This window comes from Crinia signifera, chromosome 4, assembly GCF_055691185.1.
Source record: "Crinia signifera chromosome 4, ASM5569118v1, whole genome shotgun sequence".
Taxonomy (NCBI): domain Eukaryota; kingdom Metazoa; phylum Chordata; class Amphibia; order Anura; family Myobatrachidae; genus Crinia; species Crinia signifera.
In genome coordinates this window covers 328,049,886-328,194,064 of record NC_139220.1, presented here as the reverse complement: position 1 = coordinate 328,194,064, position 144,179 = coordinate 328,049,886, and the positions used below count along the sequence as shown (strand labels likewise).

At 46.9% G+C, this 144,179-nt stretch overlaps 2 protein-coding genes and 2 pseudogenes across 3 annotated transcripts; 2 read left to right on the top strand and 2 right to left on the bottom strand.

Moving 5' to 3' along the window:
- Positions 1–71,781: 71,781 nt before the first annotated feature.
- Positions 71,782–80,195, bottom strand: LOC146073483 (uncharacterized). Its single transcript, XM_083180664.1, has 2 exons — positions 79,776–80,195; positions 71,782–72,985 (listed from the first exon to the last, which is right to left on the bottom strand). Exons 1-2 carry the CDS (start codon positions 80,193–80,195, stop codon positions 72,407–72,409), a joined length of 999 nt encoding a protein of 332 aa, XP_083036790.1. The 3' UTR covers positions 71,782–72,406.
- A 4,202-nt stretch (positions 80,196–84,397) lies between these two features.
- Positions 84,398–84,514, top strand: LOC146076209 (5S ribosomal RNA; annotated as a pseudogene).
- An 11,161-nt stretch (positions 84,515–95,675) lies between these two features.
- LOC146076280 (U2 spliceosomal RNA) lies at positions 95,676–95,811 on the bottom strand (annotated as a pseudogene).
- A 979-nt stretch (positions 95,812–96,790) lies between these two features.
- On the top strand, positions 96,791–140,850 carry LOC146075988 (uncharacterized). 2 transcript variants are annotated; one of them, XM_083185741.1, is made up of 3 exons: positions 96,812–96,914; positions 98,522–98,648; positions 136,570–140,850. In XM_083185741.1, the coding sequence occupies exon 3, from the start codon at positions 136,742–136,744 to the stop codon at positions 138,110–138,112; it is 1,371 nt and encodes a 456-aa protein (XP_083041867.1). In that variant the 5' UTR covers positions 96,812–96,914; positions 98,522–98,648; positions 136,570–136,741; the 3' UTR covers positions 138,113–140,850. The 2 variants fall into 2 exon arrangements, with proteins under 2 accessions (XP_083041868.1, XP_083041867.1); XM_083185742.1 differs by lacking the exon at positions 98,522–98,648 and having other exon boundaries at positions 96,791–96,914.
- The last annotated feature ends 3,329 nt before the right edge of the window (positions 140,851–144,179 follow it).

Genomic DNA, 144,179 nt, shown 5'->3' with positions numbered 1-144,179 from the left:
TTGCCAAGAGAAGACACTAATTCAGTGCAGATGGTATTGCATAAAAGTGGAGTTACATAAGGTATTCAATGCACTCACACTATCCAGAAGGATAATTTAGCATTTAAGGTCTCCCACTGGCAAAATAGCAAATCTTCCTTCCAGAAGGTTAGGTAACATGGAGTGGATAAAAGGAAACAGTGATAGTGCAGATTGATTTAACACTGAACCTTTTAATACATAGTACACTCACATGAAGAAGACATAAACAAAGCATATGTGTATCCCCTGGGCAAACTGGAATCACGTTCCACCAGACAGCTCCCTGGAATGGTTGTTGAATTTTCACTGACCCTCCGGAAAGGTCAGACTCAGGAAACCAATGGAGGTGCGCATCCAGTAGGTCCAAAGAAACGGGGTCCACACAGTCCTGATCACGCTATCGTGTGGCCATCGTGTAGCCGTATGCACCGATACGGTGTATTTACGCAAAATTCAACACTATTTATCTGAGCACAGAAATCGATCACAATTATGCAATTAGGCAACCTCATTAAAAAGTGCTTGTTGTCTATTGGCATCAATTAAATCCTAATACATACTGAACCACATTACTACTACATTCATTACACACATTAACCCTTATATCATGTGAACATAACATACATCTATATACAGTATGTACATTTTGCTAAATAAAAATAATCTAAACAATTTACACATATACTGTTTAATGTAAAAAAAACACAGACAACTTCTAACTATTTACAACTATTTATTAATAATTTTTTTTTTAATTCAAATTAGCAACAAAAAGTTACAGTAGCAGGTCCGTGAGGTCCTGGATAGCCGCAAGCGCCAGCTGCATGTGGGCCTTTACTCGCATAAGGGCCCCACGGATACCCTCATCTGCTTGGGGTGGCTCATCTGTGGGCATGTTGAAAAGGGTACAATTAGTAATGATAATCATGCATACATTTAACATAGTCATACATCAATTAAATAATCTCAGGAATGCACAGTACATTTGTGCAATCAAGCATGGCTTGCCTGCTGATGGTCTGATCCATAAATCATTGTCATAATGCCAGTTAGGTGAAGCTGCAGCAGTAACCCACTCCCATGCACAAAATCATTACTAAGACCAAATCAACACACAATTATGGTGCCAACAATACATGCAGACCGCAGGGGGTGGTTAGCTAGAGGAGGGCCCAGGGGCACTGACCACTTGTTACTCCATTCTAAGCCACGCCTGTCCATACTCCATTTATGCCATACTGAATCTAGTTTTGAAAAATCAATCACCTGTAAACTCTACTCACCTATATGAGGCTACAGATTGTACGCTTGCAGCAGGGACATGTAACCCTTACATGAGTACGTCATCCCTTTCTTCCAGGATACAGATTAACTACACTGGTTCAGTGGAACTTAAAATCGACCTGAAAGCCATCCCCACAACCTGTGTCATTAATATGTGTCCAGGATGAAAGGGATGGTTTGCCCACCCTATCTAACCCCAAAGTGTGTCTGTTGCTATCCCGTTTGTTTTATGACTTTATAGTTTTTTAAAACACAATTGAATCACCAGTGCTTCATAGCAAATAGATGACAAAATGAAAAATGATTCTTTATCTATACATACCAATTTCGGGCGCCTGCACCACCTCACAGGCCTCCTCATCCTCCTCTTCTTCTGGGGCCTCCTCAGCTGGCACCTCCTCCTCCACTGCCCACACCTCCTCCTCCACTTCCTCCCTTTCCTCTGCCACCTCCTCCGCCACCCCTTCTTCAAACAGCACCTCCTCGGCCATAGTTTCTGCGGCCTCCTCCTGGGCCTGGGACGCCTCTGCCTCCTCTCGGGCCTGTCTTGCTCGTTCCCGTGCTGTGTTTAAGAAAAAACAAAAAAGTGCCAATTAGGGGTCATTTGTATTAAGCCTTATCAAGCTATAAATCCAAAGGTTATAAGTAGAGATAAATGTACAGCCAATCAGCTCCTTAGTGGCTTTTAGAAAACACAGGCTGTAACATGGCAGTTATGATGTGACATTTGGGCCATTGTAAGCATCACAAACATTAATCCTACCCAATTAAATATTTTATCACCATTACAGGGTGTCAAACAGGAAGTACCACACATATAGTGTATGCCATGTTTAACTCATGGATCAGGCAGGTTACCTTATTGGTTTAAAAAAAGGTCATGTCAGCAATATTGTACAATTGGGCATTTAATGGGTAAACACTTACATCGAGCAATGCTGGCCCGTATTTGCTGGAGCTTATCAGGCTGGCACCGCCTCAGATCAGACCATCGCCGCTCCAGCTGTGCGATGGTCCTGCGCACCTGGGTGCGCGCGAATATGCGCCTGCGGGCAGCAGCATATGCATGGCGCTTCTGCCGGTTAGTAATAAAAGGGCCGGCACGCCCCAGCCTGGTCTCCATAACGGAGACCAGTGCCCTCAGCTCCGCAGGAGAGAAGGGTGCTGCTCTCCCATAGGCTGCCATCTTAGCAATGGCACAATTCAAGCAATCATGTCCTGTCATTGGTTGATCAGAGTGATATTTGGTATTAACTTTATTGTTCATTTTGTCATTAACAGCGTGTATGCGCCACAACAGACGGCTAACCCATTGCATTGCAAACCCACACTTGCTGTACCTTTGCATAGTTGAGCAGACCATGCCATTACTTACTATCTTCTAAACAGACAGTGTGTAATAAGTTGCCAACCCATTATATATAATCTATTACATTCACCAAACATGGGTATAAGCAACAGGTGAAAAAGTCTGCATCACTAGCCAGTTACACCTAACTCTACAAGGTACTAAACTGCTTTAGTAAAGTGAAAGCTATACAGCACAAACATAGCAAATAGTGCCAGACCTTTTGCCAATATTAGGCCATTGTGCCATGTGTACACTTACCTTCTACTGGGCCACACTAGAGATGTGGAATGAAATGTAGCTAGCATCAAGCCAGAATTTGGAGACCTTTCACATGTGATTTGGATGCTAGCACTGATTACTATTGCCTAAGTGGTGGCCTGAATTTACATATGGAATGGGTAGTGTCATTTGTACTACATACCAAACAAGTGCACAGTACAGATGTACATTCACATATACATTTCATGTCTGACCTCAGTTTTATTTGGTCATTGGAGTACAAATCTGCAATTACCTACTAAATCAGACTTACTATGTTTGCCAGGTTTTTTTTCCCGCAGCTAGGGGCGTGGCCTATGCGCCGCACGGTCGACGCTGCCGTACGGAACGCTGCCGTACGGAACGCAGGGTGTCGCTGATGTACGCCAATTACAGAAATAGGATATAAAGGTGTGCTCGAAAACTGCAATGTTGTTGCAAACATGGCTGGCTCAGATTCTGAGGAAGAACAGGTGTTGCAGGACCTGTTTGGCCACATGGACTCCAGCACCAGCTATGTCCCCCTCAACCCAGACCAGCCATTGGGAGAACAGCAGCCAGATGGGCCATCTACATCAGGCCAATCGGCAGCTGGCCCATCTTCAGCCTCAGCAGAATCATTGGGAACACAGCAGGTGGCTTCCCAACAGAGTAGCCTGCCCAGCACTTCGAGAACAGCGACAGGTGGCCGTGGCAGTGCCAGTGGCCGAAATAGGGCAACAGAGGAACCAACCAGCAGAAACATGGCATTCGAAGCGCAGGAGCTTGCCATCCTGGTACCCCGCGCACGGGATTGGATCGAGTGTCCACAGGACAGGTTGACACACACAAGGAGATGGAAGATCTGGGAGGACATAACGGCGGAGATTAATGCGGTGGCTCCACAAGTTCGTGAGGCGGAGCACGTTAAGAAGAGGCAAGTTCATGTGTGTTACATTTGAGCAGTACAAGACTAGTAATGTTTACATTAGATGTTAGATGGAGTTAGTTAATGGCCGGTCACGTTGCTTGGAGGCACAGACATGTTTGCCATGTCATTTAATTGATAGTTATTGTAGGGTGAGTGTGAGTGTATCTTCTAAGGGTTGGTTTTCGAATTTAATATAATGTAAGTTTGGTGTCATGAAGCACATGTTGTAATCTGTTGCAGATTGCAATGGGTGCTACAGCAAACATGAGGAGTGACATGTATTAATATGTAAACTTTGATTGCAGGTGGCACAACTTCAAAACCAACCTCAAGAAGAAATTCACCCAGCGGTGGGAACACAGCCCCACCTCTGGGGCTGGCCCCATGCCATCAAAGCTGAAGCTCACCCCCCTGGAAGAGATGGCAGAGTGCTGCATTGCAGTCGAGGAGGTCCGGGGGGTGAGCACCATGGACAGCGAGTCCCCAGCGGAAGTCATGGCTTCTTTTCTTGAAGGTAATTATTTGCCATGCCATAAGTAGCTGGTCCTAATTTTGCATGGAATGTGTTGTAATTGTAATGTTCTCTTTCACCAGCATCCCCACCGCTTGGGCCAGAATCTCTTGAGGTTGAGGAGTCCTGCCACCTGCCACCAGTACCAGGCCCGAGCAGCAGCAGCAGCCACCGGCCGAGGCTGAATTGAACAGGTGGGTGCAGGTGCTTTCCCATATTCAGCAGCAGGGAGAGTCGGCATCAGAGCGGGTGCGTAGGACCGAGGAGGTCTTGCAGGGTTTGGTCAGCAGCCACCAGAGTATCGCTGGGAGCCTGCAGGCTATGGCTGCCACCTAGCAATCAATTGCTGCTAGCCTGCAGGTGCTGGCTGATCAAGCCCTGCGGCAAAATGACCTCCTCCTCCACCATAATGAGCTTATGGTGGAGCTAGTTGCCAGCAATAGTAGTAGTAGTACGTTTATTTATAAGGTGCCGCAAAGTGTCCGCAGCGCCGTACATAGCAAACAAAAAACAAATTACAAGGTAACGTACAGGGTGTGTTGAAAGATACAGTATAAATAGGGGTATAGCTGGTAGAACTAAAATCAGCATCAGTTCAGAAGTAGGTGTCAAAATTGTCAAGGAGACTGAAGATGAAGTAGAGGAAGGGAAGAACAGGACAGGAGCACAGGTGAGGTAATGAGGTAGGGTGAGTACGTGAGGAAGGAGGGCCCTGCTCATAAGAGTTAACATACTAAAAATAGGTGGGTGGACGAACAAAATACAATAGGATAAGTAGGAACGGAGGGTAACGGAGGATCAAAAGAGGTTAGGAGGAGGGATAGGCTAGTCGAAAAAAGTGGGTTTTGAGGGAGCGCTTGAAGGAGGTAAGGGAATCAGATAGCCTGATGGGTGGCGGGAGGTTGTTCCAGTGCAGGGGGGCAGCGCGAGAGAAATCTTGGGACACGGGAGTGGGAGGAGGTGATTAGGTGAGAGGTCAGTCGGCGGTCAGCGATGGAGCGAAGAGGACGGGAGGGAGTGTGGATAGAGATCAGTGAAGAGAGGTAGGGAGCTGTGGAGGAGGAGAGAGCCTTGTAGGTGGTGGTGAGGAGTTTAAAGAGAACTCGGAAAGGAATGGGGAGCCAGTGAAGAGATAGACAGAGGGGGGAGGCGGAGGTAGAGCGGCGAGAGAGGAAGATGAGCCTAGCAGCAGCATTAAGAATGGATTGGAGATGTGCGAGGCGGGTGAGAGGTAGTCCAGAGAGAAGGATGTTACAGTAGTCAAGGCGGGAGATGACAAGAGAGTGAATGAGAATTTTGGTCGCGTCAGTGGAGAGGAATGGTCTGATGCGTGAGATGTTGCGTAGGTGAAAGCGGCAAGACTGTGAGAGAGCACGAATGTGGGGGGTGAAAGAGAGGGAGGAGTCAATGATGACACCGAGGCAGCGCGTTTGGTCGGTGGACGTGATCTCGGTTTCACCAATGCTGATGGAGATAGTGGGAGAAGAGGGGATGTTCAGGGGGTGGAAGATAAGAAGTTCAGTTTTAGCCATGTTTAGTTTCAGGAAGCGTTGGGTCATCCAGGCTGAGATGGCCGTGAGGCATTCGGAGACCTTGGACAGGAGTGATGGGGATAAGTCGGGGGAGGAGAGATAGATTAGGGTATCATCAGCATAAAGGTGGTAGTGAAAACCATAGGAGCTGATGAGGGTGCCCAGAGAGGTGGTGTAGAGGGAGAAGAGGAGAGGGCCAAGGACTGACCCTTGGGGAACACCGACTGGCTGTGGGGTAGTAGGAGAGGAGGAGCTCGGAGTGGAGACGGAGAAGGAGCGATCGGAGAGGTATGAGGTGAACCAGGAGAAGACCGTGCCAGTGATGCCAAAGGAGCGGAGGGTGTTGAGCAGGAGAGGGTGGTCAACAGTGTCAAAGGCAGCCGACAGATCAAGCTGGATGAGGATAGAGAAGAGGCCTTTGGATTTAGCCGATAGTAGATCGTTAGTGACTTTGGTCAGGGCAGTTTCAGTGGAATGTAAAGGGCGGAACCCGGATTGGAGGGGGTCTAGAATGGAGTTAGCAGTAAGGTGGTTTAGGAGACGATTATAGGTCAGACGTTCTAGGAGTTTGGAGGCAAAAGGGAGGAGGGAGATGGGCCTGTAGTTGGATGGAGAGTTGGGGTCCAGATTTGATTTTTTGAGAATTGGGGAGACAAGAGCGTGTTTGAAGGAGGAAGGGAAGATCCCAGAGGATAGGGAAATATTAAAGAGGTGAGCCAGGTGAGAGCAGACTGACGGACTGAGACGACGGATAATATTGGAGGGGATAGGATCGAGCGGGCAGGTGGAGGGAGAAGCGGATTGAAGGATAGAGTGGACTTCAGCAGCAGTAGTGGGGTAAAATGAGGACAGGGGTTGGAAGGAGGGGAGTGGAGATGTAGGAGGGGAGGAGGGAGAGGGTGAGGTCATGGCAGCAGTGATGGCAGTCCTGAGAGAGGAGATTTTGGTTGAAAAGTAGGTAGCAAAATCAGCGGCTACGATGGAGGACGGAAGAGCTGGAGAAGGGGGGGAGAGCAAGGAGTTGAAGGTGGCGAAGAGCCTGCGGGGATTGGATGATTGGGAAAGGATGAGGGACTTAAAGTAGGATTCCTTGGACAGAGCAAGGGCAGAGCTGAAGGAGGAAAGAATGAATTTGAAATGGAGATAATCCGCAAGGGAGCGTGATTTCTTCCAGAAGCACTCAGCAGTGCGAGAGCACTTTTTAAGGAATCGGGTGATAGGCGAGTGCCACGGTTGGGGGTTGGAGCATCGAAGGGGGATAGAGGAGGGAGGGCAGGCAGAGTCCAATGCCGAAGATAGGGTGTCATTATAGAGGGAGGCAGCGAGGTTCGGGCAGGACATGAGGGCGATTGGGGCGAGAAGAGGACACAGCGTGTTTGAGAAGGCAGCAAGATCAAGTGTGTTGACGTTATGCCGTGAGACAATGTGCTTGGGAGGGGGGGGGTGGGAGAGGGGGAAGCAGTGAGGGAGAAGGAGATGAGGTGATGGTCAGAAAGAGGAAAAGCCGAGATAGTGTAGTCAGTAAGGGAACAAGAGCGAGAGAAGACGAGATCGAGGGAGTGTCCTTGGATGTGGGTGGGAGAGGTAGTCCACTGAGATAGGCCAAGAGAGGCGCAGAGAGAGAGGAGTTTGGAGGTTCTAATGTCATCCGTTTCTGGTGCATTCCCACCATCAGCACTCCTGCTGACAGAGGGGGAACACCATCCACCCCCTCACCAGCATCTGCTCCACCTGGGCCATCATCTGAACGTGGCCGTGGCCGAAGAGCAGCTGCACGTGGCAAGGAGCCTGCCAGGGGCAAACGTGCCCGCAGATGAACTTGTGTCCGCATTAATCTCCACCCTTATGTCTTCCCAAATCTTTCATTGAGCTGTGTGTGTCAGCTTCCTGTGTCCAATTCCGTGCAGAGGGTACCCACATTTGCCATCGTTTCGAATGTCATGTTTGGTTCCCCTGTTGCCCTCTTTCGGCTACCATTACTGTCTGCTGTACTTGAAGTGTTGGTGCTATACTTTGGTTGTGAAGCCACCTGATGTGTTCCTAATGATTCTGCTGTGGCTATGTATGTCAAGAATACATGTATTTATTATATATTATTTTAGTTTATTCCTGTACCTTTTAATTTGTGACGGTTTCTATTTTATTTTATAAGTTCATGTAATAAATGTTTTTTGTTTCCCCCAAATGTGTGGTTTAATTGATACATGTAGAAGTGACATGTGTATTTCTATTATTAATATTAAGTTGTGTTCATTATTTGCAGTGTAAAAGTGTGTGAAAAGTGCAGCATATATGTGTGTGCTTAGTAATGGACCATTTAAGCGTGTAATTAACAAGCAATGAGTAAAGGAGTGGATTGTATTGTGTTCAGCTGACATTGGTTTTAGTGATTAGGCATTCCGATTGCCTAGCGCATGAACGAGTGGTGTCCGCAAAGCAATACTTGCTTATGGACACCGCATATTTCTTGCCTTTTTGTTCGCGTGCATTCGGTGTGCTGTCCGAATGCACGCCTACCAAAATAAGTGCACTCCCCCGTGTCCGCCCATGTTTCCGCCCAGTTTAGCCCACTTTGAAACTACGCCCCTGTGTAGTTCCAAATGACGCTCATATTTCCCGAGTGATTGCGGTGCACATTTCTGTACGGTATTAGTGAGTACAAGTACGTAGACCATGCGTGGCACATGCGCATAGCGTTCCCCCCGCATGCGCAGACGGCTAAAAAACGCCATCCGAAAGTATTCGGAAATGTACGCACCAACCAGAATAATGCCCCATGTTACCTAACCTTCTGGAAGGAAGATTTGCTGTTTTGCCAGTGGGAGACCTTGAATGCTAAATTATCCTTCTGGATAGTGTGAGTGCATTGAATACCTTATGTAACTCCACTTTTATGCAATACCATCTGCACTGAATTAGTGTCTTCTCTTGGCAATATGCATGCGATATGGGCTACATAGAACCAAGTTCTTATTTCAGATCTTGATTTGGAGATCAAAAGGAAAAAGGGAACTACCTCCTTAAAGGGACAGTACCAATTTATTTCATATACACATGGTGTTATTTGGGAGCGCTTTTATTGTTTGTGTGCATATTTTTCCACATTGTATATTTATAAAAGTGTACCGGATGTCACTTTTTTGCACTCACTCTTAAGCTGCACCCCATCTATTTGTGCAAACCCTTACCATTTTTCTTCTATTTTCTTCAGCCTTACCTACTATGTACAGGGAGGGAGGCAGAGCCCAGCAGTGTATGTACAGGGAGGGAGGCAGAGCCCAGCAGTGTATGTACAGGGAGGGAGGCAGAGCCCAGCAGTGTATGTACAGGGAGGGAGGCAGAGCCCAGCAGTGTATGTACAGGGAGGGAGGCAGAGCCCAGCAGTGTATGTACAGGGAGGGAGGCAGAGCCCAGCAGTGTATGTACAGGGAGGGAGGCAGAGCCCAGCAGTGTATGTACAGGGAGGGAGGTAGAGCCCAGCAGTGTATGTACAGGGAGGGAGGTAGAGCCCAGCAGTGTATGTACAGGGAGGGAGGTAGAGCCCAGCAGAGTATGTACAGGGAGGGAGGCAGAGCCAAGCAGTGTATGTACAGGGAGGGAGGCAGAGCTGCTTGTTGTGCAGAATCCGGAAGTATGGCTGTGCCTGCAGTTGTGGTGATGGTACTGTGCAGCTGACGGATGTGGCACTGTTCAAGCACAATTGGGTACAGACACTGTAAAGTCACCTGCCACCTCATTCCCAATAAGTACAATACCAGGCCCCAGACTGGCAGCAGTGATTACACATAAAAAAATAAAAAACATAGCGGGTGCAGTGGGATTGCCTTCAGGGCCCCCACAAGCCACCAAGTCCCATAACAGCTGCATCCCATGTAATTGTATAGCTAGAGGGTCCAGCCATGTCTGTATGCCCCTTCCTAGCAAGCTAATCCCCATATGGTGCTCGGTCTGTCCTCCTAGTCACCTGTCCGACCATACCCCCTTATGGTGTTCTATCCATACATTTGTTTGGGTCACACATCAAATCTGTCTATAACTCTATATGATGCTCTGTTTGACTTTACCGCATAAAGTGTTGTTTGTCCATCTGTCTATCAATACCGCAAACACAGCATTTTTAGTTTATCTTGTGTGACTCCTCTGATGTTGGACAAGATGTGACTTTTGGGAAAAACATTTGCTGCATTCAGAACATTTATATGGCTTCTCCCCTGTGTGACTCCTCTGATGTTCGACAAGATGTGACTTTTGGGAAAAACATTTGCTGCATTCAGAACATTTATATGGCTTCTCCCCTGTGTGACTCATCTGATGTTGGACAAGATTTGACTTATGGGAAAAACATTTGTTGCATTCAGAACATTTATATGGCTTCTCTCCTGTGTGACTCCTTTGATGTATGACAAGATGTGACTTCTGGGGAAAACATTGGCTGCATTCAGAACATTTATATGGCTTCTCTCCTGTGTGACTCCTCTGATGTTGGACAAGAAGTGACTTCTGGGAAAAACATTTGCTGCATTCAGAACATTTATATGGCTTCTCCCCTGTGTGACTCATCTGATGTTGGACAAGATTTGACTTATGGGAAAAACATTTGCTGCATTCAGAACATTTATATGGCTTCTCCCCTGTGTGACTCCTCTGATGTAGGACAAGAAGTGACTTCTGGTAAAAACATTTGCTGCATTCAGAACATTTATATGGCTTCTCTCCTGTGTGACTCCTCTGATGTAGGACAAGCAGTGACTTCCGGGAAAAACATTTGCTGCATTCAGAACATTTATATGGCTTCTCTCCTGTGTGACTCCTCTGATGTAGGACAAGAAGTGACTTCCGTGAAAAACATTTTCTGCATTCAGAACATTTATATGGCTTCTCTCCTGTGTGACTCCTCTGATGTAGGACAAGATTTGACTTCTGGGGAAAACATTTGCTGCATTCAGAACATTTATATGGCTTCTCTCCTGTGTGACTCCTCTGATGTTTGAACAGAGTTGTCTTATCTGAAAAACATTTGCTGCATTCAGAACATTTATATGGTTTCTCTCCTGTGTGAATCCTCTGATGTTGGACAAGAAGTGACTTCTTGGAAAAACATTTGCTGCATTCAGAACATTTATATGGCTTCTCTCCTGTGTGACTCCTCTGATGATCGACAAGATATGACTTTTGGGAAAAACATTTGCTGCATTCAGAGCATTTATATGGCTTCTCTCCTGTGTGACTCCTCTGATGTTGGAGAAGAAGTGACTTCCGGGAAAAACATTTGCTGCATTCAGAGCATTTATATGGCTTCTCCCCTGTGTGACTCCTCTGATGTTGGACAAGAAATGACTTCCGGGAAAAACATTTGCTGCATTCAGAACATTTATATGGCTTCTCTCCTGTGTGACTCCTCTGATGTCGGACAAGATTTATCTTCTGGGAAAAACATTTGCTGCATTCAGAACATTTATATGGCTTCTCTCCTGTGTGACTCCTCTGATGTTGGACAAGAAGTGACTTATGGGAAAAACATTTGCTGCATTCAGAACATTTATATGGCTCCTCTCCTGTGTGAGTCTTCTGATGTAGGACAAGAAGTGACTTCTGGGAAAAACATATGCTGCATTCAGAACATTTATATGGCTTCTCTCCTGTGTGACTCCTCTGATGTCTGAGAAGCCGTGATTTACATGTAAAGCCTTTGTCACACTCAGAGCACACATGTGGTTTCTCTCCTGTGTGACTCCTCTGATGTCTGAAAAGCTGTGATTTACATGTAAAACCTTTGTCACACTCAGAACACACATGTGGTTTCTCTCCTGTGTGACTCCTCTGATGTATGAAAAGCCGTGATTTATATGTAAAGCTTTTGTCACACTCAGAGCACACATGTGGTTTCTCTCCTGTGAGACTCATCATGTATGAGGTGAGAACAAATTAGTTGCTAAATGTTTCTTCTATCCAGAAAATAAAATAGTGTTTGTTCCTCCTCCTGAGGTGTAAGGAGATATGATGTATTTAGTTGGCTTGATCGGAGAACAATTTCCCTCTTCCACGTCTTAATTTGAATCCTGCTCCTTATATGTCCTGTAAGAAAGTAAATATGTAAAAGTATAATGGTTACCAGGATAACGCTACTTATATTGTTTAAGACGTATATTTATACCCATTAGCAAATGTCACAGACACTGACTATGATGTTACATTTGTGTACAGATGTGTCCACATACATCCAGCCTCCTTGTGTGTTAAACAGTCCTTCTAGTTGCTCCATTCCATAGTTTGACTGTAGCACTGAGCATCTTTTCCATTAAAATGCATCTTATTCGCAAAGTGATTTGACAAGGATGCACAAGCAGCTTCTTCTAATTAAAATATGTGGAATCCCTGCAATGTGTCTACATAAGAAATGCTACTTTAGTGTTTTCCAGTGTTTCCTATGCAGATACAGCAGTGGTCACACACAGAATATAGGAATGCCACATATTTTAATAAACAGAAGCTGCTTGTGTGTCCTATTAGCATCACTTTGTAAATAATATGCATTTAACAAAAAAGTCACACGAAAAGACAGATAAAGTGCACTCACATGTTAGGTGTAACCCAACTTGTGGTGAATGGGGGATAGATGCATGTGGACACATCTGTGTTCCCAAATTGCTGTGAACAACATTTGTACTATGAAGTAAGTATGTACTTGTTTGGCAGAGTATGTGAGTTATTGGGGGGTATTCAATGCCGTGGGCGAGCGGTGACTGCGAGCAGGACTTTTTGCTCGCAGTCACCGCTCACCCTGTCAGTATTCAACTGACCCCCCTCATACGCAAATTCCCCCTTGCTCCGTTTTTTGAGCGAGGGAGAATTGGCGTATGTGCCTCCAAAAGCTGCGAGAATCGAGGCTAATTACAGCGAGTTTGCTGCACTAGCCGCGGCTTTCGCAGTTTAGGGGAATCCTCGCCGTTCTGCGACGGCGAGGATTCCCCCGGAACGTTGCATAGTGCGAACGGCCGGCGTGGGGGTTAAACTGCGAGGATCACTGGTTTTCTGTGATCATCGTAGTTTAACCCCCTCGCCGGCCTCTCGCACCGGCATTGAATACCTGTAAATGTCTGTCGAGTTCGTTATTTTTGTCGAGCATTGTTGTTTTCTCGACAAGAGGTTGTTTTTTTACGAGGTCGCCTATTCATTGTCTAGTTTTCTCGACTTGTCGAGCAGAGCTCGCCTGATTTGGTTTTCGGTTTGCTCGACTGTCGAGTTGAACATTTTAAATATCTGTCCAGATAATTCCTGCAGCCTATTCAATGTCAAAGAGTAAACCTGACCTCGACTGTTTCAAATCACTCTTCCCTCAAATTGAACTCGACAATTCTTTCTGTCGTGACAAGGGAGTTTCTTTTGTTGCATGTTCAGAAATTGTGTTAAGTGTAAATGCAGGATTGTACTAATGTTTGTAGTGCTTATCTTGACTTCTGTCTTTATGATATTTTGCTAAATATTCCTCGGTACTTATGTAGTATCTGGGCGTCCGATTTTATGATTGTATGCCTTACCTTAAGGCATACAATCAGATGCGATTCGATGCGATTTTGCATAGGATTCAATGTTAAGAAGGTCCTGTTCATTTCCCCACTATCCAAGTGGGCATAGAGTTGATTTTATATAGCGTGGCGAGCGCAGCGAGCCACCGAGCCCGAAGCGTGGCGAGCGGACGCATATTTCTTAAAAAGTATTCTGTGTCCCCTCGCGGGGCTCGCTACGCTCGCCACAGGTTTATATTCAACTCCATACCCACTTGGATAGTGGGGAAAGGAAAAGGACCCCTTTTTCCCATTGAATTCTATGTTAAAATGGACTCAGACCATTTTAACATTGAATCCTATGGAAAAATCTTGACCATCGCATACGATTTGGTCGCATGCGATGCGATGCAATGCGATCCGATTTCTAAATTGGACGCCCAGATACTACATAAGTACCTATTCCCCTTTTGATAAATTTTCCATTTGCTGCATGTTTATATGGTATGCTTTAATCCAGGGCTGGGCAACACCGGCCCTCCAGATGTTAGTGAACTACACATCCCAGGATGCTTTGCATTAGTTTTGCTATGTGGTCATGCTAAAACTGATGCAAAGCATCCTGGGATGTGTAGTTCACTAACATCTGGAGGGCCGGTGTTGCCCAGCCCTGCTTTAATCCATTAGTCCATTGTCAGCATCAGTTTTCAGCTTGTATTATTATGCATTTGTTTAAATTATTACATTTTTTTTTGTGCTCACCTTTCATGTTCACTGTGCTGCATTTTGCCCATTGAAAGTCTTCTGTATACATGTCTATTTATGTCTACTTCTGGTTTGACCAAACACCTATGTTTAGGTCCCTTGTATCCATGCTGGGGCAGAATTACCCAGGATACAATGTTTGTTTGTTGCCAGTCTTTTGTTTACTTCTCCCACAATGCACTGTTTACCTCCGAGCTCTCACTCCTGTACTGAGACTTCAGGGAGATACCAGCATTGTGCAGTCTGCTGATTTAGAAATGGTTTTATAGTAGAATTTGCATTTTTAACAAGATATCTACTTTTATATCATTGACTACAAAAATGAAGCCTATCTCTGACAATTGCCACTTTCCTCTCTAGGGCATAACTCGACTTGTCAAACTAAATTTTCAGTCAAGTAAAATGAGAAAAACAAATGCAAATCCTCGACAATTCGGACTGTTACTGGTAAGATTAAAATTACAGTTTGAATAGGCGAGAACTCAACTTGTCGAGCTAAATTTTCATGTCGAGCAAAATGAGAAAAACAAATGCTCGACAATTTGGACTGTTACGGGTGGGATTGAATACCCCCCCATTGTATCAGTCTGAGCTTATCAGGGCTGTATATGAAACAGTGAGAATATCAGAGTAATATATGATACTGTGATGGAGCTGTCACCTAGATACCCCTTTATATACACCAACCTGCTGCACAGAGTAATATGTAAGATACTATGATGGAGCTGTCACCTAGATACCCCTTCATATACACTAACCTGATGCACAGAGTTATACTGTATGTAAGATACTATGATGGAGCGGTCACCTAGATACCCCTTTATATACACTAACCTGCTGCACAGAGTAATATGTAAGATACTATGATGGAGCTGTCACCTAGATACCCCTTTATATACACTAACCTGCTGCACAGAGTAATATGTAAGATAATATGATGGAGCTGTCACCTAGATACCCCTTTATATACACTAACCTGATGCACAGAGTAATATGTAGGATACTATGATGGAGCCGACACCTAGATACCCCTTTATATACACTAACCTGCTGCACAGAGTAATATGTAAGATACTATGATGGAGCTGTCACCTAGATACCCCTTTATATACACTAACCTGCTGCACAGAGTAATATGTAAGATACCATGATGGAGCCGTCACCTAGATACCCCTTTATATACACTAACCTGCTGCACAGAGTAATATGTAAGATACTATGATGGAGCTGATGGCAATATATACACCAACCTGATGCACAGAGTAATATGTAAGATACTATTATGGAGATGTCACCTAGATACCCCTTTATATACACTAACCAGCAGCACAGAGTTGTATGTAAGATACTATGATGGAGCTGTCACCTAGATACCCTTTATATACACTAACCTTCTGCACAGAGTAATATGTAATATACTATGATGCAGCTGTCACCTAGATACCCCTTTATATACACTAACCTGATTCACAGAGTAATATGTAAGATACTATGATGGAGCTGTCACCTAGATACCCCTTTATATACATGAACCTGCTGCACAGAGTAATATGTAAGATACTATGATGGAGCCGTCTCCTAGATCCCCCTTTATATACACTAACCTGCTGCACAGAGTAATATGTAAGATACTATGATTACGCTGTCACCTAGATACCCCTTTATATACACCAACCTGCTGCACAGAGTAATATGTAAGATACTATGATGGAGCTGTCACCTAGATACCCCTTTATATACACTAATCTGCTGCACAGAGTAATATGTAATATACTGTGATGGAGCTGTCACCTATATACCCCTTTATATACACTAACCTGATTCACAGAGTCATATGTAAGATACTATGATGGAGCTGTCACCTAGATACCTCTTTATATAAGCTAACCTGCTGCACAGAGTAATTTGTTGGATACTATGATGGAGCGGTCACCTAGATACCCCTTTATATACACCAACCTGATGCACAGAGTAATATGTAAGATACTATGATGGAGCTGTCATCTAGATACCCCTTTATATACACTAACATGATGCAGAGTAATATGTAAGATACTATGATGGAGCCGTCACCTAGATATCCCTTTATATACACTAACCTGCTGCACAGAGTAATATGTAAGATACTATGATGGTGCTGTGACCTAGATACCTCTTTATATACACTAACCTGCTGCACAGAGTAATATGTAAGATACTATGATGGTGCCGTCACCTAGATAGCCCTTTATATACACTAACCTGATGCACTGAGTAATATGTAAGATACTATGATGGAGCAGTCACCTAGATACCACTTTATATACACTAACCTGATGCACTGAGTAATATGTAAGATACTATGATGGTGCGGTCACCTAGATACCCCTTTATATACACTAACCTGCTGCACAGAATAATATGTAGGATACTATGATGGTGCTGTCACCTAGATACCCCTTTATATACACTAATCTGCTGCAGAGTAATATGTAAGATACTATGATGGTTCTGTCACCTAGATACCCCTTTATATACACTAACCTGATGCACAGAGTAATATGTAAGATACTATGATGGTGCTGTCACCTAGATACCCTTTATATACACTAACCTGCTGCACAGAGTAATATGTAAGATACTATGATGGAGCTGTCACCTAGATACCCCTTTAAATACACTAACCTGCTCCACAGAGTAATATGTAAGATACTATGATGGAGCCGTCACCTAGATACCCCTTTATATACACTAACCTGATGCACAGAGTAATATGTAAGATACTATTATGGAGCTGTTACCTAGATACCCCTTTATATACACTAACCTGATGTACAGAGTAATATGTAAGATACTATGATGGAGCTGTCACCTAGATACCCCTTTATATACACTAACCTGCTGCACAGTGTAATATGTAAGATACTATGATGGAGCGGTCACCTATATACCCCTTTATATACACTAACCTGCTGCACAGAGTAATATGTAAGATACTATGATGGTGCGGTCACCTAGATATCCCTTTATATACAATAACTTGATGCACAGTGTAATATGTGAGATACTATGATGGAGCTGTCACCTAGATACCCCTTTATATACACTAACCTGCTTCACAGAGTAATATGTAGGACAGACAATGCAGGATGAACTACAGCACCAGGACTGACCCATGGTCACAGCACCCCATCCCAGGAGGCTCGCATCCATGGTGACTAAGACCCAATCTTGGATGCCAATCCTTCGCCCTGCCAGCAGGTTGGGCGTGTGGAGCCACCACTGGAGTGACAGTCTCGTCCGAGACGACAACACAATCTTCCAATGCATCTGTAAATCGAGCTGAAAGATCCTGCTGTGGAACCTCCCGAATTGGAGGGCCTCGAAAGAGGCCACCATCTTTCCTAGAAGGACAATGCACTGATACCTGGGGAGTTTTCAACAAGTCTGTGACCAGCTGTTGAATGGCCACAATCTTCTCTTGTGGCAGGAACACTCTAATGAGAGCCGTGTCCAACACCATCCCCAGGAATAGGAGTCTCTGAGAAGGGATCAGAGAGGACTTTGCTAAATTTAGGAGCCAACCGTGACCCAACAGGGTCTGCATGGTAATCTGTAAGGCCGCCTGCAATTCCTCCGACGACCGAGCCTTTACAATCAGGTAGTCCAAGTATGGTATTACACAGATACCTTGTTTCCTGAGAACCACCATCATCTCCGCCATCACCTTGGTGAATATGCGCGGGGCTAAGGACAGGCCGAACGGCAGTGCGCGGAACAGATAGTGATCGTTCAACAGCGCAAACCTCATGTACTTTTGATGAGGTGGCCAAATTGGGATGTGGAGGTAGGCGTCCTTCACATCCAAGGATGCCAAGAACTCCCCCTCCACCAGTGCCGCTATCACGGCCCGCAAGGACTCCATCTTGAACTTGGTCACAGTCAAGAATGGGTTTAGGGATTTTAGGTTCAGTATTGGGCAAACCGACCCGTCCGGTTTCGGGACAACAAACAAATTTGAATAATAACCCTGCCCCCTTTCTAGGGGAGGGACCGGGGTTATTACTCTGGCCTGCACCAGTTTTTGGATTGCGTGCTGCAATACCATTTGGTCCACTGGGGACACTGGAAGGCCTGATTTGAAAAACCAGTGAGGTGGTTGTTTTGCAAACTCCAGCTTGTAGCCGTGCAAAATAAGACCCCGTACCCAAGAATTGAGGCACAACGCTTCCCAAACATGGCCGAAGAACGCCAGTCTGGCTCCCACCTCGACCGGAGCTATTGGTGGAGCCCCACCGTCATGCTGCAGGTTTACTTGCAGCTGCCCCGGATGGCCGCTCTGTGTTGGCCGAAGCAGCAGGCTTCCTGAATTTACCTCGGGAGCTTCTGGCTGCATTTGAACCACCCCTGGCTTTTGGGCAGAATTTGCCGGTCCGAAAGGACTGCTGGGTGTGAGAAGGGAAAGGACGATTGGGCGCCTGTGGGGTCGATGGCAGGAAGGTGGACTTCCCTGCTGTGGCTTTAGAGATTAACTCATCTAAATTGCTGCCAAGCAACCGTTCGCCTGTGAAGGGAAGGTTTTCAACGCTCCGTTTGGAGTCAGGGTCAGCCACCCACTGCCGGAGCCAGAGGGATCTGCGACCCAATACCGCCATGGCTGTTATGGCCGTTAATGGCTCCTAACTCTTTCTGCGCCTCACACATAACTTTAGCTGTGTCCTGAATATGGTGTAATCTTTCAGACACCTGCACCACTGTCATATCACCCAGAAGGCCTTCCTGAATCTGGGAGGCCCATGTATATATAGACTTTGCCATATAACAGCTTGCTAAAACTGGACGCTGGCACGCACCACTAGCAGTGAAAATGGACTTAAGTGTATTTTCAATCTTTCTGTCCGTGGTGTCTTTCAGAGAGGAAGACCCTGGTACTGGAAGCACCATCTTTTTTGCTGAACGAGACACAGAGGAATCCACCTCAGGTGGCTCCTCCCACACTTTCAGTCCCGCAGGATCAAATGGAAACATGGTTGTAAATTTCTTAGCAACTTTAAACCTAATTTCTGGGTTTTTCCACGCTGACTTAAAAGTAGTCTCCAAGTCAGTCTGCTCAGGGAAAACAACCTGCTGTTTTTTCTGAGTGGCAAAGAAGGAATCCCCTTCAGAGGACTCAGCTAAGGGAAGGTCAAGCACCTCCCTGATTGCCATAATTAATGGCTCTGTGCCCCGGAGCAGTGACTGTGAAGCATCAGGCTCCTCTCCCCCCATGTCTGCTTCTTCATCCTCATTCCCCCCCCCCCCATCCTCTGCACCAGACTCAGGGGTTTGGGAGGGTGCACTTCTCTTACGAGATACCCCAGGAGTAGGAGTCATTATATCAACTCTGGCAGAGGATAGCAAGCTCCCTCTGCACTCTCTGGGTCTGTGCTGCGGTAGCTAACTGTGATGTTACAGTTTCTAGCATGGATTTCATCCCTGCTGCCCAGGCAGGCTCCTGTGAGCTGTCCTGTGTGCTACTTTGCTGTCCAGTAAGCTGTGGGGGAACCCCACTACTTTGAGGGGACATGCATGGCCCACAAGTAACTTGTGAGGAAGAAGCTTGCACAAACTTATCACTGCACACCATACATGTAAGTTTCCTCACCATTGTGACAAACCAACAATCTCCCCTCACACACACACACAGAGGAAACACAGCGATATGCAGTGTGATTTAGACACAGATAATTACTATGTGTAGTACTATCTGACCAGTCTATAGCTTAACAAGCTAGTGGGGTAGTGTACAGAGGGTAATGGAGGGGACCAATACACCAAACAACCTGAGCTCTCCAATTGTAAGAGTAAACAGTACAATAATAGAATAGTACTTTCAGTGTATGCAGGCAAGTGCACAAGTACCCAAGCTCTGAAAACCTGATGCTGTCTCTGCTAGCAGATTCCCTCTGTTCCACACCGCTGAGGAGTGTCTGGAGCAGTACAATGGCGTTTCCAGCAGCCAGGGAAGAAGCAGGAAGCAGGTTTTGGCGCCCTCACAGAGCTATGGTCCCGCTCTGGGTAAGCTCCGCCCAGCGTAATGGCGCCGGAGCTTACCTGCATTTTTATACTGAGACTGACATTGAAAAATGTCCAACCCGTGGTAAACTGCCCTGGACAGTACAGGAGGCAGTACCCTGTCCCAGTGTAAGCGGGAGGTTGCGCGGTCCGTGTGCAGGGCACCGCCGATACCGCCGCCCCACGGCGGGGGACACCGGGGTAGTACTTACCACACAACGTCTTCAGACTGGACTAGGGGTGTGCGGCATGCCAGGGGTGTGCACGCTGCAGCGCAATGCCCGCAGTAACATCACCCACGCAGGACAGTGGTCCTGTGGCATGGACAGCTCGGTACCATGAAGTGGCCTGCAGCTGAACCCTTTCCCCAGTCTCCCACGACGCAGGACTGCTGTTAGTCCAAAACAGCAGTCCCAAAATAATAAAGAAAATTATTATTAAGAAAATAAACAGAAGACAAACTCTCTGGAGCTCTTCCTGATGCGTGCATCTCCTGAGGCACATTTCTAAAACTGACTAGAGGGAGGGGAGCAGAGGGGAGGAGCCAGTACACCCAGTATAAAGTTTTATATGTGCCTGTCTCCTTCGGATATCCTCTTTTCCTCATCGTTATGAACGACTTCCCTGTATCCCATAAGAATGTAAGAGAAAAGGCATTTGACATGGTGGACACACCTCTTCGACACCATGTCGATGCTCCGGATCCCTCCCAGATTCATCTCATTTATTCACACCCTTTATAAACATTCATCCTCACAAATCTCCTGCAATGGCTACTTATCAGAGAGTTTCGACATACAAAGGGGTACCCGTCAGGGATCTCCTCTATCTCCCTTACTATTTGCCATTGCTCTAGAACCACTAGCTATTGCCCTAGGACAATCCAGAACCTTCCAGGGAATTAATATCGGCAGCTTAGACCTACGTTTTCAGATGACATACTGCTTTTCTTGTCTGACCCGGAGCGATCCCTCCCAGAAATACTCTTTTCTCAGTTCAGTACCTTCTCGGAATACAAAGTAAATATAGACAAGTCTGAACTTATGCTTCTCGCAAATAATGCCCCTGCTCCATCTGAAAATACAGATAAATATCCATTTAAAATAGTCCAGGCTAATTTTAAATACTTAGGAATACATATCCCAACTTCCCTGTCAACACTCTACAGTATAAATTACACTCCATTGATAGCAGCGTTGACCAAGCTGCTGGACAGTTGGTTGCTGCTCCCTCTGTCCCTTCTGGGACGGGTAGCGGTAGTAAAATCAATAATTTTCCAGAAAATATATTACACAATGCAAATGCTCCCAATTCGCATTAACAACACAGATCTTAAAGTACTTAATACTGCTATTTCTAAATTTATATGGAAAGCAGGCAAGCCGAGGATTGCTAGCCATACACTTCAAAACCCAAAGGAGATAGGGGAGTTGGTGCTACCCAAATTCCAACTATATTCAAATGCCACGTAATTCAAATATATATTGGACTGGCAGAGGAACACTAATTACACGATTACAGAATTAGATGACGCACTGAATCACCCATTTTCCACAAGTGCTCTTCTACATGTTCCCAAATCACAATTACCTCCAGAACCCCTCCTCAACCCATTCTTTCACAACATTTATCTAGCATGGCTGAACATTAATAACATTCTCCGAAGACATTCAGGACACAGTACAAAAATCTCATTGTGGGGAAACCCAGCATTTCTTCCAGGCATGGAAAAATAGGATTTTGGGTACCTACCGGTAAATCCTTTTCTCGTAGTCCATATGGGATACTGGGCTTCACTACTATGGGGATTGAGACCTCCGCAGGAGAGACAGGCACTTAAAAGAACTTTCAGTGTGGGTGCACTGGCTCCTCCCCTCAATCTCCCTCCACTAGTCAGTTAATGCAAAAACTGTGCCGAAGGAGAGCATGTGAGGAGTATGTGATAATGTATTGTGGTGAGATTCATCCAGCACACCCAACCGAACAACAACATATAAAAGAGGTGAATCCTAACAACTTAAGAGGACACCTGTAACTAGAAACAAGTCTATAGACATATCTATCCTATAGAAACCGATAGAAACCAAGGCAATAAGCCTAACAATGAAGTAGTATCTGACAGCAGAAAAGCCGCACCGAGGTGGGCTCCCAGTATCCCAAATCCTATTTTCTCTACCGTCCAATGGGATACTGGGCTTCACTACTATGGGGAGGTCCCAAAGCTACCAGAACGGGTGGGAACGTGTGGATTCTGCTGTAGAACCGCATTCCCGAACTGGGAATCCTCCCTGGCCAGGGTGTCAAACTTGTAGAACTTCACAAATGTGTGTTGCCCTGACCAAGTTGCAGCCCTGCAGAGCTGCATTGCCGACACCCCTCGAGCAGCCGCCCAAGAGGTACCCACAGACCTAGTTGAATGAGCCTTTACTGAAAAAGGCAGCGATAAACCAGCTGATGCATAAGCCTGTTGGATAGTACATCTAATCCACCTGGCAATGGTACGCGTTGAAGCAGGTAACCCCTTCTTCTGCGCATCATAGAGCACAAAAAGGCTGTCCGTCTTCCGGATCCTAGCTGTGCGCTTGACATACCCTTTAAGGGTGAGAACCACATCTAAGGAATCAGGTATATCCGGATGTGCCGCGCTAGAAGGGACCACAATAGGTTGGTTTAGGTGGAACCCTGACACCACCTTTGGAAGGAATTGTGGTCTGGTCCTGAGCTCCGCCCTATCGTTGTGGAACACAAGGTAAGGGCTCCGACATGATAAAGCCCCAAGCTCGGATACCCTCCTGGCCGAAGCCAGAGCCAGCAGAACAACAGTCTTCCAAGTGAGGTGTCGCAGTTCAGACTCCTCCAGTGGAACAAACCGGGCAGATTTTAAGAAAGTGAGAACCACTTCCAAATCCCATGGTGCAGTGGGAGGCACAAAGGGGGGCTGGATCCTCAGAACCCCCTGTAAGAAGGTTTGCACTTCCGGCAAGGCCGCAATCTTTCTCTGGAAAAACACCGACAGCGCGGAGATTTGGACCTTTAAGGAACCCAATCTGAGCCCCTTATCCAAACCAGCCTGCAAGAAGCGTAGTAGGTTGTTTAGACGAAAGCTGGCCGGAGGCAAGTCATTCTTCTCACACCAGGCAATATATCTTCGCCATATGACATGATAGTGGGAAGCCGTCACCGGTTTCCTGGCCTTGATCATTGTATTGACGACAGAGGGATGGAGACCCTTGTGGACTAGGATCTGCCGCTCAACCTCCAGGCCGTTAAACGTAGCCGCTGTAAGTCCTGAAAGATGAACGGGCCCTGGAGGAGCAGATCTTTTCTTACGGGCAGACGCCACGGGTCTTCCACTAGCATGGCCTGAATGTCCCCGTACCAGGCCCTTCTTGGCCAATCTGGTGCCACCAGAATGGCCTCCGTCCCCTGATGCCGGAGCCGCTTTAGCACCCGAGCCAACAATGGGAGAGGTGGGAACAGGTACACCAATTGGAAATCCCAGGTCCAGGTGAGAGCGTCCACCGCTATCGCCCCTGGGTCTCTGGTCCGTGCACAGTACATCGCTACCTTGTGGTTCAGTCGTGAAGCCATCAGGTCGATCTGAGGGAGCCCCACAGATCCACTATGGCATCGAACACTTGAGTGTGAAGGCCCCACTCTCCCGGGTGAAGGTCGTGACGACTCAGGAAGTCCGCCTCCCAATTGTCGATCCCCGGGATGAAAATGGCAGACAGGGCCTGGACATTCAGTTCCGCCCAAGACAGAATCTTTGATGCTTCTCTCATGCAGGGCATGCTCTTGGTACCACCCTGCCGGTTTATATAGGCCACAGTGGTAGCATTGTCCGACTGGACCTGGATCGCCTTGCCCTGTAACAATGGAGCTGCCTGTAACAGGGCATAGTATACCGCCCGCAACTCCAGCTTGTTGATGTGCAGGCCTGACTCCAGTGGAGACCATCGACCCTGGAGGCGGACTCCCTGTGTCACCGCCCCCCAGCCCCTCAGGCTGGCGTCCGTGGTTACCAGAGTCCAGTCCTGGATCTGGAACCGTCTGCCTGCTAACAGATTGGATGAATCTAGCCACCACTGTAGCGAGATCCTGGTTTTTGGTGCAAGTCCAATCCTTCTGCGCATCTGCAGGGGGGAGCCGGACCATTTTGTCAGAATGTCCAATTGAAAAATCCTGGAATGGAAACGGCCAAATTGTATTGCTTCGAATGAAGCCACCATCTTGCCTAGAAGCCGGAGACAAAGATGGATCTGTACCAGAGGAGACTCTAGGACCTCCCTGACCAGCTGCTGAAGTGCACTGACCTTTTCCATCGGCAGAAAGACTCTTTGTTCCGATGTATCCAGTATCATGCCCAAGAAAACCATCCTCTGGGTCGGAACCAGCGATGATTTGGACATGTTCAGAATCCACCCGTGGTCTCTTAGGACTCGTATGGACAGGTTGAGAGCACTCCTCAAAGCCTCTGCCGACCCTGCCTTTATTAGCAGGTCGTCCAGGTATGGCACGACATTCACCCTTTGGAGTCTGAGTAGTGACATCATTTCCGCCATTACCTTTGTAAAAACCCTCGGGGCAGTCGACAGGCCGAAAGGCAAGGCCCGGAATTGGTAATGGTCGTTCCCCAAGGCAAATCTGAGATAGATTTGGTGTGGGGGCCAGATAGGGATGTGTAAATAGGCGTCCTTGACGTCTATGGAGGCCAAGAACTCCCCTCTCTCTAGGCTGGCGATCACTGAGCGCAAGGACTCCATCCTGAACTTGAACACACGCAGGAAGGGGTTCAGTGATTTCAAATTCAGGATGGGCCTTACTGAGCCGTCTGGCTTCGGTACCAGGAATAGGTTGGAATAATATCCCTGGCCCCGCTCCGTGCTTGGGACCGGTACAATTACCTGAGACTGAAGCAGCCTGGTAATGGCCCCCTGGAGGCGAACCTGGTCCTCCTGTGATGCTGGAAGGGCCGACCTGAAGTATCTTCTGGGAGGGGGCTTGTCGAATTCCAGCCTGTAACCTAGTGAAATGAGACCCCTGGCCCAGGAATCCAGACCCGAGGCGTCCCACACCTGACTGAAATGCAACAATCGCGCTCCCACCGCGAGAGAGTCTTGTGGCGGGAAAACCCCGTCATGCTGCAGGCTTAGAGGAAGCTGCGGCATTTGGACGGTCCTGGGTGCTGGAGGAGTTAGGCTTCCTAAACTTGCCTCTTGTGCCTCTGTTGGCATTGGAGGCGCCCCTGGCCTTGGGGCGAAACCTGTTCCCACGAAAGGACTGCTGGGAAGTACCTGTGAAGGTACGCTTTGCCACCGTGGGAGCTGATGGGAGGAAGGTAGATTTTCCTGCCGTGGCCTTGGAAATCCAACTGTTTAATTCACTCCCAAAAAACCATTCTCCTGTAAAGGGAATACCCTCCACACTCTTCTTTGAATCTTCGTCAGCAGACCACTGACGTAGCCACAAGGCCCGTCTGGCTGAAAACGCCATGGCTGAATTACGCGCGTTTATTGCGCCCAATTCCTTTTGCGCCTCACACAGGATCTTAGCGGTATCCTGAATGTGCCTCAGGCTGTCGCCTATCTGGGCCACAGTCATGTCACCCAACAACCCTTCTTGAATCTGGGTTGACCAGGTATGAATGGCCTTAGCCATCCAGCAGCTGGCTAAAACTGGGCGTTGGGATGCCCCACTAGCCGTATATATGGACTTGAGGGTAGCTTCCAGCCTCCTGTCCGCCCCGTCTTTAAGGGTGGATACACCTGGGACTGGTAGCAACACCTTTTTAGAAAGGCGGGAGACAGATGAGTCCACTACCGGTGGCTCCTCCCACTTCTTCCTGCCCAAAGGTTCAAAAGGATAGGCATTTGTGAACCTTTTAGAAAGAGTAAACCTTTTAATCAGGGTTTTGCCAAGCAGCCCTGAACACAGTTTCTAACTCCGCCTGCTCAGGGAAGTACACTGGCTGTTTCCTCTGAGTCATGAAGAAAGGATCTCCTTCTGCGGATGCCTCCACTGGGAGATCTAAAACATCCCTGATGGCCCTGATAAGCGGTTCAGGCCCATGCACTGCTGCCTCAGGGACTGGTTCCTGCACAACCTGCTCCTCACCCTCCTCTAGTATGTCCTCATCATCATCGTCTGAATCAGGGGCCATCGCAGCAGCCGGCCTCTTTTGAGGCTGTGCGGGAGGAGGTACACTAAGAGTATGAAGAATATCCACCCTGGCAGCTAACATGGACAATTCTGCGTTTGCTGAGTGTTATTGGAAAGCTGTGAAGCCACAGAATCCAACAGGGTCTTTATGTTGGAGGCCCAAACAGGCTCCTGCTCGTCAGCCTGAGACGGCCCCACAAGCTGTGGGGGCACCCCACTGATCTGAGTGTCAGCACTACTGGGCTGTGGTGACATACAAGCCTCACAAGTAACCTGGGACTGTGATTTTGGCACAAACTTGGTGCTACACACCATACAAGTGAACTTTTTCACCATGATGAGACAGTACTACAATGTCTGCAGTACCACACAACCCCCACGCAGTCACACACGTGCACACCCCACACAGCTGGATGTGAAAAACAGACTATGTGCTTGTTTTATGCTGTGTTCTGTAACTAATCAGTGGGGAAAAAAACAGAGCAATTGGGGAGCCAAGTGCACCCTTAACCTGAACTCACAGATCTGGGTGAGCTGGTAACGCTAAACACAGTGATATGAACAACACAGTGTCTGAGTAAGCCAGATAGCGCAGCAGCGCTAAATCGCTATAAAAAACCTGCTGTCTCTGCCGTGCTGCAAGGACCCGGATCCACCACGCCAGTGAGGAGCCCTCTGTAATGGAGTCTGGCAGCGTGTGAAGAAGCAGGAAGTGACAGCGCGCGCCCAGCAGAGCTTGGTCCCGCTCTGAGTGAAGCCCCGCCCCCTGTACACAGAGCTGGCGCTTCTATATATTTATACTGACATATAATAAAGGTGTAAAATATATATAATACATTATAACCTGAGGGGTGTCCCTGGTGGTCCAGCGGCAGCACCCCTATGCCAGTTACCAGACGCGGTGTTCACGCGGTCCCTGCTGGAGAGCCGCCATTACTAGCCGTCGTCTTGCCGCACCAGAAATGGCTGTGGGGACCCCTTGAGGGACCCCCAGCCTGTACTCACCACTGAAGTCTTCAGACCTGTCAGGGGTGTGCGGCGGCTAGGGGACTTGCTCGCCACAGCGCAATGCTGTGCGGTGACAAGTCCCACGCAGGACCGAATTGTCCTGTAGCAGGGTCAGCTCTGCACCTGAAGAGGTCGGGGACTGACCCTTCCCCTGACACCCACGAAGCAGGACAGCTGTGTGGTCACCACAGCGCCCCAAAATAACAAACTTTTAAAATAAATGTAGAAAAACTCTGGAGCATCCAGAAGCACTGCCTCTCCTGAGGCACATTTTTCAAAACTGATTAGTGGAGGGAGATTGAGGGGAGGAGCCAGTGCACCCACACTGAAAGTTCTTTTATGTGCCTGTCTCTCCTGCGGAGGTCTCAATCCCCATAGTAGTGAAGCCCAGTATCCCATTGGACGGTAGAGAAATGACAGATACATCAGGCTTAGACTGAGGCATCAGACACTTCGGACGTCTTCGACCCAGGTGGTAATCTACTCACCTTTAGTGAATTTCAGGAAAAATGTCACCTCTCAAATCGTCACCTATTTACTTATTTTCAAATTAGACATTACATTAACTCAGGGGCATGGAATAGACGTAGAACGAGCAGGACACATTTTAGAAGGGCTCCAGAGATTGTGCCTCTAAAACAGCTTTTTTTGCCTCAGGGACCCCCTGGAGCTGCCTGTGAAAGCCCCACCACCTCTTACCTGCCCTCCGGATCGGGATTGCAGGCGCTGCGGAGCCGGGGGGGGGGGGGGGAGAAATCTCTCCCTGAGGGTTGCAGCCCTCTCCCCACCTGAAGCCGCGGCCTAGATTTGAGGAGTGTGCCCGGAGCTGCGGCCCCCGCTGCTGGAGGTAAGGTGTGAGTGCCCCAGCCCCCCCTCATTGCTGCTGCCCTGAACGGGAGACACTGGGACCAGATAGGAGAGGGGATCACTGAGGATCTTCCCCTGGTGCCAGCGGCAGCGGCCATCTTGGATCTGGGTATCTCTGGATGCCTGGCTCTCCCTGCCTGCACCAGAACTCTACAGGGGCTCAGACTCACCCTTGCCCCTCATATTGATTGCCCTAGGTCATTCAGCACCCTTCTGGAGGCTCTAAGTGCTGCTGTTTTGATCCCCAATCTCTGCCTGACTCACAGCAGTTCCACTGCACCCACCCCCTGGGGAAGGTTACCACTGGGACAGTGCCTATAGTTATTTACTTGCCTGGGCCACCCTATACAACACTACAGAGTGCTATTTCAATTGAGGGGTGCTGTGTTGTTGTGTGGGATCTGCTTGTTATACTCGACTGCTCGGATTAACACACACCTGAGCAGGGCACACCTTCCTGGGTACCTCCCTATTGGAGGGACACGGACGACAAGCCTATGATGTACACTTGGATGTCCTGAACAACTCACATGTTTCCTCCCCGCAACAGATATTGCTTTGATGTTGTACAGGTGACGGAAGCGTTGGCTGCTCCGATACTGACCCTTAAGAGTTGATTTGCTGCTTATGGTCTTATTGTCCCCCTTCTTATAAAAATGAATGGGAAGAGAGGTAGAGTTTCGAAATCAGTTTCACAGGTGGAGTTTTTTAAACCCTCGCCTCAGCGTTCCACGAACCCGTCCAACACTAAACCAAATATGAGTTCGGATCCTCTGCTTCATCAGACCCTCACGGGACGGATGCCTCCCCTGGTTTCGGACTCCGTTGGCCAAAAGGAGCAGGAGGACTGATGCTTTAACTGTGGGTACCCTCAAATGTCTGCTGACCCAATTCAAGGTTGAGATGACCGCCGACATCCGTTTTGAGATTCAATCGTGTCAGCGTTCCATAGATGAGCTTGGAGAACGCACGGAGCACCTTGAGTCTAAAATGGAGGAGGTGGTAGGGTCACACAATGATCTGGTTGCCTCTCATGATGCTCTGGAGGACGAGGTGCCCACCCTACGAGACAAATTAGCAGATATGGAAGATAGGTCCCGGCGGAACAATCTCAAATTGAGGGGATTTCCCGAAACGGTATCGAACAGCAGCCTGAACGACTTTGCTGTTGAAATCTTCAAGAAACTTGTACCATCTGCCTCTAGCTCAGACCTATTGCTGGACCGTATACATAGGCTTCCTAAAGCCAGAAATGCTCTGGAGGGTGCCCCGAGAGAGGTCTTGATGAGGGTGCACTTCTTCCATATCAAGGAGTCTCTACTTAAAACTGCTAGACCAGGCTTGGACTCAGTGGATGCATTAGGCTCCCTACAACTGTTTGGGGATCTTTCCCAGGCTACACTGGTGCCGACGCTCTCTTCATCCGGTAACTTCAGCTCTTCCAGGGGCGAACAATATGTACCGCTGGGGCTTCCCCATAAAGCTTCTCGTTTCCCGAGAGGGTTCAACAATATCCATCACTAACATGGAGGAGGGCCTGAAGCTTCTCACTAAATGGAACCTGGCAGGTGGCACCTCGAGGTCACCCCCGGACCGTCGGCTTCAGCAGGACTGGTCGACATCGAAATAATAACTTTTTGTTGCCTTCATTAGGTTCCCTTAGTGTATCGGTAGCTCCTAGTTTCACTTTTTCTCAAATACCTGTACAGTCGTCCTTTGTTTCCATTGTGTCTTTCATTCCAAGGAGTTCGCCATGAGTCTATTATGACCTGGAGCTCAATGACCCCGCTCTAGGTTTGCTTGCCATGGGATTTACAATTTCTGCGTTTCTCGCTCTATGTTTGATTGCTATGTTGTTTTGTGGGCGGTTTCATGTTTACATTCCCTCATAATAATGCTCAGTGTACGTGTAGTGTTTACACTCCTTGGCCGGTTGCGGGGTGGATAGCCACTATCCCCCTTCGGTTACATGGGTAAGGCGCGTCTAGCTTGGCGCCTTACTTCGGCTCTTTTTAGAGTCGCTTGTATATTTGTGTTTGTTTGTATCCCATGTGTGTCCCATGTCCATCCCCTCCCCCCTAACACCTCTAGTTTGTGTCTCCATCATTATGATTGCGCAATATATGTTGGGTTTATTATCAGTACCAATGCTTCACTATGGTTAAGATTGTTTCTATGAATGTTAAGGGGTTGAACTCCCCGCAGAAGAGGAGAGTGGCTTTAACTTATTTCCACAAATTGAAAGCGAATATTATTGCACTCCAGGAGACCCATTTTAGGAAAACTGACCCCTCGAGATTCTCTGACAGTAGATTCCAAGTCTGTTATTGCGCAAATGGTCCGTCTAAGAAGGCAGGGGTGGCTACACTTGTCTCCGCTCACTGTCCTTTCACAGTCACCTCACAACATGCTGACCCCGAGGGGAGGAACCTCATCTTGGTTGGCAAGTTAGAGAACACAGAAGTCACGTTGGTTTCCTGTTATGCCCCCAACTCTAGACTTCTGCAGGAAACTGTGTGCTGTTGTCCATAAACATGCTAAGGGTGCTATTTTGCTTCTCGGTGACTTTAATTTGGTACTAGACTCTAACATGGACAGATCTCGTTCCACAGCCCACAGGTCAAGTGAGCCCCTGGACCATACCTCTAGGTTCAGGACTGTGCTGGGCGAATAAAACTTAAAAGATGCCTGGCGGACTAAACACCCGACTGTTAGGGACTATTCATTTTACTCTCATGTACATAGATCCTATTCTAGAATAGATTTGGTTTTAACTGATAAATGGACATTAGCGTCCTTGACCAGGGTTAAGATTCTTCCCATGTCCTGGTCTGACCATTTCCCCATATTTGTTGTTTGGGATGTGGATGCCCACAAGGTTGCTCCGGGCCCGTGGAGACTGGGTAATCATATTCTCTCTAAGCCGGAGACTCGTGAAGCAATCCGTTACTCTCTGTCGTTATATGTAAAATCCAATCGTCCTGAGGAGACTAATGTCTTTAATCATTGGTGTTCCCTCAAAGCGGTGGTGAGGGGTTCAGCTATCCAGACTGCGGCCCGAATGAAAAAGACTCGCCTTCATGCTTTTGCTGTTGCTGAGCGGGAGGCGTCTAGGCTGGAAACGGCTCATAAACAGGATCCTCTAAATGAATCCCTTTTAAGACTCCTTAAGCAAACCAGGGAGAAGGTTAACTCTTTCTCCTTACAGGAAGTGCAACGTAATTTGGCTCGCCTTCGACAAAGGTTTTATGTTTTTGTGAAAAAAACGGGGCGTCTGCTAGCTAGGAAATTGAGGGGCGTCAAGCTAAGGCTAGACTCCATTTCATATATAACTCTAGAGGTGCTAAAGTACCTGATCCGGGCAATATAGCGAATGCATTTGCGGAATATTACTCAGTTATATAATCTCAAATCTGATGTTAATGCAGCTCAACCTAGGGATTCGGACATCCAAAATTTTCTAAATAGCATTTCTTTGCCTAGATTAGATCCTGAGACCATTCTGACCCTGTGTTCCCCTTGGACCCTAACTGAAGTGGAGGCTGCTATCGACGTCTTACCGCGGGATAAAGCCAAAGGTCCGGATGGCTATCCCTCTAATTTTTATAAGTGTTACAAAAAAGAACTGGCCCCTGTTTTGCTGAGTTTTTACCGAGGCTTCAGAGTCAGGATGTTTCCCGAGGGAAATGTTGGAGGCGCAGATTGTTGCGCTTCCAAAAACAGGTAAACCCCCCACCGCAGTTCAAAATTTTCGCCCATTCGCCCTACTAAACACTGACGTTAAGCTTTTTGCTAAACTGATAGCTAATAGTCTTTCCCTGCTTCTCCCCTCCCCTTACATACACTGTTAGACGAATACTCGGTTCTTGTGTAGTTTCACGGCGCCATTCTACGGGTTCTATGCTCGCCAAACTATCTAAAATAAAGTAACTTAACTCCATGCCAACGTGGATAGTTCATACCCCCACTATCCACGTTGGCATGGAGTTGATTTTAGCAGCGTGGGCGAGCAAAGCGTGGGCGAGCAAAGCGAGCCCCGCAAGGGGACTCAGACGCACGGCGCCATGAAACTACACAAGTACCGAATACTCCAATGTTTCCTACTACAAATTGAATACAACCAAGACTGAGGCCCTCCCCTTTAACATCCCCCGGGAAGTAGTTCAGCTCCTTAAGTAGTGTTCCCGCTAGGCTGTTTTAGCGGGGCGCTGCGCCCTGCCCGATTTTTAAATTGCAAAATGCGCCCTGCCCCTCTGGCAGCGCCCCGCTAAAACAGCCTGCATTGTCCCCTCTGTTGTGACCGGGGAAGCCCGGCGTCGCTGTACTTAGCGATGCCCGGCACTTCCCCGGCAGTGTACAGCCATCCGGGTGGCCAGGATGCGCCCCCTGTGCGTGACATCGCCGGCCGGTCCCGCCCCTTTGCGTGACGCCGCCGGCCGGGCCCGCCCCTTTTCGTCACAGCGCTGACTGGGCACACCTCTTTTGTGACGTCAGTGGCCCGGGCACGCCCAAAACAGTGACGTCGGCAGGCCCGGTCCGACCCCCTCCCGCCCTGCCCACCCTAGTTCTTAGAAGGAACACTATTAAGGACCAATATAGATATGCTTGGCAGCTTAAATCCATTAAATACTTGGGAGTCAATGTAACTAGGGACAGCAATGTGTTTGACTGCAACTTCACTATTGTATTCCTTTGGGAAACTGATAGATGACTGGTTGCTGCACGAGATTTCTTGGTTGGGCCGCATTGCAGCCTCAGAATGATACTGCTGCCAAAACTTATGTACTTATTCCGGGCTATACCCAGGCTCCCTCCTAAGGCTCTCGTTGGTGGCTTTGACAAATTGTTTTCTCGGTATATCTGGAAAGGAGTTAGGCCTTGCATTGCTAGACAGACTCTTATTTTACCCAAAAGTTGTGTGTGTGTGTGTGTGTGTGTGTGGGGGGGGGGGGGGTGGCTTACCCCGTTCTTGAGAAGTATCATTCTGCATGCTTGATAAGTCAGGCCAGGGACTGGTTTGTCCCTCATTCCCCTAAATCCTGGGTTCGTATAGAACGCACTTTTATGGGGGATCTCCCCCTAACTGACTTGCTTTGGCTTCCCCGCCAGGCAATCCCAGTGTGGGTGGGCCCGGGAGGTGCCATTAGAGCCACGTTGACCGTGTGGCACATAATGATCTCAGATGATGCAGACATAACACTCCCTGGCCCGGATCTGTCTCATTTATAGCCTCCACTATTCCAGACTTGAGATTGGACTCCTGGCATTCTGGCTCACTTGAAGGATCTATTCCTTTCAGGTAATTTAGCATCCTTTACAGACTTGCAATCCTACTATGATATTCCTAAGCAGGACTTTTATAAGTTTCTCCAAATCCGCCACTGGCTCCTTAAATATTCCAAAGGTACTACACCTTCTCCTGCCTTTCCAAGAATTTTATATTCATGGCTCTCCTCCCAGAACCATAGAGGTGGGATTTCTAAATGGTACCAGTATGTAGTTACTAAATCTAAAAAAAGGGAAACTACCAGCCCACGTTAGATGGGAAAGGGATATGTCTGTGTCGCTATCCGAAGAAGAATGGGATGGCATATCCCTCTCTGGCTTTAAGATGTCTAAGTGCCTAGCCCACACGGAAATGTTCTATAAACACACATCACAGAGGGCGTATTTCACACCTAGACGGCTGCACAGCATTTGGCCCTTCGTTTTGCTGGAGGAAATGTGGTGGTATCGGCACAATTTTTCATGTATTTTGGGAATGTCCCCGTGTGCGGCTGTTTTGGTCTGAGATATTCTCTCTTGCTGAGGAGGTTTTGGGGGCTCGGATTCCTACTGACCCCTTAACTGCATTATTCCACTATAATGAGAGTATCCGGGGGGTGATAGATACATACTGGGTCATATTTTGCCTCCAAGGCAGCTATCGGTCAGATGTGGAAGTCTGAGGCGATCCCGTGCCTTCCCCCCATTATAGATAAAATACATAAACATTTCCTGTATGAAACTGCTAATTGTAAATACTCTTCCTCTGCTACCTCCATCCATTTGAAGTGGCTTAAATGGACCGAATATCGAGAGAGCGTGGGATTGCCTATCATCCCTCGAGATGCAGTTGACAGTGCGTTACTTGATTCGCCTGGTTCACATGCTAATGAATAATATCTTTCAGGCGCTATATTATATTACATCATATTGTTAGCCTATTTTTCATAGGCGGCTACTTATGTGCTGATTGTGATCATCGATGTCAGAGGTGTTATCAATAGTCCTACGTGTCCCCCCGCCCCCCCCCTCTTGTTTCGGTACGTCCTAGTCTTTTAGGTGTCCCCATTTCTATACAGGCGTACAGTATGTTCTGACTGACTTCTATAGTGTGATGTATTTGTTATGTACTGTTTCTAATTGTTCAACATCTATCAGATCAATTGACGTATTGCGAGTTGTGCATTGTTGGTTGTGCTGTTTGCCTTAATAAAAATTTAATATATATTAAAAAAAAAGACATTACATTAACTTGATCCCTAATTCAGGCATAAATCCCCCTCAAATCGACCCTCTAGTGCAAATTATGAACATATGAAATAGGACTTCTTACAAAACTAAGTTCCTTTACTATACACTCTTAACATCTAACCCCCAAGAGTTATGGTCCCGCACACTGACAACATGGAAAAATGACCTGCCACAGATGCACCCAGATGATGCAGTCATCTCGAGATTGCCTATTGTATTGAAAACCTTGAAATCATCCTACCTTCAGGAGGTACATATTAAATTCATTCACAGGGCATACTTCTCACAGACGCAACGCAACCATTTTATCCCTGAGGAATTAGGTTTATGCCCTAAATGTAGATCAAGTATCTCCCCATATATCCATCAGTGGTGGGAGTGCTGTAAAATAAAGAGGTTTTGGCTAAAATTAGCTTTATCAACACTACCTTTCAGACAAGTTGCAGATTAGATCCTTGTGCACTACTCTTCGCGAATTTCGAAGGATGGATTAACGAAAATTCAGTTAAAGAATTCCGATGCTTACAATCATAGTAACAATCGCAAAAAAGACTATATTAAAACATTGGATAATGCCTTCCTCCCCAGGGGTCGGTGAAATACGAAACACGCTCCTGAAATTTCTACTTTATGACAATCAATCTACCCTACCAGACATTGAAAACGGAGTTCTAGTCTTTTATCAGAAATGGGGACGATATATAGAGACCCTGCAACACGACCTGAGGGACCAAATACTAAAAATGTTTGAGGACACAGAATGGGGTCAGAAAAGATTTTTAGTAAATAATTGAATATCTGTATGGGTTAACACTGCCTGGGAGGGGGTTGGAGTTCTTCCTAAAATGCACCGCATGTCCAGACACGAAAAAGATCGAAACGCGTTGTGTGTTACTAGAGGAAGGTGATCCTTTTTGACTGCTGCTATCTTGGACCTTGATTGACCTACTCCCTGGTTGGATCATCCGGAAGACCTCCCAGGTTGTAGACCATTTATCCAATTTGCACAGCAGTCACAGTGATTACTTTGTTTATTTTATTTTATCTTGTATATTATGTGTACTTCTGGATGTGGAAGTCACTAAAGCTTTTTATGATCCATCTGCTGAGTGGTCTGAAAGATACCTTGATGCGAACATCACAGCACTTATACCAGTGAGTTGGGGTACGCATTCCCTTGGCAATACCTCTTTGCTTTATTGAAAGATACCTTGATGTGAGAATACTACATCCATTTATTTTGAGTTGGGGTACGCATCAAAAATTAAAAGATACCTTGATGAGCTTGATCAGTCACATCTTGATGTGAGTCTGGGTACGCAAGCCATCTTTACAGATAACATCTGTATGTCCCTTTTTGGTGGAAGGAACAGCTGCACAGTCCCTTCCTACCTGCAGGGGTGTAGAATCAACCTCACAGTGTGGACAGATTTCAATTACATGATTTCTTTGTCTCCATTTTTTTGGACTAAACACCTATGAAAAATAACTACAAGGACTGTCTGTTCCACACATCTGCCTAAATAGGATTATTCGACCAACAAAAGGGAAGTACTGTATTTATGTTATAAGCGCTACAGGGTTTCCACTTAAAAATTTGTGTGGTGTATGTAGTGTTTGGAGGAGTGGTGTCTCCTCATTAAGTGTTTGAAACCCACTAGCAGCTGCGCCCAAGGGTGATCCATTCACCATTTTTTGTATTTAGAGACAAATGTCCGGTATCAAAACAACTGCTAGTACGAGCAGTTCTGCTTACATTTAAGGTCACAATATACACAATACATAATATGCATACAACGGCTTGTTATTACATAGTGAAACCATTGTCAATGTTTAAAACATTTATAAAACATATACACACTATAAAAGCAAAGAAAAAATGGTACTTGTTTCCTAGCACGACGCCCATCGCATTGTATACCAGTTCAAGACAAAATATGGTATACGATGCGATATTGTACAATAAAAAATCGTGTCGCATTGTATGCCATACAATGGCATACAATGCGATGGTATACAATTTTTTATTGTACAACCACCCCGCGTTTCATATCAACTTCGCCAGAGGGCTGGCCTAGCGTCGGTCAGTCACCTCATTTATACCAGCAACAGCGTCAGTTATGTAATTTATATAATTAAATTAACATCATAAAAACCACTATCTTATTTTATAAAACCATGCATAAAATCGGGTTACATACATGAAATATATAATTGAAAATAATTACTGGTGTTTAAACGAGTTTTTGATCATTAATAAATATAGAAAAAAAACTATTGTTTCTGTATGTTGGAGACCAGACGAGTGTAACCGGCTCCATCACTAGGTGCACTGCACCGCCTTCCTGTTGTCTGACAGTGGTGAATGAGAACCGCCAACGTTGGTACGTTTTATCTACACTTGTTTTGTCTTTGTGCTGAATAAAAATTTGCTTTTAAACTGATTCATGCACTATCAGCGCCCGTTCTCTTTTTGTCTAGAAAATCCCTCACCTGTTGGATACGGCTATTGTTTTGAGACACGGAGCAGCCAGGCAAAAGGACCTGAGTGTTATACTTCAAAGCATTGGACTTGTTCACTGATTTTGGACTGAATTGGCCCCAGGTTCATCAGAAGTATATATATATATATATATATATATATATATATATATATATATATATCTTGGGTAAAGAAAACGTCACTCCAGGCACTTTGTAAATGCAAAAAGACTTTATGCGTCTGTGTTGCCAACGGCGTTTCGAGCCTATGGCTCGTCTTCAGGACAATAACTATTATTGTCCTGAAGACGAGCCATAGGCTCGAAACGCCGTTGGCAACACAGACGCATAAAGTCTTTTTGCATTTACAAAGTGCCTGGAGTGACGTTTTCTTTACCCAAGATATGCATGTACCAGAGCTCCACTCTGGATAAACGAGCACCCGGGCCAGGTTCATTCAAGTAAGCCAAGAGGAGGCTCACAGTGCCGGACCCCTGCACAGTATAATATATATATATATATATATATATATATATATATATATATATAGTAGCCGGCACTCATATATATATATATAGTAGCCGGCACTCAGCTCCAGAAGTTCCTCTGTGCCCCGTGCCTTCAGTAAGGACCCTGCAACAGCTGGGTCAATGTACAAACAAAGGAGGGACCGCGGCACTGGGGTCTAAAATAATGAAGACTGACGCTTGCCTTTGCAGGTTAACATTTCAGCCTTTATTCAGGCTTTTGTCAATGTATGCTGTTTTGACAAAAGCCTGAATAAAGGCTGAAACGTTAACCTGCTAAGGCAAGCGTCAGTCTTCATTATTTTAGACCCCAGTGCCGCGGTCCCTCCTTTGTTTATATATATATATACACACACACACACACACACACACACACAGGATGGTATGTATAAATATTGCTTTGTATTGTATGTTTTTTGATATCCTGATGACGAACTGAATTTAAAGAGTTCGAAAGGTTGATTCATTAAGCCTGCGTCTGAGATTCCTTCATTTGCTGAGTGCCGCCCCCTGGATATATATATATATATATATATATATATATATGTATGGAGAAAGGTGGGGTATTCAGGGTGCGCTACAAAGATAACAATCTGTATATTCAAAAGGTAGATGGATGTCCATAAACGACAGTTAAGCCCAACGCGTTTCGTCGTTCACACGACTTCCTCAGGGGCATGGCATAATAAGATTGTCACACTGTAGGTTACAATAAAACATCAATCAATAAAGACTTCTTAAAACATGGAAACATTTTGTTGTTTATAGTTATACAAAAGTTAGCTAAAACGTACAGTACAAATGGGAAAGGGAGCGGCAGGTGTAAGGAAAAAAGGACAGAGATATATAATTGAAGCGAATAGATCCTTTAGGATCACATACCGGATTTCTAGTAGAACTCTAGGATACTCCTAGGAAGCGCAATATTTTGGCTGTAGAGACTTGATGGGTCTACAACTATAGGCGTGGTATCCTACAATGGGAACCAATAGAATCCTCCATAAAGCATCAATCAGAACACAAGTGTGGGAGACAGGGGGGACAGATTGGAGAAAGCAATACATACCACTAGCCGTAATGTATATGGGTATATGAATAGATATTCTCGATGTGAAAAAAAGATATCTGGTAATGGAAATAAGATATGGCTCCAATTAGATGAAGAGCATATAGAAAGGTTGCAGAATCTGACAGCCATAAATTAACTACTGCCAGGCTGGCGTACATAGGTTATCAATATATAAAATCCAATTTGGATGTCTGCTAATTGATTTATGCAGGAACATTAAATTGGTGTTGACCATTTGATACAAAACTTTTACAAAGTACAATAAAAATACATATCGTGACACACAATGGCCCTATAATGGCCATATACAAAAAAAGGGGGGGAGTGTCACTTGCTAATATTGAGCTGTGACTTCAAAGCTTCAGTTATAGGTGGGTAAAGTGAACAACTTACTTGGTCTTCCAGTCAAAGTAGTGAACTGCTAGGCTCCACAGTAGTGAATGACTGGGAGAGAGTGGACTGGGTATATATAGTGAGGGACTGAAACGTCACTTCCTGTTACCTGTGTTTAACCCCTTCCCGACATTTGACGTACATGTACGTCATGGTCGGGAAGTACTTCCCGACATTTGACGTACATGTACGTCATGGCTTCTAACTGTCACTGCGTCTATAGATGCGGTGACAGTTAGGAGATGTCTGCTGTCCCTGACAGCAGACATCCCCCCTCGCCGCCCAGGGGGGGCAGGGGTGCCCCCCCCGGTTGGCGATCGCTGTGATTGGCTGTTCAAATCTGAACAGCCATTCACAGCGTTTCCTGTGTTACCGGCGGCTAAGCCGCTCGGTAACACAGGGATCGGTGGTGATCGGTGCTGTTAAGTACAGCACCGATCACCACCGATGAGCAGCACCCCCCTCCCACCCACCCGGCACTCACCCGGCAGCTCCCCCAGCTCCCCCGGCAGCAGCAGCAGTAGGGAGCCTCAGCGCACGCAGCGCTTCCCCCCTCCCACCCCCCCCCCCGCAAGCCGCAGCAGCAATGGGTTAAAAAAAAAAAAAGGAACTGAAATATATATATATATAAATATATATATATATATATATATATGTGTGTGTATGTGTATATATATATATATATATACACACATATATGTATGTGTATATATGTATATATATATATACACACACATATATATATGTATATATATATATATATATATATAGAAAGATATTCCCGACATATGACGTATATATACACGTCATGGTCGGGAGGTACTTCCCGACCGAAGACGTATATATACGTCATGGTTTTAAACTGTCACCGCGTCTATAGACGCGGTGACAGTTTGGAGATGTCTGCTGTCCCCCCTCGCGGCGATCGCTGCGATTGGCTGTTCAAATGTGAACAGCCAATTGCAGCGTTTTCTGTGTTACCGGCGGCTAAGCCGCTCGGTAACACAGTGATCGGTGGTGATCGGTGCTGTTAAGTACAGCACCAATCACCACCGATCGCCAGCCCCCCCCCTCCCACCCGGCAGCCCCCCTCCCTCCCACCCACCCGGCTGCCGCAGCGCCAGCACCCCTCCCACCCCCCCGCCAGCCGCAGCGCCAGCCCCCCTCCCAAAGCTGGTGACCAAAATGGGGTCACTTGTGGGGGGGTTCCACTGTATTGGTGCTTCGGGGGTCTTGCTAATGCGACATAGCACTCACCATTCATTCCACCACCAAATATCACTCCTTCCCTTCTGAGTCCTGCCATGCACCCAACTGGTATTTTTTGGTCACATGTGAGGCATTGCCGTACTCGGGAGAAATTGGGGCACAGATTTTGGGGTGCTTTGTCTCCTTCATTCCTTGTGAAAATGAAAAATTTTGAGCCAGAACTGCATTTTTCTGTAAAAAATTACATTTTTTTTACACAAAAATGCAGATCTGGCTCAAAATTTTTCATTTTCACAAGGAATGAAGGAGACAAAGCACCCCAAAATCTGTGCCCCAATTTCTCCCGAGTATGGCAATGCCTCACATGTGACCAAAAAATACCAGTTGGGTGCATGGCAGGACTCAGAAGGGAAGGAGTGATATTTGGATTTTGCAGCACAGATTCTGGTTGAATGACCCCCGAAACACCCATACAGTGGAACCCCCCCACAAGTGACCCCATTTTGCAAACTACACCCTTCAGGGAATTCATCAAGGGGTATAGTGTACATTTCAAACCCCCAGGGGTTTCACCAATTTTGATACAACTGAGCTGTGAAAATGAAAAATTAATTTTTTTCATTTTCACTGCCCAGTTGTACCACAATTGGTGAAACCCCTGGGGGTTTGAAATGTACACTATACCCCTAGATGAATTCCCTGAAGGGTGTAGTTTGCAAAATGGGGTCACTTGTGGGGGGGTTCCTAACTTTTAGCATCTTATGGTGCCTAGAAACCTACATGGTGCCTAAAAAATAATCTCATAAAAAGGAGGCTCCAAAATCAAGTAGGTGCTCCTTCTATTATGAAGCCTGTGGTTTGGTCACCGTGCACACTAGGGCCACATATAGGATATTTATGAAAACCAAAGAATTGGGGGAATCAATTTTTAGTCACATTTCTCTAGTAAAATCTGCTGTGTTCCTTAGAAAAATGTATTAAAATTGAAAATCTGCAAAAAAAATGAAATTTTGAAATTTCACCTACACTTTGTTTTAATTCCTGTGAAACACCTAAAGGGTTAACAAACTTCCAAAATGCTGTTTTGAATACTGTGAGGGGTGCAGTTTTTGAAATGGCATCATTTATGGGGGTGTCTCACATACAAGTCCCTCAAAGTCACATCAGAACTGAACTGGTCCCTAAAAAAATCAGTGTTTGAAATTTTCTTGAAAATTTGAGAATTTGCTATTCATATTTTAAGCCTCCTAGTGTCCAAAAAAATGAAAATGAGGTTGAAATAATGATGGCAACATAAAGTATACATATGGTCTATGTTAGTTATTAACTATTTTGAGTGGTAAGATTATTTGTCTCACAAGCAGAAAATTTAACATTTTGCAAATCGCAAAATTTTCCATTTTTTTACGACATTTTGGTATTTTTCACAAAAAAACACAGACTGTATCGACCAAAATTTACCACTAACTTGAAGTACAATGTGTCACGAGAAAACAATCTCAAAATCACTGGGATAAGTAAAAGCAAAAAAAAGTTATACCCACTTAAGTGATACATGTCAGATTTGAAAAAAAGGGCTCTGTCAGGAACGCAAAAACTGGCTCTGTCAGGAAGGGGTTAATCAAAGTGCAAAAAAACCCTTTCTGGGTATCCTATGTGCTTATTAAATAGCTGTGATGCACAGTGCTTTGGGCGCCACATTAGGGGTGTAAGTTACATAGTGGGAAAATTCAATCCCCATGAGAAAAGCGATTAATAAATCTGTTGGAACGCATGGTGGAATCGCCATGCGTTCCAGTTACTTCACATCCGCTCCTGCAGGTGTGGGCACGATGTGGGGGGAGTGGGCTCTGTGCCGAATAATGATTGGTCCCGCTGATGACGTGTGGTGCAACGCTGTATGCGCTCCAGCACTGAGCGCTGTCAGCGTATGTGTGGAGGAGTGAGCGTGAGGGAGCTGGACGCCGTCCTCGTGGAGCGCAATATGCGTTCCAGACTGTGGGCGCAGGGATCGTGAGGGGAGTGCCTTACAAGCCTATAGGATGCGTGCCACAGTGTGAACACTGAATGTGTATGTATCAATGGCTAGTATTTGGATAAGGTTCATCCTGACCTATGTGATAATTAATCATTATATTGACAGTGGTTTAGAACGCGCAATGGCAAAACTGTATGAGTGTGTGTGTGGGGATGAAATGGAAATAAATTTTTGGATTTATTTCCAATTTGGATTTTGGATTTATTTCCGTTTGAGCACCTTGACAAAGGGGTTACCGCACCCCGAAACGTTGGTCGTTTGCCGCACCTGATTAAACCTTTTGAAAGTTACCTCCGAGTGCCGCCCATATATATATATATATATATATATATATATATATATATATATATATATATATATATATATATATATATATATATATATATATGTCACATACGCTCGGCACTCCGGACAAAACGATGCAAGTTACCGTGGTGCCTTCACAGTCATTGATACACACTGGTATCCCCTCGAGCTTGTAGTAGAGCCTTGGAGATAAAGAGCGGCACTCACGGATTTGTAAAAGTACAATTTATGTCATCTTAGTGCATTACATCATAGTCTCAATCAAGCGACGTTTCAAGGCAGGATGCCTTTTCATCAGGAGAGACAAAAAAGTGCTGGTAGTGCTGGTGGAGGGGATCCTTCCCTGCATCCCCTCCACCAGCACTACCAGCACTTTTTTGTCTCTCCTGATGAAAAGGCATCCTGCCTTGAAACGTCGCTTGATTGAGACTATGATGTAATGCACTAAGATGACATAAATTGTACTTTTACAAATCCGTGAGTGCCGCTCTTTATCTCCAAGGCTCTACTACAAGCTCGAGGGGATACCAGTGTATATATATATATATATATATATATATATATATATATATATATATATACATACACACACATACACACACACACAGAAAAGAATGTCACTGTGTGGTGCACCTAAAGAGTATTAAAATTTTACTTTTAATCAATTGTCTAGAAAAACTGCGAAATATAAAACACATACACATGAAACAGAACAATGACAAAATAAAAAGGATGAAGAATCCTCACACCGTGGGGCCCCAGGGTGTGTCTCCCTTCAGAGTTAATGGGTAAACAGTATAGGTGTTGGACTGCTATTCTAACCCTATCGGGATATGGCAGTGTTAACACAGTGCTTTGGCATCTCGCATCCGGGTTAAGTTTTTATTGCAGATACAAGTACGGAATGAAGTGTATAATATCGGCGGCGGCGGTGGAGTAAGTGTTCTGTTCTGTTCCCCTTATACCGCCGTGAGCCTGGAGTGCTCAGTATTCGGCGGGGGGAGCAGTAATGAGCAAATGCCGCCGCAGCTAATCTGCTATGATTGACAGCGGTGAAAGTGCACCGCTGTACTCACTCCACTCCGTCTGCCTTGCACTTTTGCCGCTGTCACTCATAGCAGATTAGCAACTGAATAAAAGTTACATTTTATTACTCTTTAGGTGCACCACACAGTGACATTCTTTTCTGTGTGCCAGTAACACATTGTGTCCTGTGGTAGCACACCCCTAATCAGATATGCGTCATGTCGACCAGGATTAATCTATGAGGGGTCCACCTTCAATTAACCCCAGATATTTTCTGTGCGACTAGTCACCCCCAAAAAACCCTTTGTACACATACATATATATACATTTATATATTATTTATATAGCGCACACATATTCCGCAGCGCTTTACAAGTATAGTTGAACATTCACATCAGTCCCTGCCCTAGTGGAGCTTACAATCTATATTCCCTACCACATGTAAATGCACACAGACATTATAGATTACATTTTTGTTGGGGGCTAATTAGCCTACCAGTATATTTTTGGATTGTGGGAGGAAACCGGAGCACCCCGAGGAAACCCACGCAAGCACGGGGAGAATATACAAACTCACACAGTTAGAGCCATGGTGGGAATGGAACCCAAGACCTCAGTGCTGTGAGGCAGTAATGCTATAACCAGCAGTGCTGCCTTATAGTAGTGTTTCCGCTAGGCTGTTTTAGCGGGGCGCTGCGCCCTGCCTAATTTTTAAAGGGCAGAATGCGCCCTGCACCTCTAGCAGCGCCCCGCTAAAACAGCCTGCTACCTGCCCGCCGGAGTGCACCGGTGAAGCCCAGTGCCGCCATAGGTTGCGGTGCACGGCGCTTTCCCGACAGCTCGGGGACGTAGTTACGGCCGGGCGCGCCCCCTTCAGTGATGACGCGCCGGCCCGGACACCCCCATTTGTGACGCGCCGGCCCGGGCACGCCCCCATTTGTGACGGCCCGGGCACGCCCCCATTTGTGACGTGCCGGCCCGGGCACACCCTCTTTTGTGACGTTGGCGTGCCCGGTCAGCCCCTCCAGCGCCCTGCCCCGTTTGGTTCCTAGAAGGAACACTACTATAATGATTATTACCACTCTCAGTCAGTGCCTACTACAGAGCTGTTAGGATATTAGATGGCAAATAGGTACTCTTTACCTAGCACGGCGCCCATGATTTTGATCGTGGGCATCGCAGGTAAAAAAATCGCGGGCATCGCGGGCATTGAATGCACTAAAAATCGGGTGCGACGCGACTGACGCGATGCCCGCGATTTCCCATAGGGAACAATGTTAAATGTCTCAATTGACCCGATTTTCATGTTCAATGCCTCAATTGACCCGATTTTTCCATAGGAAACAATGTTAAATGGCCCACAGAGGCCAAATAGCCACCCTGAAGTGTGAAATGGCCCCCACAATTGTTAACGCCACCCCACGATCAACGTGAACCCGAAGCGTGGCGAGCGCAGCGAGCCCGCGAGGGGCGGCGGTACGCGTCCTACGACCTTTTCATACCTCCACTATCCACGTCGGCGTGGAGTTGAGAATAGAATTGTGTGGCGAGCGCAACGAGCCACCGAGCCCGAAGCGTGGCGAGCCCCGCGAGGGGACGCGGATACCTTCACAGGTAAACGCGTCCCTTCGCGGGCTTCACAGGTATCCGCGTGCACTCGCCACGCTTTGGGCTCGGTGGCTCGCTGCGCTCGCCACACAATTCTATTCTCAACTCCACGCCGACGTGGATAGTGGGGGTATGAAAAGGTCGTAGGACGCGTACCGCCCCCCCTCCCGGGCTCGCTGCGCTCACCATGCTTTGGGTTCACGTTGATCGTGGGGTGGCGTTATCAATTGTGGGGGCCATTTCACACTTCAGGGTGCCTATTTGGCCTCTGTGGGCCATTTAACATTGTTTCCTATGGAAAAATCGGTTCAATTGAGGCATTGAACAGAAAAATCGGGTCAATTGAGACATTTAACATTGTTCCCTATGGGAAATCGCGGGCATCGCGTCGCACCCGATTTTTTAGTGCATTCAATGCCCGCGATGGGCGCCGTGCTAAGTAAAGAGTACCGGCAAATATTATTCCAATAAGCACTTAGTGTCCATCTCTGGTCATATAGTTAGTGTTCTACAGTGTCTGCTGTAACCCAATCTAGTTGTTAGTAGCACTCAGCCCTACAATGCATATATATATATATATATATATATATATATATATATATATAGTTACAATGTTTCTCCTATTATGTGCTGGATTAGCTACTTGTTAGTTTGAAAAGACAAGATTACTATTCTTCAAATAGAAATGGTCAGTCTTATAATCGAAAAGACCAATCTTATAATAGACAAAGGAATAGGGACCAATCTTATACAAGGCATCAAAATAGAGATAGATCTAGGAACAGCAAGTGGGTTTACCCAAGGTCGCATACAAGGCACCAATCTAATTATCAACCGAGAGTTATTGCAGTAAATAACAGATATGAAAAATTGAGGTCCACAAATACAGATGTTTTTTTTAGACCAGCGAGAGAGACCCACCATGATAAAAAGAAACAATCACGTAGCAGACAATCCTCCGCCATCGCCAGGTGGGGGGAGGGGGGGGGGGGGGGGCTGGCGAAAGCGGCGACTACAAGAAAGAGAGCTGCCAAGAAGAGAGTCAAAAATGAGAAATCTCCAGGAAAGGACTTAAATCGAGGTATATACACTCTCTCAAAGACCACTAAACATGATTGCAAAAAGGGTATTGCAGAAAGGCTTATCCTTTGCTCCTTCCAGAAAAGCTGATAAATTCAACTTATATACAGATCTAAACTTATATGTGAGGAAACTCACTTTGAAGCGACACTATCTTAGGAAATCTGATGCTCCGATAAAAAACTGGGACAGCAGTCAAGCCAGTAAGAACACAGGGCTTAAATGTAAATCGACATTTTTCCCACTTAAATCCAAGGGCCCCATAATGAGATGTTCTCTCAACTTGTTAAAAAAGAGATAGAATCATTGGAAGTGGAGAAAAAGAAAAATGTGTCTTCTGCTGAGTTTAAAGCATTAAAAACATTGGCCGATGATAAAAATATTGTGATAAAAAGCGCCAATAATGGGGGGAGGGGATAGTGATAATGGCCCGAAATATGTATGTTCCAGAAGCATATAGACTTCTGAATGTTGCTGAATCCTACTGCAAACTGCCCAAAGATCCAACAGAGGCTTATAATATCGAGCCAGAGGTAATCCTTAAGGAAGGGCTTACAAATAAATGCATCAACTTAGAGGAATACAAATACCTGTTCAATCAAACACCAAGAACGGCTACCATATCCCTAAAATTCATAAGAATGTAACATGTCCCCCGGGAAGACCAATTATCAGTGGAATTGGCTCCTTGTGTTCACGAATGTCTGAATTTGTTGATGTATATATAAAGGGATATGTACCCCTCCTGCCAACACATATACAGGACACCACCCACATATTACACACCCTAAATGAGATAGAATGGTCTGCCGGATACAAGTGGTGTACCGTCGATGTTCAGGTGCTGTACACCGCTATTCCCCATGACAAGGGAAAAGCGGTGATCAAAGAAAGGTTGCTGGAGGACCCAGAAATTGGTGAACTGAAGGCAAATTTCATTTGTAAATGTTTGGAATATGTACTGAAATAAAAAATAATTCAGCTTTCTCGAGGAGTTCTTTTTACAGGACTGCTATGGGCAGTATTTGTGCCCCAAGTCTCGCTAATTTATATATGAATCATTGGGAGACGGGAATTCTTGGAGGTCCCTTTAAGAGCCATATCAAGTTATTCAAACGATATATCGACGATATTCTGATCGTGTGGGAAGGTAGTACCATCGAGTTTGAAGATTTTATGAACACCATCAATAATAATGAATATAACCTGAAGTTTACCCACACGATCAGTGAGTCACGTATTGAATTCCTTGCTCTTGTAATCAGCACGGAAAAGTTCCCTATTATAAAAGAAATAGAAACGTCAACAACACACTTCAAAAAGGTTGACAGTAATAGTTACCTTGATTTTCTCAGTTGCCACTTGCCAAGGTGGAAACGGAATATTCCCCTGTCACAATTCACAAGGTTGCGGCAAAATTGTACCAATATTGCCAAATATGATGAACAGGCTCTGATATATCAGGAACGGTTTAAAGAAAAAAGATATCCCCAAGACTGTACGATACAGGAGGCTAGTCTAAAAGCAAGAAATAGGGAAAAGACTGATCTCCTGACATATAAACAGAAAAATGGAGGGAAGCAGAATATGTTTTGCCCATTTGTGACTAAATATAATGATTCGGAGAGGGAAATAAACAAAGCACTCAATAAACTTTGGCATGTTTTGAAACTTGACCCGACACTTGCCGAACACCTGATATTATTTACAGAAAAGCTAATATGAAAACTATGGTCTCTAAGAGTCTCTTGGAGAAAATACCAGAAAATAACCCTGGAAGGATGATTGGTGGATTGGTGGGATCTTACCCCTGCGGGAGCTGCAAAACCTGTCCACTGATGGAGGGAGGGGCAAAACAATTCTATAACTCAAAAATCTACATTGTTATAAGGATGTATACTGGTTGTGCTACTTTTGCATCTCTTTTACATTTCTTGCTTCCTTCTTTAGATTTCCAGCATCACTGGTTCTGTTACAATGTTTCTCCTATTATGTGCAGGATTAACTACCGTATTTTTCGGACCATAAGACGCACCTGACCATAAGACGCACCTAGTTTTTGGGGAGGAAAACAGGGGGAAAAATATTCTGAACCACAGTGCTCAGGTACAGTCGCTGAAACCCAATGCCCTGGCATAGCACTATAAAATAATAATGGACAGTGGTTCTACAGCAAGTGTGGTATTATACATAGATTCATGAGATGTGAAGCCCCAACAATAACCACATGCAGCAACTGTGTGGCTGCTGCAGCCCCTCCTATACACACAGTGTCTGCGGATGCCTGGAGGAACAGCAGTATAACAAATTGTGTCAGAATACCATTTATTTATCAATGTGTCCTGTGGTATGTCATATACATATGTACATCTGCACATTAGGGGCGCTTGGATAATTGTTGGTATATTGGAGGGATGCAGAGTGGGGTAGAGGTGGTTTCCACCCTGCTGGGGCTGCAGCTTGGAGAGTGGGGTAGGGGTGTGGGGGTGGGGAGAAGGTGAAACTCAGTTTCGTGGGTAAGGGAGAAGGGTACTGGCCTGTTACCGCAGGCAGAGTCAATAGCTTGGCGGGCAGTCACAGGTTGGTGGTGCAGGGGGCTGGCATCCCGTCCCAGTACACCTCTAACCTGTGTAGACAGTGGCTTCCCTCCGGTCCTCCTCGAAGTGATGCTGGTCCTTGAAGTACTCCTGGTTTGGTCTGTGTGCGGCAGAATCTCAAACCCGGCTCCACAGTGCCGACAGCGGGGGTGACTTCCGGGTGTTCGGGGTCACATGATCCTTCTACCCGGTGTCGCTTCCTCCACCAGCTGTGGCTCAACTCCCGACTGAAGGAGACTGGGTCTTCCTTGCGTGGCGTGTGTGTGTGAGAGCAATGTTCTGTCACTGCACATATCTCGCTCCAGCTGTCCACATTCGGTCCATAAGACGCACATAGTTTTTCTCCCACATTTTGTGGGTGAAAAAGTGCGTCTTATGGTCCGAAAAATACGGTACTTGTTAGCACTTCCCCTATGTAGCATATTTCATTCATGCTTTATCATAATAGTAATGTCAGTATTGCTGCTCTTGTTTATCTTGTTGTTATGGTGATGGGTCTGCACCTATCACTGATCCGGACGTCAACGCAGCGGCTGCTGCTGACGTCACGGCTCAGTGCCGAAGTTACAGCGTCTTCCCACCGGGCGGGTGTCATGTCACCGGGTGCTTATATATCTTGAAGAGATTATATGCACGTTTTTAAAGTTTAATTATTTTGCCCTGCTCCTGACGGCTCCCAGAGCAGACACCATGTCACTTCCGGCCAGCTGACCGGAAGCAGCAGCGGGACACGTACGGGGAGCGTCGGGCGGTGGGGAGAGACCTGACTTGTTGGTAAGGTATATATTGCACTTTTGTTTGTATCACTGTAAATGTCCTGAAGACGGGCTTGGCCCGAAACGGCGTAGACATTGCGCAGAAAAGTTTGATGTGACACCAGACTCGGAGTGACGTTTATTCTGTTCTGTGCATGTGGGGGAAACCTTACCCTCTAAACGGGCACCTGGGCAAGTATAATTCAGCTGAACCTGTCAGCAGAGGAGTTGCCGGACCACACAGTTTGTGTGTGTGTGTGTATATATATATATATATATATATATATATACTGGTTCCCTTATAGAGAGCAGTTAGAGTATAGAGCGTGGTTAGTACAATGCTATGTGTGTGTATATATATATATATATATATATATATACACACACATACACCCACACACACACACTGGTTCCCTTACAGGGAGCAGTCAGTGTGGTTAGTGCAATGATATGTATATATATATATATATATAAAATATAGCATTGCACTAACCACACTGACTGCTCCCTGTAAGGGAACCAGTGTGTGTGTGTGGGTGTTATATATATATATATATATACTGGTTCCCATACAGAGGGCAGTCAGTGTGGTTAGTGCTGTTATCCCCAGCACTGGCCGCTGTTAGTAGAACAGACATATATAACACAATACTCGGCATGGTCAGACTGATCACATACCTTGCTGGGTATTACAGACCCCTCAGGACCACAGTAATCCGGGTCTCCCAGCTGCTGGTACCAATGTGTAAGTACAGGAGGAGTCAGTGCTGCTTCTGTCTCCGACTTACACCCCCTACTTCCGGGTCAGTGTGTGCACTATTTGCTGGTTCTCAACTTCCGGGTCAGGCCGGGTGCGTCACTGCTATCATTGCACTTCCTGTTTGTGTCAGTCCCCACCCCCTTTCTATTCCTAGAGAAATGTGTAAACGGTGATGCTCCGGTGGCCATTTTAAGTAAGGGCAAATCCCAGCTGGCTATATACTTTCTGCCCACAGTTCAGTCTCATACTACGGACGGTAATGACAGTTTGCAGGTTAATATTTAACTCCTTATGTACTACAAATACACTTTAATATACGCACATTACATAATATATCGCTAGGCCTTAGTTATATGCATTTATTACATTCATTTTACAGATTAATCCATTGTCCGCAGGTTAATATAATTATTTTTTCCCACTATACCCTTAATAATAAAGGAATACATGTGTATATGGGTTTAGTCTTCACATTGAGATACGTGGGTTTAGATCTAATAAAAATATAGATCAGGTTTAGGCTGAAGTTATCACACCTAAAATTCTGAATGTCCTAAAGAGGGCATACCTCCCAACATTTGTAGTCACTGGGTCGGGACCAGGTGTGCGCTGCAGCTTTTGGGGGGCGTGGCCTATCAGAACCGGGTAGGGTTACCACCTAGTCCCTTTAATTCCGGACACATATTAATTACACAGGTTCTGTGGCTGGCTGACTTCAAGACTCCACTTCACCTGATTTTAAACTGCCACAGAACCTGTGTAATTAACATGTGTCCGGAATTAAAGGGACTAGGTGGTAACCCTAGAACCGGGGCGTGGTCTATACTTGTGGCTCTGCCCCAAGGCCACGCCCCCATTTTTCACAGGCAGCAAGAATAGACGCTGTGCGCATGCTCACAACGTCTATTCAGTGTATTCACGGACGACAGGGGGGACTCCCAACTGCCCCCACCCCGCCGCGGGACACTGCCAGAGGCGGAAGGGTCGCGGGAATGTCCCAAAATATCGGGATGTTCCCGCGATAAGCGGGACAGTTGGGAGGTATGAGAGGGACAGTGCGTGGGCCGAAAATTAGGGATTGTGGCCTAGCTGAAAAGGGGCGTGGCCTGTATTTACAGTGCTGCTGTGAGGCCACACCCTGTTTTCTCCGCTGTGGGGGCATGCTCAGCAGCTTTGTGAGCTGCTGGCTATGCCCCCAGCCCATACCTCCCAACTGTCACGATTCCGTCGGGACAGTCCCGATTTTCGGGTCCTGTCCCGATGTCCCACCCGCGGCAGGCATTGTCCCGCTGCGGGGGGTGGCAGTTGGGAGACCCCCCAATCTAGTAGAATAGACGCTGTGCGCATGCGCACAGCGTCTATTCTAGTATGAAAATGAGGTCACGGCTAATTAGCATAAGCCACGCCCTCATTTGCATACGCCCCGCCCCCTTTTCGCGCGCTCACGCGGCTTCGCCGCGCGAGTGTCCCAATTTCCTCCGGACGGAAGTTGGGAGGTATGCCAGCCCCTCCGGCTGCAGGAATAGATGCTGTGCGTCTATTCATGTGTGATGAGGGGGACTACAATCTTAAGATCCCTGACGCCCAAACTAGAGATGGGTTGCTCACTTATGAGCTCATTGAGCCATGTCAGCAGTGAGCCACTTGAGGTGAGCGTCGGTTCTTCTACGAGACTGTTCTTTTCTCACAGACATGTGTTATTGAGAACAACTGACTCGCTCGCTCCAGGAACCGTCGCTGTTGTTCACTGACTCACTGGCTGACTCCTGGAGTGTGCCGGTTCTGTCAGACCTGTCTGTAGGTGATTGGCTGCTGCAGCAGCTCACTACACTCACACGGCTCACTGACAATACCTCCCAACCGTCCCACTTATCGCTGAAACGTCCCGGTATTTTGGGACGTTCCCGTGTCCCTCCAGCAGTCGGCAGTGTCCCGCGGGGGGGGTTGGGAGTCCCGCTGTCGTCTGTGAATAGACGCTGTGCGCATGCATCTATTCTTACAGCCAGAGGGGCCGGTGTCATTGCCAGTAGCTCACGGAGCTGCTAAGCATGCTCCCATAGCGGCAAAAACAGGGCGTGGCCGCGCAGAAGCATTGTGGGTACAGGTCACGCCCATTTTCCAGTAGGCCACGCCCCTAAAATTTCACCGCGCGCCTCCGGGAGGTATGACTGACTGAAGATTAAAGAACTGAATAGTGAACGGTGGCGCCTGGAGCGACAGTCCTGTCAGTGACAGTGAAGAACCTTCTTGCGCTAGGAACCACCGCTCACTATTCAGTTGAGTTTATGGCATTTGTCGCCAACCCGTCGCTCGCGGGCTACTTGGTAGCTCACGGCAGCGATCCGGGTGGCTCGACCACTCTGCATCCGCCTGCCGCCCGTCCCTCCATTACCCACCGCTGCTTGCCTTCTCCCTCTGAAGGGAGGAGAGTGCATCGCGAGTCTCTCCTACCCCTCACTGTGCATCCCTGTGACTGGGCCGTTTACCAATCAGAGCTCGCAGGCCGGCAGTCAATCAAGAACTGGCCCACGAACTTTGATTGGCGGACGGCCCAGTCACAGGTAAGTGAGGGGGGAAGGAGAGACACGCGGTGTGCTGTGCTCTCCTCCCCTCGGTGACACAATAGCACTGTAGGGGAATGACGGACTGTCCTCTCCCCATCCGGCAGCGGCAGCAGCAACGGTGAGCATACCTCCCAACAGTCCCGATTTTATCGGGACAGTCCCGATTGTCAGGGCCTGTCCCGCTGTCCCACCCGCGGGTGGCAGTGTCCCGCGTTGTGGGGGGGCTGTTGGGAGTCCCCCCTGTCAGCTGCTAAGCAGCGGGGAATAAACGCTGTGCGCATGCGCTCAGCGTCTATTCCCGCAGCCAGGGGGCTGGGGGCATGGCTAGAGGCTCACAGAGCCTCTGGGTCATGCCCCCATAGCGGCAAAATGGGGGCGTGGCCTCACGGAAGAGCCGCTAGCATAGGCCACACCCCCGAAATTTCAACACGCCTCCGGCGCGCAGCAGCAACGTCCCGCCTGCTGAACGACCAAAGTTGGGAGGTATGTGTGAGTGCAGCAGCTGGGAAACTAGCACTGTGAGGGCATAGCAGTTTCTGGCACTGTGGGGGCATAGCAGCTTTCTGGCACTGTGGGGACATACCAGCTTTCTGGCACTGTGTGGACATACCAGCTTTCTGGCACTGTGGGGACATACCAGATTTCTGGCACTGTGGGGGTAGATCAGCTTTCTGGCACTGTGTGGACATACCAGCTTTCTGGCACTGTGGGGACATACCAGCTTTCTGGCACTGTGGGGGTAGACCAGCTTTCTGGCACTGTGGGGACATACCAGCTTTCTTGCACTGTGGGGGTAGACCAGCTCTCTGGCACTGTGGGGGCAGACCAGCTTTCTGGCACTGTGGGGGGCATACCAGCTTTCTGGCACTGTGGGGACATACCAGCTTTCGGGCACTGTGGGGACATACCAGCTTTCTGGCACTGTGGGGGCCATAGCAGTTTCTGACACTGTGGGGACATACCAGCTTTCTGGCACTGTGGGGGTAGACCAGCTTTCTGGCACTGTGGGGACATACCAGCTTTCTGGCACTGTGTGGACATACCAGCTTTCTGGCACTGTGGGGACATACCAGCTTTCTGGCACTGTGGGGACATACCAGCTTTCTGGCACTGTGGGGGTAGATCAGCTTTCTGGCACTGTGTGGACATACCAGCTTTCTGGCACTGTGGGGACATACCAGCTTTCTGGCACTGTGGGGGTAGACCAGCTTTCTGGCACTGTGGGGACATACCAGCTTTCTTGCACTGTGGGGGTAGACCAGCTCTCTGGCACTGTGGGGGCATAGCAGCTTTCTGGCACTGTGGGGACATACCAGCTTTCGGGCACTGTGGGGACATACCAGCTTTCTGGCACTGTGGGGACATACCAGCTTTCTGGCACTGTGGGGGCATACCAGCTTTCTGGCACTGCGGGGACATAGCAGCTTTCTGGCACTGTGGGGACATAGCAGTTTCTGGCACTGTGGGGACATACCAGCTTTCTGGCACTGTGGGGACATACCAGCTTTCTGGCACTGTGGGGACATACCAGCTTTCTGGCACTGTGGGGACATACCAGCTTTCTGGCACTGTGGGGGCATACCAGCTTTCTGGCACTGCGGGGACATACCAGCTTTCTGGCACTGTGGGGACATACCAGCTTTCTGGCACTGTGGGGGCATACCACCTTTCTGGCACTGTGGGGACATACCAGCTTTCTGGCACTGTGGGGACATACCAGCTTTCTGGCACTGTGGGGACATACCAGCTTTCTGGCACTGTGGGGGCATACCAGCTTTCTGGCACTGCGGGGACATAGCAGCTTTCTGGCACTGTGGGGACATAGCAGTTTCTGGCACTGTGGGGACATACCAGCTTTCTGGCACTGTGGGGACATACCAGCTTTCTGGCACTGTGGGGACATACCAGCTTTCTGGCACTGTGGGGGCATACCAGCTTTCTGGCACTGTGGGGACATACCAGCTTTCTGGCACTGTGGGGACATACCAGCTTTCTGGCACTGTGGGGACATACCAGCTTTCTGGCACTGTGGGGGCATACCAGCTTTCTGGCACTGTGGGGACATACCAGCTTTCTGGCACTGTGGGGACATACCAGCTTTCTGGCACTGTGGGGGCATACCAGCTTTCTGGCACTGTGGGGGCATACCAGCTTTCTGGCACTATGGGGACATATATTGTAAGAAGAAAAAAGATAATTCTCTTTTTAGGGGCACTAACTTGTTTACTTAAATTAATGATTGTATTTGATGTGTGTTAATAAGTGATCCAATGCGCTATCCTGCACGTATGTCCCTGGACACCCAAGGCACAAAAAAGAGGAAGGAAAAACACAGTATAGACAAAAAGAGAGGAAAATAGCGTGTCACAATTAAATTGATTATGAAAAGTGCCAATGCATTCCCTTACAGGGGACTAATCCGAGCTCGCACTAGTGAGCCCAAGACTCAGCGCCCTCCTTCACTTGTTCATATATGGCAGGGCTACAGTTATATAGTGATTTAACGTGAAAACATTAGTGCACACTTAAAAATTGAAACATTGGAAAATTAATTTTTGTTTCAGCTTTGTATGTTCAGTGATTCCCATATGTGGTCCTTCGCAGAACTCTTTGGGTCAATGATTGATAAAGCTGAGTTTTTTTGGGTTGCTTAATGTGAGAAAAATTGGATCAGAGTACAATATTATAACATATAATAAAGTTTACAAGTGACTAATTAAGAATAAATAGTGAATGGCGAAAATTTCTTTACAGTGGTGTCAGCCCCCTGAGGGAGACCCCAATCTCATATCTTTTATATTAATTACATTTAAATTGTTACGATTAGAGCAGATAGAGGGATGGAGAGATGAAAAAAAGTTTTATGCACCCCTAGTGTCCCAACTGATCCCTGCTTGGTCGTGTGCCACTAGGGCAGTGAACGATTCAGCAGTATGCAGATTAAGGGGCTACTAGTATGGGGGCAAATGAAGAAAGATGACTGGGATCTGCTTTTGGGGCTCAGCTACCTGGATCACCCCTGTTGATGTCTCAGCGCAGGGGATCACTCTCTGGCTGGCCGCAATGAGAGTCCCTTAGTGGGAGAAAGGAGATAGTCTTACATGGAGGTGATTTCATATTCTGCAATATGGTCTCAATTTATGTGGATAGTATACAGTTGACCACAACTATGTCCCTTATCCCCTCTTCACACTGCTGGAAAATCTCTATCTGGATTATTTCAGCAATTGCCAGAGAAGTATCTGGTTGAAATTGCTGTAGCACACTGTCTGCAGAGAGAGAATAGGGTACTGACGACAGAGAAATTTATCATCACAGTTTTTGCATAATTCACCCTCACACAAGTGAATAGCATGTCAGTAACTATAAATGGAAAAAAGGGTCCTCATCCACGATTTTAAGGAATAATCAAATACAATGATCTTAAGACTCTACATTACTGACACAGTTTGCATTCAGCCATAATATCCGCTCACAGGGAGGGGAAGATTGTGACCCAGAGTCACTGTCACAGTGTTTGGTATATATTCCCACCAATAGAAGATTCTCTCAAAACCAGACTACAGTATGTGCGTAATTGCAGCAGATCAATGCAGTTATCAATTATAAACTCTGCAATGTTGACACATTGTCGACTGAAGGAGGGATAGTCATAGCAAGGAGTTTCAATCGCAGTTTCAGTCACCTTTACCCTCTAAATAGAAAGCCTCCATACAAAATTTACAGTAGGTATTTAAGGCTCATTCCCCTTTCAATCACCAGGGGTTCGCTCATATGCAATAGTGTAAATAAATAAGTATTACAGCCCAAAGAAGTTTTCTACTTAGCCTCCTTAAGTCCGCTCATGTACGTATATGTATCACCGGGGTCTCCTCAGTGGCCACCATACCACCTCTCTGGAGGCGCGTTTCGCCGTTAAAAGCTTGTTCACCAGTGTAATATCCTGTGGAAGTGTGCACTCTATATAGCCGGCATGATTGCCGGCTATTAGAGTCAGCTGTATTAGCGGAGACCATTCTCCGTTCTCACTATGCTATCATTGGTCGATGTACATTGGGTTTCCTCCCCTCTGACCTATCCTCCACTTGATAGGTTGATGGAGCGTCCCTATGCGTGCTCCCATGGTAACGCGCCGCGCTTCTACCTTCATACACGGGGGAAATCCTATCTATGACTTGGTCATCCCTGTATAAACTACGTGACCCAGAATCCTCAGCGCCACTAAGAATGCGTGCTCCCATGGAGACACGCCGCGCTTCTGCCACCGTACGGGGAAAAAAGTCCTATCTATGACTTTGTCATCTCTTATCTTCACTAAAAATGCGTGCTCCCATGGAGAAACGTCGCGCTTCTACCACCATGCAGGGGAAAAAATCATATATATGACATTGTCATCTCTTCATGAACTACGTGACCCAGAATCCTTAGCGCCATTTAGTGGAATGATCGGAATTTATTCCGCTATTTCTTGGGCTATATTTATGCCTTCTATTGACCATTACTCAAAGATCAAGAAGGAATGTAAGGATATCTAAGTGCGTTGGCTCCTCTGTATATACACCTAATTTTGTTACGTACTTGGTGCTAGCTCAGTTATGTCTCTGTCTGTTCCCACTTGTTACGATTGTATTAAGTTAAGTATTAGTATTTAGTGTTGAGGCTGCAATGTAGTCACCACTGTCATCTGCTAGTGGTGTCGACCTTCATACATGGCAGCTGCTAATTCCAGAATTTTTTGGGAAGAGATGGGAAGGGAAAGAGAATAAGAAGAAGAAAGAAAAAGAGAAAGAAGATGGGGATTGCGGAGGATAGAAGCTGAGAAAGTGATGGATATAGTATATATGTATGTGTATGGAGAAATATACACTGTTAATATTGATACAATTAATTACCAGGACTCCTGGCTGTTATTACCATCTATTGTTATTTGAGGACAAGTATCTTTAGTCCTATCTACATTCCATACTTGTGAGGGTTTATTTGTCTGAAACATGTATACCAGTAAGAGCATTGTATGGTCTTAAAGTGCCAGTGACTAAATTTATAAAAAGTTGGACATTTTTTTAAAATATGGGGACATAGCAGTTTCTGACACTGTGGGGACATACCAGCTTTCTGGCACTGTGGGGGTAGACCAGCTTTCTGGCACTGTGGGGACATACCAGCTTTCTGGCACTGTGGGGGCATACCAGCTTTCTGGCACTGTGGGGGCATACCAGCTTTCTGGCACTGTGTGGACATACCAGCTTTCTGGCACTGTGGGGACATACCAGCTTTCTGGCACTGTGGGGACATAGCAGCTTTCTGGCACTGTGGAGACATACCAGCTTTCTGGCACTGTGGGGACATACCAGCTTTCTGGCACTGTGGGGACATACCAGCTTTCTGGCACTGTGGGGACATACCAGCTTTCTGGCACTGTGGGGACATACCAGCTTTCTGGCACTGTGGGGACATACCAGCTTTCTGGCACTGTGGGGGCATACCAGCTTTCTGGCACTATGGGGACATATATTGTAAGAAGAAAAAAGATAATTCTCTTTTTAGGGGCACTAACTTGTTTACTTAAATTAATGATTGTATTTGATGTGTGTTAATAAGTGATCCAATGCGCTATCCTGCACGTATGTCCCTGGACACCCAAGGCACAAAAAAGAGGAAGGAAAAACACAGTATAGACAAAAAGAGAGGAAAATAGCGTGTCACAATTAAATTGATCATGAAAAGTGCCAATGCATTCCCTTACAGGGGACTAATCCGAGCTCGCACTAGTGAGCCCAAGACTCAGCGCCCTCCTTCACTTGTTCATATATGGCAGGGCTACAGTTATATAGTGATTTAACGTGAGAACATTAGTGCACACTTAAAAATTGAAACATTGGAAAATTAATTTTTGTTTCAGCTTTGTATGTTCAGTGATTCCCATATGTGGTCCTTCGCAGAACTCTTTGGGTCAATGATTGATAAAGCTGAGTTTTTTTGGGTTGCTTAATGTGAGAAAAATTGGATCAGAGTACAATATTATAACATATAATAAAGTTTACAAGTGACTAATTAAGAATAAATAGTGAATGGCAAAAATTTCTTTACAGTGGTGTCAGCCACCTGAGGGAGACCCCAATCTCATATCTTTTATATTAATTACATTTAAATTGTTACGATTAGAGCAGATAGAGGGATGGAGAGATGAAAAAAAGTTTTATGCACCCCTAGTGTCCCAACTGATCCCTGCTTGGTCGTGTGCCACTAGGGCAGTGAACGATTCAGCAGTATGCAGATTAAGGGGCTACTAGTATGGGGGAAAATGAAGAAAGATGACTGGGATCTGCTTTTGGGGCTCAGCTACCTGGATCACCCCTGTTGATATCTCAGCGCAGGGGATCACTCTCTGGCTGGCCGCAATGAGAGTCCCTTAGTGGGAGAAAGGAGATAGTCTTACATGGAGGTGATTTCATATTCTGCAATATGGTCTCAATTTATGTGGATAGTATACAGTTGACCACAACTATGTCCCTTATCCCCTCTTCACACTGCTGGAAAATCTCTATCTGGATTATTTCAGCAATTGCCAGAGAAGTATCTGGTTGAAATTGCTGTAGCACACTGTCTGCAGAGAGAGAATAGGGTACTGACGACAGAGAAATTTATCATCACAGTTTTTGCATAATTCACCCTCACACAAGTGAATAGCATGTCAGTAACTATAAATGGAAAAAAGGGTCCTCATCCACGATTTTAAGGAATAATCAAATACATTGATCTTAAGACTCTACATTACTGACACAGTTTGCATTCAGCCATAATATCCGCTCACAGGGAGGGGAAGATTGTGACCCAGAGTCACTGTCACAGTGTTTGGTATATATTCCCACCAATAGAAGATTCTCTCAAAACCAGACTACAGTATGTGCGTAATTGCAGCAGATCAATGCAGTTATCAATTATAAACTCTGCAATGTTGACACATTGTCGACTGAAGGAGGGATAGTCATAGCAAGGAGTTTCAATCGCAGTTTCAGTCACCTTTACCCTCTAAATAGAAAGCCTCCATACAAAATTTACAGTAGGTATTTAAGGCTCATTCCCCTTTCAATCACCAGGGGTTCGCTCATATGCAATAGTGTAAATAAATAAGTATTACAGCCCAAAGAAGTTTTCTACTTAGCCTCCTTAAGTCCGCTCATGTACGTATATGTATCACCGGGGTCTCCTCAGTGGCCGCCATACCACCTCTCTGGACGCGCGTTTCGCCGTTAAAAGCTTGTTCACCAGTGTAATATCCTGTGGAAGTGTGCACTCTATATAGCCGGCATGATTGCCGGCTATTAGAGTCAGCTGTATTAGCGGAGACCATTCTCCGTTCTCACTATGCTATCATTGGTCGATGTACATTGGGTTTCCTCCCCTCTGACCTATCCTCCACTTGATAGGTTGATGGAGCGTCCCTGTGCGTGCTCCTATGGTAACGCGCCGCGCTTCTACCTTCATACACGGGGGAAATCCTATCTATGACTTGGTCATCCCTGTATAAACTACGTGACCCAGAATCCTCAGCGCCACTAAGAATGCGTGCTCCCATGGAGACACGCCGCGCTTCTGCCACCGTACGGGGAAAAAAGTCCTATCTATGACTTTGTCATCTCTTATCTTCACTAAAAATGCGTGCTCCCATGGAGAAACGCCGCGCTTCTACCACCATGCAGGGGAAAAAATCATATATATGACATTGTCATCTCTTCATGAACTACGTGACCCAGAATCCTTAGCGCCATTTAGTGGAATGATCGGAATTTATTCCGCTATTTCTTGGGCTATATTTATGCCTTCTATTGACCATTACTCAAAGATCAAGAAGGAATGTAAGGATATCTAAGTGCGTTGGCTCCTCTGTATATACACCTAATTTTGTTACGTACTTGGTGCTAGCTCAGTTATGTCTCTGTCTGTTCCCACTTGTTACGATTGTATTAAGTTAAGTATTAGTATTTAGTGTTGAGGCTGCAATGTAGTCACCACTGTCATCTGCTAGTGGTGTCGACCTTCATACATGGCAGCTGCTAATTCCAGAATTTTTTGGGAAGAGATGGGAAGGGAAAGAGAATAAGAAGAAGAAAGAAAAAGAGAAAGAAGATGGGGATTGCGGAGGATAGAAGCTGAGAAAGTGATGGATATAGTATATATGTATGTGTATGGAGAAATATACACTGTTAATATTGATACAATTAATTACCAGGACTCCTGGCTGTTATTACCATCTATTGTTATTTGAGGACAAGTATCTTTAGTCCTATCTACATTCCATACTTGTGAGGGTTTATTTGTCTGAAACATGTATACCAGTAAGAGCATTGTATGGTCTTAAAGTGCCAGTGACTAAATTTATAAAAAGTTGGACATTTTTTTAAAATATGGGGACATAGCAGTTTCTGACACTGTGGGGACATACCAGCTTTCTGGCACTGTGGGGGTAGACCAGCTTTCTGGCACTGTGGGGACATACCAGCTTTCTGGCACTGTGGGGGCATACCAGCTTTCTGGCACTGTGTGGACATACCAGCTTTCTGGCACTGTGGGGACATACCAGCTTTCTGGCACTGTGGGGACATAGCAGCTTTCTGGCACTGTGGGGACATACCAGCTTTCTGGCACTGTGGGGACATAGCAGTTTCTGCCACTGTGGGGACATACCAGCTTTCTGGCACTGTGGGGGCATACCAGCTTTCTGGCACTGTGTGGACATACCAGCTTTCTGGCACTGTGGGTACATACCAGCTTTCTGGCACTGTGGGGACATACCAGCTTTCTGGCACTGTGGGGACATAGCAGCTTTCTGGCACTGTGGGGACATACCAGCTTTCTGGCACTGTGGGGGCATAGCAGTTTCTGACACTGTGGGGACATACCAGCTTTCTGGCACTGTGGGGACATACCAGCTTTCTGGCACTGTGGGGACATACCAGCTTTCTGGCACTGTGGAGACATACCAGCTTTCTGGCACTGTGGGGACATACCAGCTTTCTGGCACTGTGGGGACATACCAGCTTTCTGGCACTGTGGGGACATACCAGCTTTCTGGCACTGTGGGGACATACCAGCTTTCTGGCACTGTGGGGGCATAGCAGCTTTCTGGCACTGTGGGGACATACCAGCTCTCTGGCACTGTGCGGACATAGCAGCTTTCTGGCACTGTGGGGACATACCAGCTTTCTGGCACTGTGGGGACATACCAGCTCTCTGGCACTGTGCGGACATAGCAGCTTTCTGGCACTGTGGGGGCATAGCAGCTTTCTGGCACTGTGGGGACATACCAGCTTTCTGGCACTGCGGGGACATACCAGCTTTCTGGCACTGTGCGGGCATACCAGCTCTCTGGCACTGTGGGGACATACCAGCTTTCTGGCACTGTGGGGACATACCAGCTTTCTGGCACTGTGGGGGCATACCAGCTTTCTGGTACTGTGGGGACATACCAGCTTTCTGGCACTGTGGGGACATACCAGCTTTCTGGCACTGTGGGGACATACCAGCTTTCTGGCACTGTGTGGTCATACCAGCTTTCTGGCACTGTGGGGACATACCAGCTTTCTGGCACTGTGGGGGCATAGCAGCTTTCTGGCACTGTGGGGACATACCAGCTTTCTGGCACTGTGGGGACATAGCAGCTTTCTGGCACTGTGGGGACATACCAGCTTTCTGGCACTGTGGGGACATAGCAGCTTTCTGGCACTGTGGGGACATACCAGCTTTCTGGCACTGTGGGGACATACCAGCTTTCTGGCACTGTGGGGACATACCAGCTTTCTGGCACTGTGGGGGCATACCAGCTTTCTGGCACTGTGGGGACATAGCAGCTTTCTGGCACTGTGGGGACATAGCAGTTTCTGGCACTGTGGGGGCATACCAGCTTTCTGGCACTGTGGGGGCATAGCAGCTTTCTGGCACTGTGGGGACATACCAGCTTTCTGGCACTGTGGGGACATAGCAGCTTTCTGGCACTGTGGGGACATACCAGCTTTCTGGCACTGTGGGGTCATAGCAGCTTTCTGGCACTGTGGGGACATACCAGCTTTCTGGCACTGCGGGGACATACCAGCTTTCTGGCACTGCGGGGACATACCAGCTTTCTGGCACTGTGGGGACATAGCAGCTTTCTGGCACTGTGGGGACATACCAGCTTTCTGGCACTGCGGGGACATACCAGCTTTCTGGCACTGTGTGGACATACCAGCTTTCTGGCACTGTGGGGACATACCAGCTTTCTGGCACTGTGGGGACATACCAGCTTTCTGGCACTGCGGGGACATACCAGCTTTCTGGCACTGTGGGGACATACCAGCTTTCTGGCACTGTGGGGACATACCAGCTTTCTGGCACTGTGGGGGCATACCAGCTTTCTGGCACTGTGGGGACATAGCAGCTTTCTGGCACTGTGGGGACATAGCAGTTTCTGGCACTGTGGGGGCATACCAGCTTTCTGGCACTGTGGGGGCATAGCAGCTTTCTGGCACTGTGGGGACATACCAGCTTTCTGGCACTGTGGGGACATAGCAGCTTTCTGGCACTGTGGGGACATACCAGCTTTCTGGCACTGTGGGGTCATAGCAGCTTTCTGGCACTGTGGGGACATACCAGCTTTCTGGCACTGTGGGGACATACCAGCTTTCTGGCACTGTGGGGACATACCAGCTTTCTGGCACTGTGGGGACATAGCAGCTTTCTGGCACTGTGGGGACATAGCAGCTTTCTGGCACTGTGGGGACATACCAGCTTTCTGGCACTGCGGGGACATACCAGCTTTCTGGCACTGTGTGGACATACCAGCTTTCTGGCACTGTGGGGGCATAGCAGCTTTCTGGCACTGTGGGGACATACCAGCTTTCTGGCACTGTGGGGGCATACCAGCTTTCTGGCACTGTGGGGACATACCAGCTTTCTGGCACTGTGGGGACATAGCAGCTTTCTGGCACTGTGGGGACATAGCAGCTTTCTGGCACTGTGGGGACATACCAGCTTTCTGGCACTGTGGGGACATACCAGCTTTCAGGCACTGTGGGGGCATAGCAGCTTTCTGGCACTGTGGGGACATACCAGCTTTCTGGCACTGCGGGGACATACCAGCTTTCTGGCACTGCGGGGACATACCAGCTTTCTGGCACTGTGGGGACATACCAGCTTTCTGGCACTGTGGGGACATACCAGCTTTCTGGCACTGTGGGGACATAGCAGCTTTCGGGCACTGTGGGGTCATAGCAGCTTTCTGGCACTGTGGGGACATACCAGCTTTCTGGCACTGTGGGGACATACCAGCTTTCTGGCACTGTGGGGACATAGCAGCTTTCTGGCACTGTGGGGACATACCAGCTTTCTGGCACTGTGGAGACATACCAGCTTTCTGGCACTGTGGGGACATACCAGCTTTCTGGCACTGTGGAGACATACCAGCTTTCTGGCACTGTGGGGACATACCAGCTTTCTGGCACTGTGGGGGCATAGCAGCTTTCTGGCACTGTGGGGGCATACCAGCTTTCTGGCACTGTGGGGGCATAGCAGCTTTCTGGCACTGTGGGGGCATAGCAGCTTTCTGGCACTGTGGGGACATACCAGCTCTCTGGCACTGTGCGGACATAGCAGCTTTCTGGCACTGTGGGGACATACCAGCTTTCTGGCACTGTGGGGACATACCAGCTCTCTGGCACTGTGCGGACATAGCAGCTTTCTGGCACTGTGGGGGCATAGCAGCTTTCTGGCACTGTGGGGACATACCAGCTTTCTGGCACTGCGGGGACATACCAGCTTTCTGGCACTGTGCGGGCATACCAGCTCTCTGGCACTGTGGGGACATACCAGCTTTCTGGCACTGTGGGGACATACCAGCTTTCTGGCACTGTGGGGGCATACCAGCTTTCTGGTACTGTGGGGACATACCAGCTTTCTGGCACTGTGGGGACATACCAGCTTTCTGGCACTGTGGGGACATACCAGCTTTCTGGCACTGTGTGGTCATACCAGCTTTCTGGCACTGTGGGGACATACCAGCTTTCTGGCACTGTGGGGGCATAGCAGCTTTCTGGCACTGTGGGGACATACCAGCTTTCTGGCACTGTGGGGACATAGCAGCTTTCTGGCACTGTGGGGACATACCAGCTTTCTGGCACTGTGGGGACATAGCAGCTTTCTGGCACTGTGGGGACATACCAGCTTTCTGGCACTGTGGGGACATACCAGCTTTCTGGCACTGTGGGGACATACCAGCTTTCTGGCACTGTGGGGGCATACCAGCTTTCTGGCACTGTGGGGACATAGCAGCTTTCTGGCACTGTGGGGACATAGCAGTTTCTGGCACTGTGGGGGCATACCAGCTTTCTGGCACTGTGGGGGCATAGCAGCTTTCTGGCACTGTGGGGACATACCAGCTTTCTGGCACTGTGGGGACATAGCAGCTTTCTGGCACTGTGGGGACATACCAGCTTTCTGGCACTGTGGGGTCATAGCAGCTTTCTGGCACTGTGGGGACATACCAGCTTTCTGGCACTGCGGGGACATACCAGCTTTCTGGCACTGCGGGGACATACCAGCTTTCTGGCACTGTGGGGACATAGCAGCTTTCTGGCACTGTGGGGACATACCAGCTTTCTGGCACTGCGGGGACATACCAGCTTTCTGGCACTGTGTGGACATACCAGCTTTCTGGCACTGTGGGGACATACCAGCTTTCTGGCACTGTGGGGACATACCAGCTTTCTGGCACTGCGGGGACATACCAGCTTTCTGGCACTGTGGGGACATACCAGCTTTCTGGCACTGTGGGGACATACCAGCTTTCTGGCACTGTGGGGGCATACCAGCTTTCTGGCACTGTGGGGACATAGCAGCTTTCTGGCACTGTGGGGACATAGCAGTTTCTGGCACTGTGGGGGCATACCAGCTTTCTGGCACTGTGGGGGCATAGCAGCTTTCTGGCACTGTGGGGACATACCAGCTTTCTGGCACTGTGGGGACATAGCAGCTTTCTGGCACTGTGGGGACATACCAGCTTTCTGGCACTGTGGGGACATACCAGCTTTCTGGCACTGTGGGGTCATAGCAGCTTTCTGGCACTGTGGGGACATACCAGCTTTCTGGCACTGTGGGGACATACCAGCTTTCTGGCACTGTGGGGACATACCAGCTTTCTGGCACTGTGGGGACATACCAGCTTTCTGGCACTGTGGGGACATACCAGCTTTCTGGCACTGTGGGGACATACCAGCTTTCTGGCACTGTGTGGACATAGCAGCTTTCTGGCACTGTGGGGACATAGCAGCTTTCTGGCACTGTGGGGACATACCAGCTTTCTGGCACTGTGGGGTCATAGCAGCTTTCTGGCACTGTGGGGACATACCAGCTTTCTGGCACTGTGGGGACATAGCAGCTTTCTGGCACTGTGGGGACATACCAGCTTTCTGGCACTGTGGGGACATACCAGCTTTCTGGCACTGTGTGGACATAGCAGCTTTCTGGCACTGTGGGGACATAGCAGCTTTCTGGCACTGTGGGGGCATAGCAGCTTTCTGGCACTGTGGGGGCATAGCAGCTTCTGGCACTGTGTGGACATAGCAGCTTTCTGGCACTGTGGGGACATACCAGCTTTCTGGCACTGTGTGGACATAGCAGCTTTCTAGCACTGTGGGGACATAGCAGCTTTCTGGCACTGTGGGGACATACCAGCTTTCTGGCACTGTGGGGACATACCAGCTTTCTGGCACTGTGGGGACATACCAGCTTTCTGGCACTGTGGGGACATACCAGCTTTCTGGCACTGTGGAGACGGGTTGGGATCGTTTTGTCTACAACAAGATGATCTACAAGCATTGGGTCGACACCATTAGGTCGACATGTGTTAGGTCGACAGGGTCATTAGGTCGACATGGGTTTAGGTTGACAGGTTCATTAGGTCGCCATGGGTTTAGGTCGACACAAGCAAAAGGTCGACATGGGCAAGGTCAACATGGAAAGGTAAACATGGTGTTTTTTAGTGTTTTCACAGTTTTTTCACCAAAATGTCGACACAGTCGACATGGACACTGAAGCGTAGCACCGCGTCCCCCCGCATTGCTCTCTATGCTCGGCACACTATTTTATTCTCCCTCCATTGCCTAGTAGATGGTAGGGGATGAAATTATGCCTGTTGGCTCATGTCGGCTCAAAAAACTGTAAAAAACCCCATGTCGTCCTTTTGACTGTCGCCCTAATGACCTGTCTATCTAGACACATGTCAAACTAAAGCCATGTTGGCATAATGACCTGTTGACCTAAAGCCATGTCGACCTAGACACATGTCGACCTAACTGCATGTCGACTTAATGGTGTCGAACCAATGCTTGTCGACCATCATGCTGTAGACCAAATGACCATATCCCGTGGGGGCATAAAAGCTTTCTGGCACTGTTGGGGCATACCAGCTTTACCACCATAAATAGCGCTCAAAAACTCTGTTGTTCACCATGGGGGGCATATGTGTATCTGGCACTATTGGGGGCATATGTGTATCTGGCACTATTGGTGGCATATGTGTATCTGGCACTATTGGGGCATATGTGTATCTGGCACTTTTGGGGCATATGTGTATCTGGCACTATTGGGGGCATATGTGTATCTGGCACTACTGGTGGCATATGTGTATCTGGCACCATGGGAGCATATGTGTATCTGGCACTATTGGGGCATATGTGTATCTGGCACTATTGGGGGCATATGTGTATCTGGCACTATTGGGGGCATATGTGTATCTGGCACTATTGGGGGCATATGTGTATCTGGCACTTTTGGGGCATATGTGTATCTGGCACTATTGGGGGCATATGTGTATCTGGCACTACTGGTGGCATATGTGTATCTGGCACCATGGGAGCATATGTGTATCTGGCACTATTGTGGCATATGTGTATCTGGCACTATTGGGGCATATGTGTATCTGGCACTGCACTATTGGAGCATATGTGTATCTGGCACTATTGGGGGCATATGTGTATCTGGCACTATTGGGGGCATATGTGTATCTGTCACTATTGGGGGCATATGTGTATCTGGCACTATTGGAGCTATATGTGTATCTGGCACTATTGGGGGCATATGTGTATCTGGCACTATTGGGGGCATATGTGTATCTGGCACTATTGGGGGCATATGTGTATCTGGCACTGCTGGTGGCATATGTGTATCTGACACTATTGGGGCATATGTATATCTGGCACTGCACTATTGGGGGAATATGTCTATCTGGCACTATTGGAGGCATATGTGTATCTGGCATTATTGGGGGCATATGTATATCTGGCACTGCACTATTGGGGGCATATGTGTATCTGGCACTATTGGGGACATATGTGTATCTGGCACTATTGGAGGCATATGTGTATCTGGCACTATTGGGGGCATATGTGTATCTGGCACTATTGGGGCCATATGTATATCTAGCACTGCACTATTGGGGGCACATGTGTATCTGGCACTATTGGGGGCATATGTGTATCTGGCACTATTGGGGGCATATGTGTATCTGGCACTATTGGGGGCATATGTGTATCTGGCACTGCACTATTGGGGGCATATGTGTATCACACCCCCCTTTTCATTGTCCGAACCCTATGTGGCTACACCCGTATTTTGGCACACAGTACCATCAGAGTATATTTCGAATGGCACCACAATCGGGGGGGGGGGGGGGGGCATTGTTTATCTGGCAGTGCTGGGGGGTATTGTGTTTATGGCATTACTGTGGGTATTGGGGGCATTGTGTAACTGGCACTGTGTATATATGGCACAGCGTTTATTTAGAGAGGCTGGGGGCATGGCCAGCAGCTCTCAGAGCGCTGGCCATGCCCCCATAGCAGAAAAATGGGGTGTGTGGCCTCGCAGGAGTGCCCCGATAGTAGGACCTGCCCCCTAATTTTGGCACGTGCAGATGTCCCTTCTTCTTTGCCTCCAGTGCTGGGACTTATGTATGTGGCATAATGGACATTGCAGTGTGTGGCATATTGTGTCTAGGGCATTGCAGTATGTGGCATAATGTGTCAGGGGAATTACAGTGTGTGGCATAATGTGTCTGGGGCATTGCAGTATGTGGCATATTGTGTCTGGGGCATTGCGGTTAGTGGCACAATGTGTCAGGGGAATTACAGTGTGTGGCATAATGTATCAGGGGCATAACAGTGTGTGGCATAATGTGTCAGGGGCATTACAGTGTGTGGCATAAGGTGTCTGGGGCATTACAGTGTGTGGCAATATCTGTCAGGGACATTACAGTGTGTGGCATAATGTGTCAGGGGCATTACAGTGTCTGGCATAATGTGTCTGGGGCATTGCAGTATGCGGCATAATGTGTGTGGGGCATTACAGTGTGTGGCATAATGTGTCTGGGGCATTATAGTGTGTGGCATAATGTGTCAGGGGCATTATAGTGTGTAGCATAATGTGTTAGGGGCATTACAGTGTGTGGCATAATGTGCCAGGGGCATTATAGTGTGTGGCATAATGTGCCAGGGGCATTACAGTGTGTGGCATAATGTGTCAGGGGCATTACAGTGTGTGGCATAATGTGTCAGGGGCTTTACAGTGTGTGGCATAATGTGTCAGGGGCATTACAGTGTGTGGCATAATGTGTCAGGGGCATTATAGTGTGTGGCATAATGTGTCAGGGGCATTATAGTGTGTGGCATAATGTGTCAGGGGCATTATAGTGTGTGGCATAATGTGTCAGGGGCATTACAGTGTGTAGCATAATGTGTCAGGGGCATTACAGTGTGTAGCATAATGTGTCAGGGGCATTACAGTGTGTGGCATATTGAACATTGCAGTGTGTGGTATATTGTGTCTGGGGCATTGCAGTATGTGGCATAATGTGTCAGGGGCAGGGCCGGCGCTACCCACTCAGCAACTCCTGCAAAGCAGGGAGGCGCCATGCTGAAAAGGCGCTGTCTCCCTCCCTGCTAAAGCTGCTTCAGCCCTCACTGTCACTGCCTCCTGCACGCTGCCTGCAGCACCTGTCTGACAGCGGGCGGACGGCAGTATAAAGAGCTGCTCTCTGCACCACGAGTGCACACAGCCTGCACGCCGCCGGCAGTGCCTGTCTGACATCAGGTGGCAGTATGGAGAGGCTGAGCAGCTCCCTGCACCGCGCACACACTGTCCTCCTCCTGCCCCCTCTTCCTCATGGACACTTAGGCCCCATACACACCAGAAAGATCAGGATCGTCGAACGATCGGCTAACGATTTAACGTGCACTTCCCTGGAGCGCTCTCCCGCGGCCTACTCACGATGTGCTAACGATCGTGTTTCTTTTGCAAACGATGTAATTACGCTGTAGATACGATACGACGTCGCTCCCGACGGTCGTACGACCATCGGATGTGCGGATCGTGAGTACATCGTGTGTGCACTGGCCATGGTCGTTTATGACATGTAATTAAAGGGGCTGGGCTAGCAGAGGGGGGACAAAGACCAGTAGCCATTTTAAAGGACCTCATTTCTGCTTTGTGACTAGTGAGGCTTGGTGTATACCTGCTGAACGCTGCACATTGTTATTTTGGTCTGCTTTGTTTTTGCCTGGCATTACAAATTGTGCTTTTATTTTTCCCATTCTGATTTTTGCATTATGGATTCTTTCCAGCAAGAATTCCTGCTTTCCTACGCTGTACTCAGGGTGAGGAGGATGAGGGCCCAGCGTAGGAAGGCTCGGTCCTGCTGGACCAAGCAGTGGCTCCTAGGCCGACAGGCGCGGTCTCATATGCCCCTGTTGATGGAGATTCGCGAGAATAATCCCCAGGATTATAGGAATTTTCTTTGCATGGACGATGAGACCTTCCAGGAGCTGCTGCGTCTTGTCACCCCCCTCATCCAGAAGCAGGATACCAAGTACCGCATGGCTATCCCTGCTGAGGACCAGCTGGTGGTGACCCTCAGGTTTCTGGCAACAGGACGATCGCTGGCGGACCTCAAGTTTGGAGCCATCATCTCCCCGCAAGCTTTGGGCATGATTATACCGGAGACCTGTAAAGCGATTGTGAAGGTCCTGCAGCATCAGTATTGCAAGGTAAGGAAAAATGCAGCACACAATTGTAGTGAAAACATTATTTTTTTTATTTAAATAATTTAACCGTCAGATTCACAAATACTTATAAATGTAATTTTTCAAGTATAAATATAAAAAGTGCAAAAACAGTAATGCAAATACCCCCCAAAAAAACAACAATTGTAATGGCTTTGGTCTGCCATGAGGTAGAGATCAGTATGCCACATGGTGCTTGTAGCGCAGATAATGCATGTCCCCTCCACCTCACGTGGCGCATAGTGCAGATGCAATAGTCCCGGCCCCATTGATATGCACTATGCGCCACGTGGCCCTGTCCTTTGTCTGCACCACATGTACCATGTGCCATACTGCACATTGAGTACACATAATTTAAAAAAGTGCTTTGTGTTTTTTTAAAATATTGCTATAAAATGTTAATGAAGTTTGCAATGCGGTAAGGGGCGGTATGGCAGACGGCACATGTAGCGCAGACAATGAAAGCACCCTCATGCATGCATGGCACCTAGTACAGAAGCATTGGTCCCGGCCTCATTGCTCTGCACTGTGCGCCACAGTAGCATGAAGGTCCTTTCTTTGTCTGCGCAACATGCACCATGTGCCATACTGCCCCATGCATGGACCTATAGCAAAAACACACATAATATATAAAACCTAGGCAAAGTGCCCTAACAAGTAAAAGAATTAACATAAAACCACAGAAATGCCTAATTGCCGTGCGTTAAGGGGCAGTATGGCAGACGGCACATGTAGCGCAGACAATGAAAGCACCCTCATGCATGCATGGCACCTAGTACAGAAGCATTGGTCCCGGCCCCATTGCTCTGCACTGTGCGCCACAGTAGCATGAAGGTCCTTTCTTTGTCTGCGCAACATGCACCATGTGCCATACTGCCCCATGCATGGACCTATAGCAAAAACACACATAATATATAAAACCTAGGCAAAGTGCCCTAACAAGTATTAACATAAAACCAAACCAATGCCTCATTGCCTTGTGGTATGGAGCAGTATGACAGACGGTGCTTGTAGCGCAGATAATGAAAGGGCCATCAGGATTACCTGTTGCATACCGCAGATGCAATGGTCCCGGCCCCATTGTTCTGCGGTATGCAACAGGTCACCATAGCCATTATCTCCACGACAAGCACCGTGTGCCATACTACTCCATGCCAACTTTGAAATAATTGTATGGAATGTGCTTATAAATCTTGAAAAACCGGTGTTTCGTCTTGGTCCGTGCTGTCACTCAACAATGATGTATACAGGTGACTGTAGCGAGGAGGTGTAGCCGGTTGGGTACAGGATTGCGCACTCGGTGGGGTGGTTTCAGGCAATGAGGCAAGTGCTGGTGAGGGTACGGCACTACTAGTAGATGGCGTCTCCTGCCATGGGAGAAGTCCAACTAATTTGGTTTGAATTGTCAGAAGGCCAAGACGGCCCCTAAACAGGAGTTCGCTAGTGAGACGTTCGAACGCCATCTGTTGTTCCGGATTCAACTTCCGCAAGCCCTCAGCCACGCATTTGCCGAAGGTGTCATACTGGTCAGGGGGCCTACGCAGCACCTGCTCTGCTCGTATAAGTATATCATCATCCGGGTCTGGGTCAGGGACTGTCTTGGTCCTGCGTTTTTTCTTTTTTGAGAATAGTTGTGGCGGGGTGGGGGTTTCTGGCACTCCACAGATTGTTCCAGATGAGTCAATTGCAGGTGGCTCAGGGGTTGGCGATGGGGTTGGGGTAGGGGTTGAGGTGTGGCCAACCTCTTTCTCTGTGCTTGTTGTCTGTTGAAAAGAAAATAACAACAATTAGTTAACATCTCCTTTTCTTTTTTGTTCCAGTTCCCCAACACCGTGCAGGAGTGGCAAAACATCGCTGCTGAATTCGACGAGGCGTGGAACTTCCCTAATTGTGGAGGAGCCATTGATGGGAAACACGTCCGCATCAATCAGCCACCCCACAGTGGTTCTGTCACACGTAGCCGCGACGGAGCGCGGCGGGTACAGTACTCACCCGTCCGCGCCCGCCGCCGGCTAGCGTGTGCAGGCTCCGGTCTGCGGTGTGCGGGTAGCAGCAGCTCTGGGTAGGGATGGCAGCAGTAGTGGTGCCGGGAGGCCGGCGTCGCCATCTTGGTTGAGGGCAGGAGACAGATTGGCCCAGAGTGGAGGTTCCCTCCTCATCCTGTGCTGACAGCCAATGGCAGCCATCCCCTGGGGATATAGGGGATCTGCCTAGGCTGTTCAGTGTCAGTGCAATGAGTCTTTGGAGTCATTCACAACTCCTAGCTGATTCCCGGATCCTGGCTCTTTCTCTCCTGACTCTGGTGCCTTGCTCCCTGCATCTTGCTACAAGGAAGTTTTCTCCTGACACCAATGCTGCAAGTCCTACCTAGTGCTTGTTCCTGCTTGTGTCCCAGAATTACCCTGCACAGCTTTCCGCTGTCCTCCTTCATACAACTCATTCATTCCATCATCTTTCAGTCATCCGGATCCATTTCTTCTGTCATCAAATCAACCTCCTTCCGGATCCTCATCTATGTACTCTGGCTCACCAAGTATACGTTTCCAGATTTCCCTGCCCGTTATTAGTATTGTGCTGGACTCTATTTAATTTATTCCAACTGTCACTTAAAGAAGTATTTGAGTGAAGTTTATCATTTATGAAATCAGTTATTAAACCTGCACGTTTCAATCCTACTCCTCCTGGTCCGTCTCCGGTTCCTGTGCACCGCACGACTCCATCCAGCCCTTTAGCCGTGACAGTTTGCACTGACCCGATGGAATCGGGTGAAGCACAGGCCTCCATGACGGATGTTCTTCAAGGCATCATGGCTCGATTGGAACAAGTAGAGACTACCCAGCGTCAAGTGGCTCAATTTCTCCAGACCTTGTCATCACCTCAGGTGGCTCCCTCAGTTTCAGCAGCACCAACCTCCGGAGCTTCGGCCTCTGCTGCTCCCCCTGGGCCAGCTGCTCCTCACCATCTACACCTGTCAACCCCCAGTAAATATGACGGGTCCCCGAGGGGGTGTCGAGGATTCCTGAATCAATGTGACGTCCATTTTACCCTCCAGCATTCCAATTTCCCCTCTCCCAAGACTCGGGTGGCTTACATCGTGTCCCTACTGGCGGGTCCAGCCCTGGAGTGGGTGTCCCCCCTTTGGGAGCGTGCGGATCCCATCCTCAATAACTATGAAGAGTTTGTGGCCTCCTTCCGTCGCATCTTCGACGAGCCTGGCAGAGTGTCCTCCGCAGCCACAGAGATCCTAAGGATTCGTCAGGGCAGTCGCCCAGTGGGACAATATGTCGTACAATTTCAAACCCTGGCTTCCGAACTCAGATGGAACGAAGAGGCTCTCGTTTCTGCCTTCTGGAACGGCCTAGCCGGGCGCATCAAGGACGAGTTAGCAACTCGCGATTCTCCTTCCACCCTGGCTGAACTCATTTCATTATGTAACAAAGTCGATCTGCGACTCCAAGAACGCCAACTTGAGAGGAATCGCTCTGATCGCCTTCGCCCTCGATTTCCTTCCAATGTCGCACCAGCCTCCAAACCAACCCCGCCTCCTGCGGTGTCAACAGATGAGCCCATGCAAATCAACCGCTCCCGTCTCTCTCTCGAAGAGAAGTCCCGAAGACGGCGAGAGAATCTATGCATGTACTGTGGCTCCTCAGCTCACTTATTGGCTTCCTGCCCGCTGCGGCCGGGAAACGACCGCTCCTAATCTCCCCGAGGGAGGTCCGATTAGGAGTCTTGCTTCCATCTCCCTCTTCTTCTGATTCCACCATTCCGGTTACCCTTGTGTGTCCCCAAGGGAGAAAAAGAGTTCAGGCCCTATTGGACTCTGGAGCAGCGGGAAACTTCCTTTCTTCTTCTTTTGTCACCCAACATGCCCTGCCTGTGCAACCCCTGGATCACTCGCTGGTCCTCACTGCAGTGGATGGGAGTCGAATTCGTAGTGGACAAATCACCCATCAGACCACCCCGGTGACACTGCTCATAGGAGCTCTACATCAAGAGACCCTCGAATTCTTCATTCTTCCACAGTCCTCACACCAAATGGTCCTGGGCCTTCCCTGGCTCTCCAAACATAACCCACACATCGATTGGACCAATATGGAGGTCAAGGCCTGGGGAACAGATTGCCAGTCTACTTGCATTCCTCAGATCCTTCCGGTCTACCAGACCCATCCACAACGTGAGGGTAACTATCCTTCATCCTCTTCAGCTCCACCCTTGTCGATACCCGCACCATATCGTTCATTTACAGATGTATTCAGTAAAGGTGGTGCCGACACCCTGCCTCCTCACCGTCCTTGGGACTGCCCGATAGAGCTGGTGGCCGGGAAATTCCCTCCTCGTGGCCGCATCTATCCCCTGTCACTACCTGAGACTGAGGCCATGTCCTCGTACATTCAAGAGAACTTAAACAAAGGTTTCATTCGACCATCTACTTCTCCGGCCGGGGCCGGGTTTTTCTTTGTGAAAAAGAAGGATGGCGGTCTTCGGCCATGTATCGACTATAGGGGCCTGAACGACATCACCATTAAAAACCGCTATCCCTTACCCCTTATCGCAGAACTATTGGACAAGATCAGAGGGGCAGCAATCTTTACTAAATTGGACTTGCGAGGGGCCTACAATTTGATCCGGATCCGTCCAGGTGACGAGTGGAAGACGGCTTTTAACACGCGCGACGGCCACTATGAATACCTGGTGATGCCCTTCGGCCTTTGTAACGCCCCCGCCGTCTTCCAACAGTTTGTAAATGATATCTTTCGGGACTTGCTGTACCACTCCATCGTAGTCTATCTAGACGATATACTCATCTTCTCTCCAAATCTTCAACTTCACAGACAGACAGTGTCCGAAGTCCTACGACGTCTTCGCCAAAATCAACTGTTCTGCAAGTTGGAGAAGTGCGTTTTTGAGGTCACGTCCATTCCATTCTTGGGTCACATTCTCTCCGCCACTGGGATAGAAATGGACCCAGAAAAGGTGAGAGCCATCCAAGACTGGGCAGCCCCCACAACACTCAAAGGAATTCAGAGATTCCTAGGGTTCTCAAACTATTACCGGCGATTTATCCGGAACTTCTCTACTATCGCTGCTCCCCTCACTGCTCTCACTTGCAAGGGAGCTGATCCAAGCCGATGGTCGCCAGAAGCATCCTCTGCCTTCCAGCAGTTAAAGAGAGCATTCATAACGGCACCAATCCTCCTCCAACCAGACCTCGACAGGCCCTTCATTCTCGAGGTGGACGCATCCTCGGAAGGGATCGGGGCCATCTTGTCACAAAAAGGTGAGGATCAAGAATTACACCCTTGTGCCTTCCTCTCCAAAAAATTCCTCCCGGCAGAGAAGAATTACCCCATCGGGGAACAGGAGTTGCTTGCAGTCAAAACTGCGTTAGAGGAGTGGCGATACCTTCTGGAGGGGGCACGGCATAAGATCACCGTGTATTCAGACCACAAAAATCTGTCCTTTCTTAAACAGGCTCAGTGCCTTACTGCCCGCCAAGCCCGTTGGGCCATGTTTTTTGAACGCTTTGACTTCCAAATTAAATTCCGACCTGGAACCACGAATACTAAGGCAGACGCTCTATCCCGCTCCTTTGAGACGACCTCTGACCTAGAGACACCTCCTCGTCCAATCCTCGATCCGCTGGTCTTCGCCCAAGTAACCGTACAGCCATCTCCTCCTCCAGGTAAAACGTTCGTTCCCCCCGAACTCCGCAAGAAAATATTGTCATGGGCACATTCTTCCCGCTTCGCAGGGCACGCAGGAGCACAAAAGACCTTGATGTTCCTGTCACGTTCTTATTGGTGGCCAACCATCCGCCACGACGTAACCAACTTCGTCGCGTCTTGTGTAAGATGTGCTCAGCATAAGGTGCCCAGAACAACTCCCGCTGGTCCTCTCCGCCCTCTAACCATTCCCACAGAACCATGAACCCATCTGTCAATGGACTTCATTTGCGAACTACCTCCCTCAAAAGGTCATACCGCAATCTGGGTAGTGGTCGACCGATTCTCGAAAATGGTCCATTTTTTCCCACTAAAAGGTCTCCCCTCTGCTCCAGTACTGGCTCAGCTATTTATCTCAACCATTTTTAAACTTCACGGACTGCCCAAAGAGATTGTATCCGACCGCGGAGTACAGTTCGTTGCAAAGTTCTGGAGAGCTCTCTGTGCCGCGGTACAGGTCAAACTCAAGTTTTCCACTGCCTTTCATCCCCAGACCAATGGCCAGACAGAACGGGTGAATCAAGACTTGGAGGCCTTTATCCGACTGTTTGTCTCGTCGTCCCAAGATGACTGGGTGGATCTTCTCCCGTGGGCAGAATATATGCATAACAACTCCTATCACTCTTCCTCCGGAACCACCCCCTTCTTTACAGTATTCGGCAAACATCCACGATCTCCGGATTTCTCAGAATTATCCTCTTCCGAAGTTCCTGCAGCAACCACTTCATTACAACGCTTTGCTAAAATCTGGTCGGATGTCCACACCGCTCTTCTTAAATCTTCCGCCCGATACAAGAGGATGGCAGACAGGAAAAGAAGGGCAGCGCCCAGATTGAAAGTCGGAGACCGGGTATGGCTGTCTACCCGCCATATACGCCTCCGTCTGCCCTCTATGAAGCTGGCTCCCCGGTTCATTGGGCCATACCCTATCATCCAAGTCATTAATCCTGTCGCTTATAGACTTCAACTTCCTCCTTCCCTAAGGATTTCGAATTCCTTCCATGTGTCCCTCCTCAAGCCTTTAAGGTTGAACTCTTATCAAAAGAAGATTCCCAAACCGCCCAAGATTAACTCCGAAAGTGGGTCTGAATTCGAGGTAAGACGCATTATAGACTCTCGTTGCCGCAATTCTCGTACCCAGTATCTGGTGGAATGGGTTGGGTTTGGTCCCGAAGAGAACTCTTGGGTGGATTCCATTGATTTGCACGCTCCAAAACTGGTAAAGCAATTTCTCCAGAGAAATCCGCACAAGGCCCACAGGCGCCCTGGGGTCACCCTGAAAAGGGGGGGTACTGTCACACGTAGCCGCGACGGAGCGCGGCGGGTACAGTACTCACCCGTCCGCGCCCGCCGCCGGCTAGCGTGTGCAGGCTCCGGTCTGCGGTGTGCGGGTAGCAGCAGCTCTGGGTAGGGATGGCAGCAGTAGTGGTGCCGGGAGGCCGGCGTCGCCATCTTGGTTGAGGGCAGGAGACAGATTGGCCCAGAGTGGAGGTTCCCTCCTCATCCTGTGCTGACAGCCAATGGCAGCCATCCCCTGGGGATATAGGGGATCTGCCTAGGCTGTTCAGTGTCAGTGCAATGAGTCTTTGGAGTCATTCACAACTCCTAGCTGATTCCCGGATCCTGGCTCTTTCTCTCCTGACTCTGGTGCCTTGCTCCCTGCATCTTGCTACAAGGAAGTTTTCTCCTGACACCAATGCTGCAAGTCCTACCTAGTGCTTGTTCCTGCTTGTGTCCCAGAATTACCCTGCACAGCTTTCCGCTGTCCTCCTTCATACAACTCATTCATTCCATCATCTTTCAGTCATCCGGATCCATTTCTTCTGTCATCAAATCAACCTCCTTCCGGATCCTCATCTATGTACTCTGGCTCACCAAGTATACGTTTCCAGATTTCCCTGCCCGTTATTAGTATTGTGCTGGACTCTATTTAATTTATTCCAACTGTCACTTAAAGAAGTATTTGAGTGAAGTTTATCATTTATGAAATCAGTTATTAAACCTGCACGTTTCAATCCTACTCCTCCTGGTCCGTCTCCGGTTCCTGTGCACCGCACGACTCCATCCAGCCCTTTAGCCGTGACAGGTTCCTACTACTTCAACTACAAGGGGTACTTCAGTATTGTGCTGATGGCTGTGGTAAATGCGAACTATGAATTCATCTTTGTGGATGTCGGCAGGAATGGGCGGGCTTCAGATGGTGGAACTTTGAAGGACACAAAGTTCTACCAGAGGCTCGCCTCCAACACCCTGCACTTGCCCACAGTCAAAGAAACGAAGCATGGACTGAACTTTGTTTTCGTGGCGGACGAGGCATTTGGGCTTCATGAACACATCATGAAGCCCTATGCCAAATGTGGTCTTGACCACGACAAACGGGTCTTCAATTACAGGTTCTCCAGGGCACGGCGGCTTGTGGAAAGTGCATTTGGAATTATGGCTAGTAGATTCCGCATTTTCCACACAGCCATTAACCTGCGGCTGGATAAAATCGACTGGGCCGTCATGGCGTGCTGTGTCCTGCACAATCTACTTTGGCGCAAAGAAAGGGCCCATCGGACGGCAGGACCAGCACCACAGGAGGACCCAGACGAGCCTAGGGAGGTTGCACCAATCGTGTCCCTGGCGACGCCGGCCCAGCAGTACCGGGGGACAGCAAGAGCCAAACAGGTCAGGGACCAATATAAGGAGTACTTTAATGGCGTTGGTGCTGTCCCCTGGCAGGAAGACCACATTTAAAAAATGATGGGACCGCAAAGGAATGCTCTATAGGAGCCTAAAACAAACAAAGGAGGAAGGGGTGTATACACATTGGACCAGTACTTACCGACAACGGCTGGGAACTTTCATCCAGGCCCACAAACACATCGTCTGCCTCACTCTCCACCATTAGGTAGAGTCCCGACCTTGGCACCTCATGGCTCAACGTGAAGGTCAGCAGGTTGTAGTACCATAAAGACGTCTCGTATACATCTGCAGTTCCTGCACCGGACCTTTTGGACGATTGAATTTTCTTGTGTTCTTTAAGGAACACGGTCCTCAAGTTCTGTATTTTTTTTCGGACCCAGTCCGCATCAGCCTCGGGATTGTAGCTCTTGCTGAATTGGGCCAGCTCCTGAAACGCTGGAGCTCTTTTAATTTTATTGCTGTACTCCTTCGATTTAGTTTTCCAAAGGCAGTCCAGCTCCCTATATTTCTCAAAGAACGCCTCTATAAATTTGTGTTCCTTGGCAATCGCCTGGGCCATTTCTGTAAAAAATGAATAGATTTTGAAAAAAACCTATGTACATACTTTTTGACAAAACAAGTTGTCTTCATATAAACAGTATATGTAAATATGTTTCAATACACTGTATTATTATTATTAAGAATACATGTTTGGTTTCAAAATTATTAAACAAATTTTAAGAAATATTATTATAATATTTTGTTTACAAAACTTTTTTAAATCCTGGGGGTGGGAGAACATCACCTGCAAAAGGGCAGCTGGATGGTAACATTATGCTTTGGGTAGTGGGAAGGCTGCAGGGGGGTGGGGTGGCCTGTGGTGGCATACTGTGTAGTGGGTAGGCCGCAGGGGAGCATAGTGGGCTGTGGTGGCATAATGCATCTGGGGCCTTTGCCATTGGTGGGCAGCGGGTACACGGGGGGGGGGGGGTGGACTGCAGTGGCCTGATAGCAATACACATTGGTGGGCAGCGGGTACACGGGGGGTAGGGTGGACAGCAGTGGCCTGATCGCAATACACATTGGTGGGCAGCGGGTACACAGGGTGGTGGGGTGGACTGCAGTGGCCTGATAGCAATATACATTGGTGGGCAGCGGGTACACAGGGGGGTTGGGTGGACTGCAGTGGCCTGATAGCAATACACATTGGTGGGCAGCGGGTACACGGGGGGGTAGGGTGGACTGCAGTGGCCTGATAGCAAAACACATTGGTGGGCAGCGGGTACACGGGGGGGTAGGGTGGACTGCAGTGGCCTGATCGCAAAACACATTGGTGGGCAGCGGGTACACGGGGGGTAGGGTGGACTGCAGTGGCCTGATCGCAAAACACATTGGTGGGCAGCGGGTACACGGGGGGGTAGGGTGGACTGCAGTGGCCTGACAAAAACATACCTGCAGTCCGGTGCACGCTGGAGCAGAAGTCGTGTGATCTCTGCTGCATCCACGAGGCTCCAATATGGCTGCGGTGGGAGTGTCCTGGATCTCTGGCGTAAACAACCCGGATCGGATGGATGGTCGCGACGACGTAAGCGCACACAATGTGCTAACGATGTGCATAAAATCAGCACACAATCAGCGGTCGGATCGGCTGATTCTGCTGCAGGAGGCAAAATCTCCAATGCGACATACGACGTGCCGGGAGCGCGCATCCAATCGCAAACGACCAGGATCGTGAGTAAAATACAAACGATTGTGCACCAATTCAGGCACAACCGTCGTTACAACCGTCGAAATTTGCCCTAATCGTGCCCTAATCATTCTGGTGTGTACCAGGCCTTAGTCTTGATTCAAGGGAGGCAAAGGGCGAATGTTCTGAGGAGAATACTTGGGGAAAACGCCAGATAAGAGGGTTGCTTTGCCTAAAATGTTTGATAATCTGTACCCCATGCCGGACGATCACATTAAACTGTGGGAAAAGGTTCCCTTGGTGGATGCGCCTGTGGCCCGCCTATCAATGACCACAGCATTGCCTGTTCAAGGGGGTGCGGCATCTAAAGAACCTGTTGATGAAAAGATTGAAGGTTGCCTTGAATCCACCTTTGAAGGGGTGGGGTTCACATTGCACCCAGTTATTGCGTCTGCTTGGGTCTCAAAGGCTATGATTGCGTGGGCTGATACACTGTGTGCTAATCTTCAGGAAAGTACTCTTTCCCCCCCATAGCCTGTTTTACCAGGACCTCTAATTCTGAGCCAAAAAAGAACTCTCCTTTAAATGCCAACGCTTCCAGTGACTTCTTGAATTTACAATCCGCTTCCCAAGCCTTGAGCCATAAAGCTCTCCTAGCAGTGACAGAAATGGCTGACACTTTGGATGCCATTTTGACTCCTGTCCAGCCTCACAAACATATTCCGCTGCACATTTAAATTATAACGCCAAGGAAAACAATTGGGCTGGGCGCAGCCGCCAGCCCAAAGGGAAGAGCCTTGAACTGAAGATGCTGTGAGCCCACTGCAAAACGAATCAGAGATTGATGCTTTCTCCAAATAGGAATGTGTAGATACGCGTCCTGAATGTCTATGGAAGCCAAAAATTCCCCTGGCTCCATGCTCAGCAAAACTGACCTTAGAGACTCCATCCTGAAATGATCCACCCACAAGTGTTTGTTCAGGGATTTCAAGTTCAGAATAGGTCTGAAAGAGCCATCTGGTTTGGGAACCAAGAACAGGGTGGAATAGAAACCCATTTTTTGTCCCCCGAAGGCACTGGAATCACCGCTCTGTTTCGAGTGAGAGATGCCACCACCCACAAAAGGACTTGTCTCACACAGGCTTCCCGTGGCAAAGTTATTGGGATAAAATGCTACGGAGGGTCTCCCATGAGGTTTATCCTGTAACCCTGTAAGATCACAGCCTGTACCCAAGGATCCTATGTGGACTGGAACCGGGCGACCCAAAACTGTAGGAGTCGACCCCCACACTGATCCCAGAAAAGGGACATATTCTCTGACTTAGAGGTTTGCTTCTTAGTGAAGGCACCATAATGGGATTTTGAGGAACTTCCCCCTGCCCGATTGCCCTCTACCAGATGCTCCCTCCGAAAGGAGGAGCGAAAGGAAGGAGGAAAAGCCCCAAACCTAGAAGTTCTTAAGATAATTTCTTCTCTGACTTCCTGATGTAAGCCATCCACAAATGTTGTAACCAAATCTGTTCTATTTAAGTCCTGATCATTGTCATGAAACCAGTCAGTATATTTCTGGATGCCCTCTTTAAAATGTACCCAGTAATCTTTTATATCTTCATCTTTTGTTTGTCTTATTTCTACCAATTTGCGTAAACTTTGACCTTTGTCTATTGTTTTTAACACCCAAGAATTTAAAGTTTTTCTTAAGGCTATGTGTCAGCATACAGTATGTATACTTGTCTGTGTCAGCATCCACCTGTCAGTGTGTCAGCATCCATGCATCAACTTTTCAGCGCTCGTGTTTTAGGAACTCTCAATTTGTCAGCATCTGTCTGTGTGACAAATACAGGTATTAAACCAAATGATGGTGTAATACATCACGGACAGACTTTGTGTCTGTTACGGGACCCCGCCGCTACAAATACAGGTATTAAGCCTTACGCTCGCACCTCAGCTGGCAGGGTGACTCATAACGAGCAAATCATTAGCGCTCAGTGCCGGCGCTACTTTCCAGCGCTATTTATATACATTTTTTTCACAGGTTAGTCCAATGCTGTTGTTGTTTTACATATGTACATACAGGGAATTCCTGTGTTTTGGCAATAACCGTCCTGCGCCTCATACATATTATGTAGGCACAAATCTCATACTTTTTGAGAGTTATTTATCCACTCACAGGCTCACTAATTTGTTGCCATTTGTTACTATTATCTAACTAGCCACACTTTCATTCAATAATACAACACTCCCTGCCTAGAGTGAATCCTATTGACTGAAATATACTAATGGTGGTTTCTTTTGTCTGTGTCTTAGAACAAAGGGCCTTATTTTGGATCAATCTTTCTGACAAAATACTTCTTCGATGGACAAAACCATGTGCACTGCAGGGGGGCCGATGTAACATGTGCAGAGGGAATTAGATTTGGGTGAGTAATTTTGTTTCTGTGCAGGGAAAATACTGGCTGCTTTATTTTTACACTTCAATATAGATCTCACTTTGAAGTAAAACCCCACCCAAATCTAACTCTCTCTGCACATTTTGCATATGCTCCCCTGCAGTGCACATGGTTTTGTCCATCTAAGAAGGATTTTGTCAGAAAGAGTGAACCAAAATAAGGCCCAATGTTTTGATGTAAAATTGTGATATATATTTTTCTTTCCATCTGTTGCTATTTATATAAAACCAGCTGCCAATATATAAACCATAAGAGGTGACGATTTTTCTCTCTACCTTTGTGTTTATGAAAGCATAAGACACACCTTGTCTTGTATGATGCCGCTATTGATTCTGTAATCATTGCGCACATACACCAATCTACCGATCATAAAGACCCCACTCACCCCTGCATGTACTACGGTGCACAGTATCCTCCATTACTGGTACGGTAGTTACAAACCAGAATATCTGAGCAGCGGGCACACACATATATATATATATTCAGTTTATCTGTGCATTATTCTCTCTTCTCCTGCCTATTCCATCCTTATCACCATCTATCACCTGGACTCACTTACTCTCTCATTTACCTGGGTGACACCAGATGAAAAGCAGAAGTGACATCTGGCTCCCAGTAACATTTGAGGCTCTCTCATCTGTCGATATATACTGCCATACATTGCTGTGCCGCCTGATCCCATCCGAACTCAGCAGCTAAGCAGTGACTGGCCGGATCAGTACCTCTTGGGAGACCACCAGGGAATATCCAGTGCTGTATTTACATCCAGACAGCAGAAGTAGCGAATGCACACGAAGAGCATTCTCCTATCTTACCTATAAACTCTGTTATACTATGCAAATAACCCAACCTGTGACCGATACAATAACATATATGGGATAATATATTGTATCATATCAATTGAGGGTCCATAGCAAGATTTAATTAAACAAATCAACTTTATTGGTACATTTGATACTCATGTCATTACTTTTTCTTGCTTACAAATTGTCTGTGACTGGTAAATTCCCTGCAATCATTTTCACCTACCAGGTGGACGTTGTGTAACAACCATTTGAGAACATTATTGTTGTATATTTATTCTAATTGATTAATTACTACGCCTAAGATTTGATGCGTTATCTCGCTTGCAATTTTGCATAAAATTCTGTCTTTTGCATTAAAATTGACGTGTGCATGTATGTATTTTTAAATATTAAGAAATAAAGGTTAGATTTTACTTCACCCATTTCCTCACATTCCTTTCACTCATTTATTACTGAAAGTGTGCCCCAAAAACCCTTTTGTTCTCCCTACGTCTTTCTTTAGACACTTATCTTAACTGTGTGCCAGCATGTCAGCATCTGCATGTCTGTGTGTTAGCATCTGTCAGCATACAGTACCTCCCATCTGTCCTGATTTTTGTGGGACTGGCGCACCTGAGGGCAGCAACATCCTGCAATGGGAGGAGGGGAAGTTGGGAGACGCCCTGTCACTAAGTGCTCTGCTTGGTAGAGCAGAGATAAATAGACATATTTTGCATACGCATAGCTTCTATTCACAGGAAATACAGGGGCTGGGGACATGCCAGAAGCTCACAGAGCACTCAGCATGCCTCCATAGTGAGGAAAACAGGAGGCATGGCTTGTGATAGCTTTATTCCCAATAAGCCATGCCCCCTCTCAATGCAGTCACACCCTTTTTCTGGTGACGGCGCAGCTTCGCCACACATAAGTCTTCATTCCTGCGGTGTAAGGGGCGTTACAGTGTGTGGTGCATAATGTAAGGTGCATTACGGTGTGTGGTATATAATGTAAGGGGCATTACGGTGTGTGGTGTATAGTGTAAGTGGCATTACGGTGTGTGGTGTATAGTGTAAGTGGCATTACAGTGTGTGGTGCATAATGTAAGGTGCATTACGGTGTGTGGTATATAATGTAAGGGGCGTTACAGTGTGTGGTGCATAATGTAAGGTGCATTACAGTGTGTGGTATATAATGCAAGGTGCATTACAGTGTGTGGTATATAATGTAAGGGGCATTACAGTGTGTGGTATATAATGTAAGGGTCATTACAGTGTGTGGTGTATAATGTAAGGGGCATTAAGGTGTGTGGTATATAATGTAAGGGGTGTTACAGTGTGTGGTGCATAATGTAAGGTGCATTACGGTGTGTGGTATATAATGTAAGGGGCGTTACAGTGTGTGGTGCATAATGTAAGGTGCATTACAGTGTGTGGTATATAATGTAAGGTGCATTACAGTGTGTGGTGTATAGTGTAAGGGGCATTACAGTGTGTGGTATATAATGTAAGGGTCATTACAGTGTGTGGTGTATAATGTAAGGGGCATTAAGGTGTGTGGTATATAATGTAAGGGGTGTTACAGTGTGTGGTGCATAATGTAAGGTGCATTATGATAATTATCATTTATTTATATGGTGCCACAAAGGTTCCGCAGCGCCTAACATTACATAAATGAGCAAAAACAGATAACGACTTACAGTACAAGACAATTTAGGACAAGTAAAGGTACTTGTGTACTAGCACGGCGCCCACGATATTTGGTCCCACACCATATAATCACATCACATGCCATACACCCGATGCACTGCGATGCAATGTGATTTAAAATTGTATAAGCCCCCTAAACGATGTTTAATTGTATAAGCACCCTAATGGGGGCTTACAATGTTAAATGCACCCCCACACCACCCCCAGTATGAACATGAACCCGAAGCGTGGCGAGCGCAGCGAGCCCAGCGAGCCCATGAGGGGCGGCGGTACGCGTCCTCCGACCTTTTCATACCCCCACTATCCACGTCGGCGTGGAGTTGATTTTATATAGTGTGGTGAGCGCAGCGAGCCACCGAGCCCGAAGTGTGGCGAGCAGACGCGTATTACTTTACATGTATTCCGCGTCCCCTCGCCACGCTTCGGGCTCGGGCGCTCGCCACGCTATATAAAATCAACTGTGTATGCCATATACAATGCTATACAATTTTAACATTGTATGACATCGGGGGACATCTCGTCGCATCGCATCGCATGCCTTATGGTCTGCGATGCGATGGGCGCCGTGATAGTACACAAGTACCCAAGTAAATATTAAATAAGGATAGTTGCATCAGGGGACTGGTCTCTGAAGCAATTATCAGGATGGCAGGGATATATATATATATATATATATATCTCTATATCGATCTATCTATCGATAGATAGATATATTCTAAGAAAAGCACACGAGGAGAGAGTGCCCTGCTCTTGAGAGCCTACATTTGGTGTATGGCATAATGTTTAAGGGACATTGGGAGGTGGGGGCACCAGAAACTTTTTTGGCTGGGGGGGGGAGCAACATTTTTAGTTACGCCACTGGAATCACATCTCTGGTACATACTGTAGAGCAGTTGTTGGATTTTAATGACCTGCTATTTTCAGGTGGGAACAGATATGTTCTTATTAGGGATGAGAGTGTTGGGATCTCCTAGATCTGAACCCCCCGAACTTCTTGATCCGAGGCAAGTTCCGAGTGCGGCTCAGCTGTTCCCGCCAAACTCGGATTCCGGAACAAAGCAAAACATTATCATCCTGCTGTCGGATTCTCACAAGATCCAGACCCTATATAAGTACTGTGGCTTGGCACCATCTTCAATCCAGCAATGGAAAGGGAGAAGGACGGACGTGTCTGGCATCTAAGTGGAGGGTGGCATGGGGTGTAGTTCTGTCCTGTGTGGGGTGGAGTTCTGTCCTGTGTGGGGTGTAGACCATTCCTGTGTAAGGTTTAGTCCTGTCCTGTATGGGGTGTAGCCCTGCCCTGTGTGAGGTATAGTCCCTCCCTGTGTGGGGTGTAGTCCTGCCCTGTGTGGGGTGTAGTCCTGCCCTGTGTGGGGTGTAGTCCTGCCCTGTGTGGGGTGTAGTCCTGCCCTGTGTGGGGTGTAGTCCTGCCCTGTGTGGGGTGTAGTTCTGCGCTGTGTGGGGTGAAGTCCTGCGCTGTGTGGGGTGTAGTCCTATCCTGTGTGGGGTGTAGTCCTATCCTGTGTGGGGTGTAGTCCTATCCTGTGTGGGGTGTAGTCCTATCCTGTGTGGGGTGTAATCCTTCCCTGTGTGGGGTGTAGTCCTGTCCTGTATGGGATGTAGTTCTGCATTGTGTGGGGTGTAGTCCTGCCCTGTGTGGGGTGTAGTCCTGCCCTGTGTGGGGTGAAGTCCTGCCCTGTGTGGGGTGTAGTCCTATCCTGTGTGGGGTGTAGTCCTGCCCTGTGTGGGGTGTAGTCCTGCCCTGTGTGGGGTGTAGTCCTGCCCTGTGTGGGGTGTAGTCCTGCCCTGTGTGGGGTGTAGTCCTGCCCTGTGTGGGGTGTAGTCCTGCCCTGTGTGGGATGTCATCCTGCCCTGTGTGGGATGTCATCCTGCCCTGTGTGGGATGTCATCCTGCCCTGTGTGGGATGTCATCCTGCCCTGTGTGGGATGTCATCCTGCCCTGTTTGAGGTGTAGTCCTGTCCTGTATGGGATGTAGTTATGTGCTGTGTGGGGTATAGTCCTGTGTGGGGTGTAGTTCTATCCTGTGTGGGGTGTAGTCTTGTGTGGGGTGTAGCCCTGCCCTGTGTGAGGTATAGTCCTTCCCTGTGTGAGGTATAGTCCTTCCCTGTGTGAGGTATAGTCCTTACCTGTGTGAGGTATAGTCCTTCCCTGTGTGAGGTATAGTCCTTCCCTGTGTGAGGTATAGTCCTTCCCTGTGTGAGGTATAGTCCTTCCCTGTGTGAGGTATAGTCCTTCCCTGTGTGAGGTATAGTCCTTCCCTGTGTGAGGTATAGTCCTTCCCTGTGTGGGGTGTAGTCCTGCCCTGTGTGGGGTGTAGTCCTGCCCTGTGTGGGGTGTAGTGCTGCCCTGTGTGGGGTGTAGTCCTGCCCTGTGTGGGGTGTAGTTCTGCGCTGTGTGGGGTGTAGTTCTGCGCTGTGTGGGGTGAAGTCCTGCCCTGTGTGGGGTGAAGTCCTGCCCTGTGTGGGGTGAAGTCCTGCCCTGTGTGGGGTGTAGTCCTATCCTGTGTGGGGTGTAATCCTTCCCTGTGTGGGGTGTAGTCCTGTCCTGTATGGGATGTAGTTCTGCATTGTGTGGGGTGTAGTCCTGCCCTGTGTGGGGTGTAGTCCTGCCCTGTGTGGGGTGTAATCCTGCCCTGTGTGGGATGTAATCCTGCCCTGTGTGGGATGTAATCCTGCCCTGTTTAAGGTGTAGTCCTGTCCTGTATGGGATGTAGTTATGTGCTGTGTGGGGTATAGTCCTGTGTGGGGTGTAGTTCTATCCTGTGTGGGGTGTAGTCTTGTGTGGGGTGTAGCCCTTCCCTGTGTGAGGTATAGTCCTTCCCTGTGTGAGGTATAGTCCTTCCCTGTGTGAGGTATAGTCCTTCCCTGTGTGAGGTATAGTCCTTCCCTGTGTGAGGTATAGTCCTTCCCTGTGTGAGGTATAGTCCTTCCCTGTGTGAGGTATAGTCCTTACCTGTGTGAGGTATAGTCCTTACCTGTGTGAGGTATAGTCCTTACCTGTGTGAGGTATAGTCCTGTCCTGTGTGAGGTGTAGTTCTGCCCTGTGTGGGGTGTAGTCCTGCCCTGTGTGGGGTGTAGTCCTGCCCTGGGTGTAGTCCTGTCCTGTGTGATGTAGTTCTGCCCGGTGTGTGATGTAGTTCTGCCCTGTGTGGGGTGTAGTCCTGCCCTGTGTGGGGTGTAGTCCTGCCCTGTGTGGGGTGTAGTCCTGCCCTGTGTGGGGTGTAGTCCTGCCCTGTGTGGGGTGTAGTCCTGCCCTGTGAGGGGTGTAGTCCTGCCCTGTGTGGGGTGTAGTCCTTCCCTGTGTGAGGTATAGTCCTTACCTGTGTGAGGTGTAGTCCCTCCCTGTGTGGGGTGTAGTCCTGTCCTGTGTGAGGTGTAGTTCTGCCCTGTGTGGGGTGTAGTCCTGCCCTGTGTGGGGTGTAGTCCTGCCCTGGGTGTAGTCCTGTCCTGTGTGATGTAGTTCTGCCCGGTGTGGGGTGTAGTCCTGCCCTGTGTGGGGTGTAGTCCTGCCCTGTGTGGGGTGTAGTCCTGCCCTGTGTGGGGTGTAGTCCTGCCCTGTGTGGGGTGTAGTCCTGCCCTGTGTGGGGTGTAGTCCTGCCCTGTGTGGGGTGTAGTCCTGCCCTGTGTGGGGTGTAGTCCTGCCCTGTGTGGGGTGTAGTCCTGCCCTGTGTGGGGTGTAGTCCTGCCCTGTGTGGGGTGTAGTCCTGCCCTGTGTGGGGTGTAGTCCTGCCCTGTGTGGGGTGTAGTCCTGCCCTGTGTGGGGTGTAGTCCTGCCCTGTGTGGGATGTAGTCCTGCCCTGTGTGGGATGTAGTTATGTGCTGTGTGGGGTATAGTCCTGTGTGGGGTGTAGTCCTGCCCTGTGTGGGGTGTAGTCCTGCCCTGGGTGTAGTCCTGTCCTGTGTGATGTAGTTCTGCCCGGTGTGTGATGTAGTTCTGCGCTGTGTGGGGTGTAGCCCTGCCCTGTGTGGGGTGTAGTCCTATCCTGTGTGGGGTGTAGTCCTGCCCTGTGTGGGGTGTAGTCCTGCCCTGTGTGGGGTGTAGTCCTGCCCTGTGTGGGGTGTAGTCCTGCCCTGTGTGATGTAGTTCTGCCCGGTGTGTGGTGTAGTTCTGCGCTGTGTGGGGTGTAGTTCTGCGCTGTGTGGGGTGTAATCTTGCCCTGTGTGGGGTGTAATCCTGCCCTGTGTGGGGTGTAATCCTGCCCTGTGTGGGGTGTAATCCTGTCCTGTATGGGATGTAGTTATGTGCTGTGTGGGGTATAGTCCTGTGTGGGGTGTAGTTATATCCTGTGTGGGGTGTAGTCCTGTGTGGGGTGTAGCCCTGCCCTGTGTGGGGTGTAGCCCTGCCCTGTGTGGGGTGTAGCCCTGCCCTGTGTGGGGTGTAGTTATGTGCTGTGTGGGGTATAGTCCTGTGTGGGGTGTAGTTCTATCCTGTGTGGGGTGTAGCCCTGCCCTGTGTGGGGTGTAGCCCTGCCCTGTGTGGGGTGTAGTCCTATCCTGTATGGGGTGTAGTCCTGCCCTGTGTGTGGTGTAGTTCTATCCTGTGTGGGGTGTAGCCCTGCCCTGTGTGGGGTGTAGCCCTGCCCTGTGTGGGGTGTAGTCCTATCCTGTATGGGGTGTAGTCCTGCCCTGTGTGGGGTGTAGTCCTGCCCTGTGTGGGGTGTAGTTCTATCCTGTGTGGGGTGTAGTCCTGCCCTGTTGTGGGGTGTAGTCCTGCCCTGTGTGGGGTGTAGTCCTGCCCTGTATGGGATGTAGTTATGTGCTGTGTGGGGTATAGTCCTGTGTGGGGTGTAGTTCTATCCTGTGTGAGGTGTAGCCCTGCCCTGTGTGGGGTGTAGTCCTATCCTGTGTGGGGTGTAGTCCTGCCCTGTGTGGGGTGTAGTCCTGCCCTGTGTGGGGTGTAGTCCTGTCCTGTGTGATGTAGTTCTGCCCGGTGTGTGGTGTAGTTCTGCGCTGTGTGGGGTGTAGTTCTGCGCTGTGTGGGGTGTAGTCCTGCCCTGTGTGGGGTGTAATCCTGCCCTGTGTGGGGTGTAATCCTGTCCTGTATGGGATGTAGTTATGTGCTGTGTGGGGTATAGTCCTGTGTGGGGTGTAGTTCTATCCTGTGTGGGGTGTAGTCCTGTGTGGGGTGTAGCCCTGCCCTGTGTGGGGTGTAGCCCTGCCCTGTGTGGGGTGTAGTTATGTGCTGTGTGGGGTATAGTCCTGTGTGGGGTGTAGTTCTGCCCTGTGTGGGGTGTAGCCCTGCCCTGTGTGGGGTGTAGCCCTGCCCTGTGTGGGGTGTAGCCCTGCCCTGTGTGGGGTGTAGTTCTATCCTGTGTGGGGTGTAGTTCTATCCTGTGTGGGGTGTAGCCCTGCCCTGTGTGGGGTGTAGCCCTGCCCTGTGTGGGGTGTAGCCCTGCCCTGTGTGGGGTGTAGTCCTGCCCTGTGTGGGGTGTAGTCCTGCCCTGTGTGGGGTGTAGTCCTGCCCTGTGTGGGGTGTAGTCCTGCCCTGTGTGGGGTGTAGTCCTGCCCGGTGTGTGATGTACTTCTGCGCTGTGAGGGGTGTAGTCCTATCCTATGTGGGGTGTAGTCCTGCCCTGTGTGGGGTGTAATCCTGCCCTGTGTGGGGTGTAATCCTGCCCTGTGTGGGATGTAGTTATGTGCTGTGTGGGGTATAGTCCTGTGTGGGGTGTAGTTCTATCCTGTGTGGGGTGTAGCCCTGCCCTGAGCGGGGTGTAGTCCTATCCTGCGTGGGGTGTAGTCCTGCCCTGCGTGGGGTGTAGTCCTGCCCCTGCGTGGGGTGTAGCCCTGCCCTGCGCGGGGTGTAGCCCTGCCCTGCGCGGGGTGTAGCCCTGTCCTGTGTGGGGTGTAGCCCTATCCTGCGTGGGGTGTAGTCCTGCCCTGTGTGGGGTGTAGTCCTGTCCTGTGTGATGTAGTTCTGCGCTGTGTGGGGTGTAGTCCTATCCTGTGTGGGGTGTAGTCCTGCCCTGTGTGGGGTGTAGTCCTATCCTGTGTGGGGTGTAGTCCTGCCCTGTGTGGGGTGTAATCCTGTCCTGTGTGGGATGTAGTTATGTGCTGTGTGGGGTATAGTCCTGTGTGGGGTGTAGTTCTATCCTGTGTGGGGTGTAGCCCTGCCCTGCGTGGGGTGTAGTCCTACCCTGCGTGGGGTGTAGTCCTGCCCTGCGTGGGGTGTAGTCCTGCCCTGCGTGGGGTGTAGTCCTGCCCTGCGTGGGGTGTAGTCCTGCCCTGCGTGGGGTGTAGTCCTGCCCTGCGTGGGGTGTAGTCCTGCCCTGCGTGGGGTGTAGACCTGCCCTGCGTGGGGTGTAGACCTGCCCTGCGTGGAGTGTAGACCTGCCCTGCGTGGGGTGTAGACCTGCCCTGCGTGGGGTGTAGCCCTGCCCTGCGTGGGGTGTAGCCCTGCCCTGCGTGGGGTGTAGTCCTATCCTGTGAGGTATCCTATGCTGCCAGCCTGCACAAGTCACTCATTCACATTTGCTGCTGTGGCTGATGTATAAATCCTGTGGTGTCCAGTGCTGGGTCGGTTCTGCTGCCCTGTGTGCCACATAAATGGGTGCTATTGTCCTGTGCTGTAAAGGGGCACTGCACTGTGTGCACTAAATAAATGCAAGGGGTACTCCCATGTGTTATAGGGGTGCTCTTCCCTTTGTTCCCTACATTTAATTAAGGGGTTCCACCCATGTGCTGTAATGGTGTTCACTCCATTTAATTAAGGGATTCTCCTGTGAGCTGCAAAGGGGTGCTGATTTACTGGGGTGCTGTAGTAAATTTGAAATTGCAATTATTTAGCCATGAAGACATTTTGTATCACAATACGGACACTGTGGCACAGGGTTGCTGTACTGGGGTGCTGTCCTGTGTGCTGTAAAAGGTGCTGCTGTACCAGGATGCTGTAGCAAATATTACATTGCAACAAAGACACAATGGAGTAAAACAAACACAGTTTATGCAAGGGCCAACTCAAACCTTGCCTCTTTTTCCTGCCAATGCATTGCATGATTGTAAGCTAGCAAGCAGGGCCCTCCTACCTCTATATCAGTCTGTTACTAGTACTACTCAGGTTGTTGTATCACTGTTGTTCCAATTGTAAAGTGCAACAGAATATGCTGCACTATTTAAGATACTAAATAATAATAAATGTATTGCCCGACATGCCTACTTGGATGCTGTCACTGAATGAAATAAATAATAGTACTTCTTTACTTTCACGGCGCCAGCATGTTGTTTTCGCCAGCAGTTTCCTAGAGAAAATAAAGAAGGAGATGTTGCCATGTCACGTTCCGCTTTAGCTGACAATTTTCTCACCAACAGCTCTTTGCACCTCTGAAGATTTGGGTCCATTTGTGTTTTTGGGCTATCTGCAGAGCATTGCACTCAGGTCCAGTCCTCATCTGAAGATCATTGCACTGTGCCCCAGTACTACTCACCATGTATGCTATCTGCAGAGCATTGCGCTCAGGTCCAGTCCTCCTCACCATGTATGCTATCTGCAAAGCATTGCACTCAGGTCCAGTCCTCATCTGCAGATCATTGCACTGTGCCCCAGTCCTCCTCACCATGTATGCTATCTGCAGAGTATTGCACTCAGGTCCAGTCCTCATCACCATGTATGCTATCTGCAGATCATTGCACTCAGGTCCAGTCCTCATCACCATGTATGCCAACTGCAGAGCATTGCACTGTGCCCCAGTCCTCCTCACCATGTATGCTATCTGCAGAGCATTGCACTGTGCCCCAGTCCTCCTCACCATGTATGCTAACTGCAGAGCATTGCACTCAGGTCCAGTTCTCCTCATCATCTACTCATACCCTCCAACATTTGGAGGGCAGAAATCGGTACACATACGTAAAGGGGGCGTGGCCATGACTAGAGGAGGCGTGGTCACGCCCCCTTCACGAATGTATGCTGCCCATTTTTTCAGATATATGTATTAAATTAACATTATGCAATATAAAGATATATTAGCAATGCTCAGCATACTGAGCAGCCTCTCCTCCGCTTAGCACCTCCCCGCTGCCCTGTGTGCCGGCCATAACACAGCAGCATGATAATGGCACATGGCGCACGCACACACACTAGTATTCATGAATAGTATTCTCCCCCAGCCCCCGCACAGTCCTCTCCCCAGCCCGGCTCCCACCCTTCTCCTCATCCCGTGCTGCTGCTGTCGCCAGTGACTGCGATAACATTAGCAGCCACCGAGCCAGATGATGCGCTCAGCGCTGATGGCGCCTCTCCCGCTGTCCGACTCAGCCATGTGAGTCCTATGATTGGCCGGGCATGAGTTTGAAGAAACTCAGGAAGCCCGAGGTGTGCTCCCACCACCACCAGTGCTGTGCCTAAACACGTGCAAAGGGGGCAGCCGTACGAACGTGTGGGCCCTCTCCCAAAGGAGAAAGGCCCCATGGTTCCCCTAACCCCCCTCAACCATAAGGCCGAGGAAGGGAAAAAAGGGATCGGTGGGTCCTCTTCGCCGAAGCTCAGAGAGACCCGCTTTTCCTCCACCCCCGGAAGCTTTTTGGACGGTGGGTCCTCCGCACCCGAAGGTTTGGAGAGACCCGCTTAGGCTTCCCTCCGCCTTGCGGCTCGGGGTTGCCCTCGAGGGGACCGGGACTCTCCCCAAAAGGTGAAGAGTCCCAGCCACGTTTGGGGAACGGAAGGCCTGTTAGGGACAGCCGCACTACCCAAATCAAAAAAACGTGACAAACTAACGAAAAACGTGAAGTGCTCAAAAGTGCAAATCAAAGAAATAAATAAAAGAGGCCCTAGCCAGAAGGCCGGGGTGGGGGTGTAAAAAATTGTCCTACCCCATCCAAAAGGACGAGGTAAGGACGTGTAGCCTAACCTAGAGGGAAGTGCGCAGTGTGTGTGCCATTCAGTGCATGGTGCTGGACATCACCAGTGCAAATCAGGCACCCCCGAGTTTCCCCGGGGGCACAGTGCAGCCTCGGGCTCCAGGCAGCCGACCCTTCAGCGTCCGACCAAGCTTTTCTCGGTCTCACCAGCAGGCATTTTCCAGCCCCCGGCATGGGAATGGGTACTCCACTGGGTTTTTCGAAAGACTCCCTTAGGGGCTGTACCCCCCTCGGAAGAGCAATCTACTCAGTCCCAGTGTTTCTCCGCTCCCAGGGTTAAGATACTAGGCTGAGCTTTTCGCTGTGCCCAGGCTGGTGGTTAGCCAACCTGGACCAATCTACTCGGTCTCAGCTTTTCTCCGCTCCCTGGGAATGGATACTAGACTGAGCCTTTCGCTGACTCATCCTTCGGGGGCTACGAACCCCGTCAAGAGAGTCAATCTACTAGGCCCAGTGTTTCTCCCCCCCTCTTACCAGTGGATTTACGGAAACAACACCTCCTACCAAAGGCAGAGGTGAAGATACTCAGTGAGACTTTTCACTGCTCCCGGGAAAAAAACAGAGGGGTCCCACACCCTCCGCCCATCAGAGCAGCTACTCAGTCCCACCTTTCTCTATTCTCTGCCAGAGGCCAGTCCATACCCACTGATAAGAACAGATACTACACTTGATCTTAGCCAAAAGGCTGAGAAGCGATGATTGGCCGGGCATGGGTCACGTGTGGCGCCAGCGGTCGGTGCAGCGGCAGCCGCCTGCTCCCCGCTTCGCTGTCCGGGCTTCCTCGCTCGGCCTCCTTTCCCACCACAGCATGGGAGACAAGGTGAGCCCGTGATCGCCAAATACCGGTACATTCGGTAGACTTTGATTTAGCCGGTACAGACCGTAAAAAAACGGTACTGTACCGGCTAAATCGGTACAGTTGGAGGGTATGTCTACTGTGCTATCTGCAGTGTGGTAGCCCTGTGGTGGTAGCCCTGTGGTGATGACCCGGTGGTAGTAACCCTGTAGTAGCCCTGTGGTAATAGCCCTGTGGTAATAGCCCTGTGGTAATAGCCCTGTGGTAATATCCCTGTGGTAATAACCCTGTGGTAATAACCCTGTGGCTATATGACTGCTGCTGCTGCTGCTGCTGCTGCTGCTGCTGCTGTTGGTGCACTAGAGATTTGCAGTCAGTCTCTCTCTCTGCCAATACCTTCAGCCTAAACCTGATCTATATTTGTATTACATCTAATCCCACATTTCTCAAAATGAAGACTAAACCCATATACACATGTATTCCTTTATTATTAAGGGTATAGTGGGAGAAAATACTTATATTAACCTGAGGACAATGGATTAATCTATAAAATGAATTAAATAAATGCATATAACTAAGACCTAGCGATATATTATGTAATGTGCGTTTCTTAAAGTGTATTTGTAGTACATAAGGAGTTAAATATTAACCTGCAAACTGTCATTACCTTCCGTAGTATGAGACTGAACTGTGGGCAAAAGTATATAGCCAGCTGGGATTTGCCTTTACTTAAAATGGCCACCGGAGCATCGCCGTATAAACACCTCTCTAGGAATAGGAAGGGGGTGGGGACTGACACAGACAGGAAGTGCAATGATAGCAGGGACGCACCCGGCCTGACCCGGAAGTGGAGGACCAGCAAATAGTGCACACGCTGACCCGGAAGTAGGGGGTGTAAGTCGGAGACAGAAGCAGCACTGACTCCTCCTGTACTTACACACTGGTACCAGCAGCTGGGAGACCCGGATTACTGTGGTCCTGAGGGGTCTGTAATACCCAGCAAGGTATGTGATCAGTCTGACCATGCCGAGTATTGTGTTATATATGTCTGTTCTACTAACAGCGGGCAGTGCTGGGGATAACAGCACTGACCACACTGACTGCTCTCTGTATGGGAACCAGTGTGTGTGTGTGTGTATGTATATATAGCAACCACACTGACTGCTCTCTATATGGGAACCAGTGTATGTATATATATATATATATATATATATAGCACTGACCACACTGACTGCTCTCTATAAGGGAACCAGTGTGTGTGTGTGTGTGTGTGTATATATATGTATATATATATGTATATATATCTCATTGCACTAACCACACTGACTGCCCTCTATAAGGGAACCAGTGTGTGTGTGTAGTGTTTATATATAGATCTGAGCTTAAAAGTACATATAGGACGACCGGACCAAAATGACTAGATCAAAGATGTGTATTTTCTACAAAGAAGAAGGGTTTCACAGCAATCAATAAAATGGATGAATTTACCACATAAAAAGTAATTAATAACACTTAGAAAACCTAATAAAAATAGGAAGGTGGTGGTGACGATGAAAATATATAAATAAAAAAAAAATATATATATATCACAGCATATGGGTATGAAAGTAGTATCGCTTAACTGGGAGATGAGGATAAGGTCTCAAAAGCTGCCCGACATGTTTCGTCTCACAGGACTTCCTCAGGGGGTGGGGACAAAATGGTTTGGAGCAGGTATATATCACTAAGGCAGGCTGACATCACTTCCTGTAATTAGGTACATCAATTAAGCAATGCATATTAGTTTAATAGTATTTTACTACATATGTATCCCTCATACTGCAATAACACTTATAACTGGCAGGGTACTGCATATACTGATTTGTAAGTGTCTGTGCGCTATTAAGTGCTGAGCGCTGGATTTCTTAATTGGTAATCGGGAATATAGGAGAGAGGGGCGGAACGCCACTTCCGCCCCGCATCCGCCGTCATCGGGGATCTAATGCGCATGTGTCCGGGTCCTCTTACAACTGTTGAGACGCGGCTGTGTTGTCTTCTCTCTCCGCTATTCAGGAGGCGGGTATTTTGTCCGCACACATGTCCCATATTGCTTGTATGGTACTCGAACGGTTTTTCAGTATGAAATAAATCACAGGTCCACGACTGCTTGGTGATCACTAAGCAGTCGTGGACCTGTGAGTGCCGCCCCCTCTGTATCTTAGGATACTCCCGTATATGTGTATATATATATATATATATATATATATATATATATATATATATATATATATATATATATATATATATATATATATATATGTGTGTCACAGAGCTAAAACTTCTCCGAGCTTTGTATCTTTACCCATATAATATAAACTAAAGGATGTGCTCTTAGATCAGTATTATTTACAGTTACCATGGTGATGGATACGCTCTGTTCATTAAGAGAAGCTCTTTGAACCTACGCCGGAAGGTAACAATTATACCTTTTGTGTCTGACGACGGTTGGAATAAAGGGAAACGTTATATGAGGTGACGGACTATGTGACTTACTGAGACCAGTCTGTGAGTGCTGCCAATTTACACCAGTATATGTGAGTTATTCCTATAACCATTGTCTCCTTATACTCAGGTGCAGATCTGTATTGCCGTGACAGCTGTATGATCTCTGTAACTGGAGGCAGAAATATAACCGGATCCTCCTCTCCCCTCCGGTGTATGTGGGACACTGCGGCCGGCCAGTGATACGGGAGGATAAGGTGACTGTAACATTATCTTATCATATTGGGCACTGATCACTACAGTGATACACTATGTTCAGTATCAATCAGCTGCGGTAGTTGTCCGCAGCTACAGGATTTGCTAGCGTCCTGCCACTGCTTCACAAGGGTACATGTGTTATAATAATGCTCCTTTTCCCCTCACCTTCTGCTCTCCGTCCCAACTACTACTGCTGACACCCTAGCGCCCAGACAGCCACAGCCAGAGACACCACCAGCGTGACACATGTCTCCTTCCCCTCCTCACATCATGTCATGAATCATCTATTTATTTAAAGTTTCTTATATAGCGCAGCACATTATGCATCTCCTGATATACTCTGTGCTGCTGTGGACCCTGCTCCTCCCACTATATAACTTTCAGTCTATGGCTTCCTGCTGCCCCCATTCCCCTCCTCACATCATGTCACGGCCCCTGTCACATGCAGCCCTGTCCTCACTGACACATCACTCATCTCCTGATATACTCTGTGCTGCTGGGGACCCTGCTCCTCCCACTATATTACTCTCAGTCTGTGGCTTCCTGCTGCCTCCATTCCCCTCCTCACATCATGTCACTACCCCTGTCACATGCAGCCCTGTGCTCACTGATGCATCACTAATCTCCTGATATACTCTGTGCTGCTGGGGACCTTGCTCCTCCCACTATATAACTTCCCAGTCTGTGGCTTCCTGCTGCCTCCATTCCCCTCCTCACGTCATGTCACTACCCCTGTCACATGCAGTCCTGTCCTCACTGACACATCACTCATCTCCTGATATACTCTGTGCTGCTGGGGACCCTGCTCCTCCCACTATATTACTCTCAGTCTGTGGCTTTCGGCTGCCTCCATTCCCCTCCTCACATCATGTCACTGCCCCTGTCACATGCAGCCCTGTCCTCACTGACACATCACTCATCTTCTGATATACTCTGTGCTGCTGGGGACCCTGCTCCTCCCACTATATAACTGTCAGTCTGTGGCTTCCTGCTGCCTCCAATCCCCTCCTCACATCATGGCACTGCCCCTGTCACATGCAGCCCTGTCCTCACTGACACATCACTCATCTCCTGATATACTCTGTGCTGCTGGGGACCCTGCTCCTCTCACCATATAACTGTGTGTGGGTGTGTGCTGATAACACATAGTTATGTAATTGCTTAATAACCCTTAAATATAATGGCAAACACTGAAATAATTGCACACTAACTTGTAAGAAATTAGGGACAATGCTCTACATGAAAGATAGCTTGATTACAGGGATATGAAAATGCGGACTAACACAAGAAACATAGAATTGATTGGCTAGTACTTAAACAATAATTCTAGATCAAATCAAAATGGAAACCTATCAAAGACAGTGATCAGCCATTAAACGTCATTCATAGTTACCTCCAGCCCCCGTGCTTGCCTCATCTTCCTCATCTGCCTGCCCCTTCCTTCTCTAGCTCTGATATTTATAATTTACTCACATTAATTAATTCATTAATCATAAGCACTGAGTCTTATTGGCAAGCTCTGCTTTCAATCATGATGTCATAATGAACTCAACACCCAACTTCCTTGTTACTAGGGAAAGATCTGAATCTTGGCCTTGGGGTCTACGCATGTGTGGTTCTGTTCCCATATTATTGATAAGTTTGTGGAGACTAGCTGGCTGTCCTTGCTCTCTGTACTGTCAATATTGCATTCTTAAAACTTTTATAAAAACAAAAACAGTTTTCTATAAGAAATCACTTTTCCAGCACTGTTCTGTATCTTCAGCCATATTATAATGTTTTTATCCAAGTCCTAGTTGACAAAATGGTTGCTGCTTCCGACAAACACCTGCTGCTTAGCGCAAATGGTAGGCCTCATATGCCGTGGCTAGTACCTTGTGCAACAAGCTAACGCCATCTGCAGCAACAATAACAGTACAGGTCGGGTATCCCGTATCCGGGCATCCCGTATCCGAATTATTCCAAAAACCGTGGTTTTTTGGAATAATTCAAATTTTTTTTTTGTTTCCCCCCCCCCCCCCTAACCCTCTTTTAATAACTTACCAAGTCCTCCGGCGTCCATAGCAGGCCTTCAACATCCTCTCCGGCGTCTCCAGCGGTCCCAGGAGTGCTCTGCGCGAGTGCCGTCACCGGCGCGCCTGGGAACTTGCGCAAAGCACTCCTGGGACCGCTGGAGACGCCGGAGACGGTGCTGGTGGCCTGCCGTGGATGCCGGAGGACTCCATGGACGTGGAGGGACCATCGGGGACCCACCAGGGGCAGGTAAGTATGGCAAAAAAAAAATTATTCCAAAAACCGTAATATTCCCTTATCCGGAATGCTCGTGGTCCCGAGCATTTCGGATAAGGGATACTCAACCTGTATTTAGGAAAACAGAGTGTAATAAAAGCATAGATTTATCCATGCTTTAATTTCTGTATTAACAGTGCTATCTCCATTCCCCTCCTCACATCATGCATGTCCTGATATACTCTGTGCTGCTGTCCCACCGTAGGAGTGTGTTACCACCTCCCATATTGTAAGTTATACGGCAATGCTGCAGGCCTTCCGGGGTTATGCTGCCTCCTGCTATACTCTGTGCTGCTGTCCCATCCCTAGTGGGCTAAGGGTGTGTTTCCCCCACAGTGTGTCATATGTGTACCAAGTTTGGTGTAAATTGCTGCAGGCATTCCGGGGTTATGCTGGAAAATACATCCATTCATGATTTGCTATTTCCGTGGATGATCAGGGACATTTTGTCAAATCAGTTCTGAGTAAGCACCTAAGACCTAATGAGAAGCTACTGTACCTACCAAGTGTCATGATTGAAGGCCTTGATTAGTCAATCATTAAGTCTGTCTGTGTATAACTATATATGAATCTGGATGGCGGCATTGAAATAAAAGGACACCAGAGGTTGACGTTTCAAGGCCGTTTGGCCCTTTTATCAAGGAGCAAAGAGACAATACAAACATGCACAACAAGTGTTTAAATACCATGCCGGACTGTTCGTATCCCCGCTGCGTGCCGGGTGGGTGCTTTAGAGTGACGTCACCAGCCAGCCGCGTCACTGGGGGCACGGAGAGCCCGCTCCACATGATACAAATAGACCAATGACAATAAAGAAAAAAGGGTAACCATAGAAGCCAATAAACAAGTACAGACAAACTGCAATAATAACTGAACTTAAACCACAAAGACACAAGCAAATGGCAGCTTTATTATTAAATTCCCACATCAGCAGCCAAGATAGGGTCTGAGGAAGAATTAGATCAAATCAGCCGTAGCTTTCTGCAAAACGGCAATGTTTATATAGCAATTATCAACCGCCAACAGGCGAACAATGCTGCAGTCAAAATATATCAATTGTTCATAAAAAGCATGGCAAGCCTAAATTTTCATTTAATCCCCAGGGCGCTAGTGTGTCCAATCTAAAAATCCAGAGACTCTCTGCTTGCAGAAGGCGTAATGATCTGTCACCACCCCGTTTCAAGGGGAGACATGATCGATGGTTTTATAGCGCAGAGATGTCAGTGTGCCTGGCTTCTAAAAAGTGACGGGCTACGGGCTGCTCACTGTGACCCGTAGACAACACTGATGACCAATGAGCAGCAGCACGCTCCTTAAAGGAACAGTCCGCCTTACCAACATAGTGTCGGCCGCACGGACAACTTATCAAATAAATGACAAACTTTGTATCGCAGCTGACGTGAATTCGGTTGTAGAATTTTTTACCCTTAAAGGGATGGTAGAATGAGTGTCCTGGTATGAGGAAGCTACATGTGGTACACCCACAGCATCTGTAACATCCTATCTTTGGTTTCCCCAAAAAAGTCGTAGAAATTGGGGGAAATGTCACATCATTTTATACACATCATTTTATACCAAATAATCCCTAAGGTTACGTCCCCTAGTATAGGAACACATGATAGACTTATTGTATAGGGCAGTGATGGCTAACCTTGCCAATCCAGCTGTAGTTGAACTACACATCCCTGCATGCCCTGCATCAGTTTTGGCTTGGATACATAGCCAAACTGTAGCAGGGCATGCTGGGATGTGTAGTTCAACAACAGCTGGAGTGTCAAGGTTAGCCATCACTGGTGTAGAGAATTCAGTGTTGTATCTGAGCTAATGATAGACCAGTTTTGGACGGCAAAAACAAGTCCAAACAGGTCCAAAACAAGTCAAGTGATTTGGACCTCAGTTGGACACAGAGAGATCTTTTAATCCCACTTCATTGTACTTGCATCGGTTGAAGTTTATTATTATTAAGGGTTTCTTATATAGCACACACATATTCCGTAGCGCATCACAGACAATATTTGAACCTTCACATCAGTCCCTGCCCCAGTGGAGCCAATTAGCCTACCAGTATATTTTTGGATTGTGGGAGGAAACTGGAGTACCCGGAGGAAACCCACACAAGTACGGGGAGAATATACAAACTCCGCACAGTTAGAGCCATGGTGGGAATCAAACCCATGACCTCAGTGCTGTGAGGCAGCAATGCTAACCATTACACCGTCCGTACTGCCCCGTGTATATAGAACACATGGTGGGAATAGAACCCATGACCTCAGTGCTGTGAGGCAGTAATGCTAACCACTACACCATCCGTGCTGCCCCGTATATATAACTCATGGTGGGAATCAAACCCATGACCTTAGTGCTGTGAGGCGGTAATGCTAACCATTACACCATCCGTACACCATCCGTACTGCCCCATACATGGTGGGAATCAAACCCATGACCTCAGTGCTGTGAGGCAGTAATGTAACCATTACACCATCCGTACTGCCCCGTGTATATAACACATGGTGGGGATAGAACCTATGGCCTCAGTGCTGTGAGGCAGTAATGTAGCCATTACACCATCCGTACTGCTCCGTATATATAACACATGGTGGGGATAGAACCCATGACCTTAGTGCTGTGAGGCAGTAATGCTAACCATTACACCATCCGTACTGCCCCGTGTATATATAACACATGGTGGGGATAGAACCCATGACCTCAGTGCTGTGAGGTAGTAATGTAACCATTACACCATCCGTACTGCCCCGTATATATAACACATGGTGGGGATAGAACCCATGACCTCAGCACTATGAGGCAGTAATGTAACCATTACACCGTCCATACTGCCCCGTATATATAACACATGGTGGGTATAGAACCCATGACCTCAGTGCTGTGAGGCAGTAATGCTAACCACTACACCATCCGTGCTTCCCCGTATATATAACACATGGTGGGAATCAAACCCATGACCTTAGTGCTGTGAGGCGGTAATGCTAACCATTACACCATCCGTACTGCCCCGTATATATAACACATGGTGGGGATAGAACCCATTACCTCAGCGCTATGAGGCAGTAATGCTAACCAACACCATCGATGTTCAGACACAATTACCCGGTATTGGGGCAGTACGCCCCAATACCGGGTAATTGTGTCTGAACATCGATTCCTCCGTGACACATTTGTGATTGGCGATTTCAACAACATGCAGATCGATGCTGCATCTGATGATGGTGCTTCAACGTTAGGGTGCATCAAACGCCCCAAAATTCGGAATGCTTGCTGTCCCTATTCTTAAAATGTTCCTTTTTAGCATAGAAACAACTGTGCAAAAAGTTTGCACTAACGTCCTATGGGATACTGGGAATAGTCTTAAGACATTGGGTATTAGAGGGTATACGCAGAAGACAGGCACATCTATAACTTTGAAGCTGGGTGTACTGGCTCCTTCCCTCTGATTTCCCCGTCCACGAACCAGTTTAGAAAAATGTGCCCTCAGGAGAGGATGCACACTGCTGGAGCTCCAGAGAGTTTGTCTTCAGTTTTATTTCTGTTTTTATTTTGGGCTTGCTGTGTTGGACTGCATAGCATTCCTGCTTCGTGGGAAGTTAGGAGAAGGGTTAAGTTGCAGGTCTCTTAAGGTACCGAGCTGTCCCTGTTGCAGGAACACTGTCCTGAGTGGTGGGTTGTCATCACGGGCATTGCGCTGCAGTGTTACACATACCCCAGCATGCCGCACACTCCGTCAGTGGTGAGTAAAAACCGGGGTCCCCACACAGGGGTACCCCGGTTCATTTGTGCGGCAAGATGGGGGCGGCGGCAGATGCGGTGTCCCTGCACAGGGGCTGCGCAGACCCCCTGTCACAGACTGGATGCTAGGTGACAGTCCCTGGGCTACCAGGGTGGTTCCCACTAAATGTTCTGTTCAGGCGGGCGATACGGACAGCCAGCGCCAGTATAAATATAAGTGAAAGCCCCAGCGCCATTGCTAGGGGCGAGGCTTACCCGGAGCGGGACCAGTCTCTGTGTGCGCCAACACTGCTTCCTGCTTCTCCCTGGGCGCCATTAACAGTCTTCAGACACTCCTCAGTGGTGAGGTGGTGAAAGAGGGATTCTGCAGCAGAACAGCAAGTGTTTTTAGCGCTAAATCGCTCATTGTGTGTCACACTGTGCACTCATTGTAATTCACATTAACTGTGTATATACTGAAACCAACCCCTAAAACTGGGGTTAAGGTTACAGGGTGTATTGCTCTCCTCAGTGTATTCTGAGCACTCCCCCACGGGCTTGTTAAAGCTACACACATCCAGTGATAGAGCTCACACATATATAGCTTCTATACACTGCACACTGATAATATATATATATATATATTTATATATATTTCACTGTGATTGTTGTGTGTTGTGGAAGGGTTTATATTCCCCAGCATGGTGAGAAAAATAACCTGTGTCATTTGCAGCACTAAGTTTGTGCCTAGGTCCACTTCACAGATTACCTGTGAACAATGCATGTCCCCACAACTTGGGGTTTTACCCCAACTCAGTGGGACCTCGCAAGCAGACTCCCAGGAGCCTGAGTGGGCAGCAGGCATTAAGAGCATGCTGCAGACAGTGTTGGATCAATTGGCTGCAAATAGTGTGCAGACCACGCAAGTGCAGCAGGACCTCTCTGTTCTGACTGCACGGGTAGATAATATTAACCCCAACACGGGCCAGTCACGTAAGCGTGCTTCGGCCGCCATGTTGCCTGATTCAGATGCTGATTCTCAGGCAGGTGACAATAATAATGATGATGATGGGGTGCAGCTTCCTGAATCTCAATCATCCCTCCGTGGCCCGGAGCCTCTTATCATGGCTATAAGAGAGGTTTTAGATATCCCTCTGGCCGATATACAAGAGGGTGACCCATTTTTTGGTTCACAAAGGAAACAACATATTGTTTTTCCTGAGCAGGCTGACCTAGAGGACACATTTACGGAGGCTTGGAAACATCCTTAAAAAACGTTTCCAATTATCTAAAAGGTTCAAATCGAACTTTCCATTAGACCCAGTCAGTAGGAAGGTGTGGGAGGAGCCTCCGGTTGTGGACGCTTCGTTGTCCAGGTTGTCCAACAACGAAGTACTCCCTGTTCCAGGGTCTGCCACTTTAAAGGATAATACTGACAAAAAGCTGGATACCACCCTTAAAGCCATATACATGGCAAGTGGTGCGTCTCAGGCCTGTCCTCGCCATCTGCTGGATGGCTAAGTCTATCCATACATGGACTACTCAAATACAAGAAGGTTTGTTAGCTGATATGTCAGCGCAGGTTTCTGAAAAACTGCACCATATCCAAGACAAGACAGGTTTTGTCAGACCATGGGTGGATTCGTAACATCCCCAAGTCCTCTCTGACGCCTGCGCGTCGACTTATCTTCCTGGAAATGATCCTGGACACCGAGGAGAAAAATATTTTTCTTCCTCAGGAGAAGATGGGAGCCATTCAATCTCTGGTCACAGAGATTCTGGCAAAGCCTCAGGTATTGATACACCATTGTATCCAATTGCTGGGAAAAATGGTGACTACCTTCGAGGCGATCCAGTTTGGTCCGTTTCACACCAGAGTATCTTCTGATGCACTAGAACAGTTTTTCTGTCACATTAGACCCGACATTCGCTTCTGTGGTGGACACATGCCCCAAACCTGCTTGCAGGTCGGAGGTTCGGGATTCAGGACTGGATCCTCCTAATAATGGACGCAAGTGATAAGTCGGGAATAAATCCACTGTTAAGTTCGAGGATAAATAAATGACACGTAATTACATATTTATCCAAAATAATATATTATACAATATTGCTTAATTCCAGACAGACAGAACAGGACAGCACAGCCTCCAAAAACATGTGGAGTGTGTAGAATAGTGTGAAGGAGAAGTGTAAGGGGCAGGGCCCCAGCACTTCCCACTTTGCTGTCGTCACATCATCCAATTTATACTTTTTAAACTTCCTACGGCCACAAATAGTATGGGGGTGCTTTCATATATGGTGATAATGCTAACTACCTTTATTTAAATCATTACATATATGGAAGAACATATTTAGTACTGGTCAGCAGTTCTAGTCGGTTCTCTGACGTAAACATGTTATAATTATACATTTAAGCTATACATTCACTTCACGATATCTTCTATTGACAGGAACAACTGGTGATCCTCATAATAGCTTGTTGATTGGTCTTTGATTGACAGGAACAGGTGATAGTAGCTTGCAATTACGATATGTCCCATTGATATGTCTTGAGGGCTTTTCACACGAAATATTTGTACATTGATGCAACAATTAATATAATCAAAATCCATTTTATCAGTCCCCACTTTTTGCAGCAATTTAGAAATCATTTCTGAGTCCATTTTGTCTTTCAATAAAGGCTGCATACGTTTCAGTAGGCGGTGGACTAGTCACTGTCATCATACGGATATCTGCAGTCTTAGAAGAGAACGCATTAGTGACTGTTGCATTTATTTTCTTTCCACACAAACGGAAGCATTTCAACACTTGAGGGATGCACAATGCATTAATAATCGTGTAACCTATTGTCTTGATTCATAAACCATTTTATTAGAATCTTACTAAGAATAAACCCATTGCATTATTCTTTCTTATGGATACCATATGTTCAGCTAAGTGTAAGTGAAAAGAAAATTGTTATTTATCACCCTATCTTTTCATCATTGTATCAATTATATAGTCAATCAATGGATATTAGTAATATTATCAGTATGTAGGAACAATACGAATATGATAAATAGACTGTCGACTAATATCTTAGACTATTATACACATTAAACCAGTGTCATTAGCTTTAAATTACTTTTCTCTTCGTTGAACCTTAAATCGTGAATTCACTTATAATATCGAATAGTTATTGTGCTTTTCTTAATCAAAGATGTTTTTCATTTAATTTAATGTCAGTAGTATGTTGCACTCCAGAGACAATAAGACCATTGTAATCACTTAGTGTGATTGAGACAATGTAAATTCTCAAACTATAGCAATTTAATCTATATCTATAGTAAATCTAATTTTGTGTAACATTATCTACGTCAGTAACCCTAGCTATGTGCAATGAACACAGACTAGAGAAGCTATTGGTAATACCAGGAAACTTGAACCAAATATCCATCGCTCACAACCACGTCCAGGATTGGACAGCCTTTTCTACATGTATTTTTTATTTTTATTTAGAGCATGGAGTTCCAAGTGCTTTAGTACTGGCTTTCCTACCTCAGATCTCCTTCAAGACCCTAGATAGGTATTCCACTTACTGTGTGCGGTTCTCCATTCTACCTTCCATCTGTTATGACGGATAACCCAAATTTGGGTTCTGGCCTGCCTTATCAATGTGAGCACACGTGATCTTCACGGCACACACTATTGTCCTGAGGTGTAGTCTGTGAACAGGTCACAATTCCCCACACTTACCAATAGTTGCTCTGAAATAAGACAATATTTTTTTAGTACATATACAACTACCTTTTGACCATAGGATAATGTTTCACACAATAGATTTTATGTAAAATACTTCTGCAATCCTTATGTCAGCAGATAATCCATTTTCCATTTCATAATGGATACTTTTGTTACTGAATAACTTTTAATAATTGTCTCTGTACAGTGCAAATACTTACTGTCTTATCCCCAATAGCAGTCTAGATGTTTCTATGAGGTAGCAAAAGGCAAATCTTTTCTGTCTGACTATTTTGTAGATTTAACTTCATAATTTACATATTTTGGATTTTATCTATAAAACATTTAATAACATATAATCAATAATGTCTCACACATGATAAGCCCTAAAATGTGGATGTCAGTGGTGCAGATGTTATGCTAATCTGGGATGAGCACAGAATTAACCCTTGCTCTGGCTGGCAGGTCTATAAGAAGTTGACTTCAACCTGAATTGTGCTTCTGCAACTGAGGTAGTAAAACCACAGTATCCTTTAATTCTGACTCTGTTACCATATCCTGTGTCAGCAGGCACTTGCGCAGGTCTTAGACTTCGCCATTAATAGCCACCTTTCTGGGGCAGACTAGCTCCACCCTGGTTTTTTTTGTAGTGACACAGCTGAATCAGAATTCTGGTAAGAGGTGATCTAACTAGAAACACAAAAAATAAATTAACTTTGCACATTATCCAAAACTAAAATACTGTATGTTGCGGTCGCAGACCATACAAGGAATCTTATCAAGGCATATATACTTATTAAATAACAAAAATATAACAAAACTAAAAATATATATATTACATATATCCCCTGTTTGTTTGCACTATGGTTCACCCCTGGTGCAAACAAAACACTTAAGAAACATATATATATTTTTTTTTAAACAATTAGCGTGTAATTAACCATACAAATATAAAGGAGAAAATAATTATGAAACTTGGGCATTATTCATACTATGGAAAAAGATTAATCCACTAGCATAGTTATAAACCAATTAATCAAGAGATTGCATACCACAGTTGTCAATATAGGCTATGACATAATTTCAAGTATCAATGTTTGCTAGGAAGCTGTATTACAACTAACGGTCAAGCTGTGATTGGTAGTGATTTTTCCAACAGCTCTACTTAGTCTGAAGCCCTAGACTGGGCCCTTTGAGGTGCTGTAAAACACTTGTGGCACCTTATAAATAAAATAATAATATTATATTATATCCCCATAGTGGTCCACCGGTGCCTGCAAGGTACTAGTCTTCACCTGTGGCCGCCGCGGCTGGAAGGGCAAATTAGGTCCGCCCAAACTCCGTTGCAGCATGGATTTATCGTTATATACAAGGCACTCGTGGAGGCTATGAGGTCATAATTGGAAAACTGACTTAACCCACAAATGATACAAAACAGACTATAAAGTTCACAAGCTACACCTGAGCAGCTGTGCTCACAGATACAAGAACAATGACAAATGAATAAGGCAAAACCCAGAAAACTTATCTGGAGAGAACATACAAACTAAACACAGAACATAAAAATTCAACAAAATCCTAAAACAGGAATGAGCCACTCTGTGGCTTGTAACAATGTTCCAGTAAGGTATCAGTGTTCATATTAGGCTATGAAGGATAACGTAGTCACATATGAACAACAATAGTAATCCGTGTTTTGTTTTTACATTCTAAGCAATCTTCATACTAAGTCATTACACTAGTGATGGTCTAAAATTATACCACTGATCTTTTAAGTACTGTCAGTTCTAATTAAATGCACACATAATGTGTGTTAGTGTACATATCACATATTTCTTGCTTTAAGGAAAAATTCTAGTAGAAATAATCAATGAAATATAAGAAATATCTTATCTGCAAACATAATGTAACTGTACTTTGCTTTTGAACTTTGAAAAAAAGAGAACAGAAATAGCAGTCAGATCGTATTTCTACTTGACTGAGGAGACAGAAAAAACAAATGTTACTGTCACATAATGGTTTCAAAAACAAATTAAACACACAATTTTAACCCCTTCATGACAGAGCCAGTTTGTGCCTTCATGACAGAGCCCTTTTTTTCAAATCTGACATGTCTCACTTAAGTGGGGATAACTTTTTTTTGCTTTTACTTATCCCAGTGATTTTGAGATTGTTTTCTCGTGACACATTGTACTTCAAATTAGTGGTAAATTTGGGTCGATACAGTCTGTGTTTTTGTGTGAAAAATACCAAAATATCGTGAAAAAATGGAAAATTTAGCAATTTGCAAAATGTTAAATTTTCTGCTTGTGAGACAAATAATCATACCACTCAAAATAGTTAATAACTAACATAGACCATATGTCTACTTTATGTTTCCATCATTATTTCAACTTCCTTTTAATTTTTTTGGACACTAGGAGGCTTACAATATGAATAGCAAATTCTCAAATTTTCATGAAAATTTCAAACACTGATTTTTTTAGGGACCAGTTCAGTTCTGATGTGACTTTGAGGGACTTGTATGTGAGACACCCCCATAAATGATGCCATTTCAAAAACTGCACCCCTCACAGTATTCAAAACAGCATTTTGGAAGTTTGTTAACCCTTTAGGTGTTTCACAGGAATTAAAACAAAGTGTAGGTGAAATTTCAAAATTTCTTTTTTTTTGCAGAGTTTCAATTTTAATACATTTTTCTAACGAATACAGTAGATTTTACTAGAGAAATGTGACTAAAAATTGATTCCCCCAATTCTTTTGTTTTCAAAAATATCCTATATGTGGCCCTAGTGTGCACGTTGACCAAACCACTGGCTTCATAATAGAAGGAGCACCTACTTGATTTTGGAGCCTCCTTTTTATGAGATTTTTTTTTAGGCACCATGTAGGTTTCTAGGCACCATAAGTGCTAAAAGTTAGGAACCTCCCCCACAAGTCACCCCATTTTGCAATCTACACCCCTCAGGGAATTCATCTAGGGGTATAGTGTACATTTCAAACCCCCAGGGGTTTCATCAATTTTGATACAACTGGGATGTGAAAATGGAAAATTACATTTTTTTACACAAACATGCAGTTCTGGCTCAAAATTTTTCATTTTCACAAGGAATGAAGGAGACAAAGCACCCCAAAATCTGTGCCCCAATTTCTCCCGAGTACGGCAATGCCTCACATGTGACCAAAAAATACCAGTTGGGTGCATGGCAGGACTTAGAAGGGAAGGAGTGATTTTTGGATTTTGCAGCTCAGATTCTGGTGGAATTTTGGTGGGTGCTATGTCGCATTAGCAAGACCCCCCAAGCACCAATACAGTGGAACCCCCCCACAAGTGCCCCCATTTTGCAAACTACACCCCTCAGGGAATTCATCTAGGGGTATAGTGTATATTTCAAACCCCCAGGGGTTTCACCAATTTTGGTACAACTGGGATGTGAAAATGGAAAATTACATTTTTTTACACAAACATGCAGTTCTGGCTCAAAATTTTTCATTTTCACAAGGAATGAAGGAGACAAAGCACCCCAAAATCTGTGCCCCAATTTCTCCCGAGTACGGCAATGCCTCACATGTGACCAAAAAATACCAGTTGGGTGCATGGCAGGACTTAGAAGGGAAGGAGTGATTTTTGGATTTTGCAGCTCAGATTCTGGTGGAATTTTGGTGGGTGCTATGTCGCATTAGCAAGACCCCCCAAGCACCAATACAGTGGAACCCCCCCACAAGTGACCCCATTTTGCAAACTACACCCCTCAGGGAATTCATCTAGGGGTATAGTGTATATTTCAAACCCCCAGGGGTTTCACCAATTTTGGTACAACTGGGATGTGAAAATGGAAAATTACATTTTTTTACACAAACATGCAGTTCTGGCTCAAAATTTTTCATTTTCACAAGGAATGAAGGAGACAAAGCACCCCAAAATCTGTGCCCCAATTTCTCCCGAGTACGGCAATGCCTCACATGTGACCAAAAAATACCAGTTGGGTGCATGGCAGGACTTAGAAGGGAAGGAGTGATTTTTGGATTTTGCAGCTCAGATTCTGGTGGAATTTTGGTGGGTGCTATGTCGCATTAGCAAGACCCCCCAAGCACCAATACAGTGGAACCCCCCCACAAGTGACCCCATTTTGCAAACTACACCCATCAGGGAATTCATCTAGGGGTATAGTGTACATTTCAAACCCCCAGGGGTTTCACCAATTTTGGTACAACTGGGCAGTGAAAATGAAAAAAATACATTTTTTTACACAAAAATGTACTTCTGGCTCAAAATTTTTCATTTTCACAAGGAATGAAGGAGACAAAGCACCCCAAAATCTGTGCCCCCATTTCTCCAGAGTACGGCAATGCCTCACATGTGACCAAAAAATACCAGTTGGGTGCATGGCAGGACTCAGAAGGGAAGGAGTGATTTTTGGATTTTGCAGCTCAGATTCTGGTGGAATGAATGGTGGGTGCTATGTGGCATTAGCAAGACCCCCGAAGCACGGTGAAATGATGAACCTAATAATCCATAGATGTGTGGTATATTTTGAAACACTCCTTTATACATAGGCCGGGTTTGTCGGGGCAAGTTTCACAGTGGAAAATAGTATCCTTTCTTATTCCCTTTTTATAGCAAACTTTGCACCTTTTTTGTGTCCTGCCCTTTCTTGCAGTGGAGGGGATTTTGTTGGGAAAATGCTGCCCTGGTACAATACGGGGGCCAGTACTAGAAGTACTGGGGCCCTCTGCCTGCTGATTCCCAAATATTAGGCTCTTTATGACTTCCTCTTGAAAGTGCATAAATGTCCCCCTCTGGCCGGTAGAACGGAATAGCACGTAAGCGTTATACAGTGCCATCTGGATGATATACACGGCCAGCTTCTTGTACCAGATATTTGTTTTCCGCAGGGCACTGTACGGCTTCAGTACCTGATCTGAAAGATCCACTCCGCCCATGTACTTATTGTAATCTAGGATACAATTTGGTTTTGAGGTGTGGGTACTGGTACCTCGTACAGGGATGGAGGTGGTACTGTCTCCATGAATTGTTGTCAGTATAAGGACATCCCTCTTGTCCTTATATTTGACCAACAACATATTTTCGGTGCATATTCCCCTGCTTTCACCCCTTCTCATTACTTGGGCAATGTGCGTTTTGGGGAGGCCTCTTTGGTTCTTGCGCACAGTACCGCAAGCTGCTGTACCTCTTGAACCAAGGGCCTTAAACAGGGGGATGCTGGTGTAAAAGTTATCCACATAGAGGTGATAACCCTTATCCAGGAAGGGGTGCATTAAATCCCAGACAATTTTTCCACTAACACCTACGAGGGAGGGGGGGCATTCTGGTGGTTCAATTCTTGAATCCTTCCCTTCATATACCCTAAACTTGTGGGTGTACCCTGTGGTGCTTTCACACAGCTTATACATTTTTATGCCATACCTTGCCCTCTTACTGGGAAGGTACTGGCGGAATTTAACCCTTCCTTTAAAATGTATAAGGGACTCGTCGATACTAATACATTTATCAGGGATGTATAGCTCTGCAAATTTGGCACTGAAATGATCAATGACCGGCCTGACTTTGAATAGCCTGTCAAAGGTGGGATCATCTCTGGGTGGGCACTGTGCATTATCGGTGTAATGTATAAATTTATGGATTGCCTCAAAACGAGCCCGGGGCATGGCCATACGGTGAAATGGGGTGCTGTACAGAACATCTGTACTCCAATATTGCCTAATTTGTGGCTTTTTTACTATGCCCATGTGTAACACCAGACCCCAAAACGTCATCATCTCTACTGCATCTACAGGGGTCCACCTAGCAAATGATGATGTGGGGTTTTGAGCAATAAACTGCTGGGCATATAAATTAGTTTGGTCCACCATTAAATTTATAAAATCATCAGAGAAAAATAATTTGAAAAAGTCAATTTCTCTGAGACCTGTTGAATCAAATTGGATTCCTGGGATGGCCAAAAACTCAGGAACCTGGGGCTCAAAATTGTCTGGTGGTGGGGTCCATACGAGATCAATTATTGGGGGGGGGGTCTCAGCTGCTCTACGGGGGCGTCTTTGAGGGGGTCCCTCATCACCAGAGGAGGAAGAAGAGCTTAAGACGAATCCTTCAAATTCCCCGCTTGCCTCACTGGCTGTGTCAGAGTCAGAGGCAAGCATGGCATATGCCTCCTCCACTGAATACATTCTCCTGGATGACTGGGACGACATTTGGGATGACATTTGGGATGCCATTTATATTTTTGTGTTACTGGTAGTGAAATGTTTCAACACGTGTATAGTGTAGGGGGGGGGTACAAACTTTATTTCAACCCGGGGGGTATGTAGTGTGTATTGTGTATGTAGTGCAGAAAAAAAAAATACAAAAAAAAAAAAATTGAAGGGTTAAAAAAAAAAAAAATGGAAGGGGTTAAAAAAAAAAAAAATGGAAGGGGTTAAAAAAAAAAAAAAAGGTCCTGCGCCAAAAATTGAGCACAGATGTTGGTCAGTAACGTCCGTCACTGAACAGCGCTCAAAGGCAACAGGAATTTGATCAAAAAAAAAAAAAAATAGATCAACCCTGTGCCGAAAAAGCTGATCAGTGATGTACGTCACTGATCAGCGCACAGTGGCCACAGGACACACACAAAATCACAGTGTGTGTAAAAAAAAAAATTTTAAAAAAGACCCCACAGCACTCACAAAAAATAAAAAAAGGTGATCAGTGATGCGACACTGATTACCAGTGAGGGGCAGCAGGTGCACAACCTTTGGTGCAACTGACAGTGCAACTGGCAGCAACTGACAGGTATATATAAAAAAAAAAACCTCTGTACCCCCAAAAAGTTGCTGATCACCTCAGATATAGTGAGCAGCACAAAAGGCGGGGGCAGCAGACACAAAATTTAGCACTCTCTATCACTCTCTGTCACTATCTCTCTCTATCTCTCTATCTCTCACTATCTATCACTCTATGACACTGCAGCAGCAGCACTGACAGGTATATCTATATATAAAAAAAAAACCTGCGCCCCCAAAAAGTTGCTGATCAGTTAATTTATACTGATCAGCACAAAAGGGGGGGCAGCAGTCAGTTATATAAAAAATATATAGCACAATCTGTCACTATCTCTCTATCTCTCTCTATCTCTCTCTCTCTATCTCTCTCTATCTATCTATAGCTCTATCACACTGCAGCAGCACAAAATATAGCACTAGGCCTCTCTATCTCTCTCTATCTCTCTATATCTCTTTCAGTTATATAAAAAATATATAGCACAATCTGTCACTATCTGTCACTATCTCTCTCTCTATCTCTCTCTCTCTATCTCTCTCTATCTCTCTATCTCTCTATCTATAGCTCTATCACACTGCAGCAGCACAAAATATAGCACTAGGCCTCTCTATCTCTCTCTATCTCTCTCTCTCTCTCTAATAACTCGCAGCAGCACAAGATGTCACAAGATGTCACAAGAATAAGCAATATCTAGGCAGTGATCAGGTAAGTATTTGGATGGGTTCTGGTCAGTATTGGCGGCAGCTGAGCACGGTGACCGCACTGCACGCTATTCCAGACCGGAATGGCGTCTGCAGTGCAGTCACCGTTAGTTTAAACCCCCCTCCTTGGCTGTGATTGGTCCGTTGGTCCGACGAACCAATCACGGCCTTTGGGGGCGGGCGGGGTGAGGTGGGGTGACACCAGTGTCACCCTTACACCCCGCGGTGATTGGTGCTGTACTTTACAGCACCAATCACCTCCGATCCCGTGTCACCGGCGAACGTTATTCGCCGGTGACACAGAAAACGCTGTGAATGGCTGTTCACACTGAACAGCCAATCACAGCGATCGCCGACGGGGGGGCGGCATCGCAGCCCCCCCTGGGCATGCACGGACATGTCTGCTGTCAGGGACAGCAGACATTGTCCCTCTGTCACTGCGTCTCTAGACGCAGTGACAGTTTTAAGCCATGACGTATATATACGTCAACGGTCGGGAAGTACTTCCCGGCCATGACGTATATATACGTCAAAGGTCGTGAAGGGGTTAAATACTGATCAGATTTCTAAAAGAAAAAAAAAGTTTTCAAATTTTTAGCGCTTTTGATCTTACAGAATGGTGTTCAGCTAGCTTCAGCTTCCGTGCAAGTGCAGCTGCTAAAGATGTCACATGCTTTAACACAGAGAGACATCACTCAATTCACACACTGGTACTAAAAATAGTGCAGCACCGTGACCTGTTTGACCTGAGTTCTGACATGCAGTTGGTTAAATCAGTACATGCTCAAATGTTAAAACATTGCACTTACTGAATGTTCAAATACAGTTAAGTAGTAAAATTCACCAAATGCAGAGCACACAATTGCATACGTAAGAATTAGGCATTCACATGAAACATTACAAATTACTTTAGACACATGACATAAACTTATGTCAAGATTTCTTAGATAATTTTAGTTTGTTACTTTTGAGCTCATGAGCGTAACGCAATACATTTGACTGTTTATTGGTAAAGGGAAAAAAAAAACTGAATAAAGATATAAATGTATTTTCCTGGCCAGGATACATTTTCCCATTTTACCAAATTGCAGACTTCAAACATAAGGCGTATTAGACATTTTTACTTTCTCAGATCATGTTGTTTGATCTGGGCACACATTTATGTATTCCTAGGATTTTAAAAACTTTAATTTCATTGTAACTAGTTACTTTAGTTGGCATGTTTTATATGAATTTTTATACTGTCTGTCTTTAAGATACTTCATTTTATTCTTAATTGCTCTCAGTGTACATAATTTTATTAAGTTTAAGCTAAGTTAATCTCTAACCTGTTATGATTATCTTAACACTTCTTCTTAAGTTACTGAAGTTTAATTTGCTTTATTAAAAAAACTGTATACCATCTGTTACTTCAATTTAGAATAGGCTATAATTTTGATCTAGTTAATAGATGATTACTGAATTACCATATTCAGAACAATCCAGTTCAATATCCGAGCAAGACGTCTCTTGCTAAGACTTATATGAACTAGAATAAAACTTCAAGCAGATAGTCCCAGACATATCTCATCGAAGTTTTGTAGGTTTTAAAAACCCGTACAAATGAAAGGCTTATATTTTATGACACAATAGTCATTGTACCTATCACATACTAGAGCTGACTTCCCGTCACTCACTGCGATTAAATTACATCTATTTAAACTTAATTTTAGTGTTCCAAAAAAACCCATAGAACCGTTAAAATATTGTAAGACACAAGAGCCCTAATATTTAACGTGAACCACAGTGACAATTGACCTTTTGTCACACACTGTGATTAAATTAATCTATTCCTTATTAACAGCCTATAATTTTTGTATTATTTTGAACATAACTACAGTTTTAATAATAAGTTTTCCAATTTAGAATAAGAATAAGCAATATCACATAAGATATATCGTGTCACCTACCGTCCACATCAGTCCACCTGCCATTCATAACGCAACTTTGCAATCATATTATAGTAAAAAAAAAGGCTTTTTCTCACCTTGTGTCTGTAGAAGTTGCGTAGAATGCAGCAGATAGCCTGATGTGATTAGGCAGGAACGTCGGAGTCACCATTGATAAGTCGGGAATAAATCCACTGTTAAGTTCGAGGATAAATAAATGACACGTAATTACATATTTATCCAAAATAATATATTATACAATATTGCTTAATTCCAGACAGACAGAACAGGACAGCACAGCCTCCAAAAACATGTGGAGTGTGTAGAATAGTGTGAAGGAGAAGTGTAAGGGGCAGGGCCCCAGCACTTCCCACTTTGCTGTCGTCACATCATCCAATTTATACTTTTTAAACTTCCTACGGCCACAAATAGTATGGGGGTGCTTTCATATATGGTGATAATGCTAACTACCTTTATTTAAATCATTACATATATGGAAGAACATATTTAGTACTGGTCAGCAGTTCTAGTCGGTTCTCTGACGTAAACATGTTATAATTATACATTTAAGCTATACATTCACTTCACGATATCTTCTATTGACAACTGGTGATCCTCATAATAGCTTGTTGATTGGTCTTTGATTGACAGGAACAGGTGATAGTAGCTTGCAATTACGATATGTCCCATTGATATGTCTTGAGGGCTTTTCACACGAAATATTTGTACATTGATGCAACAATTAATATAATCAAAATCCATTTTATCACAAGTCTGTTAGGATAGGGAGCGGTGACTCAGGGCAGATCCTTTCAAGGCCAATGGACATGGTGGGAATCGAAGTTCCACATCAATGTCCTGGAGTTGAGAGCTGTGAACTATGCTGTTCTGCAGGCTCAATATCTCCTTCAAGGTCACGCGGTTCAGGTGCAGTCCGACAGTGCAACGACAGTGGCATATGTCAACCACCAGGGAGGCACGAAAAGCAGGTCATGCATGAAGGAGGCCTCCAAGATCCTGTCTTGGGCAGAGTTGCATGTGAGGGTGCTATCGGCCATCTTTATCCCGGGAGTGAACAACTGGGAGGTGGACTTTCTCAGTCGCCACGCCCTCCACCCCGGGGAGTGGAGCCTAAATCCCCAAGTATTTGCGTCCATTTTGGAGCGATGGGGTCAAGCGACAATAGACCTGATGGCATCCAAATTCAATCACAAGGTCGCCAGATGCTGCGCAAGAACCAGGGATCCCCAGGCAGTGGCCATAGATGCCCTGACAACGCAGTGGTAGGTTACCCTGGTTTACCTGTTCCCGCCTCTTCCACTGCTGACAAGGGTACTCAAAAGAATACGACGTCAGGGAGTGGAGGCTATTCTAGTGGCACCAGATTGGCCAAGAAGGGCGTGGTTCACGGATCTTCAGAGCCTGTTGGTAGAAGAGCCTTGGCGTCTGCCTCTCAGAAGCAATCTGCTCACTCACACACTGTGTCTACCAGGACTTAGGGTGGCTTCGTTTAACGGCCTGGAGGTTGAGTGGCAGATCCTAGCTCATAAGGGCCTTCACACGTCTGTGATATTCACAATGACTCAGGCCAGGAAACCAGTAACCGCGACCCACTACCACCATATTTGGAGGAAATCTGTAGGTTGGTGTGAGGAAGGTTTTCCGCCAGCAGATTTTAGTCTGAACAGATTCCTGAGTTTTCTGCAGGCGGGTTTAGATTTGGGCCTACGCTTAGGATCTCTAAAGGTCCAGATTTTGGCCTTATCAATCTTTATGGCTGGTTTACCAGAGGTGCAGACCTTTCTCCAAGGAGTACTTCATATTAAGCCTCCTTTTGTCCCGCCTACGCCACCATGGAGTCTGGATCTGGTCCTGATTTTCCTGCAATCCTCCTGATTTGAACCTTTTATCATCGGTGGAATTAAAGTACCTCACCTGGAAAACGGTTGTTCTTTTGGCATTGGCTTTGGCTTGTAGAGTCTCCGAGTTGGGTGCTCTTTCCTGTAAGAGCCCCTACTTAATTTTTCATGCAGACAGAGCGGAGTTGAGAACAAACCCGCAGTTCCTGCCTAAGGTGATCTCTGCATTTCACCTCAATCAACCTCTTGTGGTTCCTTCTGCCTCTGATTCACCGGATATTCCGGTGTCATTAGATGTAGTGCGCACTCTGCGTGTCTGTTCAGAGGACGGCAAGAATCAGGAAGATTGACTGTCTTTTTGTCCTGTACGATGCACAGAAGAAAGGTTGTCCTGCATCGAAACATCCACTGCCAGGTGGATTAGGACTACGGTCCAACAGGCTTATGTTGTGGCAGGCTTGCCTGCACCTTCAGGATTGAAGGCTCATTCCACTAGGTCTGTGGGAGCATCCTGGGCAGCTGATCTGGGTGTTTCTGCCCTACAGCTCTGTAGAGCTGCTACCGGGTAGGGGCAGCACACTTTTGTGAAGTTTTACAAATTTGATACCCTGGCCAAAGAAGATACCCAGTTTGGGCAGGCGGTACTGCAGCGGTCTCCGCACTTCCTTCTGGAAGCTTTGGGACAGCTTAAGATTTCTTTTCACGTAGTCCTTATGGGATACTGGGCGCCCGCCCTGTGCGGGGTCTAGCTGCATATATTATTCTGTGGTTACAGAAGTCCACCTTGTTTTGGTGGTTTCATTTTACAGAAGTCCACCTTGTTTTTGGTGACCTCATTTTTTTTTACAGTAGTCCACCTTGTTGGGTGGCCTCATTGTTCATTTGTTATTTTGGATGAATGCGGGTGTGCTGGTATAAATCTCACCACACTGTTCACACATATGTATTTACATACGTGACACATATTATTCCTCTCATATGTTTATCCTCCTTCGGGCACAGTTTTACCTTAACTGTTTCGTGGGTGGGGAATCAGAGGGGAGGAGCCAGTACATCCAGCTTCAAAGTTATAGATGTGCCTGTCTCCTGCAGATACCCTCTAATACCCAATGTCTTAAGACTATTCCCAGTATCCCATAAGGACTACGTGAAAAGGAATTACCGGTAGGTATTAAATTCCTATTTTTGATGTACGATTTGACTTACAGTAGGTGGTCCACCTCCACACCTAAAAATTGTCTGCATCTTACTAAAGCATGTGTTTTGTATTATACTACACAAAACAACAAACTTTTGCAAAACGAAGCCAACTTTTTGTATGTGTGCCATGAATGCGTGTCTTAAATTGATTTATGAACATAACAAAGAAAGGGAACAGCACAAAGCCTCATCACACTTGGACTAAAGCTTTTATTTCACTCAAGAGCCCAAAACTTGTTTCATTAGCAACTCATCTAAAGAGGACTCCAGCCCAGCAGACAATCTATACAAAAGCTGTGATAGTTGTAGCAGGAGGTGATATCAAAAAGGTGTCTGGATCATACTCCACAGCAGATAGAACACATTGTGAGGTTGGGAAGCAAACAGCTAGTTCACTGTGAGAAAACTGGGTTCTTCCAATGCTGGCCACGAAAAGGTCAATGAAGACTGTTGTGGTCGGGAATCAAAGAGATTTGAAACTACTTGGTGTTCCACCTTATCAATCTGGCTCTGATCGAAAATCAGGTGATATCATTGCTGAACTGTGCTGATTCTATTGTCAACATGACATAGAAACATAGAATTTGACGGCAGATAAGAACCACTTGGCCCATCTAGTCTGCCCCCTTTTTTAAACATGTTACCTCAAACCATATTTGATCCTTATTTTTTTGTAAGGATATCAATATGCTTATCCCAAGCATGTTTAAATTGTACTATTGTATTTGCGTCTACCACCTCTGTTGGGAGGCTATTCCACTTATCTACTACTCTTTCTGTGAAAAAATTCTTCCTCACATTTCCCCTGAATCTTCCTCCCTCTAGTTTCAGTGCATGTCCTCGTGTTCTGTTGCTCCTCTTCCTGTGAAGAATGTCTCCCACTTGTACCTTGTTAAAGCCCTTGATATATTTGAAAGTTTCTATCATGTCCCCTCTTTCCCTTCTCTGCTCTATAGTATACATATTAAGATCTTTTAGTCTTTCCTGGTACGTTTTGTGATGTAGGCCATGCACCATTTTAGTTGCTCTTCTTTGTGCAGTCTCTAATGTATTTATATCATTCTGGAGATATGGTCTCCAGAACTGAACACAATACTCTAGGTGAGGTCGTACCAATGACCTATACAGTGGCATTATTACTTCTTTCTTTCTACTGCTGATACCTCTCCCTATTCAACCAAGCATCTGACTTGCTTTCTTCATTGCTTTGTTACATTGCCTACCTGCTTTTAAGTCCCCTGAAATAGTGACACCTAGATCCCTCTCTTCCTCAGTAGTTTCCATTATAGTGCCATTTATACTATATTGAGTCTTTGGATTTCTGAGACCCAAGTGCATGATTTTGCATTTTTTGGCATTAAACTGTAGTTGCCATTCTCTTGACCATTTCTCTAATCTGCCTAGATCCTCAATCATTTGTTTTACCCCTCCTGGTGTGTCTACCCTGTTGCATACCTTTGTGTCATCTGCAAAAAGGCACATTTTACCCTCAATTCCATTTGCAATATCACCAATAAAGATATTAAAAAGCACCGGTCCAAGTACAGATCCCTGGGGTACTCCACTTGTAACCTTTCCCTCCTTTGACTGTACTCCGTTTACTACAACTCTCTGTTTTCTGTCCTGCAACCACGCTCTTATTCATTCAACTATCTTAGAATCCAATCCCAAGCTTTCAAGTTTATTTAACAGTCTGCGATGTGGGACAGTGTCAAAAGCTTTACTAAAGTCTAGATAAGCTACATCTACAGCCCCACATTGATCTATTACTTTAGTCACACGTCAAAAAAGTCAATAAGATTTGTTTGACATGATCTTCCCCCAGTAAACCCATGCAGTTTTGGATCCTGTAAATTGCTGGTTTTGAGATATTCTACAACTCTTTGTTTTAAGAGTGTTTCCATCAATTTCCCTACTACTGATGTAAGGCTCACTGGTCGATAGTTGCTTACCTCTTCCTTGCTTCCACTTTTGTGCAGTGGGACTACATTCGCTGTTTTCCAGTCCTCTGGGATTACTCCAGTAGCTAGTGACTGGTTGAATAATTCTGTTATTGGTTTTACCAGCTCCCCTTTAAGCTCTTTTAGTATCCTTGGATGTATCCCATCTGGCCCCATTGATTTATCCACTTTCAGTTTTGAGAGTTCTGTGAGGACTTTCTCCTCTGTAAATGTACTTGTCTCTCCCTCAGTTTTCTGACTATACTTGCAACTTAACTGTGGCCCCTTCCCCTCTCTTTCAGCAGTGAATACTGAGCAGAAATAATTACACTACAGCATCCAACACAGATCACATCACAGCAGCATGTGTGACAATTCAGGAAAAACTTGGAAGATCTCTTCTTGTATCTTCGTGTATCCCCATGATTCAGGCCTTGCAGCGGTACAGTCTCTTATTATCGATAATTGTCTTTACACAGGTCCAGAGATTTCTTTTTTCTACAGTTTCTCAGTTTAACATTAAAACATAATTATTTCTTGTTTTTAATAAGTTACAATTACGTGGGTGCGCGATGGGGTCCTCAGTGGCCCCATCTTTTGCAAAACGCATTCATGTTTATCATTGAAAATTATTTTCAGTACTCCCATTACCAGAGGGTCGTTACTGTACTGTTATTGTTGGTTGGGCAACTCTCAGAATCTAGCAAAACTGATTGATACACACAATGCCTCAGATTCACCTGTTAAATTCACTTATAAAATAGATGCGATACAAGTTCAATATCTGGACGTCAACATTAAACTTGACAATGGTCGCTTTTCCACCTCACTATATTCAAAGCCAACTGAAATAACATTCTGTTGGCTTCAAGTCACCACCCGGCTCCTCTGAAGAAGTGACTCTGGTGAATTAGTCAGCACTTGATAAAATGGTTTCCAAATTTCTGTTGCGGGGCTATGCAGCTTCTGATTTAGAACTCTAAGCAAAATTTTTTATCCCTACCTAAAAATACTTGTACATCTATCGTCCCTAAGAGTGATAAAGTAAAGGATAAAGTCTTTTGTGTGAACTCCTACCATCCAAAAAGGACCAACATTAATCACAGCGCAAAAGCTAATTGGTCTATCATTAGGGCAGATCCGACACTGCATTCCCTACACAATAAGTCTATCATGTGTTCCTGTACTAGGGAATGTAACCTTAGGGATTATTTGGTAAAAACTGATGTGACCTATCCCCCAGTTTCTACGACTTTTTTTGGGAAACCAAAGAGGTGTACCAACGTTTCTCATTCTTGCACTCCCGTCTGCCAAGGGGCGTAGATGCTCACCATGCAATACAAATCGCCAACGCTGGCTGGCTAATACTCCACCAATCTAGCAGCAGATTGATCTACTGTACCGCTGGATCCCCGCCATTCGCTGAGCGGAGTGCGCTTACACCGTATGAGACGCTCATGCGTCTACACAGTATACTACAGTATGAGAGACTTGTGCGTCTCATCCCCGTGAGCTGTGTAGTGTCACATTCCCATAGGCATAGTAATGTTCATGTAGCTGATGCTGAGTATTTTGAACATTGGGATATGGGTATGCGATGGGACCCGATTTTGAGGCTTTCCCGGGCAGAGTGTATAATTCTTATATCGTGTTGCATCGCATTATAATGGCATGGGATGCGATTATACCCGATACTACATTGTACAGGCACCCTGATGCCTGATTACAATGTTAAATGCACCCCCATACCCGATTTTTAATTGTACACCCACCCTGATGGGTGATTTACTATGTGAAATGCCCCCCCCCCCATTGTTAACGGCACCCCAGTATCAACGCCAACCCGAAGCGTAGCGAGCCCGCGAGGGGCGGTGGTACGTGTCCTCCGACCTTTTCAAACACCCACTATCCACGGTGGAGTAGATTTTATATAGTGTGGCTCGCCACCAAGCCCGAAACGTGGCGAGCGGACGCGGAATGTAGGTGAAGTAATCCGCGTCCCCTCGCGGGGCTCGCCACGCTTCGGGCTCGGTGGCTCGCTGTGCTTACCACACTATATAAAAATCAACTCCACGCCGATGTGGATAGTGGGGGTATGAAAAGGTTGGAGGACGCGTACCGCCGCCCCCTGAGAGGGATTTCTGTCACCGCACAGCATTGCGCTGGTGCGAGCAGACCTTCCAGCTGCCGCACACCCCTGGCAAGGTCCGAAGACGTCGAGTGGTGAGTACCAGTCAGGGTTCCCCACAGGGGGCACCCCAACTTTTTATGTGCGGCAAGATGGCGGCGGCAGTAGTGGCGGCCCTCACGCAGGGACTGCGTGAACTCCCCCATCCTCAAGACTGACACACACACACAGATAGCCCCTGGACCACCAGAGCTATAACTTAAATATGTTTTTACAAGCGCAAAATTGTCAGTATAATACACTGAAGGCGCCAGCTCCGTGCAAGGGGGCGGGGCTTCACTCAGAGCGGGACCAGTCTCTGCTGGGCACGTTTCTACTGAGGCACCATTACAGGAGCTTTTCAGCGGTGCTGAGATCCTGAACAGGCAGAGACAGCAAGTTAAATGCTATTCAGCCCTTGTCTAGTGTTGCCTAGCTTATATCACTGTGTAGTTGTGACACTGTGTGTATTATAACAGAACCTGCTCTCAGATCACGTGAGCTTAGGTTAAACAAGGTACACTGGTCCCCAAGTGGCTCTGATTCTTACCCCACTGAACTAGTTAATAAGCGCTGTTAACACACTGCAATTAGTCTCTTACACTTAGAGTCTATACTGCTATATATATATATATTTTCACTCTGCACACAGATAGTGTGAGTGAAGTGTGTGTGTTATTGTGGTGACTGTACAGCAAAATGGTGAAAGGACCTGCATGGTTTGCAGCACGAAATTTGCATCTCAATCACAGGTTACCTGTGAACCATGTATGTCACCACAGCCCAGTGGGGCTATCACACAGGTCAGTAGGATGCCCCCACAGTTGCATGGAAGGTCACAGGTTGAAAGAGAGCCTGTGTGGGCCAACAGTTTTCACACTGCTGGACTCTGTTTATTCTCAGTTGGCTGCTAATAACAGCAGACCCAGAGAGTGCAGAGAAAAGTATCCATATTTTCTGCAAGGGTTAATACTCTCACCCCCTTTCTGCACAGCCTCAGAGAAGGCCTGCAGCAGTGATTACCTCTGAGACAGAGGAGGATTTAATTGAAGAAGGGGAGGAAGAACAGATCTGTTCAGGGGCAAGCTCTGGCACAGGGGTTCTAGCCCTTGATTAGAGCTATAAGAGAGGTTTTAGACCTTCCTCTAGAGGAACCCACAGATGAGGATTCCTTCTTTATGACCCAGAAAAGGCAGCCTGTCTATTTTCCGGAACAATCGGAACTAGAAGGCGTTTTTTAAAACTGCATGAAAGAACCTGAAAAAGAGGTTCCAATTAACTAAGCGGTTTGCTAATACATATCCCTCCGACCCTGCAGGTAGGAAAATGTGGGAGGAGCCACCTGTTGTGGACTCCTCAGTTTTGTGCCTTTTAAGGAAGGTATTTCTTCCAGTCCAGGCAGTATCCACTCTTATGGATGGAGCTAACAGGAGACTTGAAGATACAGCTCAAGTCCATGTATACAGCAAGTGGGGCTTCACATCGTCCTGTTCTAGCAGCTGATGGATGGCCAAGGCCATTTATACCTGGTCCACACAAATCCAAGAGGACATGTCTTTTGCACAGCTAGGTGAAAAGCTGCGCCACATTCAGGACACAGCAAAGGTGCTTTGCAAAGCACAGAAGGAGCTGGGTGCTACAAATGCACATAATTCAGCCATGGCTGTGTCGGTCAGAAGAGCCCTGTGGGTAGCAGACGTGGACTCAAACCACAGCGTGACATTCCCTTTGCGGGAGATAGACTGTTTGGGAGGGAGCTGGATGAGTGGATTTCCAAGGCCACGGCTGGTAAGTCCACTGGTACTTGTGTAATATCTGGACGCCTGATTATTTGATTGTATGCCTTAACTTAAGGCATACAATCAGATGCGATTGACGCGATTTTCCATAGGATTCAATGTTAAAATGGTCCTGTTCATTTCCCCACTATCCAAGTGGGCATAGAGTTGATTTTATATAGCAAGGCGAGCCCCTCGAGGGGACGCAGATTACTTAAAATGTATTCCGCGGCCCCACGCGGGGCTCGCCTCGCTTCGGGCACAGTGGCTCGCTGCACTCGCCACGCTATATAAAATCAACTCTATGCCCATTTGGATAGTGGGTAAATGAACAGGACCATTTTAACATTGAATTGCGTCGATCGCATGCGATTTGGTTGCATGCAATGCGATTTTTCCAACCCGATCTCAAAATCGGGCGCCCAGTTATTACACAAGTACCAGTCCACTTTCCTCCCATTAGCACAAGCTGCAGTGAAACGTCCATCACGACCCCCGTCCAGCACCAGAACCCACTTCAAGGCCAGGGGTGCCTCAAATGCCAACAGAGGATCCAGAGGTAAGTTCAAAGAGACTAATACCTCAGGACAAAAGGACTGTGCGGCCACTGCAGCTGCCTCCAAGTCCTCGGCATGACGGGGTCTGCCCACTCTTGAGGTGGGAGCTCGACTGTCACACTTCATCCATGTATGGGAAGCCTAGTGCCTAGATCCCTGGGCCAGAAATCTTATTTCACAGGGCTACAGGCTGAAGTTTTCCAGGCCTCCCCCCAGAAGATTCTTCCTATCGTCCTTTCCAGCATCGGAACAGGATCGTACACTCCTTCAGGGAGCCATACAGAGACTACTTCAGTCAAAGGTAGTTCCGAGGCAGGAACAAGGTCAGGGTTGTTACTCAAACCTCTTCCTTGTACCACAACCGGACGGGTCGGTAAGACCCATTCTCAATCTGAGATCCTTGAACCCTTTTCTTCAGGTGTTCAAGTTCAGAATGGAGTCGCTCCGCTTGGTAATTGCCAGTCTGGAACAAGGGGATTTCCTAGCCTCCATAGATGTGAAGGACGCCTACCTACACATACCTATATGGACCCCGCACCAAATGTTCCTAAGATTTGTGCTGGGCGACGACCATTATCCATTTCAGGCGTTGCCGTTCGGTCTGTCCACGGCACCACGCATGTTCACAAAGATAATGGCGGAAATGGTCTCTCCTCACCAAGGGGTAAATGTAATACCATACCTGGACGACCTGCTAATCAAGGCAGAATCGGATGAGGCCTTGAGGAGTGCAATCCAGCTGACATTGAAACATTGACTCATCATGGGTGGATTTTGAATCTGCCAAAGTCATTGCTGGTCCCAAAACAGAAAATGCTGTTTCTGGGTATGATCCTAGATACGGTAGAACGGAAGGTTTTTCTACCGATGGAAAAGAACAGCTCTTCAGCTGATGGTAGAGGAGGTACTAACGTCCCCTCAATTGACTTGACTGTTCATCTTTGCCTAAAACTTTTGGGCAATATGGGGGCTTCCTTCGAAGCACTCCGGTTTGGCCGATTCCTTTCCAGAACATTTCAACGGGATATTCTGGAAAAGTGGTCGGGGTCCCCCCCTTCAAATGCACAGAAGGATTCGGCTGTTGGCTCAGACCAAGCTCTCACTCCAATGGTGGTTGAACTCAACCAATCTCCTGGCAGGTTGGTGTTTCCAGATCGAGGATTGGCTCCTGTTAACCAAGGATGCCAGCCTAAGAGGCTGTGGAGCGGTGATTCGGGGAATCCTTATTTAAGGCAGATGTCTCTCTTGGAATACAGGTTACACATCAACAAGTTGGAGTTGAGGGCTGTTTATTATCGCAGGAACAAAGAGCCTGACTTGCATGAGAGAGACAAGATCATCTCCTGGGCAAAACAACATGTGATGGCGTTGTCAGCAGTATTCATCCCGGGAGTGGACAACTGGGAAGAGGACTTCCTCAGTCGTGAAGACCTACACCCAGGGGAATGGGAACTACAATCCCAGGTGTTCAGGATCATTACGGATCTGTGGGGGCTCCTCTCAGATAGACCTCATGGCCTCTCTGCTAAATCACAGGGTGGACAAATACTGTTCACGGACCAGGGATCCGGAAGCAGAAGCAGTGGATGCCCTGACTTGGCCCTGGAGTTACCGGCTGGTATACCTGTTCCCACCGCTACCTCTCTTGGCGCGAGTGCTAAAGAGAATTCAGCTTCAAAGAGCAGAAGCCATACTAGTGGCACCAGATTGGCCTAGAAGGGTCTGGTATGGGGATCTTCAGGCAATGCAAGTGGAAGATCCATGGCGTCTACCTCTCGGAGAGGATCTACTGCTCCAAGCGCAGTTAGTCTACCAGGACTTACAGCGGCTGTGTTTCACGGCTTGGAGGTTGAGCAGCAGATTTTAGGCCAGAAAGGCCTACACCCCTCAGTCATTTCTACTATGACCCAAGCCAGAAAGCCAGTTACGGCATCCCACTATCATCTCAATTGGAGATAATATGTGGCCTGGTGTAAAAAGAAGAACCTACCACCAGCAGATTTTAAGCTGAACAACCTATTGAGGTTTCTCCAAGCTGGTTTGGACTTAGGACTTCGATTGGGTTCCTTGAAGATACAGATCTCGGCATTGTCAATCTTCTTTCAAAAGAAGCTGGCGTCCTTGACGGAGGTTCGAACATTTCTGCAAGGGGTTGTCAGAATTCAGCCCCCTTTCATACCACCTACAGCTCCTTGGGACCTGGATGTGGTTTTGTCCTGCTTGAAGTCTTCCTGTTTTGATCCGTTGGAACAATCTGATCTAAAACACCTTACATGGAAGACGGTGGTCCTGCTGGCAGTGGCTTCAGCTAGACGGGTTTCTGAACTCGGAGCTCTGTCATGTAAAAGCCCTTACCTGGTGTTCCATGAGAATCAAGCGGAATTTAGAACTAGGCCGCATTTCCTTCCAATGGTTGTGTCGGCGTTTCACCTCAATCAACCTATTGTGGTTCCTTCCAGTTCAGCTCATCCTGACATCCCTCCTTTTTTGGATGTGGTCCATACACTTACGGTGTATGTAAAACATAATGCTCGGATTCGAAAGTTAGATTGCCTCTTCGTGCTGTATGATGCACGAAGGAAGGGCTCTCCAGCATCCAAGCAGACCATTGCCTGTTGGATACACTATACAACAGGCTTACAGAATGGCTGGTCTTACACTACCGCTTTCGTTGAAGGCTCATTCAACCGATCAGTGGGGACTTCCTTGGCGGCTGCCCGAGGTGTCTCGGCCTTTCAGCTCTGCAGAGCTGCAACTTGGTCAGGTCAACACACATTGGACGGTAGAGAAAATAGGATTTTGGGTACCTACCGGTAAATCCTTTTCTCGTAATCCATATGGGATACTGGGCGCCCGCCTCTGTGGATACTCTGCTGTCCAGTTGGACCTGTGAGGCCTAACCTCTGAAACTTAACATACTGTAACTTCAGTTATGTTGGCTTGTTGCCTTGTCAATGCTGACATTTTTTCAATTGCTCGGCTTGTGGCCTTGTTGTCAATTCTGACTTTTTTTTTTTCTCAATTTGCTTGGCTTGTTGCCTTGTCAATTCTGACAATTTTCAATTGCTAGGTGACATTATTCAAGTAAGGGAAAGAGAAAGTACTCTCTTTTTCTGGGGGCACTGCTTTTGAAAAAAGTTTTAAAACTTAGCTTTTAATTTTTATACATATTTTTAAGAATAAAAATGGACACACGTGGACACTGACATAACATACAGAAAACATACATTGAAAGTGCACAGCACTGATGAGGTGCCTGCACTAGTAATCTCTTATCCAGTAAGTATTGTGTAAATAAATTGTATAGTGTGTACAAAAATTCAATGTGCACACTAAATACTTCTGTAACAAGGAGATGACACAAAATGATTCTTTGGATATTTTGGGATATCCAGAAGCATAATTATTCACCTGCTGTTTCTTGTTTGACTGTGGTGTGCAGGTGCAAATCTCACCACACTGACTGATTCACATACCTCCTCATATAGTCGCCTCTCCTTCGGCACAGTTTTTTATTAACTGAGAGGAAGTGGGAGGTGATAGAGGGGAGGAGCCAGTGCACCCACAGTGAAAGATCTTATGTGCCTGTCTCTCCTGCGGAGGAACTCTATCCCCTATAGTATTGAACCCAGTATCCCCTATGGACTACGAGAAAAGGATTTACCGGTAGGTACCCAAAATCCTATTTTCACACTCGCAAAAATATCCCGGGTTTTTGAGCATCCCTTGTTGATTACGGAATCGGTCAGGACCTGGGTAAAAATCCTGGAATGCTCATCCTGGGATATTCTTTCTAGACCCTTTAACACTGAGCTAAATCCTGGGTTGATGCGCGTTCATGTGCATCAAACCCGGGACATTTTTGCGAGTGTGAAAGGGGTATAAAGGAGTTCAAATTCAGGATGGAGTCATTGCGGGCGGTAATTGCCAGCTTGGAAGAAGGAGAATTCCCTGCTTTCCTAGACACCACAGATGCTTATCTTCATATTCCGGTTTGGCCAACACACCAGGCATACTTAAGGTTTGCCCTACAGGATGATCAATATCTTTTCCAAGTCTTACCTTTCGGACTGTCAACAGTCCGCGCATATTCACAAAGGTGATGGCGGAAATGATGCTCCTGCTCAGGTCGCAATGGATAAATATCATTCCCTACCTGGATGACTTACAGCTAAAAACAAGGTCAGAGGGTGCAATCGATCATGCCATACAGGTGCTGTCAAAGCACGGGTGGATCTTGAATCTACTAAAGTCCTCCCGGGCCCATGTCTCCAATTCCTCGGGATGATCATGGACACGGTAGACCAGAAGATATAGCTCCCGTGGGACAAGGTGGTACAGATGGGGTAGGTCTCATCCTGGCAGGGGATGGCGCTGGCGTCGCCAGCCGACATCCCCCGCCAGCGCCATGGATGGAAGCGCCGTCGGAAGGGGACGCGCGCGCCCCTCGTGCGCGCGCGTCCCCTTCCGCCGGCGCTTCCATCCGTTCCCCCGGGTCCCCGCCGGCTTGCCGGCGGTAACCCCTAACCCCCCCTAACCCTGTCCGTCTCCCTGAGGCGGAGACGGACAGGGTTTCCGTCGCGCTGGCGACGGAGACTGAGACGCGCATGCACGTGAGACGAACGCGCGTCTCATTATATTCGCTGGCGAGGCTGCTGGCGGGTCGCCAGAGGGGACGTCCTGGCGACCCGCCAGCAAGGATGGGAACTACCCCATCTGTAGCACTTCAGCAGCTGAAAGCAGATGTTCTTGCTCAGGACCTCATTTCAGTGCATCAGGTTACTGGCAACATGGTGGCTTCCTTTGAGGAGATTCGACTGCAGGATTTTCCAATTGAATGTGTTGAGCAATTGGACCGGCTCTCACATGCACAAGAGGATACGTCTCTCGTCTCAAGTCAAGCTGTCTCTGCAGTGGAGGCTTCAGTCTTCCAACCTGTTGGCGGGTTGGAGTTTTGGGATCTAGGACTGGATTCTACTCATGACAGATGCCAGTCTGTTAGGTAGGGGGGGCAGTGATGCAACGGTACACATTCAGGGCAAGTGGACTCTGTGGGAATCCAAGTTGCATATAAACAACTTGGAATTGAGAGCAGTGTACTATGCTCTTCTGCAGGCTTGCTCTCTGCTGAGAGGCCAAGCGATACAGGTCCAATCAGATAACGTAATGCCGGTTGTGTAAATCAACCGCCAAGGAGGTACGCAGAGCGTAGCGTGCATGAGAGAAGCAACCAAGATTCTCTCATGGGCAGAAGGTGATCTCAGCCATTTTAATACCAGGAGTGGTGTTATGGTTTTGGGTGTGAAACCATAGCCAGGACCACTGATTAGGATGGCCACGGCGCACCCTACACTGACTCTGTTGACCTCCTTGGACAGGTGACTGTAGTCTGTGGGTAGCTAGGCCTTTCCTGTTGTTGCTGCGTTTGAAGGAGCGAGTTAGGCCCGCTCCAACCCAGGTTTTAACAAAGACGGGGAGTGCGACCGTCACAGACGGGTGTGGATCATCTAACAGACCACACTTAGGTTGACAGTCATTAGGTCGATCACGTTGGGTCGACAGGGGGGAATGTCGACATGGGTTTATGTCGACATGGGTTTAGGTAGACAGTCATTAGGTCGACACGGTTTTTCACTGTTTTTTTTATCCGAATGTCGACACAGTCGGAGGTGACACGCAGCCCCTCGCATCACTCACTTCGCTCGCTGTGCTCGGCACACAATTTTATTCTCCCACCACGCCCTAGTGGATGGTAGGGCATGAAATACCGCCTGTCGGCACATGTCGGCTCAAAAAACAGTGAAAAACCCATGTCGACCTAAGTGTGGTCTGCTAAATGACCGTTTCCCATCGCAGACACCAGACATAACAGAACCAGGGTGCCTCCAGCCTAAAACACGCCAAAGTAACTAATGAGTTCACAAACACACGGTACCCCAAAACAAGTGTACAGTATACTTACTTCACACCTGGAAGAGCTGGACCAAAGGAAATATAAAGTAACAAAGGAAACAGGGCCGCTTGCCCACAAGTGAATAACAAAAGGAATATGGCAGCTTGCCAGGACTTTATAAATAAAGAACAGAACCAGGCTCCACTGGAGCACTTATGTGACCTGAACTGGACACACAGCGACAGGACCACGACACCCAGCTGCACCAGATGAATAGCGTGCAGGCTGGGAACAACTGGAAGGACTGGACAAGACAGGAACGCTGACCAGGACAGGACCAAGAGTGCAGCATGGCCAGGACACACTGCTGGAAGTAATGAGCTGACAGGTGACCAGCAGGAAGCACAGGACTGCAGGTCCCTGCAACAGGAACAGGAAACTATCACCGGCAGGGTAGTGCCTGGGAGAATGCCTTAAAAAGGGCTCAGATGATCATTACACCTGTGAAAGATTGAGCCCAACTCCCAATCAGGGATATCGAGGTCATACCTCCCAGGCTTTTGCATAATTAGGCTCACAGAAGATTGAGCTGTAATGGCACAGACTCTCCGCCGGAGGCCACCGGAGAGTCCAGTACCAGAAACAGACTGAAAACCACACCGATCCGACATGACAGGACTCAGTCGACACGACCACCACGGGGAATGGGGGTTTAATCCCCAAGTGTTTACTCACATTGTGGATCTGTGGGAGTTTCCACAGATCGACCTCATGGCATGCAGATTCAACAAGAAGGTGGACACAGATTGCTCATGGTCCAGGGATCCTCAAGCCAAAGTGGTGGATGCTCTAACGACAAGTTGGTCATATGATCTACTGCATCTCTTTTCTCTGATCCCCTTGCTCTCAAGGGTCCTAAAGAGTGCAAAGTCAAGGAGTAGAGGCTTAACTGGTGGCACCAGACTGGCCACGAAGGGCCTGGTACGCGGATCTTCAGGCCATGTTAGTAGAAGATCTTTTTGTGTCTACCTCTCAGAGAGGACCTACTCCTGCAATGCTCGTTCATCTCCCAGGTCTTAGGGTTGCTTTGTTTGGCAGCCTAGAGGTTGAGGAGCAGTTTTTAGTCCACAAGGGCCTTCCTGCCTTTGTTAATCTCTCTTCATGACCCTAGATAGAAAACCGCTAACTGCGTCCCACAACCATAATATTTGGAGAAAATATGTTGCTTGGTGCGAAAAAGAAAGCTGTCTACTTGCAGACTGTAAACTGGACCGATTCTTGCAGTTTCTGCAGGCGGGTTTGGAATTGGGCCTTCATTTGTGATCTTTTAAGGTTCAAATCTTGGCCCTGTCCATTTTCTTCCAAAAGAAGTTGGCGGACTTGCCTGAGGTTCCGACCTTTCTCCAAGGGGTTCTGCGATTCCAACCCCCCTTAGTGCCACCTACGGCACTTTGGGACTTGATTGTGGTGTTATCATTTCTGTAGTCATCCTGGTTCGATCCTTTGGAAACATCAGAAATAAAGTACCTCACGTGGAAGATGGCGGTGTTTTTGGCACTGGCTTTGGCCCGTCGTGTGTCGTATTGGGAGCTTTTTCATGCGACAGCCTTTATCTTGTCTTTATTCCAACTGAATCAACCCATTGTGGTTCCTTCTTGTTCCACTCTTCCTGGAATTTCTTAATCCTTGTATGTGGTACGAATGCTTAAGGCTTATGTTAAATGATCTGCTCGAGTTTGTAAGACAGAATGGCTTTTTGTGTTCTAAGATGCACAAAAGAAGGGTTGTCCTGCTTCAAAGCTGACTATTGCCAGTTGGATTTGTTCTACTATACAACAGGCTTATGGGGCAGCAAAATTGCCTATACCAACCCCTTTGTAAAATTTTACAAGTTTAACACTCTGGCCAGAGAGGATACACCGTTTGGCCAGGTGGTGTTGCAGCAGTCTCCGCCCATTCTGGAAGCTGTGAGTCATCCCCATGGTATTGAGACCCCAGTATCCCATATAGAGGATAGAGAAAATAGGATTTTAATTACCTACTGGTAAATCCTTTTCTCGTAGTCCATATGGGATACTGGGCGTCTGCCTCAGTGGTGAGTTCTTCTGCATCTGGTTGTCACTACTATAGTTGTGACATTCTTGCCTGTTGCCTACAGTATGTTGTCACTTGAGTGACTTTGTTATGTTCCAATAATTTGTTAACAGTTCTGTTAACTATTATTGTGTTTGTGGTGTGCTGGTATGAATCTCACCACATATCCTGTATACACATATCCTTTTCTCACATACGTTCATTCTCCTTCAGGCACAGTTTTCATTAACTGGCTTGTGGGATGGGAGGAGACAGTACACCCACTCTGAAGAGAGTTATATGTGTCCGTCTTCTGCTAAGAACCCTCAATCCCCACCGTATTGAGACCCCCGTATCCCATATGGACTACGATAAAAGGATTTACCGGTAGGTAATTTATTGTTTTTTTTGTATCTTATTCCCAAGCACCAAACATCCCCACATCTGTAACATTATAAATGTGTGAACCCCGATTCCTCTGCACACATCACACTGAGCTGAGTGACTGTGAGATGATCACTTTGTCCGCATCTCCATTATGTGCCCGGAGAGTGTGGTGACATCCTGCTGCATCAGCTGACCATAGCAGGACAGGATCACTAGCATGTGTTACACATGTATGGTCAGTATTGTATGTTCTGCACATCTGAGGTCAGAGGAAAAACATTATACAACAATTATAGGCACATTAATAAACTGTGTATACTGTAGGAGTTTAGAGGTCTTTGTGCTGCACATGTGACTGCAAATAGAGTCCCAGCAATTTGGGAACACAGAGATGTGTCCACATGCATCTATCCCCCATTCACCACAAGTCGGGTTACACATAACATGTGAGCGCACTATGACTGTACCGCCAAACGTCTGTTCGTGTGACTTTTTATTATGCGTATTATTTACAAAGTGATGCTAATATGACACACAAGCAGCTTCTGCTTATTAAAATATGTTGCATTCCTATATACTGTGTGCAACTGCTGCTGTATCTGCATATAAAAAACTGGATAACACTAAAGTAGCATTTATTTTTAATTATAAGAAGCTGCTTGTGCGTCCTTGTCACATCGCTCTGCGAATAAGATGCATTTTAATGGAAAAGATGCTCAGTGCTACAGTCCCACTATGGAATGGAGCAACTAGAAGGACTGTTTAACACACAAGGAGGCTGGATGTATGTGGACACATTTGTACACAAATGTAGCATCATTGTCAGTGTCTGTGATATTTGCTATTGTGTATAAATATACACCTTATACAATAAAAGTAGCGTTATCCTGGTAACCATTATGCTTTTACATATTAACTTTCTTACAGGACATATAAGGAGCAGGATTCAAATTAAGACGACGTGGAAGAGGGAAATTGTTCTCCGATCAAGCCAACTAAATACATCATATCTCCTTACACCTCAGGAGGAGGAACAAACACTATTTTATTTTCTGGACAGAAGAAACCTTCAACAACTAATTTGTTTCTCACCTCATACATGATGAGCCTCACAGGAGAGAAACCACATGTGTGCTCTGAGTGTGACAAAGGCTTTACATGTAAATCACAGCTTCTCATACATCAGAGGAGTCACACAGGAGAGAGACCACATGTGTGTTCTGAGTGTGACAAAGGCTTTACATATAAATCACAGCTTCTGGTACATCAGAGGAGTCACACAGGAGAGAAACTGTATAAATGTGCTGAATGCAGCAAATATTTTTCCCAAGAGTCATATCTTGTCATACATCAGAGGAGTCACACAGGAGAGAAGCCATATAAATGTTCTGAATGCAGCAAATGTTTTTCCCGGAAGGCAGAGCTTGTCCTACATCAGAGGAGTCACACAGGAGAGAAGCCATATAAATGTGCTGAATGCAGCAAATGTTTTTCCCAGAAGCCACATCTTGTCCAACATCAGAGGAATCACACAGGAGAGAAACCATATAAATGTTCTGAATGCAGCAAATGTTTTTCCCAGAAGTCACATTTTGTCCTACATCAGAGGAGTCACACAGGAGAGAAGCCATATAAATGTTCTGAATGCAGCAAATGTTTTTCCCAGAAGCCACATCTTGTCATACATCAGAGGAGTCACACAGGAGAGAAGCCATATAAATGTTCTGAATGCAGTAAATCTTTTTCAGATAAGTCAAGTCTGCTCAAACATCAGAAGACTCACACAGGAGTGAAACCAAATAAATGTCCTGAATGCAGCAAATGTTTTTCCCATAAGTCAGTTCTTGTCCAACATCAGAGGAGTCACACAGGAGAGAAGCCATATAAATGTGCTGAATGCAGCAAATGTTTTTCCCAGAAGCCACATCTTGTCCAACATCAGAGGAGTCACACAGGCGAGAAGCCATATAAATGTTCTGAATGCAGCAAATGTTTTTCCCAAAGCTCCGAGCTTGTCCTACATCAGATGAATCACACAGGAGAGAAACCATATAAATGTTCTGAATGCAGCAAATGTTTTTCCTGTAAGTCAAATCTTATCAAACATCAGATGAATCACACAGGAGAGAAGCCATATAAATGTTCTGAATGCAGCAAATGTTTTCCCCAGAAGTCACAGCTTGTCCTACATCAGAGGAGTCACACAGGAGAGAAGCCATATAAATGTTCTGAATGCAGCTATTGTTGTTCCCGGAAGTCAAATCTTGTTGCACATCAGAGGATTCACACAGGAGAGAAACCATATAAATGCTCTGAATGCAGCAAATGTTTTTCCCTGAAGTCAGACCTTGTCAAACATCAGAGGAGTCACACAGGAGATAATCCATATAAATGTTCTAAATGCAGCAAAGGGTTTTCCCAGAAGTCACAGCTTGTCCTACATAAGAAGAGTCACACAAGATCAAACTAAAAATGCTGTGTTGGTAGGAGTTTGGGGTCTACAATTATTATTTTTTTAGGTGCTTCCAACTTCGTCTTGCAACAGTCGCAGTTTGGCGGCTCTGCCCCGATTTTTCTCATTTCCTATTAAGTACTTACTCCTCAACATACCTCAGGCTAAACAGGTCTCTAATATATATGGTACTCTCCATTTACATGCCTCTCCCCACCATTTAGACAGCCTGGGGACCAAGTGGGAGGGTGATTTGGGCTGCATAGGAGAAACACAGTGGGCACAAATTCTGGGTTCAATGAAATCTACCACTACTGGGATGTTGCCGGAGCTCCCCTTCTGAACTCCGATCCCATACAGCCCTCACCGCTATAATTACACGGCTCCTGGAGCCTCTAAGCAGCACGCTTACCTCCGCTCACCTTCCTGACCCCCAGGCAACATTGGCAAGGGAGAAATTTCTCAACGCTTCTCCCGCTCAGACGCAGCAGTAGAGACCAGACAGACGGCGCGGGGCGGAAAACATGGCGCCCGGAGATAATGACTCGCTTTCCCTCCCTGCCTCAAAAAAGTCAGCAGCAGAAGGTAACACGCAGGGGGGACCACTCCAGAGGGGACTGGAGACCCCAGTCACATATAGAGAGGTGGTAGAAGCGATCACAGCCACATTGGGGCAGATGTATTAAGCCTGGCGAAGAGATAATGTGGACATAAAGTGGAAGGAGATAACGCACCAGCCAATCAACTGTGTTTGAAATATGACAGTGGGGAGGTGATTGGCTTGTGCGTTTATCTCCTTCCACTTTATCTCCAGTTTAACTCTTCTCCAGGCTTAATACATCTGCCCCAATGTCCCCACTCCTAAGTAAAGCTGTAGAAGACATAACCTGCCAAATACAGAAGCTATCCCAGATGGTAGATGTCATTGAAAATCAACTGGGTGCAGCCTCTCATGACATAGCTAAAACCCAGGTGGACATTATTAAAATCACTAGAGAAAATCATCAATTGTGGAATAAGGTGGATGAATTAGAGAACAGGTCCAGAAGATGTAATATCAGACTGGTGGGCCTGCCTGAGTCTGTGAAGGGCCCTGCTCTGGTCAAATTTGTCCACACTACTCTCCCCTCGCTCCTAGGCATCACGGAAGTTTGCAAAGACAAGGTGTTAGAGAGAGGGTCCACAGGGTGGGACCACCACCGACTCCACACAGACCGCGTCCACGTGTAACATTATTCAAATGCCTGAGCTGCCTACATAAGGTAGAAATCTGGTCCGCTCCCCGTAAAGTGAAAAATCTCACCTGGGAAGGAAATAAGATATATTTTCCAGGACTTTTCGGCTGAACTATCTAAAATCAGAAAGTCATTCTCCCCAATACGCTCAGCCCTGGCCACAGAAGGCCGGAAATTTGGCCTTCTCCATCTTGCCAAGCTGCGAATATATGATGGCACCACGTTCAAGGACTTTTCCACTCCCTCTGACGCTTCAGCTTGCCTAAGAGAGCTCTCACACTATTCTACGGACGACATTACCGACATTTCTCCGCCTCCCAACTACAAATGATCATCTCTCTGTTTGTGGTTACTTCCTCGACAACAATGATGTAGACCCTTTCTGCTACCATGGACAAGGGAATTTCCCCATAAGGACTGTATTTCTTATACGATACTGTCCAGATTGTTCACTAACCCTCTACAAGCAGCAGGACAATTTTCCTGGTAAACACAGGGTCCCGGCCCCGGTTTCGGCCTCGGACTTGTTGCTCGCTGACCAGCAACAAAAATGCTGCCAACATATATACATGTCTGGTTTCAAAATTATTATTCCAAAATTATCAGAGCTTGTTCATCTTATAATATGCTGTTATATAATGTTTCATTAAGCTCCCTCTAACCCCCCCCCCCTTCCACCCCCCCCCTTCCTCCCCCACCCTCATTATTCCTTTACCCACGGGATGACTATACTGTCTTCAGTCCTCCTTTTCTATTTTTCGCTTTCCCACTCCTGCCTTTCACTCACCTAGCACAGAATATCACGGGTTACAAAACTATCGTCTTACTAGATCTCTAGATATCAGACTATATGTTCTTAACATTATGTATGTAACATATCTTCTACAAATAATGGCCTTTCGTTGTATTGGGACTACATTTTGTTTGTTCCCACCATGAATCCCACTTTTAAAATAGCCACCTGGAACATAGGTGGTATCAATTCACCGATAAAAAGGAGACTATTGGTATACTTAAATAAGTCTTGTGTCGATATAGCTTTTCTGCAAGAGACTCATTTGCTCCCCTCTGAGGTTCTAAAGTGGGAAAATGATGGGTTGGACTGTCTTAACCTCTTCTTCCTTCACTTCTAGGGCACGGGGGGGGGGGGGGGCACGATTGCTCAGAGCTCTCTCGCACTGGAGGTATCGCATGTGGACACAGATGTGGATGGAAGGTATGCTGTTGCAACAATAACACAAGGTAAAAAATACATACTAGCAAAGGTATACTCCCCTCCACCATACTCTAAATCATTTTACAGATCTGTTGTAGCGCTTCTCTCCCGATATATGGACACAAATCTCATTATACGTGGCGATTTGAATATGATCTCAGCTCAGTCCTTAGACAGATCCAAAACCACTGGATCACCCTCCCCCCTCCCAAAAATTGGCCTTAATCTTCTAATAAAATTCTTGGGGGTGATAGATGTATGGAGAGCATTACACCCCACAGATAAAGAATATACATGCTTGTCTGCCGCGGATTCAGTATTGAATCCCGGAGGTCGGGATCCCGGCGTTCAGAATCCCGACGCCGGAATGCCGACAAGGGGGGGGACGTGGATTGCCCCCCCTTGCGGGCTCGCTGCGCTCACCACGCAGCGGGCCCGGTGCCTTGCTATGCTCGGCACACTAATTTATTCTCCCTCCAGGGGTGTCGTGGACACCCCAGGAGGGAGAAAGTGTTGGGATTCCGGCGTCGGGATTCTGAACGCCGGGATCCCGACCGCCGGGATCGGAACTGCATCCCGTCTGCCGCACACGGATCCTTCTCTCGGATAGATTATCTGCTGGTCTTTCACTCACTCTTCGCACTTACTCTTATTCTACTATCGCCCCAATACTCATTTCAGATCATGCCCTGGATTCTTTAGACATTTCAATGGCAAATGAACCCTCCCCATCTCGAATATGGAAATTCCCCTCCCGCTTTCTGAAATCTGACAAATTTAAAACACACGTAAAAGCAGTGGTCGCAGATTTCATCCTTAATAACAGTGAATGTAGACACACGAACCCACAACTATTCTGGATGACGTTGAAGGCGGTCCTGAGAGGCTCCATTCTGTCCTTCACGGCCCAATACCAATTAGACCCATCCCCTTCTCATAAAGAACAGTATTTACTAGCAAAAACCCACATGGAAGGATACATATCTGAGATAGGTGAAAGACAAATGTTCTCATTCAGCCACAAATTCTATAAATTTGGGAATAAAACGGGTAAATTACTTTCAAACTTGCTAAAAGGCACTATGAAACCGGCGGTGGTTCACCCATTGCGTACCTCGCAATCCACCAAGACAAATTCTAACACAGAAATAGCACAAGTGATGCAACAATTCTACAAAGAATTATATACCACATCTCTGCCCCCTACTCTTCCTGATACCGCAGAATCCCCTGCCCACCCTTCCCCGCTGTGGGAAAAACTACACTTTCCATCCATCACTCAAGAACAATCAACACTGCTTACTGGCCCAATTACCGCTGAAGAGATAGATAAAGTTATACAACACCTAAAACCCAACAAAGCTCCAGGTCCGGATGGGTACTGTGGAGAATTCTACAAACTTCTAAAACCAGAAATCACCCCGATACTTGCTGATTTCTATAACTCTATCTTACTGTCCGACACACTACCATTGCATTTTAACTCCGCGATCATTAAAATTCTCCCCAAACCGGGCAGGGACCTTTCTCTACCCGGTTCATACCGCCCAATCTCCCTCCTCAACCTCAACTATAAAATCCTAACCAAAATTATAGCAGACAGACTCAAACTGTTGCTCCCTACTATCATTCATCACGATCAAACGGGATTTATAATGGGACGACATTCCACCACAAATGTACGCAAGGTCATTGCGGCCCTAGCCCCTAGACGATCCTCACCACCTCCACCAGATCTTGTGATACTAGCTTTGGATGCTGAAAAAGCATTTGATCTGGTGGAGTGGTCTCACTTATACCACACACTTAAATGCTTTGGATTCTCCCAAAATTTCATCCATGTTTTACAAATACTTTATCAAACCCCATCATCTCAGGTTTCCTGTAACGGTCTACTCTCTGACCCTTTTGTTCTGGGCCGGGGAACGAGGCAGGGAGGTCCCCTGTCAACATTGTATTCGCAATTGCTCTGGAGCCTCTGGCTATGGCTCTTAGAGACTCTCGGAACTATACAGGTATACATATTGGCGGATAGGAACTCAAAGTATCTTTGTTCGCCGATGATATGTTACTCTTCATATCTCAACCACAAACCTCACTACATGAGATCTATAGACTAATTACAGAATTTATCCGAACAGCAGGAAACAAAATTAATCCATCTAAATCAGAAATTCTCCCTATTCTTCCTAGTGCCACCTCTATCTCAACTATCCTACATTCCTTCCCATTCAACATGAACACCTCCCACTTCAAATACCTAGGACTTCAAATCCTTAATGATGCCTCCAAACTCTATGACTTATTATTTTTGTGATGGTTGACCCAAAATTTAACACAGCTTCAGGGTTGGCAGGACCTCCCACTATCCCTTTTGGGTAGACTCTCAGTGATCCAGTCTATTGTGTTTCCCAAACTCTTATACGTTCTGCAACTACTCCCCTTAAGCCTGTCTCCTACAGATGAAAAACGCCTTAAAAAAAGCTGTCGCATACTTTATATGGCAAGGCAAGAAGCTGAAAATTGCATTGAAAAAAATGACCTTGGATAAATTCCATGGAGGAGTCCACACTCCAGACTTTGCTGCATATTCCATGTCAGTTCTAACCAGATGTGCCACTGATTGGATACTAGAAAAGAATATCTACACTAATCTCCCTCTTGAATTAGAAATGTTCCACCCATTTTCTCTTAACGCACCTCTACACACAAAAAAAGCAAACATTCCTTCTCATATACTCTCCCACCCCTTATTCCATGACCCTTATCATAACTGGATGAAACTACATAAAATCCTAAACCACACTGCATCAAGATATGTATCTATATGGGGCAATCCATCCTTTCCTCCCTCACTTACAAGTTCTCTCTTCAGTGGAAAATGAGGGGTCTGTGTGCGGCATCCCAGGTACTTGACCCAGGTGGAAATATCCACCCTTTCTCCATTTTAAAGGAAACCTACAGATGTGGCCGGTTTTATCTTTGCTGGCGATCCGCCAGCAACACAGCGCTCCATCTGACTGAGACGCGCATGCGTCCCCCACGCACACACGTCTCAGTATCCGGGCGGCGAGGCGGACGCAATACTGTCCGCCTCCCGCTCGATAGTGCTGGGGGGGACCCGAGGAGGCTGCGGGGGGTAGGTGTGCGGTCGCCCGGTGTGGGCACCGGGCGACCGAGGGCAGCACCGTCGGAAGGGGACGCGCGGGCACGTCCCCGTCCGGCATACAGATGGCCATCGCCATCACCTGCAAAGATGAATCCCGATACATCTGTATGGCCTCCCCAATACACATTTTTATATTTTCCTCCAGGCGAGGCACTACATCTCCTCCCTCCAAATTCAACAGACCGCTTTACCTCCCTCTTCCCCAATTGCCAGACTCCTCCAGAGATGGGAGAACAAACCAAACAAACGGAAACATGTATACGACTTATTAAAAAATTCCCCAGAAAAATCTCTATTTGATCCACTTCCACAATTCCTGGCAGAAAGACATCCTATCCATAAATACTATTAATACACTACTACACTTCTTTGCAAACATACAGGTACAAAAAAACCTTGAGCTCAGCATACTTACAAGAAGTCCATTTAAGAACAATACATAGAGCATACATGCCTCCGTCCACT

Excerpts from the sequence above, each read along its gene's own strand:
- LOC146073483 (XM_083180664.1), bottom strand. The coding sequence starts at position 80,195 with ATGGCCCAGGCGATTGCCAAGGAACACAAATTTATAGAGGCGTTCTTT. Across the intron at positions 72,986-79,775 it reads AAAGTTCCCAGCCGTTGTCG|ACAACAAGCACAGAGAAAGA; the intron begins GTAAGTACTGGT and ends TCTTTTCAACAG.
- LOC146075988 (XM_083185742.1), top strand. The coding sequence starts at position 136,742 with ATGATGAGCCTCACAGGAGAGAAACCACATGTGTGCTCTGAGTGTGAC.